This window comes from Xenopus laevis, chromosome 8S (assembly GCF_017654675.1).
Source record: "Xenopus laevis strain J_2021 chromosome 8S, Xenopus_laevis_v10.1, whole genome shotgun sequence".
In the NCBI taxonomy this organism is placed as follows: Eukaryota; Metazoa; Chordata; class Amphibia; order Anura; family Pipidae; genus Xenopus; species Xenopus laevis.
Genome location: NC_054386.1, coordinates 77,811,409 through 77,952,189, shown reverse-complemented (window position 1 = coordinate 77,952,189; position 140,781 = coordinate 77,811,409). Strand labels below are relative to the sequence as shown.

Here is a 140,781-nt window from a genome sequence, read left to right as displayed (position 1 = left end):
CACCACCCTCCATCTGGCCTCACTCATCTGGACAAAAAAGACACCTATGTTCGAATGCTGTTCATAGACTTCAGTTCAGCATTCAACACTATCACTCCTCAGCATCTGATAGAAAAGCTGAGCCTGCTTGGACTAAACACCTCCCTCTGCAGTTGGGTTCTGGACTTTCTAACCGACAGACCTCCTACCTGCTCCTTTCTGCTCCCTGATTCTGCCATTCTGCAGTATTCTTACAATTCATTTCTGCTTCCTGATTCTGCCATTCTGCAGTATTCTACCCACAACTTTCTGCTCCCTGATTCTGCCATTCTACAGTATTCTACCCGCTCCTTTCTGCTCCCTGATTCTGCAGAATTCCACCTGCTCCTTTCTGCTCCCTAAATCTGCCATTCTGCAGTATTCTACCCACTCCTTTCTGCTCCCTGATTCTGCCATTCTGCAGTATTCTTCCAATTCATATCTGCTCCATGATTCTGCCATTCTGCAGTATTCTACCAATTCATTTCTGCTCCCTGATTCTGCAGTATTCTACCAATTCATTTCTGCTCCCTGATTCTGCCATTCTGCAGTATTCTACCAATTCATTTCTGCTCCCTGATTCTGCCATTCTGCAGTATTCTACCAATTCATTTCTGCTTCCTGATTCTGCCATTCTGCAGTATTCTACCCACAACTTTCTGCTCCCTGATTCTGCCATTCTGCAGTATTCTACCTGCTCCTTTCTGCTCCCTAAATCTGCCATTCTGTGGTATTCTACCCGCTCCTTTCTGCTCCCTGATTCTGCCATTCTGTAGTATTCTACCAATCCATTTCTGCTTCCTGATTCTGCCAATCTGCAGTATTCTACCCACTCCTTTCTGCTCCCTGATTCTGCAGAATTCTACCTGCTCCTTTCTGCTCCCTAAATCTGCCATTCTGCAGTATTCTACCCACTCCATTCTGCTCCCTGATTCTGCCATTCTGCAGTATTCTTCCAATTCATATCTGCTCCCTGATTCTGCCATTCTGCAGTATTCTACCTGCTCCTTTCTGCTCCCTGATTCTGCCATTCTGCAGTATTCTACCTGCTCCTTTATTTTGTTTGTGGTTCTTGAGTTATTAGGATTTTTTATTTAGCAGCTCTCCAGTTTGCAGTTTCAGCAATCTGGTTGCTAGGGTCCAAATTACCCTAACAACCTTGTATTAAATTGCATAAGAGACTGGAATATGAATAGGAGAGGCCTAAATAGAAAGATGATAAAAAGTATCAATAACAATAAATGTTACAGAGAATACAGAGAATAAATAGAACAGACCAATTCAAATGTTGCTTAGACTTGGCCATCCTGTAACATACTAAAAGTTACACATTTTTTCAGACCTGAGGGAAAGGGATACCCACGATGGAGCCTATTGGGTTACTTACTGACTCACACCTGTGAATGCAGTGACTATCCCTTAGGCAGAAACCTGTTATCAAGAAAACTCCACATTATGGGAAGGCTATCTCAATTCTAACCAAATAATTCATGTTTTTAATTATTTCCTTTTCTCTGTATAAATAAAACAGTAACTTGTACTTGATGGTAACTAAGCTGCATGAATGTATACTACAACACAATCCTACTGGGTTTATTTAATGTTTAAATGATTTTTAGCATACAAAGTCTGGTGATCCAAATTACAGAAAGATCCCTTATGCAGAAAACCATTGGCCCCAAGCATTCTAGATAACAGATCTTACACATGTACCAGTAAACAGCTAATTGCTGTAAATATTTTTGCTTGCATATAACTAATATGCAAGTGCTTTAAAGGAAAACTATACCCCCAAAATGAATACTTTAGCAACACAGTTGCAAATTAAGTGGCATATTAAAGAATCTTACCAAACTGATATATATATTAAAGTAAATATTGCCCTTTTACATCTCTTGCCTTTACCCTCCATTTTATGATGTAATGTGTGCTGCCTCAGAGATTACCTGACCAGAAATACTAGAGCTTGTAACAGGAAGAAGTGTGACCTAACATGTATTGTTTGTTGTGTGCATCGTGAATCCTAGGATCTCCGGAAGCAGCCCTTATTTTTTAAAATAGCAGTTTTTTATTTAGGATTACCCAATGACACATATTACGGTACTAAAAAAAAGTATATTATTATGAAAATGCTTTATTTATATGAAGCAGGGGTTTTTACATATGAGCTGTTTTATACAATATATTTTTTATAGAGCTCTACATTGTTCGGGGGTATAGTTTTCCTTTAATAAGAGGCATTTTTCCTGTACAGGTATGGAAACTGTTTTCCGGAAACCTGTTATCCAGAAAGCTCTGAATTACAATAGACTCTATTTTATCAAAATAATGTTAAAGGGGTGGTTCACCTTCAAACAACTAGTTGTTTTCAGATAGATCACCAGAAATAACGCCTTTTTCCAATTAATTTCTATTTTCTATGTGTCACAGTTTTTCTAATATTGATGTGTAAAGTGTCATTTTTCACCTTCTAAAGCAGCTCTGGGAGGGGGGTTCGCCGACCCTGGAAACTGTTCTAAATGGATACATTTAGTTGATATATTTCTTATCTTTGTCCCTGCTGAGCAGAATCTCTGGGTTTCATTAAAGGCAGCTGTTAGAATTGATAAAATAGTTGCAAATACTCCAGAAATGCTGCTGAGAAATGTATCAACTAAATGTTGCAAAATTGTAGCAGATTAGGGCAAGGCCAGATATGGCGTTTTTACGTTGCGTTTTTAAAAAAGCTCCGTCTGACGTAAATATGCAACTGAAACCACACTCAACCGTCAACATGCGTTTTCCATACATGCACTTCTCATTGTTCTCGTTCCCCATAATTCCGCTGGCTGGAAATAGAAAACAGAAAAGCTATTTAGAAATAGAAAAACTATTTACATGCAAAATGGAGAAGGGATGATCGTCAATACGCAATGTAATTACGTCACCGTCCATCGCGTCATTTGTCTTGCGAGAATTTGGACGCCATATATAAAATACGCTGCGTATTTACGTAAAGTGTGGCTTCAAACTTGCAGATCCCATAGAGTCTATTGGTTTGGTAGTTTCTTGACGTATTGGCGTTTCTGCTTTAAAACGCCAATACTGGCGTCCCGTGGCTGATTTCAACTTGCAGGCGCCCTGTTAGAATTGCCATAGTGCGTTTTCCATTTGTTTCAGTGGAAGTTCAGTTTCTGCGTATTTACACTCAAGGGAGCTTTTTTAAGAACGCAACGTAAAAACGCCACGTCTGGCCTTGCCCTTAAGAGTCTGCACCTGAATTACTGAGCTGCCAGACTGAAATACCAGAGACAGAAACATTCAAATTTAAATTTTGGAAAAACAGTAAAAAATAAATAATGGAAAGTAATTGAAAAAAAAGTCCTTATTTCTGGGGAACAATCTGAAAACAACTAAACTGAAAAAAAGTGTTTGGAAGGTGAACAACCCCCTTAAATAATTATTTCCTGTTTCTCTGTACCTTGTACTTGATCCAAATTAATATATAACATTGTTTTATTGCCAGAAGCACTGCTAAAGGGCTGTGGTTGCCTTTGACTGGTATAGAAGCCCAAACCATAATGTACAACATTTCTAGCCTACTTCTTTGGTTAAGGTTTCATTCATTTTTAAATCAAGGGAGAGCAGGCCTGGCCCACAAAGCAATCATAAAGCTAATTGGTTTATGCAACTGTTGGTGGAGCCATGCCTGCTTCCTCTACTTCTGATCCGAATGGTACTACTGAGAAAAAGGGCCCCGATGTGACCAAAAAAAAAAAACAGCCCACGCGCCACAATTCTCAATGGTTTTAGATTTTCATGAATTTTACACTATTTTCTCCTGGACCCCTGCAACCGTAAAATTTGTTTTTTTTCTGTATTTCCTTTCGTTTACAGTAACGTCCCCTTTATGTAAGATAGGAAGTAGACGCTACCCTTGAAAAAAAAGTCATCATACATACGGAACGCATTTTAGGACATTCTGCCAAAGGGGCGGGGTGGAGGAACCAGAAAACGATGTATGTACGGAACGCATTTTAGGACATTCTGCAGTGAAATACCTGTCCTGCATGCAATGTCCTATGCCTTCGGAATGGCCCATCGGTTGCTTTTGCTGTCACCCATCATCCAAATCTACAATCACACCTCCATCCTCTACCCTCCCTTCTCAGCCGTCACTCATATGAACTCGGCTGTCAGCCTTCTGCCCTCAGTCTTCCACCCTCAGCCCTCCATCCTTCAGTCATCTGCTTTCCCAGGGCCGGAACTAGGGGTAGGCACCTGCCTAGGGCGCAACGTAAGGGGGCGCTGGGCAGGGACCTGTCTTCTGCTTACCCCTAGTCCATGTTCGTGCTCCCTCTCCATTCCCTTCCAGCTCTCTCTCCCTCCCCTCCGGCTTTTTCCCCTCTCATCTGGTGATATCTCCACTGCCCTCCCTCTCTCAGTGGCCGGCTGGGTCGCCTAGGGCGCCCAGTCGGCTTGGCCTGGCACCAGGGCCGGATTTACATAGACGGAGCCTCTAGGCCCACTGCCATTCATCGCCCCTGTCCGCTCCCCTTTATTAGTGCAAATTTTCATCATCAATGGGGAAATTTAAAAAAATATTGTATCTCCAGCGCATCCCCAGTGTTTTTGAACCAAAGTGGGTGTGGTTGGGCATCATGCCGCCCCCCTAAAATCCTGCCGCCCTAGGCCCGGGCCTAGGTGGCCTTTCCACAAATCCGGGCCTGCCTGGCACTGTGCCTTCCACCCTCGTCTCAATCCTCTGCCTTCCACCCTCAGTCCTCTTCCTTCCGCCCTCTCACCACTTTAGAAACTTATGGCTATGACTGTGGGCTGAAAAGAGAGATCTGAGGGGGGAGTGCTGAACAGCGAGGGCGGAAGGAAGAGGAATAAAAGGAAGAGGAATAAAAGGACTGAGGCGAGGCGAAAGGCTGACGGCGAAGTTTGTATGAGTGACGGCTGAGAAGGGAGGGTAGAGGACGGAGGTGTGATTGCAGATTTGCGCCATTCCGAATGTATAGGACATCGCATGCAGGACAGGTATTTCGCGGCAGAATGTCCTAAAATGTGTTCCGTAGATACATCGGTTTCTGGTTCCGCCACCCCCGCCCCTTTGGTACATCCAGGTTCTGCAGCCTCACTTTGGTTCTGTGACGTCAGTACTACTTAAAGGACACGCTTTCTTTGTCCGCGGTCATTTTCTTTTGCGTTCCGGGGCGGCGTTGAATAGCGTGTGGCGGGTAAGTGGTCTAATATCTGCCATGAAACGATATTAAGATCAGCATTAAGAAAATAGCCGACTAAGCTTGTTCTCGCAATCTGTGCGTGGCCGTAGATGTTAAATATTAGAAATACTAATTGACATGGGGAGGGCCGCCATTTTAGATAATTAATACTGTTTCGCCGTTTGGGTTATGGGATTTGCTGGGTTATAATATATTAGCGGGTAAAGGCGATTTTTTTTTATTTCATTAGATAATATCGGCTCGGGAGTCTTACTGTGTGCTTTCTGCTTTTAACTGCGGTTAGTCGTATTTCTTCCTTCCTACACGATGGTAGTCTACCCGGAGGTGGTTGGGTTTTACAGACTATGTGGCGGGCTAACTAGTACTTTTATTTCCTTACGGATGTGCTGCAAGATGAAAATGGCTGCTGCTTTCTCAGTTTCGCTTCTATAATCGGCTGTCGGCCATTTTGTGAACGCCATTTTGTGCACGCCGCCTGTTCTCTTGGGCGACTGAGACGCTTTGCAGCAAACGCCTGGGGACTTGCCTAGGCCTCGAGTGTATTTTTAGACACTGGTTACGTGCGACCTTCTGCGCATGTGTGTTCTATAGACTATATGTGTGATTTCCGTCTACCTTTTCTCCTAATGAATGGAAGGGCGAGTTACTTTTTTTTTGCGTTTCACCTCAATGAAGAAGCCATAACAGATGGCTCTGTGGTTATCACTGCTGCTTTTATCATTCAGTGCTTTTTTTGCGTGGGCTCCTTTAAACCCAAACATCTAAAGGGGAAGTTAATGGGTTCCAGATGATAGAAAATATACGTTGGCATGGTCCCTAGGGCTGATATAAATGGTTCACCTTCTAAACATTTTTTTTCAGTTGAGTTGTTTTCAGAACTTTTTTTTTTTCCCCAAATTGCTTTTCATTTTATGGTTTTTCCTAAATTGAAGTTTGTGCCTCTGGTGTTTTTCTGGCAGCTGAGTGATCCAGGTACATATTCTGATCTGTTACATTTGGTTGGTACTAGGATGTAATGAATCCACTATTTTTGATTCAGCCGGACCCATAAAGGTGGCCATAGACGCAAAGATCCGCTCGTTTTAGCAACATCGCCAAACGAGCGGATCTTTCCCCAATATGCCATTAAACAAGCATGGCTATATCGGGGGTAATCTGATTGTTCGGCCGAACGATCCGATTGCGATGTGCCATGGGCTCTGGCGGGATCGGTTGGGTCAAAATCAAACCTGACCGATCTCCGCCGGATGAAAGATGTCGGCACACACGATCCGAAAATCGTACGGGTCCTCGATCCATACGATAGGATCTGTGTGTCTATGGCCACCTTAAATCTTTCATGAAAGACTCCGGCGAATATGGAACCGAATCCTAATTTGTATATGCATATTATGGGGTTGGGATGGGGAAAACCTTTGTTGCTGTCTTGTTTTGTCACAACGTTGGATGCTTTCCCTCCCCACCCTTAATTTTCATATGCAAATTCGGATTTGGTTCAGCCAGGCAGAAGGTTTCGGTTGAATCCTGCTGAAAAAGGCTGGATTCGGTGCATCCCTATGATACATTTCTCAGCAGCATCTGTGGAATATTTGCAATTGTATCAATTCAATTGTTTGTTGTATCAATTCAATTTTATCAGCTGCCTTTAAAGGAACTCCAGCTTCCAAACCAAATTTTTATAAAGAGGCCCACATAACAGACCCCTAATATACCCATCACAGTTACCTGTTTCTTCAAAAATGTATGAATCAATGCAACGTTCTATGCTGAAATCCAGCTGTTTAACAGTTCTCTTTCTGCATCATTTGAAATCCTGGCAGGGAAGGAGGGACTAAACACTGATGTTACACATTGTAACAACTTATCCACAGCTTACAGACAGCATGCAGGAACTACATAACCCACAATGCAATCACTGTGACGTTCCTTTCCTTATTGTAATCACGTGTGCAGGGAATTGTGGGGTTTGGAGGATGCAGGCTGAGGACAGATGGCTGTTGATACAAAGTAATAGTAGTCAGCCAGCTCAACGGGCTAGGCTTAGGGAACTGTTCCATGCCATTAAAAAATCATACGTCTGCATATATTTTAACTGATGTATATTGCAAAGGTGCTTGAAATTATGTTTACTTTTCAAAAAGCTTAAGTTATGTTTGTGTTGAGTTCTCTGGTGTTTCGGTTTGGCAGCTCTGATCCAGGTGCAGATTCTGAACGGTTACAATTTGCTACATTTAGTTGATACATTCTCGGTATTATCTGTGGAATATTGGCAACTATTGTATCAATTCTAACAGCTGCCTTTGATGAAGCTCTGGAATGCTGCTCAACAGGGCCAAAGATAAATAAATCCACTAAATGTATCAATTCATAACGGTTAGTGACCCCCCCCCCCCCAGCTGCTTTTGAAAGTCAAAAATACGTTTACACTTCAATATTGGGAAATAGAATGCAATTGCAAAAAATCTTTCTGGATAACTATCTGAAAACTAAGCTGAAAAGTGTTTAAAGTTAAAGGAGTTATTTAGCAATTAAATGGGTTGATTACCTTCAATTGCATTGGGCACGGGTGTTCAGAACACTTCAGTTCGTCGGTGGTTACTTCTGCCCCAAATGGGCTATGGCCTTACATGACGTATGCCAAGGCCTAATATCCATGTTACAACTTTTCCGTATAGTTTTGACAGATAATGTTTTGTTAGCATTCAAAGAAATAATACTTATTTGTATGTGTAGTAGTTCATTAGCACATTTAACCTTTTCTAACACTTTAGGTTTATAATCACCATGGTGGAAGCTGATCGCCCAGGCAAATTGTTTATCGGTGGCCTGAACACTGAGACTAATGAGAAGGCTCTGGAGGCTGTGTTTTGCAAATATGGCAGAGTTGTTGAAGGTGAGAGAACGGCCATTTTGTTACACCTTTATTTTAAAGCTGTGATGAACAAACGGCATTGATCATATCTTGAACTGATAAAGCCATTTTGTCCTCTAAGAAGTTCTGAGCTTTATGAGCATAAGTTACTTTTTTTTCTGTAAAGATGATGTTTCTGTACTTGACTTATTTATTTTTGTTCTAGTTCTTTTAATGAAAGACAGGGAGACAAACAAGTCAAGAGGGTTTGCCTTTGTTACATTTGAAAGCCCTGCAGATGCTAAAGATGCAGCTAGAGAGTTGAATGGAAAGGTATGTTAATTTTCTTTACATGGTATAACTTGCTCTACTAATTTTTATTCATTGGTGTTTTAGCTGTTATACATGCATTGCACCACTGCAAGTTATTTAACTTTAAGGAACAGTAACACCAAAAAAATGTGTTTTAAAGGAAAGACAATAAAATGTACCGTTTCCCTGCTCTGGCAAAATTTACTTCTGACATACAACTATAGTTTATATAAACAAGCTTCTCTGTAGCCATGGGGGCAGCCATTCAAGCACAGGTTATGCTGTGGATAACATAAGGTTTGAAGAATCCCATTGTATACTGCAGAGCTTATCTGTTGTCTGCTGTGTATTCTGTCTTTTCAGCTTTGAATGGCTGCACAGCAGCTTCCTTATATACCATATTTGTGTTTCTGAAACAAACACAGCAGTTTACCAGTTCAGCACAACAGAACCTTATATTTTCATTACTTTAGCTGATTCTGTGCCTTTTATTTGCTGTCTGTATCTAACCACTAGAGGAGAGAACTGATAAATGCCAAAAAAACCTAGTCTGCATTAATCTATTGCTTATCTTGTTTGTTCTGTTATACTCAGGCTTTGGATGGCAAACCTATCAAGGTTGAGCAAGCAACAAAACCATCTTTCAGTACTCCAAGCAGGCGTGGGCCACCTACATCTCCCAGGAGTCGTGGTCCTCCAAGAGGACTCAGAGGATCAAGAGGAGGTACTGTTGAATCTGCCCAGTCTCTCGTATCACATGTATATTCGTATTTATCTCTTGAGTGCATGTTCCATGTAAGATTCTTACACAATTATTCTTAAAAGGCCCCAACTGCTTGTTTTCTTTTTTTAAAAAGGCCAGTGGCGCATGAGGCATGCTAAACTAATGCTACTAGCAGAAAACATGGGCATTAAACACTTATCCATCTGTCACTGCCTCAAGTATCATTAGCAGGGACAGGTAGATGGGTATCTTGACAATTGGTTCCTTGAGGCTTTATAACATGGGTAGGCAAACACCCATGTGCCCTAAACCAAATGCAGATGAGGTGTAACTGGTTTCTATGGCCCAATGTTTCTGAATTCTGCATGCTTCAATGGGTTCAATAGTTGCTGGCCCAACATGAGGCTTATCAGAATCCATTGCTGTGTTCTGTGCTTAAAATAGTGTGGTCTACGTGACCAGCCTCACTTTCTGTAGTGGTTGAACTGTGTGTTTTAAATTAGGCAGTGACATTGAGGTTAACTTGTACTTCATCATTTCTCTACTTCTGGAATATAAAACTAATCCATTGCATAGATTGGAACAAAGACCCCAAGTTTCCAAAGACAGGCTGTCCAGCAGGAGGCCCGTTTTATCTTGTTTTTAAGGGAGATATATTTAGTTTGACAGTGGACCATAGATTTAATATTCCAGCATAAAGGTTGCACAGTCATCTCCCACAAATATTTATGCCATACTTAGTTTTTGTTTTAAAATAGACAGCTCTCACTTAGTATATCATTACTAGGGGTTAAGTATGATGGTCAAACTGCAGAATGCTTTTTCCAATAAAACTGTTGGCACTGCTGTCTTCCACCCTTGCTGCTATCTGGAGTTATGGTCATATCTGCATGGGCTTCCTCCCATACAACAGACACAGGCTAATTGGTTCTTGATAATTTACCCTATGGTGGGTTTGTGAATGTTAAATTCACATGCTAATATTAAATAGTTAAAATTGTCATGCTAATGTTTGCTTTACAGTGGTTAACCATGTTGGCACTATATAGATAGATATAGATGTTGGATGGGGTGTTTATGCATCATAGATGTTATAACCTGGGCAAAACCTCATCCCCACTCTAAATTTTAAAAGCATGTTCAACTTTAAAAAACGATCATTAACGATAAATACATAGATTTCTTTCCTATAAAAATATTGACTGAATCTTCTGTTCATGATCTTTACATTCTACTACCAAAATTAAGTATTCTTTATTACATTAGTAAATACACGTAAAATATCTCAACCTAACTGGATAATCTTAGCCATGCATATCATTTCCCAACCATTGTGTTAACTTGTATGACACAATAGCATGTACAGTGATGATAAAAAAATAGGCATCTATCTTTCCTATGTGCTGAGAACTTTCCAGGGCTTAGGCCTTTTAGGTGTGTGAAAATTGGAAGCTAGATAAGTAGTATTTCTCCAGTTGTCCCCTTGTATGCTTAAAGGGCAAATTTAAGTAGACATATAATTTTTGCCTTAGTGTGTGTGGTGCTGCTGTTTGGCTGTAATATTGCCAGTTGATGCTTGTACCATTTCCATCCAGCTATTGCAAGTGTAAGTCCTTGTTTAAAAGTGTATAAATGTAAATACATTTCTCTCCCAAAAGGTGGATCCTCAAGAGGGCAGATGCCTTTGAAGAGGGGGCCGCCACCAAGAAGTGGTGGACCTCCACCAAAAAGATCTGCTCCATCTGGCCCTCTTCGAAGCAGTGAAATGGGAGGCAGAGGTAGGCTTTGCTTTAAGTGTCTCGATTTTTCCCGCCATTACACTCTAAAATTATAAATCTCTGAAGGCAGTATTGAGCTTTTGCCAGAGAAGACTTTGCATATGTTAACAAGCCACCTGGTCTACTTTATACTTATTTTTTATTTTTTTGTTTCCATGCTCATTCCCCCCCCCCCGCCCCGTTTTTATGGTGTGAGATAAAATGCAAATTCTGAATTTAGTTAACACCTGCTTTGGGTGCAACGTCCAAAGGGTTGGGCAGCAACAATCTGCTCACAAGCCATTGGTTGGGTATCGCTGGTTTAGAGGTTTCACAAATGGGCAATGACATAATTGACACAGGAGGCCAAACAATCTGTATAAAATGCAGGCAAATATCCGTGCTGAAATGAAATGCTAGGAAACGTGTAATTCTTCATTTATAGGGTTTGTATCCCTTGGCTTCTTGTCATAACATTCTTGTAGCACAACTTTATTGGATTAAGTATTGTGGTAGAACTTTATTGGATTGATCTTTTACTCTGCAGCTCCACTTTCGCGTGAGAGGGATGGTTATGGTGCACCACCCCGCAGAGACCCAATGCCATCTCGAAGAGATGTCTATATGTCCCCTAGAGATGATGGCTACAGTGGAAAAGATAGATATGATGGGTAGGTATTCTTATTAGTCACTCACTAAATGCAGTTATTATGCTTTTCAAGCAGGTAAAAAGAATTGTTTTCTTTTTGTCAGATATTCGGGCAGAGATTATGGGAGTTCCAGGGACTCTCGAGATTATGGCCCACCTCCAAGGGACTACTCTTACAGAGACTATGGTCATTCAAGTTCTCGTGATGACTATGGCTCTAGAGGTTACAGGTAAGCGGCTTCCCCCTGCAGCAAACTGTTGCTGTCAGCACAGCTGGCTAACCTGGCAAATTGTATTTTGTGATGCAGTACACCAACTAAAACTTTGCTTAAACTTGTCTTGCTGTTTTCAGTGATCGTGATGGTTATGGTGGCCGTGACAGTAGGGATTATTCGGATCATCAAAGTGGAGGTTCCTACAGAGACTCTTATGAGGGCTACGGTAAGGTGGTAGTTTTGTAATGTTTTGTGTTTTGCAGGATGCTTGTTTGCCCCATGGTGAAGATTAAAAAGGGAAGTGAACACAACTAGCTTATTTGTGCAAAGGCAAAACTTTATTCTTCCTCACGTGGCATTCTATTAATAATAATTTGAAGTGCAGCAAGAGCAAAGTCATACCCCAGTGAAACATGAACTTACTCGAGATCCTGTCGCAAAATATCTTCTGTAAAAAGCTTTTTTGGAGTTCATTTCCTAAATGAGATGTATAAAGTGCCACCTCAGTTATTGATGGCCATCTAGATTTAATGTGCATACCCTTCTAGAATTTCCTAAACACGGGCACCCTACAGAACCTACAAAATGCTACAAATGCAAGTTTAAATTATCTTCAGATTAAAATGTGATGTCTAACTCATAGTATTGCCCTATTACCTGACATTGACCCTGCAGGTAACTCACGTAGTGCTCCACCTGCAAGAGGTCCCCCGCCATCATATGGTGGAAGCAGTCGATATGATGATTACAGCAGCACTCGGGATGGATATGGAGGCCGAGACAGTTACTCAAGTAGCAGAAATGATATCTACTCAAGTGGGCGTGATCGAGTTGGCAGACAAGAGCGAGGGCTACCACCATCAATGGATAGGGGATACCCACCTCCACGTGATTCTTACAGCAGTTCAAGTCGTGGTGGCCCCAGAGGCGGAGGCCGTGGTGGCAGCCGTTCTGACAGAGGAGGTGGTAGAAGCAGATATTAAAACTTTAATATGGACCAAAGACATTCTATTGCAAAAAAAAAAAGAGGAGAAAGTGGCGATTGTTCTCCCTCTACCATCAGCGGACTACTTTAAGCAGTTTGTTTTTTATTTATCTTTAAACATTTTTTTTTTTTTTTTTTACTTGTAAGTTTTCTCCTCCATGGAACTCTGGCTCATGTGGGGAAGTTTAAATGCTTAATCTCAAGTTCTGTCAATATTTTTATTTTTTTTTTATATATTTTTCCCATTGATATGTAAAATGTATAGTACAAGCTGTGTATTAGTGTTGTAACTTTTTTCCAATAGTAAAATTTCACTAAAATGCCACAATCAATCTCATTTTATGCTTACCAACCATCCACAAATCTAAAGTTACAATGGAGACAACATGATGACAACCAATTCCATGTACATTATAGGAGCTGTGCTACGTAATACCATAAACTAGAATTTAGCGCAATCTCAAATGGCTGTGTAAAGGAGTCTAAATATATCCACTAAAAAAATGAAACCATGGATAATACCTGCTTACCTGCAGTTGCTAAGTCAAAAGGACACTTGCTCACTTAAGTTAAACTGCATTAATCTGCAACTGTTTAAATAGTAGTCCTATGCCAAAGAACTGCCAAAACATGCCACACCTTACCTGCAGTTAATAAGTCAACATGTTGCCCACTCAGTAAAGTTACTGTGTTAATCAGCAGCTGTTTAAATGGTACAATCCTAATGCCAAGGAGCTTCCAAAAATGTTGTTACTGTTTCAATGTGTTTGCAAATCTGTAGTGTCACTTTTAAAGGAATGATTCTAGAGGCTAATGAAGATCCAAATCCAATGATGCCTCCTCAAAGACCTTCAAAGCCCAAAACAAGTGACTGTTTCTACTATAATCCGTCAAATGCCAGAGAAACTGCAATGAGGGTAAGCAAAGAGAACTAGTTTTTTTCAGTCTAGTCAAACTTGCGCTGCATATCTTGCCTCACGGTACAGACTTGCTGTACGTAAAGGAAACTTTTGAAACCATTGAAATGGAAAGGCACTGCTGGATAACAATATAATAAAGTTTGCTTGGATTAACCTATTTTAGCCTCAATTAGTTTGGAAAATGGGAATAATGGATACCTGCATATGCTAGGAGATGGGCAAGAATTGTAACTGTAACAGTGCTCACTGTCCTCTCTAGCCATGGAATATCAAGCAGACAAAAGCACAATAGTAATTAAAACAAACAAACAAATCTTGCTGCCACTTGCATTCTTGACACATCAACTCTTGTTATCAAAAAAAACAAACTGAATAATAAACTGAAGAACTACAGATAACCATACGCCAATGTAAGCATGGCAGTGCACAAATGGAAACAACATGCCATAAGTCATCCCAAAGTTCCTTTCCAAATAATTGCCTCAAGGATTGATCAAATGTAAAATTCAGAATTGTTTGGCACAGGCAGGGAATTTTCTTAATTTACTTTCTTTTACAGGTTGACTTGAGCAACTGCTAGATCAGCCAATAGGCTATGGATAAATAAGGTATGGCTGTCCCATTTGCTCTGTATAAGCTTGTTAAAATGCTGAACTACTTTATATACTGTAATCTGCTACCTTGTACAACTAGTCCCTCTTAACTGTTAAAGGGATACACTCATGGGGAAATATATATATTTTTTTTTCATAATGCATCAGTTAATAGTGCTGCTCCAGCAGAATTCTGCACTGAAATCCTTTTCTCAAAAGAGCAAACAGATTTATTTAATTTTTAAATCTGACACGGTGGTTACATATTTTCAGTTTCTCAGGTGCCCCAGTCATGTGACTGTGCTTCAGTCACTCTTTACTGCTGTAGTTTAAGTGATACCACCACCACCACCTCCCTTTGCACCCTGCAGCTTAAACCGAACAATGAGAAGGTAACCCAATAGCAGCTCCCTAACGCAAGATAGCAGCTGCCTGGTAGATCAAAGCACAATAGTAAAGTCCAGCTCCTACTGGGAAACATTTTACACTGAGTAGGAGAAACTGCCTGCCAGAAAGCAGTTCCATCCTAACTAATTCTGGTTTAGGGGCTGATTTACCTCCTGCTTTTCAATAGGCTTTTTTTTTTCCCCCAACTCCTTTGCAACTAGCATTGGTGGCACTTTTCAGCAGGTATGCATAACTCTGCTCAGCAGTGTAACTTGTGTATTCTCCCCCTTAAAAAAAAAATAATAAAAAAAATTGTTAAATGTAGTGATACAGCAAGTTATTCTTGTACAACAAATTAAAGTATATAATTTGAAGTGCACTGTATATTTTACAGTAGGCATCGGACTTGAGGTAACCCAAGTTCGCAGCTTTCCATTAACTGGAGAGTGCTAGAATTGCAGTCAATATGACCTAAATTTTACCAGCAAATAATTTATACTTAAGATATCACCTATTTGTTCACTGGCATTGCTCGAAGATGTCTAGCTTTTAAGGAGCAACAGCATGCTTTAATCTTAAATCTGCACATGAAGATGCTATTTTTCTTTGATTTTTTTTTTTTTTTCCATTCTGCTTTTAGGCCAGTTACACTGCATATGATGACCAGTGGGGTTGGTAACATCTGAGATGATTGCTTTGCAAATAAGGCTTACGGTTAAATATGGTAAGTCAATTCAGATTTTTTTTTTTGAACATTTAACCTTATAAATTGCTCAGCATTTGTTGACCACTGTCCACATAACACTGCACAATGATTAAAACTATAACATTCAGATCACCTAGTAATATGAGAAAATGCAGCTTTCTGGTTTATTGAGCTGATGCATAAAAGGAATCTGTTTATTAATTGACTTCTATTGCCTAGACAACCTTTGATTGTAATATCTGACCCACTTAAAAATGTATTAAACTTAAAAGGCTTAGTTTTATGCCCTCTAGTAAGGTACATATTGAAAATTTGTTACCTTTACTGTATAGCTGTAAATGAGGTTACTGTTTTTTTTATGGTATCTGGTCAATATTGCAGCTTCTCATCAATGTTTTTTGTTTTGCCCCTCCCCCTTAGATTCTTCAAGGACATCTACGATCATTCAAAATGTTTGGAGTTTGATTTCAAGAAAGGTATAATTGTTTTGCTGGGCAAAAGGTGTGCCATACAGTTTTCTTTCAGAAGTTAAAAATCTCTCACATTTTACACTTTCTATCTAGTTCTTGGCTATTATAACTTTTTAGTGCAAGGGAATTTTGTGCAATTATGCAAAGGTTGTTGCTTTTTAACATAAATGATCCACTTTCTTACACTCTGCATACAACTGTAATTCATATGGCTCTGCTAGTATATTTAGGAACACAAGCTTCTTTGACATAATTTTTACCTGGGGCGTGGTAGAGGCAAATCCTGCTAGGACATTGATAAAGCACTGCCTATAAAGCTTCTACTAAGCATCTTGGAAAAGCTAGTTTTCTTGCTCTGAAGATTCTCCATACCAAGACATATATTTTGCAAGGCTTTCTTTGATCCCAGACATATACCTTTCTCCTATGTATTCTGCAGAATTATGTAAAATAGGTTGTCTGGGAGCTGGCTGCATGTCCCATTTATTAATCCTGCAGGTAATTGTTATGCTTTATCCTGACTTCTTAATATTTAACTTAAAGCTAGATTTATCGGATTTACTTTACGAACTCTTCCTTTTGGAGGCTTAATGGAAAACTATACCCCCAAAATGAATACTTAAGCAACTGATAGTTTATATCAAATTGAATGACATATTAAAGAATCTTACCAAACTGGAATATATATTTACATAAATATTGCCCTTTTACATCTCTTGCCTTGAACCACCATTTCGTGACTCTTATCTGTGCTGCCTCAGAGATCACCTGACCAGAAATACTACAACACTAACTGTAACAGGAAGAAATGAGGAAGCAAAAGGCAGAACTCTGTCTGTTGGCTCATGTGACCTTACATGTGGTTTGTATGTGTGCACAGTGAATCTTACGATCTCAGGGGGCGGCCCTTATTTTTTAAAATGGCAATTTTCTATTTATGATTACCCAGTGGCAAATACTACTAAAAAAGTATATTATTAAAATGGTTCATTTACATGAAGCAGGGTTTTACACATGAGCTGTTTTACTCCGTATCTTTTAATAGACCTACATTGTTTGGGGGGTATAGTTTTCCTTTAAAATGAAATAGGTTTATCTCTTACTTCATTTCAGATGATTTAGTAGCAAAAGGTATCTCTGCTAACGATGCTTGCAGACATCAGTGGGCTTGAGTAGTGTAATCATTCTGCATCCATAAATCCTTACACTTTTTTTTTTTAATGCTCATTTCCACCATAACTTAATAAAAAGTACTTTAACTTAATCTGTCTCTGGGTATTTTTATAGGTATTTAGAGAAATGTATTTTCACCTTCTAGAAAGCTATATGCCTGAACATATAGATGAAATACTTTAATTTTTCACGCATCTGCTTGTAAAATATTTCTGGTAGTATGTGCTAGTGGCCCGGATGCTGGCAATGACGTCCTTTGAATGATGCCGTTACTACTTGAAGTCTATCTTGAACCCTTTGATACCCTCTAACATGTATTTCTAAAGCACCAACGTGTGTAGCAAATGGGTGAAAACACTTAAAGATTTGCATACAAATCAATAACTGATAAAAGTGGCGCCTATAAGCCGATATAGGTGTGATGCACAAGTTACTGGCGTATAGAGAAGCAGAAATCTCTACTACTTAAAATTGACTGTGTAGTCCCAACTATTTAAAGGGAAGTAAAGTCTAAAATAGAATAAGGCTAGAAATGCTGTATTTTGAAATGCTTTCAAAGTTGCCACAGGGGGTCACCATCTTAAACATCGTTGCAAGAACAAGACTGTGCACATGCTCAGTGTGGTCTGGGCTGCTTAGGGATTGTCAAAATATCAAAGCATCAAAAGTCAAATAATATTGACCAGAAGCCGATACAGCAAAACTGAATCAGAATAGGCAGACAGCTTTCATATTGTTTAATACAAACTTTCTCCAACTATGCAGAACCAGTGGCTGCAGCAAAATGATCCTCCAAATAGAATCCCAGTTTATCTGTTTAAATCTGACTCCATGATCTTTGTCCCTGCAGCTGGAGTTGGAAACTTTTAAAGGGATGTAAAGGCAAATAAAATTCAATACAAATCTCTACACAGTCGCCGACTGTTCTACAGGGAAACAAAGATGCTCCCCCTGCTGTTCATATGTGTTTCCCTGCCCAGCAGTTAGACCGTCTGACAATTCCTATCTACAGCAGTAAATGAAGGGAGAATTTCACTGCATATAGTCAGGTTTCTTATAAAACCTACACATTTTTTAATTAAAGCATATTCGAGATTTCTTTTTCATTAAAGAAAGTGAAAATGGGATTTTTTTTTTATTCCTATCCATGCCCTTTAAGAGTAACACATTTACTTAATTTGCTGCAGGATTAGTTGGATATAGTTTATAAAGTCTAAATTTAGACACATGAAAACTCTTTACTATTCAACTCTTGATAGATCTTCCCCGAAGTGTCCAAATCAAAAATCACACCCACTCAAGTGAAATATCAAGAGTAGTTGAAAGGACTAGTCTAATTCCTGAACAAACCACTGCATATTATACTTGGCAAAATATGTGGCTGCATACAATATAGCTCTGAATATTACTGCTAGCAGCTGCATGGGGCTGACTCCTGCATAAAAACAGGGCTAAAAATCTAGTACTTCCGGCACCTGTCCCTTTTTGTGACGTCACTGCAGGGCTATAAAAAGAGGGTGGTTCGGGAGGCGGCACATCACTGATAGACACAGCTCTGCATATGGCCCGGGGTGAATATCTACATATTATAGAGGTATTGGATCTGTTAACTGGAAACCTGTTATACGGAAGGCTCTGAATTACTCAGTCTTCCTTAGACAACATTTTAATTAAAAATTTAAAAAATTACCCTTTTCTCTGTAATAAAACAGTACCTTGTACTTCTGTAGATTTAAAAGGTTGAACTTTTTTCAACCTAAATTACTGTTAGCTCTTGATTAGATTTAGATGCATTAAATCCTTATTGGGAACAAAACAAATGATTTTGGTTTAATTAAAATGTTTAAATTTTTTTTTTAGTAGACGAGGTATAGAGATCCAAATTATGAAAAGACCCTTTATCTGGAAAATGCAAGGTCACAAGCATTCTAAATAACCTGCAATTGGCCCAATCCTGCTCATTGTTCATGACGCAAGTGTCAGGCTGGGGCACACCTGATTTGAAGGGCCCCCTTTACTAATACTCAAGGAAAAATAAAGAAAATGCTTACCAAGAGATGGAGCAACTGGAAGAACATGGAGTGAAGAGTTGGCAGTAAGATAATAAAAATGTGAGCCAGCAACTTTAATGGGCCAAACACAAATTAGGAAACCTCATGTTACTAAATGTAAAATGAACTCAAAGAAGTTGGTGGTTGACTACTTGCTTCCTCCTTTATACCACAAACAGGTAAGTTCCATGCTCCCCCTCCCCCCACCGACTCTCCTGCTTCCTACCATTCCCTACTTGTTCACCAGCACAGTATATGAGCCAGGCAGATCTAAGTTCCAGCACATAAGTGTGGGGAAAGTGACCCCAATATGGGGAGGTACATTTATCAAGGGTCAAATTCATGAGTTTTTTTTTTTAAATTTATTAATAAAATTTAATTTTTAAACCGATTAATAGGATTGACCCATAAACTTGAATAAAATTTGATTCGAATTTAAAAAACTTGAGTCTCAGGAAGGGTGCAAACATCTCCAAATTGATCCCTGGACATCTCCCAATAACTTCAACAGCAATTCGGCAGGTTTTAGGTGGCGAATAGTTAAATTCGAGTTCTTAAAGTGTCAGAATATGATAAATCTCGAAAATGCTCTAATTGAATTTTAATAACTCCCTAGTCGAATTTGATCATTAAAAAAACTTGAATATTCTCATTTTTAATTCGACCCTTAAAAGACCAGGAAAGATAAACTAAAGAAGTAGCTAAAAATGTACATAATGTTTTGTGCTTCTGCAGCAGCCCAAGGAAACCACAGCCCTTTAGCAGTAAAGATCTGTCTCCAAAGATGCCCCAGTAGCTTCCCATCTTCTTTTCTGCTGATTCACTGCACATGCTCTGTGCTGCTGTCACTTACTGAGCTTGGGGACCCACTCACAATATACAGTACACACAGAAATTCAGTTATAAACGAGGTAGCAACCTGAAGGAGGCGTTAATAAATATCAAAAACCGCAAGTACAGCACTACCTACTTCAAAGGCCAGTGGTGTTCAAATGCAAGGGCTGCATACTGTGCAGTGCATTAATACACGGCTCACATTTTACCCACCCCTATACAGGTAAAAATAGAGAATGACTTGTGATACCACCATGGTGGTGTATATCATTGTGTCCCTGCGGGTTACACTATTGTGGTAAAACCACCAGGCAATTTAAGGAAAGAATGGCAATGCACTGGATATAAGGGCAGCACTGGATCCGGATAAGAAAGAGAAAAACAAAAATAAGAAGCAAGACATTTCACAGCAACTTGTTGCAAAACATTGGGCAGATGCCAGACATAGTCCAACATCGTTCAGATGTATGCTGATTGAGTAAGTCCCGAAAAAAGCAAGAGGTTGGGGACTATGATAACATACTATTAAGAAGAGAAGCATTTTGAATCCACGAGTTGAATTGCGTGGTGCCTAAGGGACTAAATAAGCAACAGGCTCTGGGTTGCTTTTTGGCCGAAATAGGATTTTCTCCTTTTTTATTTGACACACCTTGAAATGGCTACTGTAGAAAAATGGTTATTACGTGTATAGGAATTGTTTGTGTTCCTGATAAGATTGAAACGTGTTACTAATGGTTGAGATAAAGGTTTGTTTTCATTCACAGGTGCTGTATATTTGCTGTTTCTGGAATCAATATAAGTAATGTGTAACTGTTTTTCGATTTTCACCTTAAAGGGATACTGTCATTGGAAAAAACAATTTTTTCAAAATGAATCAGTTAATAGTGCTGCTCCAGCAGAATTCTGCACTGAAATCCATTTCTCAAAAGAGCAAACAGATTTTTTATATTCAATTTTTGAAATCTGACATGGTGCTAGATATTGTCAATTTTCCAGCTGCCCCAAGTCATGTGACTTGTGCTCTGATAAACTTCAATCACTCTTTACTGCTGTACTGCAAGTTGGAGTGATATCACCCCCTCCCTTTCCCCCCCCCAGCACCCAAACAAAAGAACAATGGGAAGGTAACCAGATAGCAGCTCCCTAACACAAGATAACAGCTGCCTGGTAGATCTAAGAACAGCACTCAATAGTAAAATCCAGGTCCCACTGATACACATTCAGTTAAATTGAGAAGGAAAAACAGCAGCCTGCCAGAAAGCGTTTCTCTCCTAAAGTGCAGGCACAATCACATGACCAGGGGCAGCTGGGAAATTGACAAAATTTCTAGCCCCATGTCAGATTTCAAAATTGAATATAAAAAAATCTGTTTGCTCTTTTGAGAAATGGATTTCAGTGCAGAATTCTGCTGGAGCAGCACTATTAACTGATTCATTTTGAAAAAAAAAAATTTCCCTTGACAGTATCCCTTTAATGGACGAAGTACACAGATTCGTATCATTACAATTTGGGGGCACAACATGATAAGGTATTTTCTAATCATGTAAAATTAAATGCACAAACACTTATGGAACAGTTTGATGATTCATGCGGATGCCCATTTTTGAGGGAATTGTGGGTATATAAATTGTTAAACTATAACAAGCACTTTTATCCATGATAAAGGCCCCAATGCAGGCCGAAACGTTGGATGCACAGTGATGTTTGAATAAAACACTATTGTTTGACTAAATTGGAGTGCTGGTCCATCTTCAACTGTTGTATAATACCCATTTGACCAAGCACCCACAAGGACTTTGGAGTGAACAGAGTGCAGAGAATACTGTAAGACTATTCTTCTTACTTATGTCTCACCCTGGATTTGCTTAGTCTACATCATACTACAAGTGAATTTAAAGGTGAACAACCCCTTTATCTTTATCTTAACTTTATCTGATCCAAGATTACATTACAGCTGTGGGGGGATCAGATTTCATGGCATCTTATAAATCTTGTGCTGTTAAATGGTATTTCATGGCAAGATCAGATAAAATCTGACCCACAAAATCTCCAGTATAGTTTAGCCCATATACTTTATGCCCTGCTAGGGTTGCCACGTATTTGCTTTTAACCCCTGACGTCATAGCCCCTCCCCTGACAAAACCAATATGGAGTGCAGAGATCTGCAGGCCAACTGTCAGCTCTGTATTCATGAGGGTAGCAGCACTAAGGATTCCCCCTTTCTTGCCCCCTAACAACAGGATCCTTATGATGTGACAGGGCTGCACTGAACTCATCAGCACTCTCTCTCTCTCTGTATGGTATTTTCAATATGGCACTCGGTGCAAAGGCTTTATGGCACAGGTTAAATAGTGGATAACAGATAACACCATTATGTTCTACAGAGCTTATCTGCTGTGTAACCTGAGCCTTTTTTCCTTTGAATGGCTGTTCCCATTGCTACACAGCAGCTTATTTATATAAACTATAGTAGTGTTTCTGAAGCAAACACAGCAGTTTTACCAGTGCAGGGCAACACTACATTATATATATACAGTATTTATAATACACAAAAAGCCATGAATATCTTGTAAATTATATCCTTATAAACGGTGAGTTCTCATGTCATCAGTTATAAACAGTGAGTTCTGATGTCATTTCTGTCATGACCCACTGAAACTTGTGTATTATAATAAATAAAGTACCCCCAGTTGCAAAATATGAGGATATTAGAAGTTACCTCGGAGTTACTTGGCCTTCGGCCTCGTGTTTTTTTATGGTCATGAAACTCCTCGGTAACTTATAATATCCTTATAATTAACAAGAGGGGGTACTTCACTATATTACTTTCAAACACTTTAATATTCCTTTAAGAATGCATTTAGAATTAGCGTTTGCTTTTGCAAATGCGTCAGTCACTGTAAATGAGCTCTAAGAAAGGAACACAAGCAGCGATGGGGCTCAGGGCGAAACAGACTTTGGAGGGCCACTTAAAAGCACCACCTGGAACCTGCGGGGTCATTGTATTATAGGATTTGTGCTATAAAAGTGCCAGTAGGAATTGCATAGGATTCACTGTAGGGAATATGCATCCTATGAAGAGAAAGGGAACTCTATGTAGCGTGCTGTTAGCATTAGTGCCCTTGGTTATGGCTTAGTCTGAAGGTACTGCTCAGGCCATGACCTTGTGTTCTACTGTTTATTACCTCTGAAATATGCTTCCTTTCTTACAGTAGTCCATCATCCCCACGGGCAGCAAAACCCATTTATTACACTCACAGGAAGAATGGAGGGGACACAGATGTGCATTAGGTCAGAAGAGGAAGACAAGAGAAAGTAGAATATAATGGTGCTGCCATCAATACTATAAGTAGTCAGGGAAAACAGAGCAGGGAGGTCATTCCCTCAAGTAATATACGGCAACAGAAATTTGCAGAGTTTATACTGTACATAAAAGGGATTGTTCACCCTTTAAATGAACTTTTAGTATGATGTAGAGAATGACCCAGTGTACACACTGGACTTGTTATTAAATTGGAGCATTTTTCTCCTACTCAATGTAACTGAATGTGTCGCAGTGGGACCTGGATTTTACTATTGAGTGCTGTTTATATATCTAACAGGGCCAGGCAGCTGTTATCTTTAGGGATGGGCGAATTTGACCCGTTTCGATTCGCCAAAAATTTGCCGACCGCCATTAAAGTCTATGGGAGTCCAAAAAAAATTTTTTGACGCGCGTCTTTTTGTTACGCACGACGCCATACAGGTCTATGGGCGTCAATTTTTCGGTGAAACAAGGCGAAAAAATTTGCTCGTCCCTAGTATCTTGTGTCAGGGAGCTGCTATCTGGTTACATTCCCATTATTCTGCTGCTTGGGCGGAGGGGGTGATATCACTCCAACTTGCAGTACAGCAGTAACGTGTGACTGAAGTTTATTAAAGCACAAGTCACATGACTTGGGGCAGCTGGGAAACTGACAATATGTCTAGCCCCAATCTGTTTTTCTCTTTTGAGAAACAGATTCAGTACAGAATTCTGCTGGAGCAGCATTATAAATTGATGCTTTTTGGGGGGAAAAAAATCCCATGACCGTATCCCTTTAATGTATTTAATATAAATATTCACATTTATATATTTCCCTAGATCTATTTTATTTTCAGTTTATAAATAAAATAAAACACTTCCGCAATACGGTATATATATATACCTGTATATATATATATATATAAAGGGCTTAACGAGACTTTGCCTATGTCTCCCTTCTTCTGAACCTTCCCTTGTATGATCTTCCCCTTGGATGAGGCAATTTTTTTCTGACTATTTGGACACTCTTTGACCTAATGTATTTATAATGTTTTTTCACTTACGGCTGTATAATCTTGTAGCATTTTTTCCATGTTTATTTGGAAACATATAATCTTGTAGCATTTTTTCCATGTTTATTTGGACCCTTATTTGCTTACCATTATGCACTACTACTCTCTATAGGTGACACTGGTAGGTTTAGACATACGCAAGGGTCCGATCTCTCATTTTGTGACTAATGCTCATTATACTTAGGTTGTAAGTTGTTTCCTTAACACCAGCATTCAGAATACAGTTCCGATATTCCAGCTTGAATACTGTTTTCCCAAATTACTCTTTCAAGTCCATTAGATTGACACATTTTGGCTACTGTCTTGTTACAAATAGGTTTATTAGCTATCGATGTGTGCTACTCATTGAGTACAAACATTTGGCAACATGAACAAGATAAACATCATTGATACATTTTTTCTTTCTCTCTCGGGATATCAGCCTGCAGTGCAACGAAATTGAGCTAAATGCCTGAGGACGGCCCCACACAGGGCTTTGGGAGACGTCTGGCAGCTTCTGCAATAAAACACACAACAGTACGTTACCATGCCTGCCCTAATAGCGTGATAGAGACCGGTTTTCTTGAAGTGCTATACTAATCCTATGCCTGACACTATCACGATGTTCGGGAGCCTCAGCTTTTGGTGTTAAGCGTGTGCTTTATTTGTGCAGATATGGTAAGTGAGCCGTTAAATCGGCCCGCTAGCCAGATACACAGCCACCTTGACCGTGCATACGACTTATGAGACTCCTCGTTGGCAGACCCCCAATCGCGTGGTCAGTGTTTGATGGCAGGATAGATGTACGCACCGGCAGAATGTGCGCACCGGCAGAATCAACCGGTATTATTACTTTTACGCTCCGTAGTGTATCGTGCTACACTTATCGGCCTTCCGGGTAACGGCTGAAATAGCAAGCGAGTATAATGCAGTAGCTACCATACCCCATACGTCTATACCCGTACCTGATACTGGTGGCGACATTTATACCTATTGCTCATGCTTCGTGAACACTGCAGGTTTGACTCAATCTAACGACGGAGGCTCCCTCCGTGTCTTTTAATTTTTTAATTTGTGTCTCACCTATATTATGTTTAAAGCTTGATGTTTGGCATCACAAATGACTTATGCACAGGGTCTGGTTTTGTGGGTCCCTCTCACCAATAATGTGGATGCTCTGCACTTACCTGGCGAATCCGACCAGTGGATGACGTTATCCCCACGAGCCCACCACTCCCACGTTTCCTCACTTACCTGTTTTATCTGCATATTTGGCGCCCTTTTGCTACTACTAATGTGTATAAATACCTGTATGTTTTTTGGTGCACCTTCACTTCCTGAGGACGGCTCAAGTGTCCGAGCCGAAACGTTGAATAAAAGATATTTTCTCTTTTTTACCTAAGTCCTGTGTGTGCGGACCTTTTTTGAAAATTGCATACTATTGTTGTTTGGTTCCAGCACCGAGGCATCCATTTTGTGCTCTGAGTGCACCGACTCCATGCTGTTTATATATATATATATATATATATATATATATATATACCTGTATATATATATATATACCTGTATATATATATATATATATATATATATATATATATATATATATATATATATATATATATATATATATATATATATATATATATATATACACACACACACACACACACACACACACAAAGAACAAGCATTTCGGTTTCAGCCTCTTATCCCGTGCTGATCTCTTCCGCATTGGCTCAGAAAACAGTGCACTTATCCTACATAATTTATTAGACCAGTTTTCTGGAACATCGTGACATCCAGAATAGCTTGCAATCCTAGAGCAAGTACATTGAAAAGAACAGACGCAAGCGGGGAATACAACTTTAGAATCCCCCAAAACCCAAAGCTTGTAAAACATAAGTGCATGTTCTATTAGGGCAGAAATCAGTAAGGTTGATGCAGCTTCCTGCTTGTTACTGAAGGCAGTTGGTGAAGCCTTTTGAAAAGTAAGCTCAGCCCGCACATAAAGGAAGAGCAGAGCAGATGCAATCACGGATGTGGCTGCAGAACAGCTTTGATACACTGCACTCTGCACTGTACCAAGCCAATGTACGCAGCCATGAACCCTGAGGAACAGACCGTCACTTGGCTGATCTCTCTGGGGGTGTTAAGCTCTCCCAAGAAAAACATACGTAATGCTGCTGACTTCTTGAAATGTTCACTGAAGGACGGGGTGGTGCTCTGCAAACTGATATACCGCCTCCTCCCAGGGTCTGTATTTAAGGTAAGCCATTTCCGCAATATAGGAATTTATTTGCCCGTTGTGAGTGTGCCAAAAATCCAGATTTAGCTACGTTTTGTGCATGAAATTCTTTATCCAAACACTATTCATGGAGTAAAGGAAGATTGTCTGCAATTGTAGAGTCTGCTGTGTAGTGCGTGGATTTCCCCTGGTACTCAGGTCACCTCCTGCACTCCGAACACATTAGGCAGGTTAATTGGCCGCTCATAAAATTGGCCGTAGTGTGTTTGACTTTGGCCGTAGTGTGTTTGACAGATACCTAAAGGTGGCCATATACGGGCCGATAAAAGCTGCCGACAGACCGAGTCGGCAGTTTATTGGCCTGTGTATGGGGCCCCCCGACGGGCTTCCCTGATCAAGATCTGGCCGACTCTCGATCGGATGGGACTAAAAATCCCATTGGATCGCGGCCGCATCTGTTCGTTGATGCGGTCCCGCGATCCGACCGCCCGTTACTATTCGTTAGGATCCCTAGGGCCCAACGATCGGATCAGCCCGATATTGCCCACCTCAAGGTGGGCATATCGGGGAGAGATCAGCTCGTTTGGCGACATCGCCAAACGAGCGGATCTCTCCGTGTATGGCCACCTTAAGACTATAAGCTCCACTGGAGCAGGGACTGATGTGAATGATGTATGATCTCTGTAAAGTGCTGCAAATATATATAAATACTAAATAAATAAATGCAGAGGCCACTATTAAGACAAGAGCATTGTGTTAGTTTAGCTCCTCAGGTATCTAATGATCGAGTACTTAAATCTTTGATATCTTCCCGGTGTTATGTTGCACTCAATGCTTTAGCATTTTTTCAGTCTTTTTTGCAAAGCAGTATACGAACGTGGCATTAACTTTCTGGCTTTCTGTACTGCTCTGGCAGAGGCTTGTAGATTATGTCGTTCGTGAAAGAGGAAGCACTAATATATGGCTGCACGTTGTTTAATAACTGGTCCACTTTAGTTCCTCTTGTGCTTTTGTAGTGAGAGCTCTGTTTGTCATGTAAGAATGTTTTGTCACTTCCCCTTAATGCCTGCTCAGCTTAGTCTGACAACTGCTTGATGCATTACACATCTAAACGTCCAGTAAGTTAGGTATAGTATGTTTCCTCTTGCATTTATTTGAACAGTTTTCTCCCTTTAATCAACTAGAACAACTTCTGAGGTACCCGATAATTTTGGGGTATAAGTTTAAAAACAATTATACAGTATAAGGTTGTTTAAACATGTTGCTGTCCAACACAATACTATCTCTGTCTAATAGAGAATACTAGGAGCAGTAATACAGCAACATCGGAAGAACTAAATGTTTGTTAAACATTATATTTTTTCTATTAGAATATATCTATTTTTTCATGTTTAGGAATATTATATGTTACTGCTATATGGTCATGCACATACAGTATGTGGTGATTTACTACACAAACTTTATGGTCTTGTTACAAGACACGACTACTTGGGGTTGCCATTCAGTGTTAAGTTAATTGAAGTTACAGATGTGTAAATAAAAAGTTTCAGGATTACAAACAGTTGTAGCCTGTGGTTGACTTCTAACAGTGCTAATGGTAAAGATCCAGTGTCATTTTGTATATTGATGTTATGTATTACAGTACAAAACAAAGTAGCTTTAGTTGCATGAGCTGATTGTTAGCTTGCTTTTCAAAAGTTCTAAAAGCCTTCTCCGCTCTTTGGAAAATGTGACATGTGCAACTGGAAGCACAATGCACAGCTGCAACACTCAATCAGAGAGGCTGGTTCTCAAATGAACAGAAAATTCATTTAAAGAAAGATTCCAAGGATGAAAATCATGCAGAACAATAAATGCTCTGTAACCCTTGAATGAGGATAAGTGGAATATAATAGGGCAGTGATCATCTGGTATGTACTGCATCCATCATGTTTTGCATCAAAGGCTGAACCAATTCTCAACTGTAATTTGCATATTTAAATCTGGATCATAAAGCCACCTGATTTTAAAGAAGAAGGAAAGGTTTGGTGCACTTGAGGGAGCCAAAGGCTCGGCAACCCCAAGTGATTGTATTGCCTTACCTGAAACCCCCCGGGCCGGTGCTCCTATCAGCAGAAAACTGCACCGACCTGGTTATACCAGTGAGCACCACGGAGCGATCCACTTCCATCTTCTTCAAATTTCACGGGGGAAACGCATGCGCAGTTGAACACAATAGCTGACTTTTTAGTTAAAGTTCGGCTTTTGGTTCTATTGCGAATGCACAGCCGCGCGAAAACAGAGGAAAACGGTGTTAGGCACTTAGGGGTGCCTAACATTTGGCACTCCCAAGTGCACCAAGCCCTTCCTTCTCATTTAAGGGATGAAAGTCATCTTAGCTTAAAACTAAGAATAGAATTTGGTCGAGGACCCCATCAGATCAAAACAAGGTTACAGATTCACTATATGAAAAAAGCTATTCCCAAAGATTGTCCATAAGAACTGGATATCTTATCCAGTTTGACTTCAGTTGAATGTTGGAAAATGATATGAATCCTGATTTGGTTTCCTGTTCTGTTCTGTCCTGACTCCTTCTGGTCACATTCAAACATTCAGCTGTCTATGGAGACAAACTCCAATGTAAAACTTGCCTTTTCAAAGTAAGTATTCAATTTAACACTTCTTTGCAAACTGAACTTTTGCTGATAAACCAAAGTACTCAAACCTATTTGCCAGTAAATGTGAATACTAAAACAAATCTCAGTCAGTATGAAATCCAATTCAATTGTAGGCAATTTCAGCAGATGGATAGAAGCCTTGCTCCTTGTAGTAATCTAGACTAGGAAAGGACAAGAATGTCTACCCAGCGAAACCATTTCCCAGATGTCTTATTTTTCCCCTCCATTTAATGATTGTATAATCCTACATCCTTATTATTAATCCTATATCATCAGAGTGTTCTGGTCTCCAGACCTCACATTTAAAATGCCCATTACCATACATAAAAGTTACTGAATGCTTTACACATTTATGTGTGATTATAACTAGAGGTTCAGTATAAAAGAGGCATAACTATAATATGACTATACATGAAGAGATTTACTTGGGAAAGTTGTACCATTCTGCTCAACCATCAGACTGTCTAAACTAAAAAGTTAATATGTCTCAGCAGGTAAACTGAGCATTGACAAATCCAGAAGTAAGTGCACCTGCGTGCAGCAATTGGCCCTAGTATGTTTAGTCTTTCTCTAACATGTAATGAAAACCTTGAATGATGCATATGGTTTTATGCATAAGCACTAACTGAGACATTGTGGAGAAACTTCAGTGAGCATAACACATGGTCTGAATATATACGATACAACCAGTATTAACAGAATTTTCCGTTCAGGTTAGTCGCATACTCAGTGGTCGCATACTCATGTGTACAGCCACTCACTGTTTGTGCATACACACTATTGAATATGTATCACTACACATATAACAGCATCGGCACAATGAGTGTGTGTCTCATTATGCTTGTACACATTGATGGTGTGTGTATGCATATTGATGCAGTGTTGATGCTGCTTTTGTCCATATTAACACAGTGCATATATTGACTCCATATATGTGCACATAATGCTGCCTTTTAATTAGAAGCTCAACACACCAGCCAGTTCTTTAGTTATGTAGGTTTATCCTCAGTGCTAAGCGGCCATACACGGGCAGAAAAAGCTGCAGATATTGGTCCTTTAGACCAATTCAGCTTCTGACGGGTCTTCCAGATCGATATCTGGCCACGATATCGATTGCGAAGGTTTCATATTTCCACTACGACCCATAGGAGCCCATTGCTCTTTGTTGTAATCCGATAGTTCGGCCCTAGGGCCGAATGTTCAGATTACCCCGATATAGCCCTGCCATTGGTGGGCATATCGGGGAAAGATCCACTCATTTGGCGATATCGTCAGACGAGTGGATCTCTTTGCGTATAGCCAGCTTTACTCCTGTTTCCTGAAACCTTTTTTTTGACCTGGCCTTCTACTGACTTTTCTAATAGCCCCTTCCTGATTGCCCTTACCTTACCTTTGCCTGCTTAGCTGCCTGTGAACCTTGAGGCTGAGGGCATCCGGGCATTGGCTCCCCTGCTCTCAGCCTAGCAGGCATTTCTACTTGTGTGCAGGCACATGAAGTGGAGGTCAGACCGAAAAACTTGAAAGCAGACATTTTTGGGCCAACCTCCACACCTTGTGCCTGCACGCAAGCGGAAGTTGTACATTTCACTGAAGATAAACAGAACATGGGAAGGGAGCAGATCCATTTCTCACAGCCTGCAAAAAAAAAAGTAAGGCTGAGAGCAGTGGAGCCAGCAGTCCTTGTGCCCTGGCCCTTACTTTCTGCTTTGACCCAGATCCATCTGACCGTTCTCTGTTTTTCCTCCTGCCATTGTACTTCAGTCAGACTCATATGCCTTTCTTCACTGTTAGGTCTGCCTGTTCTTCCTCCAGGCTAGATTTGTATCAAAGCACAAGCTGGAGTTTGCCTGAAAATTATTATGGACTAGAACCAATGCTGAGAGATGTATAGACTTACGGAACGCATTTTAGGACATCCTTCAGCGAAATACCTGTCCTGCATGCAATGTCCTATGCCTTCAGAATGGCGCATCGGTTGCTTTTGCCGTCACCCATCGTCCTAATCTACAATCACACCTCCATCTTCTACCCTCCCTTCTCAGCCGTCAGTAATACGAACTCCGTCCTCATCCTTCTGCCCTCAGCCTTCCGCCCTCAGTCCTCAATCCTCCGCCTTCAGTCCTCTTCCTTTTAGTCCTCTTCCTTCCACCCTCTTCCCTCCTCCCTCACTGCTCAGCCATCCCCCCTCAGATCTCTCTTTTCAGCAGACAATCTTATCCATAAGTTTCTAAAGTGGTGAGCGAGGGCGGAAGGAAGAGGACTGAAGGAAGAGGACTGAGGGCGGAAGGCAGATGACTGAGGGAGGAGGATGGAGGGCTGAGGGCAGAAGACTGAGGTCAGAAGTCTGAGGGCAGAAGGGTGAGGGTGGAGTTCGTATTACTGACGGCTGAGAAGGGAGGGTAGACGACGGAGGTGTAACTGCAGATTTGGACGATGAGTGACAGTAAAAGAAACCGATGCACCATTCCGAAGGTATAGGACATCGCATGCAAGACAGGTATTTAGCAGCAGGATGTCCTAAAATGCATTCCGTATAGACTTCATATTCCTCTCTCCACTGTCAGATCTGCCTGTTCTTTCTCCAGACTAGATTTGTATCAAAGCACAAGCTGGAGCTTGCCTGAAACTCATTTTTGGGCTAAAGACAATGCTGAGATATGCCGGCAAATAATGTAGCAAATCTAAGTGATAGCTTACTTGTACAATGATTCTCACATATACAGTATATACTATGTATAGACAGAAATAGCCAGATAAAAATGCAGCGTGTTATCTGCTCCTGATAGATCAAAATGCCGCAAATCTGGTGCAAATATTTAAATCAGATTGTACTGTAGATACATTACTGACAGAAATTCACACAATTCTAACTAGAATTGTTTCATTTTGTAATAATATCAGATTTTTCCATTATTCTTGCAACAAAGATGATTCCTATCCCTTATTTGCTGACACTTTCTATTGCCTCCAGTGATCTGAATGCATATTGTAAAGACAGTACTGTACAGGAGTGTGTTGCATTCTCTGCAGCCTTTGCTAGACTTATTGCATCTGATCATAATTAATAAAAGCTACTGCAGTGTCAGTTTTGGCTTATTTTTCACACATGTTCTGATTTAAAGGGTGGGGGCTCAGTTTTTTTTTTGTTTTTTTTCGTTGCTGCTTTTTGCATTGACTGTGCTGGATTATAGATTTTTTTTTTCTGCTGCAAGCCACTAGGTCTGATCACATGGCCTGGAGCATTCTGTAGCTGTGTCTGTGCATGTGCTTCCAATCACACTGCTGGTTTCCTGAAGCTTGTAATGTAAACCGATCACGTATTGGCAGCTTTGCAGCAACTCCAGAGGTTATTTCTGTGCCGCTTGCAGATTGGTTAGAGATAATTTCCAGCCCAGTTTACATTCTCTTCCTGTCACTGAATGCAGACTGTACAGGGGAGGAGAGGATCTTGTTTAGTTAACTGCTTTCTTTCAGGTCAGTAGCTTTGGGTTTGTGCCCTTATTAACACAATTCTCAAAATAAACTCTTATGCTAACACACAGCATGCTATTTCCTGCCCACCCTCAGCTATTTAACAGCATTGTTTTGTGCTCCTGCAAGCAAGTGTATTCACTACTTTGTGTTCACTGCCCAGCATAGTTTTTTCCTGTACAGGTATGGCAACTCTTATCTCAAATGCGAAGGACCGGAGATTTTCAAGATAAAGGGTCTTTCTGTAATGTGGATCACTTTGTTGTAAGCCAGGTACAAGAGTTATCACTGATATAGATTTATGCTAACAGAGAAAAAGCAAAAAGTAAGGGCAGGGGCACACGGGCAGATTTGGGGAGATTTAGTCGCCTGTCGACTAAACGCTTCTTCTGCAGGGCGCATAAGCGTGACGCGTGACGCGCAGCCGGGCCCCGCCCCCTCCGTATGGCCGCATTTGGCCGGCTTTGTCAGTGGCGCGTGAGCTCCCGGGGGGCCCTGAGGGGGTGCGGGCCCTCTGCTCCCCCGGTAGTTCCGCCACTGGCAGGGCGACAATCTCCCTGAACTGCCTTCCTCCTGCTATAATGAGCGCAGGCGTTTTTTCATTGAAGCAGGCGGAAGACACGGGGAAGCAGTTCGGGGGGATAAGTCGCCCCAAAGAAGAGGCAATTAGTCACCGGGCGACTAAATCTCCCCGAATCTCCAGGTGTGCCCTTACCCTAAGGACCTTTCAGGACTACTACATTGCTTGCCGGCACTATAGTACCTATGTCGTTTGTAAGCAAAGGACTAAACAATTTTTCAGTGTTTACTTTTTGCTTTTTTCTCTGTTAGCATAAATCTATATCCCAAAGGATTAAATAGGCTGCTATTGTAAATAGCAATTTCCAAATTTTCGGCACAATCGTTTTTAAGAAAATATATCCCATTCCAGTGTTTCTAAACTTAACAGGTTTGATTGCAAAAATTTTATCAAATGTTATCAAACGAATTCATTTAAGATTTTTATATACTGTAATTTCCATGAAATAACATTTATTCAGCAGCTCTCCAGTTTGCAATTTCAGTCATCTGGTTGCTAGGGTCTAAATTACCCTTCCAGAGACTGGAATATGAATAGGAGAGAACCTGAATAGAAAGATGAGTAATAAAAAGTAGCAATAGCAATAAATGTGTAGCCTTACAGAGCATTTGCTTTCAGATGGGGTCAGTGACCCCCATTGGAAGTTGGAAAGCGTCAGAGGAAGAAGGCAAATATTCGAAAACTATAAAAAAAAAATAATGAAGACCAATTAAAAAGTTGCTTAGAATTGGCCGGGTTAATTAACCGTCGATATTCGACTGGGAATGAAAACCCTTCGACTTCGAATATCAAAGTCGAAGGATTTTGCGCAAAAAAGTTTGAACGATCGAAGGAATAATCGATTAAATCCTTCGAATCGAACGATTCGAAGGATTTTAATTCAACGATCGAAGGATTATCCTTCGACCAAAAAAACTTAGCCAAGCCTATGGGGACCTTCCCCATAGGCTAACATTGGGTTCGGTAGCTTTTAGGTGGCGAACTAGGGGGGGTCGAAGTTTTTTCTTAAAGAGACAGTACTTCGACTATCGAATGGTCGAATAGTCGAACGATTTTTAGTTCGAATCCTTCGATTCGAAGTCGTAGTCGAAGGTCGAAGTAGCCCATTCGATGGTCGAAGTAGCCCATTCGATGGTCGAAGTAGCCCAAAAAACACTTTGAAATTTGAAGTTTTTTTACTCTGAATCCTTCACTCGAAGTTAATGAATTGGCCCCTTAAAGGTGAACCACCCCTTTAAATGAGAACTAAAGTGGAATGAATAATTCAACTAGAAACACTACATCCTAAGGTCATTTACAACTGCAGGTGCAGTGTACAAAGTGCAATGTAAGTCACCATATTTTTGACCAACAATGCAATGTTTTTTTTCCCATAATATACAGTCCTTCCAGCAAGATTGAGGTAACAAAGGGGAGATGCATCTGAGCTGAAAATGCATGATTTCTATCACTCAGTGGCTATAAATGACACGTTAGCATGATTCTTTGGGTGCAGGTATAGCGCCTGTGTTGCCGCAGGCCGTTGTGGGAGCCCAAAGTGTCAGTATTCACACTTGCTCACAATTTGCAACTGGGACAGACAACATATACTGACGTTCAAGGAGTGTCTTTGGATGCAGATATCTTTAATGAATGCCATTGATTTGCACATTGATTGCATCATTCTTTAAGTGGCCTTAAATGAGCCTGTGTTTTAGCATCTCATACCAGCCTACAGCTAGCACATCCCTTTAGCAGATAAGATCTGTACCTTCTAAATGCCCCCAGTAGCTCCTCTTCTTCTTTGTTGCTTATTCACAGCACATGCTCTTCTTTTGAGATTAAAATGAATGATACCAAGTGGATTAGTAATTCAATTCAGAAAGAAAAAGGAGTTGATAAAATTATTTATCTAATAATATGTAGTAATATACTTTAAAGATATGTCATAAAGTACTAACATAAATGGCACATAAGTGACAAAAGAACACTTTGGGGCAGATTTATCAAAAGTCGAAGTGAAAATTTCGAATTGAAAAAAATCGAATTTCGAGCAAATTTTTGGGTATTTCGAGCGAATTTTTGGGTATTTCGAGTAGGGAATAATCCAAATTCGATTTGAAAAAAATTAGAAAATTCGAATTTTGAAATTTATCATGTACTGTCTTAAAAAATTCGACTTCGACCATTCTAAAACCTGCCAAATTTCTGTTTTAGCCTATGGGGGACCTCTAGAACCCATTTGTTAAAACAAATGTTACTTCGATTTGAATGATTCAAATACGGCCTATTCACACGTTTCAAATTCGATTGAAAACGGACCTATTCGATCGAAAAATAGACCTATGCGGCCAAAAAACTTTCATTTAATTTTTGGTTGGTCTTTTTGAATTCGAATTTCAAAGTTTTTCAAATTTGAAAATTCGACCCTTGATTAATCTGCCCCTTTAAGGCCACCACTGTGGTGCTTTCTAGCAGCTATGTAGTATGCAGTGCAGTTTTGGACTCCAGTCCTTAAGAGGGATATAAATGAGCTGGAGAGAGTGCAGAGATGTGCAACTGGTTAGAGGGATGGAAGACTTAAATTATGAGGGTAGGCTGTCAAGGTTGGGGTTGTTTTCTCTGGGAAAAAGGCACATGCGACGGGACATGATTACACTTTACAAGTACATTAGAGGACATTATAGACAAATAGCAGGGGACCTTTTTACCCATAAAGTGGATCACCGTACCAGAGGCCACACCTTTAGACTAGAAGAAAAGAATTTGAAGCAACGTAGGAGGTTCTTCACAGTCAGGAGGTGAGGTTGTGGAATGCACTGCTGGGTGATGTTGTGATGGCTGATTCTGTTAATGCTTTAAAGGAGAAGGCTTACTGTACTTGGGGTGCCAAATGTTAGGCACCCCCATGTGATTGTAGTTACTTACCTGAAACCCCGAGCCGGTGCTCCTATCAGCAGAAATCTACACGAGCCCGGGGTTATATCAGTGAGCAGCACAGATTGATCTTCTTCCTCCTTCTTCGCATGGCTGTGCATGCGCAGTAGAAAGAAAAGCCGAACGTTAACCAAAAAGTCAGCTATTTCGTTCAACTGCGCATGCGTTTGCCCCAGGAAATTTTAAGACAGTATCATATAGAGGCACAGTGAGAACATACAGACAGAGAATGATTATAAATAGCATGCAAAGATAATGTTGTGACAGATAGATAGCTAGTTAGCATTTTTATTGACCTTACTTTGTTATCATATGCTGTTTATGGAAACTGTTCGGTCTTGGTTGAGACAGATGCAGATTTCTTCCAATATCAGTAATTTGTCAACCAGCAGTTGTCACAGAGGCAACTTACACAGACAGTATTTTTTTTTTACAAATTAAGAACATCATAATGTACTGGCTTGAGGAATTCAATTTGGAGAAACTGTTTGTTTTAACCTTTGCATATTTGACATTTTAGTTTTGCCTAGAACCCAAAAGTGAAGAGGACTGTATTGAAAACATCAAGCAGTTTCTGAAGGCATGTACAGCACTGGGGGTAGAGGTGAGCTTTCCCAATGAATAATGCACTTACTGTTTACGTTTTCATTTAAACATCATACACTTGGGGGGTTATTTATCAAGGTCCGAATATCTGAACCTCGAATAATTTGTGGTTTTCGGAGGGAAAAGAAAAACTACAGATTTTTCGAGATTTATTAAAGTCTTATGGTCTAAAAATTTAGAATCCGAAACCCCGGCATCTAAAAGTCCTCGAGGACCTGTAAAAGTCAATGGGGAAGGTCCCAGTGTCTGCGCTGATGTCCGTACCGATATCCAATGAGTTTGTGGTTTCTGCTCAAAAAACTAAGTTTTTTCCGTAGAGTTATTTGCGCAGAAACCTCATACAATTTGGAGTTTTCGGGGAAAGCTCCGAAGTTTGCCCGACCCTATTTTTTCGGGCTGTTTTTTTCATAAATAAGGTCCATTCAGGTAATTGGAGTTGCTTGGATTTCTAACTAGAAATACTCGGGTAAAAACGGACCTTGATAAATAACCCCCTTGCTGTTTGCAGCAAATACAATGTACTATATGCAGCAGTTAATGAAATTAAGCAGTGACAAATCTTTAGACTTATGGACAGTCTTTATGTGTATTTCAAAGAGATTAAATTGGGGCGAGACTGGACTTCCAAGAATGTTTATCATTGTGCTGGTCACCTGGGGTTTTCCAGATAAGGGATATTCTTGTCATTTTGGGCCTTCATACTTAATACTGTAAAAAAACATTTTATCATTAAATAAATCCAATAGCATTGCTTTCCCTCAAATAAGAATTAATTATATCTCAGCTGGGACCACATAAAGGGTATTGCTTAATTAGTACAGAGGGGAAAAAAATGAAATCAATGTTAAAAATTTTAATTATTTGATTAATTAAAATTGGGTCTATGGAAGATGATATTCCCATAATTCTGAGATTTCTGGATTATGGGTTTCCAGATAACGTATGCCATACTTGTATTTGTATGGATCTCTTATACTTTACTGTATCATGTGTATGACAAAAAATGCAGAAACAAAATCTGGTAAGGAAGAAATAACTTGACAAGGGTATTGTTTAGGGTGTGGTGTTTTATAGTGAAACGAAGAAGAGATGCCAGATTACAACCAGACGCATTCTTGCAGGCTCGGCCCTTGAAGATTTGCCATTGTGGTATTAGTCTTTGAAATAAAAAATATTTAAAGATAAATTAACTATGTTTTGTACTTTGAATTTTAGAAGAAACTGTTCTTTCTTTCCACACAGCTATTTGATCCATTCGATCTCTACACTGGGGAGAATTTCTCTAAAGTCCTGAGTACTCTGTCTGCTGTTAACAGAGCAACTGAAAGTAAGGAGTGACGATAATATTCATTTCATGGCAGCATGTATAATTTCAAATTAAAACAATTACCATTCACATTTTAATGATAGCCTTTAATTACTTAATGTAGAAGTATATTGCCCTTTTTGAACTTCCTTTATCATAGCTTTCTCTTCTATTTTTGCTGCAGATCCGACCTCAGGGAGACCATGTCCAGGAAGATTATCTCAGTCTCATAGCATTCCAGCCTGTTCTCAGATAAGTTCACAAGGAACTGATTGTTCTACTAGAGTGTTGAAGAGGCAGTCAAAAGCTCTGGTATGTTTCTTTCAAATGGGGCCATCTGAAATTTATTGGAAATCATGGCACATTATCTTCTGAATGAAAGCTAAGAGCACACATAGGGATTGTTTACTAAACTGCAAATGCAAAAATCACGAAAAATTACTGTTTTTTTTTTTAATAAAATCTAGGGATTCACCGAATCTAGGATTCCGCCAGGATTCGGCCTTTTTCAGCTGGATTCGGATTCTGCCGAATCCTTCTGTCCGAACCGAACCGAATCCGGGGCGGGGAGGGAAATCACGTGACTTTTTGTCACAAAACAAGGAAGTAAAACATGTTTTCCCCTTCCCACCCCTAATTAGCATATGCAAATTAGGATTCGGTATTTGGCCGAATCTTTCAGAAAGGATTCGGGGGTTCGGCCGAATCCAAAATAGTGGATTCGGTGCATCCCTAATAAAATCTGACTTTTAAAAAAAATCAAGAATTTTTCGGAATTTATTAAAACCAGACGATGAAAAAGTCAGAATCTGAAAATCCGGCATCTCAGACCTGTCGAGGTTGCATATAAGTCAATGGGAGAAGTCCCAATGATTTTTTGATGTGCGCTGGGTTTCAGGCAGTACCCGAAGTTTTCAGAGTTTTCGGGTGAAAATAAATTACGAAAACATAGTGAAAATCGGATGAAAAAGTCAGAAAAATTCGTGAAAATCAGATTTTTTTCCACAAAAGCAAATTTTAGGGAAAAATGTAATAATAAATGAGCGTAAAAAACCTGAGCGGATTTGATCTGCGTTTGTAGCAGAAAATATTGAGATAAATTCGGACTTTGATAACCCCCAAAGTATAATGTCACAGATTCTTCGAGATATTATGCTCGCACATAATATGAAAGCTGACAGGGCAACCTAACACAATATCAGATTCCCCACCTGAACTAGAATTTTATGTAGTTCAGAGCCCCACCTGAACTAGAATTTTATGTACAATGACCAGCACTGTGTAGTCTTGTGAATTTATATTACATTATCACAAATAAATTGCAAAAGTAATGCATAAATGCAACACTGGGGCTGGTACATTGCCCAGGCCCCAAAGTGAACAATACCTGACAAGCACTGACTGTGATTGAACCACAATTGTTCATTGGATTTCCTGAATTTTTATGAGCCAATCAGCCCATGTTTCGGTTTTCCATGTAAAAATCACACATATCAGTAAACTTGCTGATCATGGGACTCTACAGCAAACAAAGTGGAGAGGAGGAAGATGCAAGTTGGAGCTTGCCTCTGTTAATGCCTTATTTTAACAAAGATTAGACTACCTTTCAGTGGCCACAAATACATGGTGCTGTCATACGGCAGGTCTAACTTATATGTAGATGCCTAGAAGAAATGTGATGTGCAGACAGACTGCAAACTCCTTCATGTTTTATCGTGCATTTCATGGCAAATAATGGAAACATACACCTCATTTATAGGAAGATTTTGCTTTAAGTTAGGGGTGCACCGAATCCACTATTTTGGATTCGGCCAAACCCCAAAACCTTTGTAAAAGATTCCGCCGAATACCGAACCGAATCCGAATTTGCATATGCAAATTAGGGGTGAGAAGGGGAAAACATTTTTTACTTCCTTGTTTTGTGACAAAAAGTCACGCGATTTCCCTCCCTGCCCATAATTTGCATATGCAAATTAGGATTCGGTTCGGCCGGGCAGAAGGATTCAACCGAAATTTACTACAAAGTGTATTTTTTTTTACTAAGCTTCTGTGTATTTTTGTCAGTTAGCATGAGAAATACTTTACCCCAATGTGGTTTTGCATATGTTTATTTCTTCCTCAATACCGCTGTTTTTCTCTTATTCAGGACATGACTGGAAATGGCAGCTGCCAGCTAGTTGTGAAAGCCAGGTTTAACTTCATCCAGAAAAATGAAGATGAGCTCTCTTTTTCTAAAGGGGACACCATCCACGTTACCAGAGTCGAAGAGGGTGGCTGGTGGGAAGGCACTCTAAATGGAAAAACTGGATGGTTTCCCAGTAATTATGTTAAGGAATTTAAATCCAATGGTAAGACGTTACTTTTAAAATATTGTGAAGTTGATAATCTTGGATCCAAATAGAACAGCAAACACAAATTTCATCATTGCTCAATCTCCAGGTTTTTTTTTGTGTTGGCAAAGTAACATATGACTAATTAAAAATACCCTGGAAACAACTTCCACTCTTTATGCCTACCTGATATTAATAGCAAGAACTGCAATTAAAGTGGACATGTCACCCAGACACAAAAATCTGTATAATTAAAGTCCTTTTCAAATTAAACATGAAATCCAATTTCTATTTTTTTATTAAAGTATTCATAGCTGTTGTAAGCTCATTTAAAAATCTCAGCTGTCAATCAAATATTGTCTGCCCCTCCTCTATGCCAGTGGCATAGAGGCGGGGCAGACAATTACTTTCACTTTCCATTCAGCACTTCCTAGATGTCACTGCTCTCCCCACATTCCCCCGTTCTCTTCACCATTTAATTGTGTAGCCAGGGCATGGGGATGGACATCAGGTCCCCCATTCTGGTGCACAAACAAGATTCTGAGATGATACAAGGCTTGTCTTAATAAGTGTCCACAAAATGGCTCCTGCCTGCTTGCTGTAATTATGAGTTCCCAGACTGATGGAAACAAGATTCAAATAATTTATATAGTGTAATTAAAGTTTATTTTGCTTGACTGATGTGATAATATAGGATTTTGAATAATTTTTTTGGGTGACGGGTCCCCTTTAATCTAAAATGGAATTAACATAAATCATTTTCAATAGTATTAAAGATTTTCAATGGTATTAAAGATTTTTGTAAACCTAGTTACTATTTCGAACATTTCATCTTTTTTTATCCTCTGCAGTGTTGGTTCTTCTTATTAAAGGAAAACTATACCCCCAAAGCAACAGATAGTTTATATCATATTTAGTGGCATATTAAAGAATCTTACCAAACTGGAATATATATTTAAGTAAATATTGTCCTTTTACATCTCTTGCCTTGAACCACCATTTCGTGATGGTCTGTGAGATCACCTGACCAGAAATACTACAACTCTAACTGTAACAGGAAGAAGTGTTGAAGCAAAAGACACAGTGTGCACCGTGAATCCTAGAATCCCAGGGGGCGGTCCTTATTTTTTTTAAATGGCAATTTTCTTTTTATGATTACCCAATGTCACATACTTCTAAAAAAGTATATTATTATGAAAATGGTTTATTTACATGAAGCAGGTTTTTATATATGAGCTGTTTTATGCAATATATTTTTATAGGGACCTACATTGTTCAGGGGTATAGTTTTCATTTAAAGGAATTTAGAATTAAGCAGTTGACTAATAGACCTGGAGGAGAACTGACTTGCTTATTATAATATGAGTCATAACCAGAAGGCATAAAGCAAATATTGATTTAATTGCACTTACAAATAACTTTAAAATCAACGAAAATATTCAATAAACATGTATGGGATAATAAATATTAATTTTCATAAGGCCATACCTTGTACTTGATGCTAACTAAGCTGCACGAATCCTTATTAGCGGCAAAACAATTGTATTGGTTTTTTTTGATGTTTAAATTATTTTACGTAATATGGAGATCCAAATTACAGAACGATCTCTTATCCAGAAAAGCCCAGGTCCCTTCCTATATATATGTTGGAAGGTTGCTTTTATTACACATAAAAAAAACTGTTTTTTCATAGGATACCCCATTTCAAGCCCAATCTCTAAAAAAGATTCTGTGAAGGTGCTACATATTTATAGGTCTCTATGTACCTATACACTAAAACAAACCAAAATCCACCTGTAAGAAAAGAAATATCCAAAAATAAATAGTGACGTAATGTAGGCAAATATTATATCATACTATAAGCCCAATGTCTGACTCCTATAGACAATCTATACAAATATATTAATATACATGTCGGAGATTGTGACCTATCCTTTGTAATAACCTGATGACATGGTGTTAATTTAAACACTTAGGGGCCGATTCACTAACTTCGAGTGAAGGATTCGTAGGTAAAAAACGTTGAATTTCGAAGGTTTTTTTGGGCTACTTCGACCATCGAATGGGCTACTTCGACCTTCGACTACGACTTTGAATCGAAGGATTCGTAGTAAAAATTGTTCGACTATTCGACCATTCGATAGTCGAAGTACTGTCTCTTTAAAAAAAACTTCGACCCCCTAGTTCGCCATCTAAAAGCTACCGAAGTCAATGTTAGCCTATGGGGAAGGTCCCCATAGGCTTTCCTAACTTTTTTGGATCGAAGGATATTCCTTTGATCGTTGGATTAAAATCCTTCGAATCGTTCGATTCGAAGGATTTTATCGTTCGATCGAAGGAATTATCCTTCGATCGTTCGATCGAACTATCTGCGCTAAATCCTTTGACTTCGATATTCGAAGTCGAAGGATTTTAATTCCTAGTTGAATATCGAGGGTTAATTAACTCTCGATATTCGACCCTTAGTGAATCGCCCCCTTACTGATAAGAATGTTTATAACTGCCTTCTGGGCCCTTAATAAGCAGCAATGACATTTATATTGGTTAGTGACACAAGGTACCAAAAATATATTTGGAGCCCATTATATACAGTATGTGTGTTTAGAAATTATGTACTGGTGAACATTATGGATGTGCAATAACTGTTGCCTTGTTTTAATGACTCTAAGCCGTGTGTTTTGTTATGTGTGCATAATTATTCCTCTGTTATGTATTTCATTGCTCAGATAAACCACTTTCCCCAAAAGCAGTGAAAGCATCTGAAACAGCACAGCTAACAAAAAATTATTATACTGTGGTAAGTTTGTTTATCTGGTAAGTCTGTTAGTTGTCTGCAGTGACTGCTAAAACTAATATGCATATTTCAGAATTTCAGTAATTTGGGCATATGACTTATTTCTAGTGGATTTGGGGTCTGTGATTTTTGCAAATTTATTTTTAAAAGGTAAATGTTAAAACCATAACAAAAAACAAACCAACTAGAAGCAAAACGTTTTGATTTTTAGGGGCACATTTACTAAGCTCTAGTGAAGGATTAGAATGAAAAAAAATTAAAATTTCGTAGTTTTTTTTTTTTGGCTACTTCGACCTTCGACTATGACTTCGAATCGAACGATTCAAACTAAAAATCGTTCGACTATTCAACCATTCGATAGTCGAAGTACTGTCTTTTTAAAAAAACTTCGACTACCTACTTCGCCACCTAAAACCTACCGAGCACCAATGTTAGCCTATGGGGACCTTCCCCATAAGCTTTCTAAGCAATTTCTGATCGAAGGAAAATCGTTCGATCGACGGATTAAAATCCTTCCAATCGTATGTTTTTTCCTTCGATCATTCGATCGAAGTATGTGCGGTAAATCCTTCGACTTCGATATTCGAGGTTGAAGAATTTTACTTCAACCCTTAGTAAATGTGCCCCTTATGTTTTGTGGTAGGTAAATTAATTGATATTACTGTACTACATCATTGACATTTTTGAATTAGGCAGTAAGTACATTCAAAGATCTACAGGTTAAAATGTACAATAATATGTATGCACAGCATTGATAAATCTGGAGTTTGCATCACAGCTGAATAATAATTCAATACTTAGTTACTGTATTTCAGCTTCATGCTAAAACCCCATACTGTATGTTGCTACCTGCTTACCTTTATGTTATATGGTGTGGTGCTGTACAATTAGGTTAGAGTACATTGTCACTAACTCATTTCTAATGTTCCACTTAAATACTTTCCCTTAAGAAATGTCAGGATAGCCAAAAATAAAAAATGTTTCTAATACAGTTAGTTGGCCAAAAATGTAATGTATAAAGGCTGGAGTGACTGGATGTCTAACATAATAGCCAGAACACTACTTCCTGCTTTTTAGCTCTCTAACTCTGAGTTAGTCAGCGACTTGAAGGGGGAGGGGCACATGGGACATGTGTTCAGTGAGTTTGCAATTGATCCACAGCATTCAGCTCAGATTCAAAAGCAACAGTTATGGCCCATGTGTCACTGATTGGTTACTGCCTGGTAACCAGGGTAACCAATCAGTGTAAACCAAGAGAGCTGAAAAGCAGGAAGTAGTGTTCTGGCTATTATGTTAGACACCCAGTCACTCCAGCCTTTATACATTACATTTTCGCTTACTATTTACCCAGTGTTTATTTTTATACTGAACAATTCTTTTAAGATTTGTATTTATCTGTTTAGAAGGATGTTTAGGTTAAGTTAACTTTTACTATGTTATATATTGGCTAATTCAACTGGCCTTCGTTTTTGCTGTTTTCAATTTTTTCAATTATTTGCTTTCCTCTTTTGACTCTCTTCCCAGCTTTCAAATGGGTATCACTGGCTGCATCTAAAAAACATATAGGGGTATATTTATCAAAGAGTGAAGTTAGAGATCTCCACAGTTCGCTATAGTGAAATTACGCCACATTTCTTTGGGATCTTGAAAAGCATATTTAAATCCCATAGAAATGAATGGAGCGTTGCGGAATTTCACTCTTGAGGACTGCGGCGATCTCTAAATTCACTCTTTGATAAATATACCCCCATACTCTGTAAAGCTACAAATATTATTTTATTATTACTTTTTATTACTCAGCTTTATAGCCATGCTCTCTTCTATTCATATTCCAGTCTTTTATTCAAATCAGTGCAAGGTTGCTAGGATAATTTGGATCCTAGCAACTGCAATTTGCAATTGCTGAAAATGTAAATCGGAGAGCCGCTAAATAAAAAGCTAAATAACTCAAAAAACACAAATAGTAAAAATGAAAATCAATTCCAAATTGTCATAGAATATCACATTATATAATAATAAAAGTTTATTTAAGTGAACAATTTCCAGAAGTCATAGCTTTAGCTCTTATGTGAGACCCAAGCAGAGAACCTGTTCCAACACTTCTGTACTTAAACGATTTCACTTTGTTAAAATAACTTTCTAGCTGAGTCCAGGGCCGGGTTTACAACGCAGTTGCCCCTTGGCCTGCTGCCGCCCATCGCCCCATCCCCTTCCATTGTGTACATGCGCAAATTTGCAGCATGGGGTCCGGAGTACTAGGGATTGGTGCACAGGGAATTTTAAAAACGATTGTATCGCCTGCAAATTCCCAGTGTTTCTGGGTGTGGTTGGGCTGCATGCCGCCCCCCTAAAATTCTGGCGTCCTAGGCCTGGGCCTTTGTGGCCTTTCCACGAATCCGGGACTGGCTGAGACATTAGTTCTCCTTACTGGTATTATTGTTTTACTTTATGTCTTTATACTGGATAACAGCAAATGTTATCAGGATCTCTGATTTTTTTTTAACACCTTAAAAATACCACAACGTCTCATCTATATTTTGAATTTTCCTTTTCAAGGTATTGCAAAATATTCTGGAAACTGAGCGAAGCTATTCCAAAGAACTCCAATTACTGCTTTCCACTTACCTAAGACCACTTCAGTCACATGATAAGTAAGTATTCTAAGCCATTAATTATGGATTTAGAAAATACTGTATGCTTTGTTAGGTTAAGGGCACACCTGGCAATTCGGGGAGATTTAGTCACCTGGCGACTAATCGCCTCGGCTTTGCAGTGACTAATCTCCCCGAACTCCTTCCCTCTGTCTTGCGTCGGCTATAATTAAAAGTCCCCTGTGGCATGGCACACGCAGCGCTTCGTATTCCGAAACCTCGTGAGGCAACTTCGGGCGACCAGAATACGAAGCGCCGCGTGTGCCATGCCGCAGGCGACTTTTCATTATAGCCGGCGCAAGACAGAGGGAAGGCATTCGGGGAGATAATCGCGGCAAAGACAAGCCGATTAGTTGCCAGGCGACTAAACCTCCCCGAATCGCCAGGTGTGCCTTACCCTTATGTTTGTTATATCACTCTGGTTCCTACTATGGATAGGGTAGTCTGTGCTAATGATGCTCCTAATGCCTTTGATAAAAATTGGAACCACACCAGAACAGGTTTTAATCAATGCATTTTTGGGCATCAGGGTACATATTCAAAGGTTTAAGGCCGAAGACAAGAGCTGAAAAGGTGGAACAGTCCAGATGCATGCTGGTTTGGGGCAAGTGGCAGGCAAAGCAAAGTCTAGGAACAGGTATATACAGTATATCAGAGCAGATGGCTGACTTAAAAAAGTGGATGAGAAATGCTGTTGCAGTAGGCTCATATTAATGACTTCATAAGTGCAGGAAAAGAATTGTTCATATAAAAAAATATAACTGGCTTCCTGGAAAATAAAATATCTCAAGGGGGTTATTTATCAAAGTCCGAATTTTTCTCTATGTTTTCTGCTACAAACTCCGATCAAATCCGGACGGGGTTTTTTTTTTTTAACGCTTATTTATACATTTTCCCGAATTTTTTTTGCGCTTTTTTCATCCGATTGTCACTGATTTCACGTTTTTTTTTGGAATTTTCACCCGAAAAGTCCAAAAGCTTCGGGGGTATTGCACGAAACCCAGCGCACATCAAAAAATCATTGGGACTTCTCCCAGTTATATGCAACCTCGACAGGTCTGAGAAGCCGGATTTTCAGATTCTGACTTTTCCATCCTCGGGGTTTAATAAATTCCGAAAAATTCGTGATTTTTGCATTAGGAGTTTAGTAAATAACCCCCCAAAAGTGCATCTCAAAAATTGCAACTGAAAACATCATAATTCACCAACAGACCAACAACAAATAGTACAGGTATCCAGAATGCTCGGGACCTGTGATTTTCCAGATAACTGATCTGTCCGTAATTTGGAAGGTACTGTTTAATCACTACAGAGAAAAAGGAAATCAGTTTTAAAATTTTGGATTAAATGGAGTCTATAGGAAATGGCCTTTCTGTAATTCAGGGTTTTCTGGTTAATAGGTTTCCATACCTGTATCAGGATGCCAAACTGCAATTAAATTCATACAATGTACAATTGCACATCCTCCCATTAGTTTATTTCTTGATTAAACAAAGGGTATTACCATGTCTCATTCAGATATATCATGACTGCATCCATTAATATGAGTAGCACAAGCATAAAGATAAATTGTGCTTTGTACTGAATAGTTAATGGGCAAATAAATGGAATCTTTTAATTTGGCTTTTGTAATACTTGGTTCAGAGATATCAAGTACAACAGTCTATGTGGATTGTGTATCGGTAAGAAGAGAATGATCCTTATAGGTGCTGTAAGGGAATCATTGCTTATATATGTAAATGAAGGAGGCGTAAAACTTAAAAAAAGTTTTGTTGTTTTGCAGAATAAGTGCTGCGGATGTCAACTCTTTGCTTGGAAACTTTGAAGAAATCGGCACATTTCAACAATCCCTATGCCAGGCTTTGGAAGAATGTGCAAAGTAAGATAGTATTCCTTAAACTGCAGTGGACTGTATTTAGGATTTCATGCTTCAAACTCATATACGACAATTATATTTTCCCCTTAAGGCTAATGACACACTGGGGATATTCTGGGCATATTAACAACCACTGTAATCAGGCAGAAACTGTGCTGCTTAAAAAGCTGGTCATTAACTCCCATAGCAATTTTTGCAAAATGTGCCGTCTAAAGCATACCCTGTGGTGACTGGTGAACTTCTACAGGGACCTGTTATCCAGAATGCCTGGGACCTGGTGTTTTCCAAATAACAGATTTTTCCATAATTTGGATCTTCATACCTTCATACCTCTACTAGAAAATTATGTAAACATTAAATAAACCCAATAAACTGGTTTTGCTTCCAATAGGGATTTATTATATCTTAGTTGGGATCAAGTACAAGCTACTGTTTTATTATCACAGGGAAAAAGGAAACCATTTCTAAAAATTTGGATTATTTGACTATAATGGAGTCTATGGGAGACTCGGTAATTTGGAACTTTCTGCATAACGGATTTCCGGATAATGCATCCCGATTTATTTAAGTAAATGCAGAGGTGATCCTGGCCCCTTGCCGGGCCTGCTGCCGCCACCCCCTCTGCTCACCTTTTTGGCACTGGAGGGAATAGCCGAATTTCTGGTTTGAAAAAATATTCTCTTTTCTTGATTGGCACAAAACATCAAGCCTTTTATCAAATGATAATATCTAAAACAATGTTTTTAAACAGAAAACCCTACTACCCATCTTTGTGTGCCTTTATGTTACCCACGCACTTAGTTAGCCCTCTAAGGTTGTGATCTCTACATATATGATCTTGCTGTGTGTTTTAGCACACTAATCTTTAGAACTCAAAATATTTTATACCGTATATACTCGAGTATAAGCCGAGTTTGTCAGCCCCCAAAATATGCTAAAAAACTCTACCTCGGCTTATACTCGGGTCAAGCACAAAAACGGTCGCCGGCGTCCAAGAATAGTCGCTGGCGTCCAAGAATAGTCTCCAAGAATATTAGCCGGCGACCAAGAATGGTCGCCGGCATCCAAAAATGAGACGCCGGCACCTCCAATGGGAGCAGAAACGCTCAATTTTTTGATTGAAACTTACCAGAAGCTTCTGCATTTCTCACCCTAGGCTTATACTCAAGTCAATAAGCTTTCCCAGTTTTTGGAGGTAAAATTAGGTACCTCGGCTTATACTCGGGACGGCTTATACTCGAGTATATACGGTATTTGTTTTCCTTCTTTCTTAATGTAATTTAGACCCAGACAAATGCTGCTTTAAATGGCAGCAATGTACAAATAACTTTTAAAGCACTGGAGATTTTAAGTTTTCAGTGGTTTTTAAGTTATCTGTAAATGTAATTGTAGTATCTGTCTGACTGTTTACATTCTATGCACTCCTGGCTCTGACCCCTCTGAGGGAGTTATTTATTAAAGAGATACTGACATCAGAAAATAACCCTTTTATCAACATGACCAATAGGTAACTTTTATATTTTGAAAAGAAATTTTTAGTGTCAGTATCACTTTAAAGTCAGATTTTTTTCTGGGCGGATTTTTAAAGGGGAAAAATGTTTTTCCTAGAATAAAAAAACTTTTTTTTTTTTGTAGAAAAAGAAAAACTTGTTTTTTTCATAATTTATTAAACCCAGATGGTATTAAAAGTCCAAATAAAAAAGTACTCCATCTCACACCTGCCGATCTCATGTAGAAGTCAATGGCAGATATCCTGTTTACAATTGGAAGACATCCTGATCTGCACTGGGTTTCGTACAATAATCTGAAGATTTTGTGATTTTCAGGAGATCCAATAGTCGCAGTTTTTGTGCAGAAAGTTTGAAAAAGTTGTAGTTTTCCCTTGACAAATCTGAAAAAAAATCATATGATTCGGATTTTTTTTCACGATTTTATCAAGTCTTTTGCCACACAAGAAATTTTCTGGAAAATTTATTGATAAATAGGCAGAAAAAGTCAGTGCGGATTTGGTCGGAGTGGTTTTTAGAAAACAGTGAGAACATTTCAGATTTTGATAAATAACCCCCTTAATGTTGCATGCTAGCTGATTCACAGATTTGGAGTAGAACTGATTCTTGTTACAATGTTTTAAAGGAGAAGGAAAGTGTTCTTGCACTTGGGGGTGCCAAATGTTAGTCACCCCCTAGTGATTGGATTGACTTACCTGAAACCCTGGGCTGGTGCTCCTATCAGCAGAAAACTGCACCGGCCCAGGGTTATACCAGTGAGCACCACGGAGCGATGATCTTCTGGCTTCTTCTTTCTTCAAATTTCCCGGGGCAAACGAATGCGCAGTTGAACGAAATAGCCAACTTTTTAGTTAAAGTTCAGCTTTTCGTTCTGCGCATGATTTATATCTTCTACACCAGAAGGAATTATAACTGCAAAGGACATTAGTTTGTGATGAGAAGCATCATTATGGATTTGTGAACAAGATGTTCTCTAATATCAATAACCTTTACTAATTTGTTTCTTTTTCACTTACAAGCAAAGAGCATGTTATAGAATGCTCAGTCCTCTGCAATCTGTCTCCATCCACTGTATTGCTTGTTACTCATACACAGCTTGTAGTTATTATTATTATTTATTATTAATAACATGTTTACAAAATGCCAGTATATTCTACAGTGTTGTACAATAAATGGGGTTCTACATAAACATACAGGAAAACACACAAAAAGACTAATAACCAATACCAATTACTAAGAAATAAAGAGGGCCCTGCCCAAAAGAGTTTAGCAGTAATGCAACAAACAGAACAAACAGGAGAGCACATGTACCTACCGAATTAGAACTGAATGTGACTCTTTTTGATAGTTTCCATAATATTTTCCATAGACCTCAATTAACTGGCATCTAGCAGGCAAACCGGCTATATTAATCAGTTTCATACATGGGGTTTTCTCAGCAAGATGAGTATTTTAGGTAGTTTTAGGGCTCAAACAGTTGATACCGGGTTGTTTCATTATTACAAGTGCTTTGAGTAAATTATCAGAACAAGTGACTCTCTCTCTCTCCTGTAGTCCCCAAAAGATTTTCTAAATGCATTCACTGTATTAAAATTTCAGTATTAATTTCACAATCCCTTGATTATATAATTACAGTGCAGAGAAGACATTTCATGGAGAGTTGAGGATTAACTTTGAATCACTTAAGGCACCCTGTTGGCAAAGGTTCTGTGTAAAAGGACATTTCTTTCATGTGCATTTTAACCCTTAGAACCAGCACACTATATTTTCCTACATTCAACTTGAAAAATGTGGTGCTGTATATATTAATTACGGGAGTCTGTCTGTACAGTGTTACTGTAGAATATGTTGGTACTGTGTTAATAATAATAATTAGTGATGGGCGAATTTGCTTCGCTGAAAAATTTGTGGATTTCGCTGGAAATTCGCAAAACGGCAAAAAATTTGCAAAACGTTGCAGGCGTCCGTTTTTTGGCGAAATTGTGCTGGTTTCCATTTTTTTCGGACGCCGGCAAATTTTTAGGCAGTTTCGCAAATTTGTTCGCCCATCACTGATAATAATAATAATATAAACAATAATAATACCCAACATGCATAAGCATTGATATATGTACCGTATATACTCGAGTATAAGCTGAGTTTTTCAGCCCCCATATTATGCTGAAAAAACTCTACCTTCGCTTATACTCGGGTCAAGTGCAAAAACTAAGAATATTCGCCAGCGTCTAAGAATAGTCGCCGTCACCTAAGAATAGTCGCCGGCGTCCAAGAATAGTCTCCAAGAATATTCGCCAGCATCCAAGAATGGTCGCCGGCGTCCAAGAATAGTCTCCAAGAATATTCGCCAGCATCCAAAAATGGTCGCCGGCATCCAAAAACGAGACATCAGCACCTCCAATGGGAGCAGAAACCCTCAATTTTTTGATTGAAACTTACCAGAAGCTGCTGCATTTCTCACCCTAGGCTTATAATCGAGTCAATAAGCTTTCCCAGTTTTTGGAGGTAAAATTAGGTACCTCGGCTTATACTCGGGACAGCTTATACTCGAGTATATACGGTATCCTAAGACTGCTAATGCTGTGCTAGCTATGAACATTATTACTATACTAAAAAAAACAACACAATTTGTTTTTCTTTTTATTCCTTCCACATTGTCTTTCTAAAACAGAATTTGTCACTGCCCACTAGATGTCACTGTCTAGTTTATTAAACAAACTGCTGCTAATGAAACAGTGTTCTGCACCTTGTAATAGGTTAGAAAATGGGTATAGAAATCATGCATTTACACATTTATCAATTTAATCATAATTCAAACGTATTTGTTAGCTTTTCTGTGTTTGTTGTGTGACAAAAGAAGAAAGGCTTTGCAGAGCGGTTTATTTGAATGAATATATTTTAAATAATGTTTTGTTTCTTTTTTTCAAACTTATATTTTGCAAAGGATGAGGATGAAATGTCCCAAATGTACCCAATTGTGAAGTTCGATCAATGTCAAATACATTTTAAGGCATTACTCTTGCTTACTGAATTCATTGAAATAAAATGTGTTTGACTGTCGTTGGCAATAGGAAGTATATTAACATTTTGCTGCATTTCCACAATGTTTTCAAGCTGACTGTGCAGGTAATACTGCCTTTAGTGAGATGGGTTATGGTCACTTTCCCCACTAGAAGTAAACTGTGCAGCAAAGAGATGCTGGAAATGCAGCCCCTGATCTCTGGTCCTGTAAAGCAGAAAATCCCCCAGGAGTGACAGTATGTCTTTTAAATGTCACCAGGAAAGTAATTGATATCTGAACCTTAGATGAAACTGCATCTGATCAGTTAGATAATCTTACAGGGAGTTACCCAGTTCCTTTGGTGAGAAAGTGGAAAATGCAAGTTTTGTGGTGGCTCGGAGTCTTAAGAATCTCAACAAGAGAGTTTCTGAGCTAACTGAAATGCAGTTTCATTTTTCAATTGCATCATTTATAAATTGGGAAACCCCCTGTTAAAAATGGCCATTAAAGTTTATTTAGTACTGTTATAATTTTGGGCTAGCCCTGAAAGCTGGCTGTAGATACACAGATCTAGTCGTACAAACCTCCTTTTTATATAATTTTTGGATCGTCTGGGAAATAATTGTCCCAACAATTTTAGTACCATAGCAATTGGTCATTTAGTCAATCAGACAGGTTACAATATGTCTACTGCATAGTGATAATGTCTTTGCATGAATTGCAATATCCATGGGTGACAGTTACTACTATTTGGGGGACATACAATTGCTGTCAATTAATGGCCAGAACATAACCTGATTTGATATTTTTCCTACTTTTATCCTACAATTTAAATCTGAACTGTTAGGGGCAGATTTATCAAGGTTCGAATTTGGAATTTGAAAAACTTCGAAATTCGAATTCAAAAAGACTAACCGAAATGAAATTGAAGGGGTTTTTATGTCAAATTGGTCCGTTTTTCGATTGAATTTGAATTGTAATTCGATCAATTTCGATTCAAAGTTCTTTTTTAAAAAAAACATTGACCAATTGACTCCAAATAGGTTATAGGCTAAAACAGACATTCGGCAGGTTTTAGATGGCAAATAGTCGCAGTTGAATTTTTAAAGAGACAGTACATACATTTCTACTTTTTTTCAAATTTTAATCGAATTTGGACTATTCCCTAGTCGAAGTTCACAAAAATTAGTTCGAAATTCGATTTTTTTTTATTCGAATTTTCACTTAGACCTTTGATAAATCTGCCCCTTAGTGTTAGATCGTTGCATTGAAACCAACAATCGAGATCGGAACATTCACCATACAAGGAATAAAATCTAAACGCCTATGGCCAGCTTTAGTCCATGATGTACCTAGACATAACATGTTTAGATCCCTAGTTTGTGTGAAACATTTGAAAATCCCAGACATTCAGCAAATGATTGATCCCTACTAATTTCAGAATGTTGAGGAACAGGGATTTGGATGAATTTGTATAATAAGAAGAATCAAGTTTGATTTTGAAATATGTCATTAGCTGTAGTGACTTTATGTACATAGCTGCTCCTTCTCCAGGAATTATATTATTTCTGTCTGCAGGTTACCAGAAAATCATCAGAAAGTTGGTGGCTGTTTTTTGAATGTCTTCAATCAGTTCATGTCCTTATATTTATCCTATTGCTCCAATCATCCGACGGCCGTTCGTGTTCTCACACAGCAAAGGTGAGGGGCCTTTGTGTATTTTGACTACTCAGATTTCCTACTGAAAAGACTGGTGTGTCACAAAATGAACAAAATCATTCCCAACAAGGAACACAGAATCATTCACTATTTTAAATTGAGTTAACACAACAAACATGTTTAAAAATGTAAATGCAGATGTAAGAATACTTACAACTGTGTCTAAAAGAAGTGACTAGGCCCAGTGCTAAATATTATACCTTAAACCTTCTATACCTGATCTATATCACATATGCATAGATTTAAATCATTCTAGAGGTCCACTTTTTGTCACAAAACAAGGAAGTAAAAAATGTTTTCCCCTTCCCCCGGATTCGGTTCGGTATTCGGCCGAATCTTTCGCGAAGGATTCAGGGATTCGGTGCATCCCTAATTGTCATGTATATACTGGCTATAGACTGGCAAATATTTTGTCAGGTAAAATTATATATATACTTATAATACACAAAAGCCATGAATATCCTGTAAATTATATCCTTATAAACGGTGAGTTCTGATGTCATTTCTGTCACATGACTCACTGAAATTTGTGTATTATAATAAATAAAGTACCCCCAGTTGCAAAATATGAGGATATTATAAGTTACCTCGGAGTTCCATGACCTGTATAAAAACACTCGGCCTTCGGCCTCGTGTTTTTATATGGTCATGAAACTCCTCGGTAACTTATAATATCCTTATATTTTACAAGAGGGGGTACTTTATTCACTATATTATAGGTAATATTTTAACTACACTTGTTTCAAATATGGCCTAACATTTTAAACTTTTTTAACTTTTACTTTTTTGTAACCAGTAAGATAAGAACTTATATCTTTATTTTATAGTGATGAACTTGGGATATTTATGGAGAATCAAGGAGCACCAATACCGGGTATTCTAACGTTGACCACAAGCCTTAGCAAACCTTTTATCAGGCTAGAAAAATATGTCACTCTCTTACAAGAACTGGAAAGACACATGGAGGTACCTTAAACTATTTCCGGGTATTACAGCAAGTATATTGTGTTGTCCTAATATAATATAGTCAGTGACGGGCGAATTTCTCCTGTTTCACTTCGGCAAAAAAAAGTGAAAATCTACATTGATGCCCGCGCAATTGATGGACGTGCGTCCGAAATGTCGATTGCTTCAATTTTGACGCTGGCGTTAAAGTCAATGGGCGTCCGAATAGCGTTGACGCATGGTGATTTTGATGCGAGCGACTTTTCAGACGCGCACCCACAATTTTTTGACGCAGGCGAATTTTTGCGGGAGATTCACGAATATTTGCTGGTGGTGAAAAGCGGAAATTCACCGCTAATTCGTGACAGGCGAATTTATTTGCCCATCACTAAATATAGTACATTATAAAACTAAGCAAGTACAGTCTTGACAGAGGATTTATATATCTGTAATTGAGCCTGTAAACTGAAACAAAATAAAACATTGTCAACACCGAATGTCATCTGACACTTAGGTCCCCATTTTAAAATGCTTAAAGGGATACTGTCATGCTGAAAATTTTTTTTTCAAAATGAATCAGTTAATAGTGCTGCTCCGGCAGAATTCTGCACTGAAATCCATTTTTCAAAAGAGCAAACAGATTTTTTTATATTCAATTTTGAAATCTGACATGGGGCTAGACATATTGTCAATTTCCCAGCTGCCCCAAGTCATGTGACTTGTGCTCTGATAAACTTCAATCACTCTTTACTGCTGTACTGCAAGTTGGAGTGATATCACCCCCTCCCTTTCCCCCCCCAGCAGCCAAACAAAAGAACAATGGGAAGGTAACCGGATAACAGCTCCCTAACACAAGATAACAGCTGCCTGTTAGATCTAAGAACAACAATCAATAGTAAAAACCCATGTCCCACTGAGACACATTCAGTTACATTGAGAAGGAAAAACAGCAGCCTGCCAGAAAGCATTTCTCTTCTAAAGTGCAGGCACAAGTCACATGACCTGGGGCACTTGGGAAATTACAAAATGTCTAGCCCCATGTCAGATTTCAAAATTGAATATAAAAAAATCTGTTTGCTCTTTTGAGAAATGGATTTCAGTGCAGAATTCTACTGGAGTAGCACTATTAACTGATGCATTTTGGAAAAAACATGTTTTCTGATGACAGGATCCCTTTAAGCCTTCGAGCAGCAAAAGTTTAAAGAGGATGTTCACCCTTTGCAAAGTCCTACCAAAGTTACTGTTTTACTACATTAGTGTATTTGGAGAAGTCTTGCTTTTGGTAGAACTTTGCAGAAAGTGAAGAACCTCTTGAAGCATGAGCAAAAGCTACAGTATAACTTATTCTTTTGTAACATAACTAATTGTGATATAATCTTGCATTGCGTCTTTAAATAATTGTGGTCAGATTATCTAGTCATCTGTCACGCTACATAGTCGAAACATGATTCCTTTCTCTTACAGGAAGCACACCCAGATCACATAGATGTTCTTAAAGCAACTGCCGCTTTCAAGACACTTGTGGTAGGTGATGTCAGCTTTTAAAAATATTGTGTTTATATTTATGGTATGAAGCAAACTGTGGAATGAATCACAGCATGACATTTTTCCCACTGTGCACATGGAAATAAAAAGATTTGCAGTTACGTTTTATAGATTTTGCTCTTTTTATCCCCAGGCTTCTCAGTTCTTATAAACGGTGCAAATTTTTTAAGGTGATAATGTCACAGAAGCGGACGTAATGTTAGATGTGGCTATAGACAGTCTATCACCCACCTTACACACAGGCTAGGCTAATGTAATGGCACCCCAAAGACAGACCAACACCCACAAAAACATTGCCAACATCAACGTACAATTATTAATTCCCTGTTCTCTATTGCACATAATATATAAGGCTACATAACAACCAGTCAGAGGTTTAGTTTCCACTAATTCAACAAACACCCCAGCAATAGACACTTTCTGCCAGTCGTCAACTAGTTAATTAGTATACAGAGCTTTAAGACATACGCACTTTTATACAGGCTATGGCTTCTTTTTAGAGTAGCAAGTAAAAAATGTATACAATTTTATATTTAATATTACCAAAGCAATATACAGTGTCGGACTGGCCCACAGGGATACCAGGAAAACTCCCGGGGGGCCCAGGTGTCAGTGGGCCCTCATGCTGCTAAAATTTTGGCCTGTTTCATGGCCATTCCCTATTTCTATGAGAACAAAGAGGCTAAATAGGTGGAATAATAGATTATAGTATGTAAAGAAAAGAGACTAGGAAAATAGAGGTTGACTGAGGGTGGGCCCCTGGTCTAAGGTTTTTTGGTGGGCCCCTGGTGTCCCAGTCCGACACTGGCAATATATATATACAAACAGGGTCGGACTGGAGTAATGGGGGCCCACCGGGACTGCCACATGAAGGCCCCTCCAGGCAGTCACCGGGGACCCCCTCCTGGCTTACCTCTCGGGCCTCTCAGTCTCCATGTGCGCGCTCCTGCGCGAATGCTGGTGCGCCGTGCACCTGCACAAACACCTGTGCAGTGCGCGCCTGCGGGAACTCCCTCGCACTGCGTGCCTGCGCTGCGCGGTAGCAGCAGGTAGGCGGAGCCCGACTGGGAAACATGGCTGGGCCGGGGCCCACCAGGTTTTTTCCCGGTGTCCCGCCAGCCCAGTCCAACACTGTATATTAAAAAGTATTACCAAAAAGTAATACATAAAATTATACAATTGCGGTACAGTAAGGTTAAAATATAGGCAACCTGAGCACAGACAAAAAGCATGGATCTCTTCCCTTTTACTCCTTGTGGGACATTCCTCCTTATTACATTCTGCATGAAGTAGGTGTGCTCAGGAACGTGTACAACCTCTTGTAAATAGGTTTTGTTCCAGGCTTGTTTCTGCAATATAATATCTGTATTTGTCAGTACCAAATTTCTATGCATCGCACAGAATGTATGAGTTTTATATCCTCTTACCATCCGTTTGAATAGGAATACCAATATATTGGGGACACTGTGCTCTCTCATCCTTTGAGTTACTTTGTGAAAACTTTTATCTTTTGCTTAGTAATAAACCCTCAAATTCGACCCTCAAAGTTAAATCCTTCGCATTCGAAGTAAAAATCATTTAATTCAAACGATTTTAAGCGATCGATCGAATGATTTTTCTTCGATCAAAAAAAGCTTAGAAAAGTGCTGGGGAAGGTCCCCATCGGCTAACATTGCACCTCGGAAGGTTTAAACTGCCGAAGTATGTAGTCGAAGTATTTTTTAAAGAGACAGTACTTCGACTATCGAATGGTCAAATAGTCAAAAGATTTTTAGTTCGAAACGAAGTCGAAGGTCGTAGTAGCCTATTCAATGGTCGAAGTACCCAAAAAAATACTTCGAAATTCGAATCCTTCACTCAAGCTTAGTAAATGCGCCCCCTAGTGTTAAAAGGAGAGGAATAGGAGGTAAAAAGTAAGGGATAGTGTGAGAGAAAATCTGATTAAGAGAAAATTGGGTGGCAATTTTCCTAAAGTGTCACAGTAATAAGCTATTTATAAAATAATAAACCGGATAAATTGGATTTGATTCAGAAGCGGTTAGAATGATCACATATGTTAATTGGGGGGGGCAGTCTTTTTCCAGATTGGCTGGACTGGATATCTCAGTCGTAACAAATCCCTGAAAGCTTGACTAGTGATTACATTTTTTTAATTGATCCAGTTGAGCTAATGAAGCAATGGACTTAATTGGTCAGTTTAATTGAATTCTGATAGCTGTGTACCCTGAAGGATTCCCAGTTTGATACATTTGCCATTAGTGGTTCTAAACGATTTTAATAAATGTACTCACCGAAGGCAGTGGTAATTCCAGGCGTGGCCTTGTAAACATCATCAAATTCAAATGTTTGCGTTTATACAATGTTTTTGCAAACACATAGAGAACTGGCTAGAGAACTGCTCATGGCAGTTAATACATTTTTCATATGAGCATCTGCCTTAAAGGAGAACTAACGCTTAACTAAAGAATAGGCTAGAAATGTTGTACATTATGTTTTGGGCTTCTGTACCAGCCCAAGGCAACCACAGCCATTTAGCAGTAAAGATCTGTGTCTCCAAAATGCACACAGTAGCTCCCCATCTTCTTTTCTGCTGATTCAATGAACCTGCTCTGTGCTGCTGTCACTTACTGAGTTTAGGGACTGACTCAAAATATACAGTACACATAGAATATAAATGTCACAATATAAGGCTGATTAGTAATTAATACAGATACTTACTACATAGCAGCACAGAAACCAATGTAAATAACATGAGAATTAAATAATAAGCCTTGTAGCATCACCTTTTATTACAGGCAACCTCATTTTCTGCTTGATAATTTGCAACAATTCCTGAGCTTAGCTTCTCAACAGCTAAAATTACTCACTAATCATGTGCGTGTCAGACACTTTCCAAGATAGTGACCCCCTATGACAAGTTTGAAGTCCTGAAACTTTAGGCTTGTGCAATAAGTTCAATATCTAAAATATGGCATTTTTAGCCATTCATTTATAGGGTTTCGTTCTTTTTTTTAAGTGTAAGGAATCATTCAGGCAGTTTTTTCATATAATAACTCTCAAGTACGTTTCAGTTACATGTACTATTTGTTGTAGAACAATTGATTTGAAGCTTCAGAATGAGGACAATTTATTGCCAATAGATTAGCCACAATAGTGCAAGCTAGAACTCTATATTTATTCTCTAGAATGCTTTAACCATACCTGAATAAACAGCTCTAGAATGTCCCTCTGTTTGTTTAGGATAGCAGCTGCCATATTAGCTTGGTTTGACATAATTACCTGCCGAGTCTCTCCCTGCTTGCTCAAGCCCCTGCCCTGGAGGTTTAAAGGAACAGTAACACCAAAAAATGAAAGTGTTTTAAAGGAATGACAGTATAATGGGCTGTTTCCCTGCAATATTAAAACTAGAATTACAACTATAGTTTTTATACACAAGCTGCTATGTAGCAATGGGGGCAACCATTCACACACAGGATTCAACAAAAATCCCATGGTTTACTACAAAGTTTATCTGCCCATGGCTACACAGCAGTTTGTTTATTAAAACTATAGTAGAGCTTCTGAAGCTAACACCCCCATTTTACTAGTGCAGCATAAAAGTACTTTATATCTTCATTACTTTAAAACATTTTCATGTTTTAAGCTGATAGAAGGAAGTCTGATACAGAAGCCCATGTGTACACAATAAGGGCAGGGGCACACAAAGCTACTGGAGGAGATTTAGTCCCCAACGACAAATCACTTCTTCGGGCGACTAATCTCCCCAAACTGCCTCCCCGCCGGCTAGAATCTAAATCGCCGGCGGAATGACGCCCAAAGTTTCCTCGTGAGGCAACTTCAGGCAACTTCGGAAAAGGAAGCGATCCGAGTGCCATCCTGCCGGCGATTTAGTTTCTAGCCAGCGGGTGGCAGTTCGGGGAGATTAGCGGCCCGAACAAGGTGCGATTTGTCACTGGCCGATTAATCTCCTCCAGTAGCTCCGTGTGCCCCTGCCCTAAAAGGAAAGAATTGCAGTGTTTATTTTGACAGAGGACTCGGAGTAGCTTGTGTATTTATAAAGACCTTTCTGATAAAGCTCACGTAGTTCAACCTTTCCTTCTCCTTTAAACCTTTAATGGTTATTAGTATTTATAACTACAAATGAGTTTTGTGTATATTACTACCATTTTGGGCATACTTGTCAAAAACTGCTAGATAATACAAATGTTTAAAAACCCTACTTTCCACAGCCTTTTTTGGCTTAAAGTGTTTAAGAAGCTTAGAAAATGTGATTGCTCTTGAACCTATAAGTCATATGCGGTATAGTGTTGTAGATTTGTTGCAAAAACAGATTGTGATTTTTAAAATTATGATATACTGTATGTACATATACATGATAGATATTTCCTTATTTGCTCTTCAGCTCATGAAGAATCATGGCATGTATGACCAAATAGATAGGATATTTGACATAGGTTCTCTGTTATCTATAATGATGTTTTGTTCTTTTCAGGCCCAGTGCCAAAATGTGCGCAAGAGAAAGCAGCTAGAGCTGCAGATTCTTTCAGATCCCATTCAGGGCTGGGAAGGAGACGATATTAAAAGTTTGGGTACTCCAGTCTTCATGTCACAAGTCATGATACAATGTGGAACAAACGAGGTACGTAGAGGGTTGTTCCTTAAGCACAAGTTTTGGGGGGTTGTAGCAAAACAGATTGTACAACCTAGAGAATGTAATTTCAGGATCAATGCCTCTGTTTACCAGTCACTCAAGAATAGTAAATGCAAGACATCTAGAAATACTGCTGAATGCAGTTTCAGTCAGTGTTTGCAAATCCTTTTCAGAAGGGACACATTCACATTCATTCCAATCAAATAAATGCACGTATTCTTAAATATGGTATTATTCCCCATGAAACTTTTAGCAGTATTAAAGGAAAACTATACCATTGAGTAATGTAGGTCTCCATAAAAATATATTGCATAAAACAGCTCTTGTGTAAAACCCTGCTTCTTGTAAATAAACCATTTTCATAATAATAAACTTTTTAGAAGTATGTGCCATTGGGTAATCCTAAATAGAAAATTGCCATTTTTGAACATAAGGGTCGCCCCCAGGGACCCTACAATCCAAACTGTTTACTTTTTCAGCATATGGGCCAAATATACCAAGTTTCTTTTTTTCTTTTCTAGGAAAAAGATGAGCGCTACTTCATGTTGTTTCCAAATGCGCTGTTAATGCTGTCTGCTAGTCCACGGATGAGTGGATTTATTTATCAGGTAGAAACAGCCCTTACTTCTAACTACTTCCACTATACTATAGGAATGTCTATCATTGCATAGAGGCCACATATTGGGAATTGGTGACAATTAAGCTTTTTGTTATACACATACCAGTAAAAAAATATTCCCCACCACTCAACTGTCTTTTTAAAATAGTGCTTGCCACCTATTTTTCATTGGTTTTATTGGTTTTCAGTCTGCTATTACAGAATTGGACTCATGACAAATGCATTATTGAGTAATATAAACTATGAAGCCTTGGAAACTGCAGTGGATATGAGATGGGTAATTAGCATGACTGATAAAGCTGTTAGCTGTTCATGATTGTTTGTTTCTTTTCTCTCTGAAGGGGAAAATACCTTTAACTGGAATGTCAGTTATTAAATTAGAAGATAATGACACCATCATCAATGGTTTTGAAATTGCAGGTGAGATTTGTCTTCCCGCTTTGCCCCATGTGCCGATCATATATTTAATCTCCTGAAGAGCACAGTGTTGTTGTTTGACTCATTAAATAAATGTTGTTGTTTGACTCATTAAATAAATCAGGGACAGTTAATTTCAAGGAGTATTTTATAACATCTGCGGTAACAGTAGTCTGAATTTTGAGCCTCTAGATAAATACCTGCAAATTCCCCTTTTGTACAAAATATGTTATTCCACTACTACTTCTACTACTGCTGGTTTTTAATAAAGAAATATATTGTATTTCTAAGCAGTGTGCATAATGTAGGTAAATTATGAACATTATGAGGGCATTTATGTTTCCCTCACTCATTGCAGAGAACTTTAATTTCTATTCCCAGTAGGACTAATTCGATGTAAAGCTTACTGTACATGTAAAATCTGCTTATATGGAAAGACGGTCAAAGAAGTAGCTCAAGTGAGCAGATATATGCTAATTCATCCATCAATATTGTGGGCCAAATCAGCAACGTGCATACACAGCCCAGAGTCCGTCTTGACAGACTGACCACAGCCCAATCAATATCTGAATATGTCTGTTATCATTTGGAACAAGCGATGGTTTTGGTCCCATACCCATTGCTGATTTGGTTAATTTAGGCTGAATAGGAAAAATGTACTATTTTATGAAAACCATAAAGAAAGTTACTTCACTAATATTTTTATCTAAATGCAGTCTGGTGCGAATCTAGGGCCAGATTTAATTCCGTGAGAAAAAGTTATGAAAACTCATGGAAGAGATTTAGTTTGAGGAGAAGAAACTGTTCTCCTAATTCAGTTCCATTTTTTCCCCATAGATTTCAATAGAGAAATGTAATAAACAGTGAAATAAGTTTTGCTTAATTGAATTGCATTTCAGAATCTTGGAGTTTTCGCGTGATAAACTTTTTTCTCTATGAATTGAATCTGGCCTACTGTTTGGTAGACATTCAAATGCTTGGCCATCAAAGCAAGGAAAATACCAAAGTAAACCTTCATAAGCATTGCCACACCGTCCCTCTAGTTTTGAAAACCCACTTCTTCAAGAGGAATGACTAAGGGGAACAGTGCTGTTTATTCTCTGTAAAACATTGCTGTGCCTTCATTAGAAATTGCTTTTGTTCTGCAATAAATGGATATTCTAAGCATACTGTATTTCTAATGTCTGAAAATATATTATAGGGACACCTTGCTCCTGAGCTGGTGTAACACGGTATAACTATTGCATATAGTGATCATAGCTGCCATAAAGGCTACTGGACATAATGACATTTATTATATTTTAAGCTCCCCTTTTTATTAAAGGATAAGTAAACCTTTAAAATAAGTGGGTGTAAAATGGATGAGGGTACTTTTCTACGAAATTTTGCAATGTACATTCACTATTTATTTTGTTTTTATTCCAAGATATTAAAGGATACATGTACTGTTAATATGAACGAATTTTGTTACAACAGCACCACCTGCCGGTCAGTTTGCAACCAGTCTGACCACCAAGTAGTCAAGGAAGTTGTCAGGAGAAAGAAAGCGGCGCTGATGTTCTTCTGCTTAGGTGAGATTTAAGAAAGGTTTCTAATTTCATTCCTAAGCAGAAGAACATCAGACCAGGCCTCTTTATTTCTCCTGACAACTTCCTTGACTATTTGGTGGTCAGACTGGTTGGAAAATGACCAGCAGGTGGTGCAGTTTTAACAAAATTCATTCATATTAACAGTACATGTATCCCTTAAAGGGATACTGTCATGGGAAAAAAAATTTTTTTCAAAATGAATCAGTTAATAGTGCTGCTACAGCAGAATTCTGCACTGAAATCCATTTCTCAAAAGAGCAAACAGATTTTTTTTATATTCAATTTTGAAATCTGACATGGGGCTAGACATTTTGTCAATTTCCCAGCTGCCCCAAGTCATGTGACTTGTGCTCTGATAAACTTCAATCACTCTTTACTGCTGTACTGCAAGTTGGAGTGATATCACCCCCCTCCCTTTTCCCCCCCAGCAGCCAAACAAAAGAACAATGGGAAGGTAACCAGATAACAGCTCCCTAACACAAGATAACAGCTGCCTGGTAGATCTAAGAACAGCACTCAATAGTAAAAACCCATGTCTCACTGAGACACATTCAGTTACATTGAGAAGGAAAAACAGCAGCCTGCCAGAAAGCATTTCTCTCCTAAAGTGCAGGCACAAGTCACATGACATGGGGCAGCTGGGAAATTGACAAAATGTCTAGCCCCATGTCAGATTTCAAAATTGAATATAAAAAAATCAGTTTGCTCTTTTGAGAAATGGATTTCAGTGCAGAATTCTGCTGGAGCAGCACTATTAACTGATTCATTTTGAAAAAAAAAAAGTTTCCCATGACAGTATCCCTTTAATATCTTGGAATAAAAACAAAATAAATAATGAATGTATATTACAAAAATGCTTTAAATAGTCCCATCGTCCATTTTACACTTACGTATTTTAATGGTTTACTTATCCTTTAAGTGTAATTGCTACAGAAAGAAGAAATCACATACTGGCCATAGTAACCCTGTTCATTTAGTTAATTTTAAAGCCTGCAATAGTTCCATTGGCAGACACATCATGAAGGGCACTGATATTGAGTACAAGGGCACTCATATTGACAACAAATAAATAGTTTAATCCAGAAAAACATAAAGGTAGGTTCCTTTATCATCTTCTTGGGTGTTAAGAGAGGGTTGGCTTGGAGATTTACTGCCTCAGACAGGATGTAGAAGTAGTGAACTTTTTCGTTTGGTTGCTACTTACTTGCTACATTTCACTGTTGCAGGAAACTTAAAAAATAACTGCAAAGTGGATGAGCACTGTTTTGCATATTCATGCTGGTTTCCATTTCTCCTGTTTTCATAAATAAATAGTCGTGAGATGAATGTTTAACCTCAATAGCAGTTAATAAATCTAGTTTGGGTTGCTCTTCAGTGGGTTCTAATCTATTCAATGCATTCTCCCAATTCAGGTACAATGATAGAAAGAATTGTTGTCCTCTGCAACAATAGTCAGGACTGTCAGGAATGGCTAGAACACTTGCATCGCGTCACCAAAGGAACCGGTTCACATGCTTCGCTGTGTAAGACACAGTCTCTGACAAGCACTTCGGTAAGCTATTCATGCCCAACTTAAAATAGACATTTATAAAAACCAGTTGCAAAACGCTCACATTGTGGGTTTAAAATATTATTTGTGACAAAAAGCTACACAGTTGCCACTTTTTAAATGGGATGTATGGTCAAAGTTTTTAATTCCCCTTTGGCATTGGGGAGTGAATAGAAGGATTTTTAAATTGCAAATAACTAATTTTTTTGTAATTTTTTAGCTGCTCGCAGTGCAATCATATCCCCCACATACAGTATGTGCTCATGCTGCAGCAGCGTGCAAAACCTTCAAGGCCCGTGGCCGTCTCTTCTTCTTGGCCAGCCTGCCTCTTCTGCTAGTCTTGCCCCCTTACCAATGAAAAACAAGTAGGCAGGCTTTTTTGCAGACGCATTACCTACTAGTTTTTCATTGGTAGGGAGGCGGGACTAGCAGAGGAGGCAGGCTGACCAAGAAGAAGATACGGCCATGGGCCGTGAAGGTGTTGCGTGCTGCTGCAGCATGAGCATATATGTGGGGGATATGATTGTGCTGCGAGCAGCTAAAAATTTTTTAAAAAAAATTCTAATTATTTGCAATTTGAAAAATCCTTCTATTCACTCCCCAAAGCCAAAGGGGATTAAACATTTTGACCATACATCCCCTTTAAAGTTAAATTTGTCCTGAAAAACACAGAATTCCAGTCATTCCTTATTAACGACATACATATTTATAACAAAAACAGTCAGAGTCTTCATGGCAACATTCAACTATTCTGTCTCTGACTGACTTAGTAATGCACTTGTTTACCGTACAATAGAATAGGGTGGTTTTACAGAATTAAAGGATAATTCATATACCTGTATGTTTGGGCGGGAAGGGGTGGGGTGGGCTGGAGAATATAGAGCCTGTGGTTAGAGTAGGCATAGGCTCTAACAGACAAATGAGTTACCGTATATACTCGAGCATAAGCCGAGTTTTTCAGCATCCAAAATGTGCTGAAAAAGTCTACCTCGGCTTATACTTGGGTCAGCCGGCAGTAGCTGAGATTGCAGTCACTTTTAATCATTCCTATACCAACAGTTCACTTGGGGAGAGACTGCAATATCCCACAATGCCCTCTGTTGGTTATATGAAAGAATAACAGTGCGCCCTCTGTTGGTTATATGAAAGAATAACAGTGACTGCAAAATCACACAGTGCCATCTGTTGGTTATATGAAAGAATAACAGTGCGCCCTCTGTTGGTTATATGAAAGATTAACAGTGACTGCAATATCACACAGCACCCTCTGTTGGTTATATGAAAGAATAACAGTGACTGCAATATCACACAGCGTCCTCTGTTGGTTATACGAAAGATTAACAGTGATGGCAATATCACACAGCACCCTCTGCACATGGCAGTGGGACAGTGGGACAATGCACACAGTAATCCATTTGGCAATTCTCTGTCACCATCAACTTTGCAAAGAAATCCGGTTGATCGCTGGGGGGGGTCAGTTTGGCAGAATGTGCGCTGCTGGGAGAAAGGGCTGTAGTTGTGTCTAGGCTTATACTAGAGTCAATAAGTTTTCCCAGTTTTCGTAGGTAAAATTAGGTACCTCGGCTTATACTCGGGTTCGCTTATACTCGAGTATATAAGTAATCATTATTTTTTTAAAGATCCAAGCTATGCACCCAGTAAGGCCATACATTTTAGATAACCAAGACATGCTGCCTGTAGTGTCTGTTCAATGGTAAAGAGAGCAACAACCACTTTAAAGTATCCTTGCTGGATGGGTGCTCAAGCAGCTTAACCCTTGCCGGGGGTATTAAGTCATACAATACAGAACATGCTGTGGCACTCCAAGTTGCAAAACAGAAAAAAATGTGGTTATTAAGGTGAAAGACCAGGCAACATTAATTTTGCCCTTTCTCAAGCCTCTGCTGCTTGAATGAATAATCTACCCAGTACATAGGACTGCTGTTTGCATTTACAGTAGTTGTAAAAAGGTGGTGTATGTTATAGCAAATACTTTGTGCTACAGTTTTTTTTTTGCATTTGTACTTGTGTATTTACTTATCTATCAAATGACATTTTGGTATATCTTACCACTTGTTTTCTCAGCTTACAGATAGAAAACAGTTCCCATCATCTCACTACTCTTTTCCTCCACGAGGACCTTTGGAACCAGCTAAAATCGATAAAGCCTGGACTTTGAGTTGTCTACGTCCAGCCCCACCACTCAGACCATCATATGCACTAGGTTACAAAGAGGTAAATTGACATTTTATTTTTCTCTACTACCTTCAGTGCTTGATCTTTGTCTTTCTATAACACTATGGGGGTTATTTACTAAGCTCCAAATACCCGAAATTCCCCAGAAATCCGAAAAATTCAGGATTTTTTTTTTATAAAATCAGACTTTTAAATAAATCACAAATTTTTCTGAATTTAATACACCCGAGGGCTAAAAAGCCAGAATATATAAAAACACGGCATCTCAGACCTGTCGCTGTTGCATAACAATCAATGGGAACAGTCCCATTGATTTTTGGTTGTGTCGGGGGTTTCGGGCAATTTCACAATGTTTTTGGAGCTTTCGGGTGAAAAGTCCGAAAAATTTTGAGATTTCGGGGAAAATTCATGAAAAAATCATGAAAATCTGAGCTTTTCCCGCAAAGCAAATTGTCGGGAAAATGTAATAATAAATAAGCGTTAAAAACCAGAGCGGGTTGGATCGGAGTTTGTAGCAGCCGATATTGAGATAAATTCAGACCTTGATAAATAACCCCCTTGTTAAAACAAATTTCCATTGTGTCACTGCGAGTTACATTACATTGGCAATTATTTCCTAGGAAATATAGAAACTTTCTTCTCTAAAAAAATGTAGCAACAAAGAGCATGTGTCAGATCTCGAGCACTACTACATTTGAGAGCTGCCAGAATTTTTGATGACCCAATAAGTAGCTACGGATTCTAATTCTGTAATTTACAACATCTCAAGGGTCATGAGTCTGACATGTTTGGAGCAGATTTTTGTTGGTCTCATGAGCTTAGAAATAAAATAAGTTTATTATACTGAGAACTTACACATGTGTTAAAATGGGGTGTTTTGGAGACCTTATTGAAAAATCTATACCTCAGAAGAATTGACTCTATGATATACTTACAGAACAGAGAATATAGGAATGGAATCTGTTATCCAGAAACTCCATTATGCAGAATGCAGTAATAGGGTTTCTGATCTGTAGGGCAGAGACACACATTCAGATTTGGGAAGATATAGTCGCTCAACAATAAATCGCCTCTTCTTCAGGGCAACTAATCTCCCCAAACTGCCGGCTATAATCTTAATCTCCAGCAGGATGGCACTTGGAGCACTTCGTTTTCCGAAGTCGACCGAAGTTTCCTCATGAGGCAACTTCAGACGACTTTGGAAAATGAAGTGCTCCAATTGCCATTCCACCGGCGATTTACATTCTAGCCGGTAGGAGGCAGTTTGGGGAGATTAGTCGCCACGAAGAAGAGGCAATTTGTCGATGGGCAACTAATCTCCCCGAATCTGGGCGTGTGTCTCTGCCCTAACCAAACAGTTCCCGAGATCTGTTTGACTTGCTTTTTCTCTGTAATTGGATGGTATTTTGTATTTGATGTTAACTAAGCAAAGCAAACCTATTAACTTTCTTGTTTAGTTAAATATTTTTTCATTGGCCTTAAGTTCGGATGCTCAAAATGAAGTAAAGAATTGTTATTCTACCTTTCAAGTTTGAAGCTCTGGAAAATAGAGTAAGATCAACTTTTGTTTAGAATTGATTCCGTTTTATGATTTTTATTATAAATTTGGGTTTAGCCGAATCTTGCGCATGATTTGGTGATTGACCAAATCCAAAACAATATAGATTTGGTGCATCCTTATATAGCATGCACCTCCAACTTATAGCATTGGAAATGGGAATAACTTATAACTTAAAATTTTTGATTTTGGAGGGGAAGGTGAGTTGTGATTGTGTTTGTGTTAAATGTATTTCGGTCACATAACACAATAAAATAGGATATTGTGACAGGTCACTGCTTGCATAGCCGAAAAAGCAAAAATAAAGTAGCAGTAAGGGAAAGACAATTTAATTCAGGAATGTCTGAGCCAGGGATGTGCACCCATGACCCCACATATGTTTCTTTATCATATAGTAGAACAGGAAGTGATGATTATTATGTTGGCATATGTATTTTATAGAAGTTACTGTTAGTAGCTTGTCAATATGTTTTTTTTCCATCTCACACATTCTTTCTTTACTTATTTATTTTAGAGGATGTCTTATATCTTAAAGGTAAGGGTAGTCACATATCCATAGCTGTGCAATTTAAATTGCTTATAGGGTATGTTGCTTTTTTGTCTGTCTAAACGTCTTGCAAAAAATGTGAGAGTTTGGCAAATGTCCTTTAGCTTCCGAGGTATTTGGCAAAATGCATGAAGGGTCAGTGAAGCTTAAAAACAGTGTACTGTGTACAAAGCTCATTTTATTGTCATAAATTGTCAAAGACTTCATCATTCTAAAATGTCTTCATTTTCCACCTTCTATTTGTACCTATTGTATTACTGAATATGTTTCTTTTACTTAAGAAACCCATGTTAGGTGAATCTAACGCAAACATGCCTTTCATACCATTGACATAGGATTACTGGAATATACTCTTATTCATTATGATAAGACTTTCAAGCCTGCACTAGCCAGAAGACTGGACTAGGCCTGGCACCATTTCTGAGATGTAAGTGCTCTCAGTTCCAGGGTGGCAATGGGGCAGATTTACTAAAGGGGCAAAGTGGCCGTCGCTAGCAAAAATTCAACAGAAATCCAATCCGCAGGGACATTGCTAATTCATGAACAAGCACAGACGTCAATTTCACTAGCGAAAGAGACCATGGCTAGCATTTGTTCGCACTCCTTCGCTCAGACGAATGGCTGTTGCTCCTCAAATTCACTAAAGTGCGGATTTTACTGAACGTTTTCTCTTGCGCCAGAGTTGACTTTGCCACCTTAAGCTGGCCATAGATGTTGAGATTTTTAAAAGATCAGATCCTGATCGTGAGACCACGATCTTCTCAGAACGATCGTACGATCGTACGAATTTACCATCAACTAAAAAGACCAATTTGCCAGGAAAACAAAGGGGAGCTGCCTGCTTGGCCCTGCAAACATAGATAGATTGCACTGGGACCAACAAAGATTTTTTGACCTGGCCGATCAATTTCCCGACAGATGTCGGCCGAAAAATCCTAAAATGTACGATCGTTCGAATACCACTAACCGCACGATAATTTCGAAGGATTGGTCGGACTTCCCTAAAATCGGTCGTTCGGCAAGAAGAATCGTTGCGTCTATGGGGAGCTTTAGAACAGACAAACTGCTAAAATGAAGCTAGATCTTCCTTAATCTGACGTCACTTACATCATATCCTGTCTGCCAAAAATGCATTAAAGTTGAAAAAACACTGGCGACTTTTCCTTTTTTAAAGCTGGATTGCCTGCATAAGTCCTAACTTGAACTTTTTTGGGTTAACATTTTTCCCCAGACATTTGAGGGCCATGGAGCATTCATTTTACAGTGGGCAAGTGTCTAGAGCATTATATGATCTCTTTTGTCTATATTAAGGTTCCTTGGACATTTGTAATAAAAAGTGGCCACTTTTACACAAGCATTTGCAACAACATCTCTAATAAAGAAGTCCATACTGCTTTAATGCACCCACCCCATTTAAATTGACCTAAGCGTAAGATCACTAGTGTCCAGACATAAACGAACGTTAGCAAATATTCGCTATGAAATGCTCGCACTGAAGAAGTATCGCTAGCGAAAAGTCTCCATCGGTCAGCGCCCAGGACACAAATCTGCATTTTAGTGAATTAGCGTAATGTTAACGAATTTGCGCCTGGCGAAGAGGTGCGAAGAGGTCGATGCGACAATTCGCCTTTCAGTAAATCTGCCCCATTGTCTTCTATAATACGTAACAGTGGTTTATGAGTACCATTTGAACCATAATATTTTTATTAGTGGTTCCACGTGTCTTCAGCATCACTGACCCTTTCCTAATAATGGGAATAGCTCCATAGCTTTAAACTTAGTAATGTTGCAGTGTCATTGTCATTAATTTGCAGGCTTATGAAAAGCTTTGTTTTGTGTGTGCCCCGCAGCAATGCTTCTTTCTTAGCAATCCATTTCAGCGCACATAACATGGTTACCGAGTTGCTTTCTGCAACATATCTTTTGGGTTATGTTTTTCACCAATGCAACATGATCAGAATATAGATTTTATCCGCATTTGCATTAGTAGCATTCTTCATAAAGCACCTCGCCATGTTTTGTATCAGTGAATATGTGATGAGAATAGAAAATGGGAAGAAGATTGCATTTTAAACCTGTTGCTAGATACACTGTTAATACTACATTCTAAAAGCATAAGGATTAGAAACTCTTTCAGATATAGAGAATTAGATTATAGTAGAGAATATATCCCTTAATTCATCACCAAAGTCACCTTCATTTTTTTTCCTGATGCTGTAGCGTTTCAGAGCTATCACACTTGATATTAAAATGTTATGTTAATGCGAGTGTTATATTCATGTTGTTACTCAATAGATTTTTATGTTTTGCATCACACAATACATCCAAATGAATGCAATTCAATTTCCCTGCTGTGAATTATGTGCTGTATATAAAAAAAAAAGAATGCATTATTAACTTACATTCTTTTTTTTTATATTTATACGGTTACGATGTCTCACAGCTGAAAAATTATATACAGGTATGGGATCCTTAATCCAGAAATCCGTTATCCAGAAAGATCCAAATTATGAAAAGGCTGTCTCCTATAGACTCCATTATAATAAAATAATCCAAATTTTTAAAAATGATTTCCCTTTTCTCTGTTATAATAGTACCTTGTACTTGATCCAAACTAAGATATAATTAATCCTTATTAGAGTCAAAACCAGCTTCTTTGGTTCATTTAAAGTTTACATGATTTTCTAGGAGACTTAAAGGGATAATGTCATGGGAAAATGTGTTTTTTTCAAAACACACAGTTAATAGTGCTGCTCCAGCAGAATTCTGCACTGAAATCCATTTTTCAAAAGAATTTGTTATATTCAATTTTGAAATCTGACATGGTGCTAGACATATTGTCAATTTCCCAGCTTCCCCCAGTCATGTGACTTGTGTTCTGATAAACTTCAATCACTCTTTACTGCTGTTCTGCAAGTTGCAGTGATATCACCCCTCCCATCCCCCCCCAGCAGCCTAACAACAGAACAATGGGAAGGTAATGAGATAGGAGCTCCCTAACACAAGATAACAGCTGCCTGGAAGATCTAAGAACAGCACTTACTAGTAAAAGCCAAGTCCCACTGAGACTGATTAAGTTACATTGGGCAAATTTATCAAAGGTCGAAGTTCGAAGTTAAAAAACTTCTAATTTAAAAAGACCAACTGAATGGTTGAAGTTTTTTGGGGTCGAAGTGGGCCTACTTCGAATCGTACAATTTGAAGTAGCGCTACTTTGATCTACTTCGATTCAAAGTTTTTTTAACTTCGACCTTCGATCTCCCAAACACCCCCAATTGCCTCCATACAGGTTCTAGGAGTTCCCCCATTGGCTAAAACAGCACTTCGGCAGCATTTAGGTGGCGAATGGTTGAAGTCAAAGTTTTAAAGAGACAGTACTTCAAAAAAATAGTTTTTTGAACTTTGAATCAAAGTATGACTATTCCCTAGTCGAAGTACACAAAAAATAGCTCGCAATTCGCAGTTTTTCACTTCGAAACTTCACCTCGACCTTTGATAAATCTCCCCCTAAGTAGGAGAAATAACAGCCTTCCAGAAATCAGTTCCATCTTACAGTGCAGGCACAAGTCACATGACTGGGGCAGCTGGGAAACTGACAATATGTCTAGCCCCATGTCAGATTTCAAAATTGAATATAAAAATTTTGAGAAACGGATTTCAGTACAGAATTCTGCTGGAGCAGCACTATTAACCGGTGCGTTTTGAAAAAAACATGTTTTCTCATGACAGTATCCCTTTAAGGTATGAAGATCTAAATTAAGGAAAGATCTGTTATCCGGAAAACCGCAGGTCCCGAGCATTCTTGATAACAGGTCGCATATCTGTACATATAAATGTGACAGTATATGGAAATATTTCTGTAGAACATGCTCTTATGCCTTATGCTTAGTGGCGTAATGCCTTAGTTTTCCCATTCAAACTCGGGTGAATGGGATCGACCCGCAAACTCAAATCTAATTTGAAGAGAACTTCGATTCGAGTTTTTTCTCTAAAAAGAGAGATTCGGTAGTTTTAAGGTGTCAAATAGTCAAATTCAAATTCTTAAAGGGCCAGTACATGATACATTTCAAAAATCTAATTAGATTTTTTTAAAAAACTCGAATCTAATTTTAACTATTCCCTGTTTGAATTTCACTAAACATACTCAATAATTAGAATTTCAAAATTTGAATTCGGAATTCAAATTTCACTTCGACCCCTGATAAATCTGCCCCTAAGTGTAAAAACCACAAAAACTTCTAATGCCAAACTTTGCCAAGTAAAAGTTGTCAAGGTGCTACAGAAGTGGGAGGGAGCTGCACTGATCTTATTAGACCACTTTAAATTAATTCAGACTTTTACAGGTTTTCGGAATTTCTTTTCGCTAGGAATTGCCCGAAAAATACACATTTTTAGAGGTTTTCATATTTTTAAGCACATCGTTCAGTGCTGTTTGTCATTTGTACATTTTATATTTGGATATTTTAATAAATTAAATGACAATTATGATTTTAGTGTTTGTGTGTTTAGCCGTGGTTTCAAAAATCTGACTTTTAATAAATAAGCTTCCATGTGTAAAAACCACAAAAAAATCACCAGGTAGAAGTTGTCAAGGTCTTATAGAAGTCATTTGGAGTTGCACTGATCCTATTGGACATTTCAATCAAATTAAACTTTCAGGTTTTCTCATTTTTTTCACTAGGAATTGTCTGAAAAATGTGAATTTTAGAGGTATTTGTATTTATTTATTTTTTTGGATAGTTCAGCACTGATTTCCATTCGTGATTTTTAAATTTGGATCTTTTAATAAATTCCATGGCATTCGTGGTTTTTAGAGAGAGTGATTTTAGTTCTGGTTTCAAAAACCTCTAAAACCATTAAAGTAAACCTTCACAACTCGACTTTAGATAAATCAGCCCCCTAGATATGAAAATCACTTCATAAAAGGGTCTTTTTTTCTTTCAAACTAAGGGGCATGTTTATCAATAGATGAGTTCTACTTTTCTACACGTTCGAGAAAAAAAGATGTGAAAAAACCTTTTCAAACCTACGATTATACTAGAGAATATTCTTTGGAAAAAGAATAGTTGAAAAGCGGCCAGAAAAAACTCAGCAAGTCAAGGCTGGCGAGAATCAATAGAGAGTCAATGGGAATTGTATCTAACACCTTTAATTATATATTTTCCCAGTTCATTAAAGGAATTGTTCAGTGTAAAAATAAAAACTGGGTAAATAGATAGGCTGTGCAAAATAAAAAATGTTTCTAATATAGTTAGTTAGTCAAAACTACTTCCTGCTTTTTCAGCTCTCTTGGTTTACACTGGCTGGTTACCCTGGTTACCAGGCAGTAACCAATCAGAGACTTGAGTGGGGGGCCACATGGGTCTGTTGCTTTTGAATCTGAGCTGAATGCTGAGGATCAATTGCAAATTCACTGAACAGAAATGTACCATGTGGCCCCCCTTCAAGTCGCTGACTAACTCAGAGTTATAGAGCTGAAAAGCAGGAAGTTGGATTCTGGCTGTTTTATTAGAGATCTGTTCACTTCAGCCTTTATACATTACATTTTTGGCTAACTAACTATATTAGAAACATTTTTTATTTTGCACAGCCTGTCTATTTACACAGTTTTTATTTTCACACTGAACTATTCCTTTAACACATTCAACTTTTTTAAGCCCCTTTTTAAATTGCACCCTAGAGTATTTTTTCCTTAAAAAGATAGCAATCGAGAAAAAAAGTTGCGCGAGTTTTGTCACAGTTTTTTTTTTAGCACTTATGTTTTTTTTCTGTGACCCCTAGTGAATTTATAAAAAATTCGCTAATTTTTCGGCGAAGCGAAACACCCCATATTTGCCCATCGCTAGTGACCTCATGAATTACTAAATAGACCTCCAAATGTTATAGATTACAAATATTAATATACGTCCAACTAGAGAAGATGAGAATATTAGAAGACACCTTTGGGTTCTATGACTGTGTATGAAGGTAGTTAGTCTGTAAAATTCTGTTTATATATTATTATGGAGCTGGATTTTGGTGACTATTGTTATCCTTGTGTTTTACAGCAGGTTGTACATTATTCCTTACATATATGCTAACAGTTGGGGTATTGTTTGTGTGTTAGAAGGGATAATATACTTTAGCTAAGATGTATAAGGATACAAGAAATTACATTGGATTACTTTTTGTCATGTACTGCACCTTAGGCCAAGTATATTTTTATAAATGACTGGTTCTTAAAAACATAACTCATCTTATGTATAAATATTCTATTGACTTTATTGCACCATACCGTAGCACTCAGACCTCTTTGCCTAAGGCCATGCTTATAATTATATGCTCGCAATCCAAAGAGGTACAGTTTTTCATGCATGTATGTAATTGCAAGATTTTTGGCATACGTTAAAAATAAGGTGGTCATAATTTGTGACAAAGTTATGGTATACTGTAATTGCTTTGGAGGCATAAAAATATTCTTCTAATACGTTTAGTCGCCTTTGCAGCATCATTATTGCTTCTGAATGGTGTGCCTCAATGAAAGGCACATTTGCTCACTGAATTACTGTATTGTATAGTAATTCTAATAAATTATATAAATTCTGTTGTCAAACTTTGCCAAGTAAAAGTTGTCAAGGTGCTACAGAAGTCAGAGGGAGCTGCGCTGATCTTTTCCCTAGAAGAACTCCATATCAGTACTCATCGGGATAGCCCCTCCTCCCTGCTCCCATTAGAAGGACCCTCCCCAAGCCTTTAAAGAGCCAACCACACCCACTTACCGGCATCTTTTTTTTCCTTCTCTTTTGCTTTTGTTCACATTAGAAGCAAAATTTTCTTTTTAACCTTGGGAAAGCATCAGGCCTGCCCACAAGGCGTCCTAGGGACAGGGGTTTTGGTCCATGGGACCTTTTGTTCCCCAGCACACTACCTTATATCTGGAGTCTTCTGAGCTTCAGCTTCCAGATCAGTTAAGGCACTGGTGTGCAATGTTTGCTACTCCTTGTCTGCCTATGTTTCAGTTGCCTTCCTGTATTGCTGTCAGAGCATTTGGTGGCAGGTGCTTGTCCCCCCATCCGTGTGCCCTCCCGACCTGCCCAGACAGCGTCAGGTGGCAGTGATGGATGTGGCCCCTACACCCCATTTTTTATGGATGGGCGAGGGAGGCGGCAGTTAGTTTAGGCATAATTAGTTAGGGGACTTTTGTTTTCTTTTATGTTTTAATGGGGGTAGGTTTATGGCCAGCTGCCTCCCTCAACAGTCTTTCCTAAGGTGGAGGTAGTCAAAATAAAAAAAATCAAAACAAAAACAAAAGTTGCTCTATAGGCTTCAGCCAAAATAGCAGCAAACTTGGGCCCTTGCAGGAGGCACCAACACTAATTATCCAATTTGCCTCTGTATAACCTCAGCAGTAGGGATGGGCCAATTTTTTCACCTTGTTTCGCTGCTGGAAATGACGCCCATAGACTTGTATGGCTGGGTGCGTAAAAAAAAAAGACGCGCGTTACAAAAATTTCGCTGCAAAACAAAAATTTTTTGACGCCCATAGACTTTAATGGGCGTCCGTGACAATTTTGGCAAAACGAAACGGCTCAGATTCGCCCATCCCTACTCAGCAGTTGCTTTTGGTTACCTGCTTATGCAGACAAATCAGAATATTCCTCTGTCTGTGCTGACACCAGCTGAGTATAATCAAGTGATTCCTGTGCAACTGCCAGCTGTAGCAAGTGGACTAGTGGCTAGTGGAGGAGGGGCTATCCCGATGAGTACTGACATGGAGTTCGTCCAGGAAAGGAAGATCGCGGTAAGTATGAAATAATCTTCCTTTATTAAACCACTCTAAATTAAATCAGACTTTTGCAGGTTTTCGGAATTTATTTTCGCTAGGAAGTGGCCGAAAAACATGAATTTTTCGAGGTATTCATATTTTTAAGCGCATCGTTTGGTCATAATTTGTGACAAAGTTATGGTATTCTGTAATTGCTTTACAGGCATAAAAATATTCTTCTGACAAGTTTAGTCAGTAATTCTAATAAACTATATAAATTGTGTTGTCTATGTGAGCATCTCATGGAGATGTGTTTATTAGTGATGGGCAAATCTGTTCCATTTCACTTCACCGAAAAATTTGCAAAACGGGGACAAATTCTTTGAAGTCAATGGGCATCCAAATAATTTTGACACGCGACAATTTTTATGTGTGCACCAATTCTGAAGTGTGGCAATTTTTTGGATGCGGCAAATTTTTTGTCTGCAAATTTTTGCCGCAGTTTTGTGAAGACATTCACGGCCGGCAAACCTCAAAAATTCACAGCGAATCCATGCCTGGTGAATAAATTCGCCCATCACTAGTGTTAATTCATCTGTTACCATAGCTGTCTCTGAGACACTAGCAGATTTTCTGATAGCTATGGAATACAGAGACCTCCGCTACAGATTACAGATTAAATGCATGTCCCCCTAGTCAAAGGTTAGGCCCTTAAAACAACAATTTAGCAATGCCAGTCATCCTTACTCAGCTAGATGTTTTTCTATAGGTTGTGTAGGGCATCTTCACAGTAACCAACCAGTGCTTTGCTTATTCTGCAATTACCTTGCATTTCACTGCACATCTGTTATATCAGAGCATTCCAATACCTTCTATCTGAAGCACAGAATAATATCATTAGCCACCTAATTTAGTGAAAGGTTGACTCTTGGTGGAGCACCCTGCACTTTCCTGCCTGCTTGCTGCTATAATGTATGTCCTCACAAAGACTAATGTTTTCAGTTTTGTCAGATTTCCACCATCTGCTATCTCTTGTTTATTAAAAAAGTGGGGTGGTGGTTATGGGACATGCAGACATCCAAGTTCCTTGGACCTCGTTCTGAGCAGACAAGACTTCATGTATTCCACAGAATGAGTGACTGTTTGATTACTACTTGTAGATTACTAGGTACTTGCTCTGTCTTCCCTGAGAGTGGCAGTTATTCATGTGAGGTGACCCTGTTTTTAATCTGAGGGTTGTTAACATCGGTTCTGCTGAATTATTTTGATTTGGCTTCCATAACATTTCATAGCAAAGGCACAGGCCTGTGCACATTTATTATAATGTAATCCTATGCTTGTGGACATACATGGACTGAACCAATAGTGTGTCAAAAAATATCAATAACCGAAGAATTATTAGAATAGACACAGCAAGCATAAATATTTTTTCCTCTACACTAGCATTTTTTTGCAATGAAATGTCTTGTTTAAAAAAAAATATATAATATAGATTTGCTTTATTTTCCTTTAAGAATGCTGTTTTTATGTGTTAGAAGAGCAAATGCTTGGCTTTATTCATTAGTAAAAGACTATAATGTTTCATGCACATGTAAATATCAATTCTTGATTCCTTAAGGATTCCAGCAAAAGCCCAAAAAACGTCAAGAAGTTTCTTCCAAAACGAAAAACAGAGAGAAAGCCTTCAGATGAAGATTCTGGTTTCAGGAAAAGTATGTGGTATCTGAAGATGAAGTGTACTAATTTTAATAAAAGAATGGGCATTATTTTGACCCAATATTGCTTGGATTAACACACTATTAATACCATGGTAATTCTCCATGTTGACTTTTTCATTGTTCCTATAACTCTTTAACAGAGGTCAACTACTTTTCTTTTTTTTCTTTTTTTTTCGCTTACCCAATAGATATTTTGAAAAATATATATTTTGTGGGGGTTTTATGTGGGAACAAATCAATCTTTAAGAAGGCATGGGGCATTCTATAAATGATGTGTCACTAATGTTAATAATGCCAGCTGTTGTATATGGCAATGACTGTGCTCCACAGCGTATGCTAGATTAAATCCAACTCTTTGCGTGTATGGCCATCTTTAATTATTGGCATCTTCTGACATTACTGGAGTAATTCAGTACCTCTGATTTGAATTCAAGAGGTAGTTACTTTTAGTACTTTTAGTATAACACACCACATTGCAACTTTTCAATTGATCTTCATTTATCTTTATAATTCTTATATTCGTATTACTTGTCCTCTTCTGCCTCTTTACAGCTTTCAAATGAGGCTTATTGACCCAAGAAAAAAAATGATTGCTCTGTAAGGCTACAATTTTATAGGGATGCACCTAATCCAGGATTCGTTTTGGTTCAGTTTTCAGCAAGGATTCACCCTTTTTAAGAAGGATTAGGATTCTACTGAATCCCCTTGCCTGGTTGAAAGAATCCTTAAAATCATGTGATTTTTTTTGTCATAAAACAAGGAAGTAAAAAAAAAATGTAGTTATGCGCTGTGCATGCAGTTCTCTGTTTCTTTTGCCTCCCTCCATTTGCATACACAAATTAGGATTCGGGTTTGGTTCGGTATTCAGCCAAATCTTTCACAAAGCGTTTCTGAGGTTTGAGCAAATCCAAAATATTTATTACATCCCTACAATTTTATTACTTATCTTTTTATTCATTGTCCAGTCTCTCATTCCAACCACTGTCTGGTCGCTAGGATAAATTGAACCCTACTACTCAGGCTCTGGAAAATGCCAAAAGCTAAATAATTGAAAATGCACCAATAAAAATTAATTAATAATTAATAGCAAGTTGCTTCAGAATATCTCTGTCTACAGCAGGGGTCCCATTTTTTACCAGTGAGCCACGTTCAAATGTAAAAGCAGTTGGGAAATGAAAAAGTCCCTGGGGATGCCAAATAAGGGCCGTGGTTGGGTATTTTGGTATCCCCTATGTGGAGTGGTATTCTACAGGAGGCTCATTTTGACAGTACACTAAGGAGGTTATTTATCAAAGTCCAAATTTATCTCGATTTCTTCTGAAAAAAACTCTGACCATATCTGCATGGGTTTTTTTTGCCTTATTTATTAATACAGTTTCCTGAAAATTTTGTTGAAAAAATCATGAAAAACACGAATTTTACAAATTTTTCGGAATTTCCACCAAAAAAATTAGATTTCTCATGCTTTTTGCCCAAAAACTCTGAAAACTTCAGGGTATTGTAAGACACCCAGCGCACATCATAAAAATCATTCTCCCATTGACTTATATGCAACCTCAACAGGTCTGAGATGCCAGATTTTCTGATTCTGAATTTTCCATCCTCGGGGTTTAATAAATTCCAAAGTATTCATGTTTTTTTTTTTTCACTAAGAATTCAGATTTTATACTAAAAAAACACAAATTTTTCAGGTTTTTGTCATTTGGAGTTTAGTAAATAACCCCTAAGGTTTTGGTGAGCAACGTGTTGCAAGCCATTGGTTGGGGAACACTGGTCTACATCATACTGAAGGTAAATAATTGGATGCTGAATTCTTTGTAGATTTTATGTTATATTCCATCTTTTCTTGCATGTTTTTCCAAGGCACTGTTGCTTTAGAAGAAGATGCACAAATTCTCAAAGTGATAGAGGCATATTGCACTGGTGCAGGATTCCAGCAAAGCCTTTGTTCTGGTAAGTACAATGTCTGTTCCTCTATTTTCATGTGCCATTACTAATAAAATTATTGAAAGTTTGAGAAAAAACAGAAAACATTGATTTGCTATGATTAAAAAAGGCAAGCTCTAACCTTAAAGGTATAATTCACACATTCCAGAAATTAAAACATGGAATTGTACAAGTACAAGACTTACTGAACTACTAGGAATCCACAATAGACTAATGCCATGCTAGAACCAATCTTATATGTATGGCAACTGTATAGACAGAGATAATCTATTTAGGATCTAGTGGTGTTGTTGCTTTCATGCTGTTCTTTAATTCTTATTTAAAGGGCACAGGTATCTCTGTATTGGCTTTAGGAAAACCAAGATTGTTTTCCTTGTGCTTTAAATTGCTATTTCCAGCCTTTATCAACTGGCTTCCCCCAATTTCATGGCTTATCTTGTATAACAAACACAAGATGAGCCCTTTTGGAGGCAATAAAGAAGTGCCCATGAGATAAATTTATGATGCAAAATGCTCAGGAATTACCAGCAAGATTATATTTTAGTAAATTAAATGTGGAAATGTTTGTGTTTGCGTTGGAAACTATGGATTCCTAATCATCATTATCATTATTAATATAGTGCTGGAAAGTTACACAACACTTTACAATAGTTTGTAAAGTAGTCTTGCAATAATTTCATGAAAAAGTGTTACAGAATAAAAATTGGATTGGGGGGCTCTGCTCACACAAGCTTACAATTTAAAGGGCTGTATTGGTCACTGATATCCAAAATTTGGGGGTTGGAGCTCTGATCTGGTGAAGTACATTAGTGTCGACTCCACTGAGTTGCCCATAATAATACCTTATTATCCTTTGAAGGGGCAGTTAATGCCTTGTTCCAGTATTAAGATTTTTCAAGCTTTCCTTAAGATGAACTGACATGAAAGACATTGATATGTGAAAGGGTTAACTAGGAGAAAGTTTCTTTGTCTACAAATCAAGGCAGATTTTAATCTGCTTGTTTGTGTCATACACAGGAAGCAAGAATATCCTTTCATCAGCAGTTTTGGCAACTGGAGGGATGCGGCTTTTCTTTTAATCACAGCAATAATTGCAACTGTTCTGTTTTTTTGATATCTATGTCCATTAGCCAAATCAATTGCAAGATATCCACCTACAGTATCATAGTTCTGCAAATTCACTTGTACTTACACATATCACATAAAGACTAATGGCTAATTTGATTGTAAGATCTCCTGAGAAGCTTAAGAAGAGAGAGTGCAGTTTGGTTCTTTCTTTAGAATATTTAGATATAGCCATAAGGTACAGGGCACTCTTTAGTGTTTGTCACATTTTGTCCTGTAAGCAGTAATGTATTATTAGTTAGTATAGGTCAATATAGGAAGGTTATCACTCAATGCCCCTGGTGTATTACCCAAATAAATGTCAAATTTAATGTATGTAAAATGTAAATATTTATTTGTTCTGCAGTTTATATAGTTTTATGGAAATTTAAGTAATGTATATTTACCAAAAAACATCTTTCAAAAGTTGGCAACAGAGCCTGGTCTACAGTTTCAAGAACTTTCACTAAAATATGTCTGAAATCTACAATCACATGTGATAACTGGGCTTACTGTGTGGTCCTAGTTTCTGTATTCTCTTAAAGGGCCAGCATAACCCCTTGTTTAACATGGATAGCAAAACCAACAGAAAAAAAGAAAAGTTTATAGGCACTTTCTCATAAAGTAAAAACCACAATTTATTATTAAAACAAGTGGCTGTTGTGTAATGGACGCCTTATGCGTTTTGGGAACACCCCTTAATCATAGGCCTAAGGTTTGTTCCCTAACAAACAGACTAGGTATTACTGGTAATGTAATATAATAATATAACAATTATATAATAAAATATAACAAATACTTCAAATTCGAATATCAAATTCAAACTTTTTCCATAGAATTTGGGTATTCTGTGGTCGAAGTAAAAACTTTCGATCGAACGTTTAAATCCAACGAATCAAACAATTCGAACAATTTTATTGTACGATCGAACGATTTTACTTCGACTTCAAAAAACGTAGAAAATTTTTTGTGTGCCCCTGCCCTTATGGTAAGGGCACACACTGCTATTTCAGGAGATTAGTCGCCTAGCGACAAATTGCTTCTTCTTTGGATGACTAATCTCCCAAACTGCCTTCCCGTCGGCTAGAATCGGAGCGCTTTGTTTTCCATAGTCGACTGAGGTTTCCTTGTGAGGCAACTTCGGAAAACAAAGCGATCCGACTGCCATCCCACCGGCGATTTACATTCTAGCCGTCGGTAAGGTAGTTCAGGGAGATTAGTCGCCCGAAGAAGAAGTGATTTGTCATTGGGCGACTAATCTCCCAAAATAGCAGCTTGTGCCCTGGCCCTTACACATAGCTTTTCTGTGAATGTTCAGTAACTCAAATTGGCATAAGCATTGTTTTTTATTCTTGTTACAACTCAGTTTTTTTTCGTTTCTCCATCTTGCAGCTGACTTTTGCACACGATATTTTCCCTTTCACTCATCAAAACCTTTGTTACTCATTTCTTTCTTTAAACTTTAAAGCTGAGCCATTACAGTCCAAGCTTTCATTATCTCTGCCTGCATATTTCTTTTTCTAGAAATCTTCCTAACTCCTGAAAATGCCAAATGATCACGTATAATATGCAAAGTTATCTATGGTATATATTTAAAGAGTTTTTAATTGCAATTCATTCTATGAATGTCATTTTTCTGGAATTGCATAATGTCCTTAACCTGGAATTATGTGATGCTGAGTTTGTCTTTTGGAAGCAGTGATGGTTATGTATCGGGAAATTTTGTAATAAACTGCAAAGGCAGTGAAATGTTCAGTTATGATTTGTATCCTTTTATATGGCATTGTTACCCAGAACTTTACATAGACTGTTCATAATTCACATTAATCTATTCCTCTGTGTAGTATATAATCTAAGTTTTGTATTTCAGTCACAAAACACATTATATTTTACCAGGAGATCGGTTTTCTACTTGTATGTTTTTATAGTGTGGGATTAAACATGAAAAACATTCAAACCCCTTGCCATGTCATGAGGTTGTAGATATACTAGGCAACTCAGTGTGGTTTGTAAAAGACTCAATAATGGGCAAAGGCAGGAGAAATTACTAATTTACTGCAGGAAACTAGGCAGTGATACAGTATAAAACACATTTCTCCCCTTTTATTCAGATTAGAAAAGTAAAGCAGTTTGTTTCTTAGCAGGTTCACGCAAAGATTCTGTTGCACAAGTGTTGCTACTTGAAGAAGAAAATATCATAATTGATGAGATGAGAACCAATGGCCAAGCAGTATCAGAAGAAAAGTAAGTTGGACATTAGATTCAGAATCCTACTACCAATGTTTTACTGTGTGGAATAATATTTAGGTACCTCTGCAAAGCACAGCTAGATCTATGAATACCCTTCGAGAGCTGATTTTCTTGTGGCTAATGCCTTTCCGGGAAACAAAGAGGAAAGCTTGAGCAATACTGAAGCCAAGCCTTATCCCTACCAAACCTTGAGTTGCAGTTATAGCAATAATGTTAGTTGGTACTTTCATTTTCAAAACAAATTGCAGTGTTAAAGGGATTCCATCGTGATTTTTCTGATGTAGTTTTTATATCTAAATTACACTGTTTACACTGCAGATAATTCACTCTACCGTGTAAAATTTAATTCCTAACCCAACAAGTGTATTTTTTTAGTTGTAATATTGGTGCGTAGGCGCCATCTTAGGTAATTGTGCCTGGTCATGTGCTTTCAGATAGAGCCAGCAATTCAGGATGGAACTGCTTTCTGGCAGGTTATTGTTTCTCCCACTCAATGTAACTGAATGTGTCTCAGTGGGACATGGATTTTTACTACTGAGTGCTGTTCTTTAGTTACCTTCCCATTGTTCTGCGGATGGACTGCAGGGGAGGGGTTGATATCACTCCAACTTGCAGTGCAGCAGTAAAAAGTGAATGAAATTTATCAAAGCACAAGTCGCACAAGTCACACAACTGGGGGCACCTGGGAAATCGACAATATGTCTAGCCCCATATCAGATTTCAAAATTAAATATGAAAAAATCTGTTTGATCTTTTGGATCAGCACTATTAACCGATGCATTTTGAAAAAAACATGTTTTCCCCTTTCAAATGCAGTAAGTACTCACTTGCATTGTTGAACTTCCCTGTGCCTTATTGGTTTTATTGGTCTTAAATATCATCCATCTGTACTTTCTTGTAGGAGCCTTGTAGATACAGTCTATGCATTGCGAGATGAAGTAATAGAACTTAAACAGGTGAGAATATGCAGTATACACTGAGCTGCCTTTGTGGATTTTTTGCTTGTCCCTCAATGAACCACATTAACATGACATGCGAGCCACCATCCATGCTAAGAATGTGAGCCCAGTTAACCCTGGCTTTCCATGATCTCTGCTCTGCACCTTTATTGTTTTTTATTGTTAGTTTATTGTTTTAACTGTGAAGTAATGATTTTTGTAATCCAAAGGAGAATAAAAGAATGAAACAATGCTTGGACGAAGAACAGAAGTCACGAAAGGAACTAGAAAAGTTAGTTCGGAAGATACTAAAGCAAGCCAATGACGCCACTCGGGATGATCCTTCGCATTAGAGTCAATTGCCAGATTTGGCTTTCTGTGGACTGCATCCCTAATTTGTATTCAGCTGAGGAATGTTTCAGTCTGTCTATATGGTCAGGGGGACTCTGTGGAAAATGTTTTTAGGAGCCTTTCAACAACTTAAAGCTGTGTTTTATTTTTTCTGAAAAGAGTTTTACAGACTTTGTCATTTGAGAGTTCCATGTATATACAAAATGCATACCTACCAACCATGAGCTTAAAAGGAAAGTTCCATCAACAGTAGGGGGCACATTTACTAAGCTCGAGTGAAGGATTAGAATGAAAAAAACGTTGGATTTCGAATTTTTTTTTTGGGGTACTTCGACCATCGACTTCGAATCGAACGATTCGTACTAAAAATCGTTCGACTATTCGACCATTTGATAGTCGAAGTACTGTCTCTTTAAAAAAACAACTTCGACTACCTACTTCGCCACTTAAAACCTACCGAGCACCAATGTTAGCCTATGGGGACCTTCCCCATAAGCTTTCTAAGCAATTTCTGATCGAAGGAAAATCGTTCGATCGATGATTAAAAACCTTTGAATCGATCGATTCGAAGGATTTAATCTTTCGATCGAACGATTTTCCTTCGATCTAAGTAAATGCGGTAAATCCTTCGACTTCGATATTCGAAGTCGAAGGATTTTATTTCGATGGTCGAATATCGAGGGTTAAATAACCCTCGATATTCGACCCTTAGTAAATGTGCTCCTTACTGTGTTGATTTCTCAGTAGGGCTTTCTTTGTGTGTTCTACTATTACTTTCTAAATGGCACAACTGTACCAAGTTAGCTTAGTTACCACCAGGTACGGCTCAGTTGCAGTAGACCATAGTAACCAATAACATATTTGCTTTTGAAAGAGGTGACCAGTAAATTCTACAAATTCTAAATTCTATGCAAATACTGACCTGAATAGGGGCAAAGCTTACTAAAAGGGCCTGGTTTGTCATGGATGATTCTTTTTACTGCAGGTAACTGAGTTCGGACTAGTCAGTTTGGGGAATAAGTTAAAATATCAGGATCTTTTCTACAAGTTTTGCTTAGGGGCACATTTACAAAGCTCGAGTGAAGGATTCGAATTAAAAAAACTTCGAATTTCGAAGTGTTTTTTTGGCTACTTCGACCATCGAATGGGCTACTTCGACCTTCGACTACTACTTCGACTTCGAATCGAACGATTCAAACTAAAAATCGCTCGACTATTCGACCATTCGATAATCGAAGTACTGTCTCTTTAAGAAAAACTTCGACCCCCTAGTTCGGCAGCTAAAAGCTACCGAACTCAATGTTAGCCTATGGGGAAGGTCCCCATAGGCTTGCCTGTGTTTTTTTGATCGAAGGATATTCCTTCGATCGTTGGATTAAAATCCTTCGAATCGTTCGATTCGAAGGATTTAATCGTTCGATCGAACGAATAATCCTTCGATCGTACGATTAGCGCTAAATCGTTCGACTTCGATATTCGAAGTCGAACGATTTTAGTTCCTGGTCGAATATCGAGGGTTAATTAACCCTCGATATTCGACCCTTAGTAAATCTGCCCCTATGTGTTCTAACCTCTACTGATCGCTTCTGTTAACAGAAAATGGAGAGCTGTCTTTGTGTGGCTCACCAGTTTACTGTGTTGTCTCCTTGGCATACCTGTTCCTTTAAATGGGCAGTTTGTACCAGTAATTACAGGCATTTTGATCTTTATTGTTGCCTTGGAAAGGATTTGGTGATCCAACTTACTAAAAGGCTGTAGCACCCAAACATTCTATATGAAAAAAGAGATCCCTTTTCTTCTTTAGAGCAGTGTTATTTCTCCGTATTGATCATAATATTATTGCTTATGGTAAAACAGTTCATCAGAATCGCTCCAGGTTTTTTTTCCAGTTAAAATTACATAGAATTTACTTTATATATAGGAGCCACTTGTAGCATTCATAGAAGAACAACATATGATGGGCATTACAAGCCCCAAAGTCTAAATTAGCAAATACAGCAATATTTTTTAATGATGTAAATATAAAAAGAGAGAAGAGAAGAGATGGCAGGATAAAAATGTAGCTTGCTATTTCAGGAAACTAAACATCAGACAAAATGAATATAGGTTCAAATGAATGTGCTTTGATATACTTGTTCTATAATAACATGGCAGTGTTCTAGCTAATGTCTGTATTACTGTGATGCATAGCATAATGATATTAGATATAGGGGCTGTGTTGACTCCATTGCACTATAAAATATATATGTCAGTATCATAGCTTTAAATATTCAAGATTAAACATGAGGATGGATCAAAGGGTACACGACCTGGGCAAATACAAATGACATTTTTCATTTGTAGATTTGCGATCCTGATGCCTTTTAACTTTTTTCAACCGTCACATTGACAGTTAATTGACCTATGACAATTATCATCTAGTCTTAAACAATACAAAACAAACTAAATGTAGTCAAGGATTTTACATCAAAATGAAATTCACTAATTAAAGAGTAGTGACGGGCGAATTTGCGCCGTTTCGCTTCGCCGAAAAATTTGCGAAATTCGCAAAACGGCGAAATTTTTTTGACGCCGGTGCCCGTTTTTGAATTTTTGCAGCGAATTTTCGCGGGCGTTTCGTGAATTTATTCGCTGGCGGCAAATCACGCAAATTCGCCGCAAATTTGCGCCTGGCGAATAAATTCGCCCATCACTATTAAAGAGAGAAAATGAATGTATCCAGTGATTACAGCAAGCTGTCCCCCTGTGTATTCCATTTTATTTCAGTCATGTTAAAACTTTTGGGGTTATGTAATAAAAGGCACTAGGTTTGCCCAGGAGCAGTAACCCATAGCTACCAATCAGCAGGTAGAATTTACTAGTCACCTGTTTAAATGCAAACATCTGATTGGTTGCTTTAAGTTACTGCTCCTGGGCAAACCTAGTGCCTTATGTTACATATGGGGGTTAGCGACACAAATCTGTGGGAAGCCTCAGGGAGCAGTGCTATGCAGTACTAAACTAGTTTTTAAAGATACTTGAATTCATAAAGAACTGTTTTTTGGCAAAAGTCAGGTCAAGCTCAGGCTCTACTCACTGTGGTAATATGGGTAATAAGCACATTTGAATTGATGGTCAGGTCTTGTAAATACATATTTAACCCCTTTTCAAAGAAAAGAAATAATGACTTACCACTGTTAGGATTTGTAATATTTAAAATGTGTTTTTCTTCTTTTGTACAAGTAATTGATATTAGAGATGCTTTGTAAAGGAATTCAATTCATAAGTAGTTATTTTTGCTATTTTCCAACACCACCATGAAATGCATTTAACTTTGAGAATATTGAATTGTGTGCAGAGAAAATTCTTCTTTGTTAATTGGAATTTCTCTCTCTCTCTGTCTGTAGGGTCTTCACACACACTCAACATGCTCAGTTATTTATATTTTATTCTTAAACAGTTTAATTGCGTTTTTATTTGTTTAGCCATCAAAGAAGTTCCATGCAAAACTGTTAATTCTTTATTTTTTTGCATGTTAAGTGCAATAGAAAAAAACATCTGAGAAAAAAAATAATTGATTATCGTGAGGGCTATAATTCCAACAATGCATCATTGATCTCTAAGCTTTATGATGCGCCAGAGTATTTTGCAGATGACATCATGGAAACTGTTTGAGTGTCTCATTGGCCTTCTAATTTGTGTTTTGTATAAGGCATGGGCAGTCTATTTTGGTCATTCAGTATGATATCTAGTCTGCAACTGATTCTGCTTCATTGTCTCCTAATGGTTTATCTGGACGCAACACGTGACTGGATATGCGTATCTGCTAGTACATTAACAATTCGGCTGTTACATATGTAACTTTAGCTTGCCAGAAAAACAAAGATTATTTTTTGTATTCTTGTAAAAAAGGAAATTATTAGATAGCAAACAAAAAATTATCAAACTCTTAACAAATGCTTTAGATTCAGCCATAATCCATCCAGTATGTGTGGCTTGAAGTGCCTTAGGGTTCACTGAGGATAATGGTCTTACTTTGCATCATTCAATTTTGGATTTAATCATCAGTTGGGAGTCTTCCAGTTAGGTAAAGAGTATATATCCATGTACACATGAACATTTGTTTCTTGCATTGTATATTTTTTTCTTGGTTTTTATTTACTACTTGGAAGAAATTTAACAACCACTTGGAAGTCTTCCAATTAGGCAGAAGGAATGGACACATGAGCATTTGATAACATGCTAGAGTTTAGAGTATACACTGCTTATTTGTCTAGCTGCGTGCTATTATTTAGCCCCAGCACTCAATAAATAACCCCCTGAAAAAATACTCTTGCACAACTGAACTGTAACTTTCTCAAAAAAGACACTTTGGGCAGATTTATCAAGGGTCGAATTTCAAAGTATTTTTTTCCATCGAATTTAAATACTTCAAATTCGAATATCGAATTTGAACTTTTTTCATCGAATTTGGGTATTCTGCGGTCGAAGTAAAATCGTTCGCTCGAACTATTAAATCCTTCGAATCTAACACCTCGAACGATTTTATCGTACGATCGTACGATTTTACTTCGACTTTAGAAAAATGCTGTAGAAGGTCCCCATAGGCTAACATAATACTTCAGCAGGTTTAATTAAGTTTTTTTAAAGAGACAGTACTTTGATTATCGAATGGTCGAATATTGAAACTATTTTACTTCTAATCGAAGTCGTAGTATCCTATTCGATTGTCGAAGTATCCAAAAAATTACTTTGAATTTCGAATATTTTAACTTCCAAAATTCTCTTAAATTCACTTCCACCCTTGATAAATATGCCCCTTTTAGTTACAAAGTTTGTACAAAGCATGCATAAGCTGATGCGCCCCGTCAAGGCAGTGTCCATGCGTCAGTCCTATCCTAAGTGAAAAAAATAAAATGTTACCTTTGGGGGGAGACAGACCATACCTGCTTTTCTCTTTATTTAGCATGATCTCTTCCAAAGACATTAGGCGGGGGTTGGGAGAGCGAGCATTTAAGGAGAGATCCACCTCCCCAAAAAATATAAAATTTTTAAACAAGCTGAAATGCCGCTCCTCACCTTTCTTATTGGGTGCACGTGGGCAAGTCTTAATTTACATACTAAACAAGGTAGCCCCAGCACTCTCAATATATAACCCCTGAAAAAATATTTTATTTATATATATATATATATATATACACACACACATAGCTTTACAATGATGCCATAGTCATCCATACATTTTAAGTACCTGTAACATAGAATGTAATCAGCTCCTTGAAACGGGAAACTATATCTATATTTTTTTAAGTGCCTGAAAAAACTAAAATGTATAAAGAATAGCCGTGATGTTGATCTGACAGTAATGAATTTGTATGTGAATTTAGCCCAGGTGTTTCTCTATTTTATTTCTATCTTGCGGCAAACTATGCAATGGTGTATCAAAGAACTGTATCTACATACAGGTATGCAAATGTCTCAACGTGCAATCAGTTACTGTGATGTTATATAAGATATGTTCTTAATGTGAGATTGAGATGATAAATTGAAATCATATATTCATGTTTGCCAACTCAGAGGATTCACTTATTTGCTGTATAGCTTTTTATGGGGAAAATTGTGTAGGCGTGCTCTATCTATGGTTGAAACATTGTTACCATGAGAAAATATATGTATAATCATACAATTTCTGTCTGAGACCAGCAGTAAAAAACCCTAACATTTCTATGAGACTATGATAACAAAGTGAACTTAAAAAATAATATTGCTGCAGCATGTTAATTATCAGGGTGAAGTTATATGATCCAGTCAGACGTGCTCTATATTACAATTTCCGAAAAGGATTGTTGGTAAATCAGTTCTATGGTCAAAGCAGGTAACTCACCTGGTTGCAACTTACACCCAATTTGGGTTGACCCGTGGAGGCTTATTCATTTAAGGTTGGATTTTATTGGTTCTAGAGGTTTTTGAAACCATGACTCTTAGGGCTATATTCATCAAAGAGTGAAGTTAATAGTGAAGTTCCGCGACTAGAGTGAAATTCCGCCACTTTTCATTCATTTCTATGGGATTTTTAAAGGCGTATTTATCAAAGGGTGAACTTTCACTCTCACCCATTGATAAATATGCCTTTCAAAAACCCATAGAAATTAATTGTGAGCTGCGGAATTTCACTCTAGTGGCGGAACTTCACTCTTTGATAAATTTACCCCTTAAGCTGTAAAACCATGATTGTCAATTAATTTATTAAAAGATCCAAATTTAAAAATTACAAATGAAAAAAGCACAGAATGAGGCTCTAAATAATAAGAATACCTCAAGTTGAGTTTGTTTTTCAGACAATTCCTAGCAAAACAAAACCAGAAAACCTCTAAAAGTGTAAATTGATTTCAAGGGGTTCAATCCGATCAGCGCAGCTCCCATTGACTTCTATAGCACCTGGACAACTTTTACTTGGCACATTTTTGCCTTCGAGGTTTTCGTGGCTTTTACACCTAATAAATCTTGAATTTTTAGAAATATAGGAAAGCCAGAATTTTTTTGAGATTCGTGGAAAAAATGAAATTTGATTGTTAGTAAATGGGCCCCTACTCATTTTTCTCACCTGGACCCAGTCTAAGCCACCATGTGACATTAGAAAGGCTGGGCCAGTGCACAAAAATGAAAAGGTAAGGGATACCCTTCACTATTGTATCTCCATTGTAACCAGAATCCTTCCAGATCCCAAGAGTTTCAGGTTCACCAGCTTCACTTATCTCTACCTGAATGTCCTAGAAAAAAGCATTATTGTTGCTCTACTGTATATATTACAATTACAAATTATTACAATTGTTAAGGACAATAAAATCATGCACATAGTAATAATTGTGTGTGATGGATTGATATATTTTTTGTTTTGCATTTAAGCTGTTTACAGTTGTATTAATACAATATAAATCTGTCATAATTCTGTAATATCATAAAAGTCATGTTATGAAGCCTTTCTTTCAACTTGTTTGTTTCTGTTACCAGTATTTTACTGTTCATTTCAGTGCCTTTTTATTGCTATTTGACATTTCAGAAAATATATCATTTTATTTTAACATAGCGTGTCGGCTAATTTATTTGTTGCACTTTATCTATACATGGGGGCAAATTTACTAAGCGGTGAAAATTTGCCAGCGACGGCATCGCAGCCAACACAAATATATCAAAATGCAAAGTTGCGTCCAGGTCACCGAATGCTGGTGAATTTTCGCTAGCGTTACTTTGGCAAGCAAAGTGAAGTTGCGCTAGCGTTGGGTAATTTGCATACAGCGGGAAGTTAAATTCGAATGGACGTATATGTTGCAGCAAATACATTACACTTCACAAGTCCAGGAAACCTTAATAAAATGAAATAGAGTTGTTATATTGCCCTACACATAAGCCCCGTGTATAGTTTTTGTGCCATATGGTAGGAAATGTACGAGGAAGGATACAAGATTTGTACAGACTTTTGCAGCCTATCACCCTGAAAAAGGGAAAAGACGCCAGCGTTTTTTGGGACTTCGAAAATTTCATTTCTATTGCACTTCGCCTGGTCTGAGCTGGCGAAGGCAAGTCTGGCAGAACAGGTAACGTTCAGTAAAACGCGCATCTTAGTAAATTATCGGACTTGCGTACATTCGCCAGAGCGATAATTCGCCTGGCAATAGAGTGCAAATGAGCGCTAGTGTATGTCTCTTTCTCTAGCGAGTTTCCACCTGCACCCGTTAGTAAATCGTCAAAGTTCCGAAATGACGTCACGCTGGCGATTTTTCGCCTGCGTTAGTCACTTTGCCCTTTAGTAAATTTGCCCCATAGGCTCATGGTGAAACAGACTCATAGCAGGGAAAATAAGTGATTCAACTTCTTACCATTTTTAACTTCACCAGTGGTCCATTATGTACTTAGCTAGGGATGCACCAAAAACATTATTTTGAGATTTGGCCAAATGTTGAACCTTTCATGAAGGATTTGGTCGAATCCTGAACCGAATTTGAACAAATTTGAAAGGAGAAAAGGCACAGGATACACAACAGATAACAGATAAGTGCTGTAGTATACAATGGGGTTCATCAGAACTTATCTGTTATTCACTGTGTACTGTGTACTACACAGCAGCTTGTTTATATACACTATAGTTGTTTTTTTGAAGTAAAAAAAACAGTTTTGCTAGTGCAGGGCACCAGTACATTATATTGGCTTTCCTTTAAAACACTTTCATTTTTTGATGTTACTCTTTCTTTAAAAAAAAAAAATTGAGGTATAAAATTCGATAATTTTTCAGCAAAACGGGAGAAATTCACCCATCACTAGTTAAGTGTACACCATACAATGCACTTTGTTCCACTCACTTTGAGCAATCCCTTAGTGGTGCAGTTGGAGATTACTGCGGGGTTGTTTAAGGGTAGAACTACACGAGCGTCTTCAACTCAATTCTGGTGGATCCGACACGCTGCGCCAAAACGCAGGCGTCAAGTCGGATGCGACAGAAAACACGACTGTTGGATGCAGACACTGCATGCTGCTTCTGCATCCGACAGTCGTGTCATGTCAGATAAACGCTGCGACAAGATTACCTTATTTTCCGTCGCATCCGACTTGATGTCCATGTTTTGACGGAATAATGATTAAGTATAGTGATGGGCGAATTTATTCGCCAGGCGCGAATTCGCGGCGAATTTGCGCGTTTCGCCGCGAGCGAATAAATTCGCGAATCGTCCGCGAAAATTCGCGTCAAAAAAATTCGCCGGCGTCAAAATTTTTTTTTCGAAAAACGGGCGCCGGCGCCAAAAACGGGCGCCGGCGTCGAAAAAACGGGCGCCGGCGTCAAAAACGGGCGCCGGCGTCAAAAACGAGACGCCGGCGCCGTTTCGCGAATTTTTCGCCGTTTCGCGAATTTCGCGCGAAATTCGCGAATTTTTCGGCGAAGCGAAACGGCGCAAATTCGCCCATCACTAATTAAGTCATGTGATCTTTTTAGAATTCATCTTAAATGCAAACTTTAATCTGGTGCACATACTTCACATGACACACTATCCACAGACAGAATGCTTTAGCTATGTGTCTGTAGTTGGTTCATAAATGAAGCCTTGTAAATATGCATACTCACCTGAATGGAAAAAACACTGCAAACGTAACAGCATATAAGGCTAATAGCATGGAAACTAGTATCTCGTGACAAATCTCCTCACATTGAGATTTGCATTATTGCTGGTGGGAAAACATACATAGCTCTTCAAGTTTTGTACAGTAGACCAGAGTTTTCTTTGGACTAATGCACAAAACTGAAGCAGCTTGTATGTTTTCTCAACAGCAATTTCCATTATTGCCAGTGGGAGAGCATTTTCAGAACATTAGTCACCCGTGGCAGAGCAAATTTATCTTGGTTGACTAATCTCCTTGTTTGCCATAGAGCCAAGAGTGGAAGCCTTAATGGAGAGGGGAGGACATAAAATCAGACAGTCAGTTATCTCTTCACATAGAAAAGAACAAATGACAAGAGGCTTCTTCATTAGTTTCAAGATGCAGAATCTCCATCTGAAGCAACACAAATGGGTTTAATTCATATATAAATGATTTTTTAGCAGATTTAAAGGGATTCTGTCATGATTTTTATGATGTAGTTTTTATTTCTAAATTACACTGTTTACACTGCAAATAATTCACTCTACAATATAAAATTTCATTCCTGAACCAGCAAGTGTATTTTTTCTTTTAGTTGTAATATTGGTGTGTAGGCGCCATCTCAGGTCATTTTGCCTGGTCATGTGCTTTCAGAAAGAGCCAGCACTTTAGGATGGAACTGCTTTCTGGCAGGCTGTTGTTTCTCCTACTCAATGTAACTGAATGTGTCGCAGTGGGACCTGGATTTTACTATTGAGTGCTGTTCTTAGATCTACCAGGCAGCTGTTATCTTGTGTTATGCAGCTGTTATCTGGTTACCTTCCCATTGTTCTGTTGTTAGGCTGCTGGGGAGGGAAGGGAGCGGGGGATATCACTCCAACTTGCAGAACAGCAATAAAGAGTGACTGAAGTTTATCAGAGCACAAGTCACATGACTGGAGGCAGCTGGGAAACTGACGATATGTCTAGCTCCATATCAGATTTCAAAATTAAATAATAAAAAACCTGTTTGCTCTTTAGAGCAGAATTCTGCTTGCGCAGCAGAAAAACTGATGCTTTTTGGAAAAAAAATGTTTTCCCATGACCGGTATGGAGATCCAAATTACGGAAAGATCGCTTATCCAGAAAATCCCAGTTCCCAAGCATTCTGGATAACAGATCCCAGCTGTATATGGATTGACAATATCAAGAGCTCTACATACCAGTTGCCTGTGTTATAGGGTCAATGTGTAAAAGAAACGGATCCGCACACACACCGATTAGTGCAGTCGGGGATTATCCCCTTTTATTCAGCCACCAAACATCAACGTTTCGGGGGGGAACATCAACGTTTCGGGGGGGAACACCCACCCTTCATCAGGAGTTATAGGGTGTTATAGGGTGGCACAAAGAAAACATTACTCAAAAAGAATGTCAAAACATGTCAGGGGTTTGACAAAAAAAAACCATGAGAACCATCACGTTGCAATGTCGAAACATGTCACATCCATTATCTAGAAAGCTCCAAATTAATGAAAGGCCATCCTTGACCCTGAGTCTATGGGAGATGACTAGGAATTTATTTTGACAGAAAATGTCTTGGAGTTGTCTTGTCTATCCTGCAGCAGCTACCTGGGACAAGTGGGTTAAGTGCAAGGTCTTGGAAACTTTTCCATCTGCCTCCCATCAGGCCTTTGCACCTTTACAGACTGGTTATTAGAATATTACGGGGCTGATTTATCAAAGGTTGAGGTGAATTTTTGATTGAAAAAAATTCGAATTTCAAGTTATTTTTGTGTTTAGGGAATAGTCCAAATTTGATTCGAATTTGCAAAGAATTCAAAAATTCAAACTTTGAATTTATCATGTACTGTCTCTTTAAAATTTCGATCATTCGCCATCTAAAACCTGCTGAATTGCTGTTTTAGTCTATGGGGGACCTCCTAGAACCTATTTGGAGTCAATTGGTGGACTTTGGGAAAAAACTTTGAATCAAATTCGATTCGTACGATTCGAATTCGGCGGAATACGGACCTATTCGATCAAAAACTGACCTATTCGACCAAAAAAAAACTTCAACCCCTAAATCAACAACTATTGGCAGAGTACAGTGGAATCGTGGTGTACCCCCATTGGCACACCAGTGTATAAAGCATTAAAATAGTGACTAGAACTTATCCAAAAATGGAAATCTAATGTATTGGATGCCTGAATAAAAGAAATACCAACAAATTCTATTCTCATAAATAAAGAAGAGAAGTGGAACCTTGTACTTATTTTAAGGACATGTACACATGTGCACCCATCTGTTTTGGAAGTGATCTTCTAAGCTTTCTCTACAAGTAAGCCTTATCAAACATCAGGTCTCCTTATGCTCGAACCCTATTGACATTACTGATACTTCAATTGCTTTCTTACACTACTGTACTGTTAAAGGGATACTGTCATGGGATGGTATTTTCAAAATGCATTAGTTAATATTGCTGCTCCAGCAGACTTCCACACTGAAATTTGTTTTTCAAAAGAGTAAACAGTTTTTTATATTTAATTTTGAAATCTGACATGGGGCTAGACATCTTGTCAGTTTCCCAGGAGCCCCCAGTCATGTGCCTTGTGCTCTGATAAACTTCAGTCACTCTTTACTACTGCACTGCAAGTTGGAGTGATATCTCCCCCCCCAGCAGCCTAGCAACAATACAATGGGAAGATAACAGATAGCAGCTCCATATCACAAGATAACAGCTGCCTGGTAGGTCTAAGAACAGCACTCAATAGTAAAATCCAGGTCCCACTGGGACACATTCAGTTACATTGAGAAGAAAAAACACTAGCCTGCCAGAAAGTTCCATCCTAAAGTGCTGGCTCTTTCTGAAAGCACATGACCAGGCAAAATGACCTGAGATGGTGCCTACACACCAATATTACAACTAAAAAAATACACTTGTTGGGGTAGGATTTACATTTTACATGGTAGAGTGAATTATTTGCAGTGTAAAGTGTAAAATTTAGAAATAAAAACAACACCATAAAAATCATTATATCATTCTTCATGCATGGAATGAATGGAACCCCAAAACTTTTATCTTACAGAAAAACTGGTGAATGATGTACTTCCACTCTAGGGGGCACATTTACTTAGCTCGAGTGAAGGAATAGAATAAAAAAATACTTCGAATTTCGAATGTTTTTTTTGGCTACTTCGACCATCGAATTGGCTACTTCGACCTTCGACTACGACTTTGAAAAAGAATGATTCGAACTAAAAATCATTAGACTATTCGACCATCCGATAGTTGAAGTACTGTCTCTTTAAAAAATACTTCAACCACCTTCTTCGCCACCTAAAACCTACTGAGCATCAATATTAGCCTATGGGGAAGGTCCCCATAGGCTTTCCTAGCTTTTTTTGATCGAAGGAAAATCGTTCGATCGATGGATTAAAATCCTTCGAATCATTCGATTCGAAGGATTTAATCGTTTCCTACGATCGTTCGAATGAACGAATAGCGGTAAATCCTTCAACTTCGATATTACTTCGACGGTCAAACCCTCGATTTTCGACCTTAAGTAAATTTGTCCGTAGAAGTTGGCACACTCAGCAAGGGGCTTGTCAGTTACATTTGCATGTATATTTGCATCTAGTTTAAGATAAGAATACACCCTGCAAATGTGTCTTTGGGCAAGAGGACAGCATTCTTACATCTCCGCCTTTCTTTTTCCTTTTCTAAATGGGCACCATGAATAATATAATGTAAAAATATTTATTACAGTTCAAAGGAATTTATTTATTTATTATGTAAGTATTAGAACAACACTTTTAATAAGTCTGTGTACCATATACAAAAATATAAATAAATTAGGAACTGTACAAAGTTGACATTACTCCGGGTACATTTTGTTTTTTGTTTTTTTTTACTTTTTTTAGTTTATAAATAATAATAATAAAAATATACTATATATTTACATATTTTCAGATTTCAGCAGTCTATTGTTAAACCCAGCAATAAGTGTTTCCTTTAGTCACCTATGTAACTGCATTGCTGCATGGACAAACAGGATAAAGAGTTGCCTACAACTGTTTATGACAAATGTAAATGTGTTTTTCTGCCAATGTAATATTTTTCATATACTGGTTGGCACAGGGTCATATCTTAAGTATAACACTGTAAGAAACCCCTGTGTTAATGTTCACAATGGAAGATATCTGAAGGTTTATGCTGATTTCCTAGTGTTTCTATATAGCTAATACAGTTGAAAATTTTTATATTGTTTGATATTTTAACTAAAGCCCTGCTCCAAATCAAGTATTAGGGGCATATTTATCTAAAGTCAAAAATGGAGGAATTTTTACCAGCCCTTCATTTACTTGTATGGGATTTAAAGAGCATATTTATCAAAGGTGAAAGCAGATTCCCCTTTGATAATTTCTCCACCAAAAATACAAGTAAACGGAGGGCTGATAACATTCCCTATGGAAAACTGTCACTCATTTCACTCTTTGATACAAATGCCTTTAATTTGTTGTAGAAATGCATGATTTTTAATAGATGGTATGAACTAAATATACAGAATGGGGCAGATTTATCAAGGGTCGAAGTGAATTAGAGGGAATTTTCGAAGTAAAAAAATTCGAAAAGTAATTTTTTGGATACTTCGACCATCGAATAGGATACTACGACTTCGACTTCAAATTCGATTTGAAGTAAAATCGTTCGAATATTCGACCAATTGATAATCGAAGTACTGTCTCTTTAATAAGCTTCGATTTCAATACTTTGCCAAATTAAACCTGCCGAAGTGCTATGTTAGCCTATGGGGACCTTCTAGAGCATTTTTCTAAGTTTTTGGAAGTCAAAGTAAAATCATTCGATTGATTTGGTAGGGATGCACCGAATCTGGGATTCGGCCAGGATTCTGCCTTTTTCAGCAGGATTCAGATTCCGCCAAATCCTTCTGCCCAGCTGAACCGAATTCTAATACTAATTAGCATATGCAGTTTAGGGGCGGGGAGAGAAATCACGTGACTTTTTGTCACAAAACAAGGAATCAAAAAATGTTTTCCCCTTCCCACTCCTAATTTGCATATGCAAATTCAGATTTGGTTCGTTATTCGGTCAAATCTTTTGCAAAGGATTCAGGGGTTCGGCCAAATCCAAAATAGTGGATTCAGTGCATCCCTAATATTTGGGGTCAGTGTGTATGGGATTTTTAAAAACAATGAATATGAATAGTTTATACTAAGGGGAAGATTTATCAAGGGTCAAATTAACTCCCATGAACTCCCTTGAACACCCTTAAATTTTTTTTAAAAAATGACCAATCGAAATTTTTCAAAAAAAAAAAATCTAATTTTTCAAATTTGGGTGAATGGGATTTACCCACAAACTCGAATCAAATTCGATTCAAGTTTTTTCACCAAAAAATGTATTTTTCATGATGTCTCCAAACAACTCTAAATTGATTCCAGGACGTCCCCCATAGGCTAAAACAGCAAGTCGGCAGGTTTAAGGTGGCAAATAGTCCAATTTGAATTTTTAAAGGGCCAGTACATGAAAAATTCAAAATTCAATTTTTTTAAAAACTCAAATTGAATTTTCACTATTCTCTCAAATTAACATTTTTAAATTCGGAATTAGAATTTTCACTTTGACCCTTGATAAATATGCCCCTAAATGTCATGCTTGTTTATAACCTAATGGGTTATTTATCAAGCTCCGAATATCCAAAATCCGAAAAATTCTGATTTATTGAAGTCCGATGGTCTGAAAAATCCGGATCTGAAAATCCAGCATCTCAAAGCTCTCGGGGTCCTTGATAAGTCAATGGGGAAGGTCCCAGTGTCTGCGCTGCTGTCCGTACTGATATGCAATGATTCTAGGGATTTTGGACCAAAAAGTCTGAAAATTTGTGTTTTTTGCGGAAAAGTCTGAAAAATTAATGTTTTTTTGTGGAAAAGTGAAAAATGTATGTTTTTTGTGGAAAAGTCTGAAAAATTCAGACTTTCCAGGCAAAGGTCCGAATGTTTCAGATTTTTGCCAAACCTATTTTTCTGACTTTTTTAATGATAGATAAGGTCCATTCGGGAATTCGGAGTTGCTCAGATTTTTATCTCAGAAATACTGAGATAAATTCGGAGCTTGATAAATAAACCCCCAAAAGTAGACCCCCATGTTGTTGCTGTCCACCACCTGGGTATTCTACTTACAGATTGTGTCTGTGTCTGAAACAAATTTTTGTAGATATTTTTTAATTTATATAATATACAAAGTGCCCCTTCCATTTAAGTTTTTAGCCTGTTCAAGTTCAGTGTAGAACAGCCAACTATATAATGTTCTACAATCAAACATTTGTAGGATTATTTGTTCCACATGTGTTTGGCTGCTTCTTGAGGTGAGGTTTAGGCAACATCATTCAAGATAACAGCTAATAAAAATAACAGTAGATAAAAAATAGTGGAACTAATTGTGTAAAGGTGGACTGGGGCTTTCATCAGTAATTGAACCTTTCCCCAGGAAAGCCTATCTCTTGCTATTTTTTACATGTAAATTATATACTTCAACCCGAATGTGTGGCCTCCTACTCATCTTTACAGTGTTATTAGGGTATCTTCATAAACCAATTGTTGAGTAACAAACCTCTCCAGAATTTTCCCACCCCCTTTTGGGATCAACAATCATTGCTTCAATAGTTTCTAACAGCACATAAGTGCAGTCCAGTTAGAATATTAGCTCCCTTATTAACTAGAACAAGAGCCAAGTGCATTTTGCTTATGTGTAGGGCTTTGTGATCAACTTGTTACCACTGAAGAAGGGCTGATTGTTGAGCAGATGTTGTGGCATTTTCTATTTACAAGAGAAGGGTTACCCATGTAGAGTCATTCTTTGACCAAGCCACGAAAATCCAAGTATGAAAAGTTCTGCAGAAATAATAGTAATAAACTGAAGTGCTGAGAAGGCCTATTCTTGCAAACACAACCCACCACATATTTAGCGTTCATCTTCAGCCAGTCTTACGGCTGCATGAGTTCCTCAGAGTTTAAACATGCCAAAGTATGTAAGTCCAGGACTGTAATTGACGCGAGATGAATCCGTCACATTAACAAATAGTAGATCGTTTTTCTTCAGAGCAAATACAGCTCCTTGTTGTATTGAGTGCAGAGCACAGTCTGGTGTTGGTGTGATGAACGTGTTTGCTCCTTTTAGCAACAGCTTGTCTGTTTCCTGTGGTTTACTTAAATAGACGTATTGCACAAAGGGTGCACGGGATAGCTGTGAATTCATGCAAAAACTCACTTGAGAGTAGACATAGTAAATGCCAGCTTTTTCCACCTTCAGTTTACCATTTGTATATGTGACCTCCTTGCACATCGATGAATAACCCTTTTCCATCCACTGCAAAACTAGAGAGAGAAAAGAAAAACTTTATTATAATGTCTAGAAAAAGTATACTGATTATTGTTTTTTTAACCAGCCTCCTGTGCCCTGGATCCTGTACCATCCCATGAATGCCAAACTGACATGACATTATAACGTGTTCATTACTAGTGTAATAAATTCGCCTGGCGTGAATTTGCGGCGGATTACCACGTTTTGCCGCAGGCGAATACATTCGCAAAACTCCTGTGAAAATTCGACGGTGTCAAAAAATATTGGAAGCCTATCCGAAAAGTGCATAATCGCTGTGCGTCAACACTATTCGGACGCCCATTGACTTTAACGCCGGCATCAAAATTGATGCTAGCGACTTTTCGGATGTGTGTCCAAAATTGATGCTATTCACTGTTCATTACATGGCTTCCAACATACCACATAGGGATCTCATAGGTGATAATCTTAACCAATTACAGGTTCAGCTACTGTATATGTGTTATATCAGTGTTTATATGTAGGGAAAGTAAATGCCACTTCATTTTTCCAAAAAAATACTGAAAAATGCAAATGGTCTCTCACTTCCTTTGAATCCTGTTTATCCCGTGCAGTGAATAAACAGACATCAAGAATATAAACCGAGTACCGATCGAAATAATAAGACAGCAAAGCAGATATTTGCATCTGTGTCCGTTTCAAGAACAGTGACCTAAATATGTGTTTTTTTCCATTTAGTGTTTTAGAGTAGATAATAAAACAATTGAAACCTGAAGGATGTTTTGGGACAAAAACAAAACCTTTGGTTATACTTATAAATCTGATTCATCCCTTTGAGGGCAAGTCATAAAAAAAGTTTTTTGGAGGTGGCTGGAATAGGCTGGGAGACCAGAAACAGAGAAAAATAACACAACAAATAACTCTGATTCACTGACAGGAAACTTGCTGTCACCTACATTTTTTGGTTTATTTTCCAATTATTCCCCCGTTGTGGTCGATAAAATAGCTAGGAATAGTTCATTGTCCACAGATAATGATTATCTTCATATTTGCATTTATAACATCTTCCTACACATTCTTTCTTGCATAGCAAAACATAATATGCTTACAATTGGTAGTTATTTATTATTAAAAAAAGCACAATTTAATTGGATCGGGGACAAACTTGATAAAATCGTGCGAAAACCTGAATCGTACGGAGTTTTTTCCTGAATCGCTTGATTTTGTCACAAAAAGCCCACATTTTTTTATTTTTGCCCAAAAAGTCTGAAATAATCGGATTTTCAGGCTAATTTTAGCTCAGAAACTTTAAAATAGGATAAGGACGTCTCCCACTGATTTATATAGAACCTTGGCAGGTCTGAGATGCCGGAATTCCGGGTTTTGACTTTTTCTATCCTCAAGGTATAATACATCTTGAAAAATTTAAATTTTTGTCATTTGGCTTTAATAAATAATCCCCTAAAAGTCATGGGGGCAAAATCACTAACCGGCGAAAATTCGCCAGCGCTGGCTTAGCGCACATCGCAACACTTTAGCAGGTGTAAATTCGCCTGGATAACGCTAATTCACAAAGATCCGAACTTGTGCACAGGGTACCGAATGCTGGCGAAATTACGGCAGCAAAATTACGCTCAGCAGTTTGAAGTTACGACAGCGTTGGCTAATTTGCATACGGCGTGCAGTTAAAGTACAATGGCCGTATATGCTGCAGCAAATCCATTACACTACACAAGGCCAGGGAACCTTAATAAAATTATATAAAGTTGTTATATTGCCCTACACATGTGCCCACTGTATAGTTTAGGTGCCATATGTTAGGAAATGTAGGGGGGAAGGAGGGTACCCCAAAAAAAATTGACAATCTTTTTCAGTCTATCACCCTTTAAATAGGAAAAAACGCCAGCGTTTTTTGGGGCTTAGAAAAATTTTCAATTTTTTTTGAGGAACTCCTATCTACCCCTATCGCCTGCCGTTAGAGTGTGAAGTTGCGTCAGAGTCTATATCCTTGGCAAAATTACGCCAGTGAAATTATGCCAGCTACCGTTAGTAAATCGGTGAAGTGCCGAAATGACGTCACGATGGCGAACCAGCGTTAGCCAGTTTGCCCTTTAGTAAATTTCCCCCATGGGGTTTATCATTCTCTACAATCAATACACATTGCTAATCTTTGGGAGTTTATTTATTAACTATCAAGTGGCAATTCAGTATTCTATCCCTTTAGAAAATCTTTCTGAACATTCAAAACCTAGAGGACTACAGGTTTGTCTTCCCAGAAGTATATTCTAAAAAATAATTAGTACTTGAGCCATATCTTTCCTAACTAGAAGAAATGCCAGCAGCATGCTTTTAAGTAGTGTAAGGTTTATTTATCCCCAAAACATACAGAAGTAATACACTTAGGGGCAGATTTACATAGGGTCGAATATCGAGGGTTAATTAACCCTCGATATTCGACTGCGAATGTAAATCCTTCGGATTTAGCGCTATTCCTACGATCGAACAATCGAAGGAATAATCGTTCGATCGAACGATTAAATCCTTCGATTCGAAGGATTTTATCCATCGATCGAAGGATTTTCCTTCGATCAGAAAATTGTTAGGAAGCCTATAGGGACCTTCCCCATAGACTAACATTGGCCTCGGTAGGTTTTAGGTGGCGAACTAGGGGGTCGAAGTATTTTTTAAAGAGACAGTACTTCGACTATCGAATGGTGGAATAGTCGAACGATTTTTACTTCGAATCGTTCGGTTCAAAGTCGAAGTAGCCTATTCATGGTCGAAGTAGCCATATTCGACCATTCTAAATTCGAAGTATTTTTTCTTCTATTCCTTCACTCAAGCTAAGTAAATGGGCCCCTCAAAGTAATTCCTTCTCCTTACATGTGATTTGCATGAGGGTTCAAGGATTTGAATAGCGATAGTGCCGAGTGATGCTGCTTCTAAGCAGCGCTGAGCATTAAAATGCTGATAAACTGACACCTTTGTCAAATTTGATAAATGCACACAAAGCTTTCTGACTGCTAGGAAAATGGTAAACAAAAGATGTGTGGTTCCACTTGTATTGCAAAAACTATGAACATTTATACCAAAGAGCTTAACAAGGACACATTATACATATCACATAACATTTTAGGGGAGGTGTGTAACCGAATCCCTTCCCAGTGAGACCCCCTTCTGTTTATATACCTGGGACAATACTGTCCCCTAGTGTTCGTGAGAAAGTCCAATACTTTCCAAGCTGAAACTAGTTGTAAGTAAGTACTTGAACCTAAAAGAATGCAGAGTGTTACAGTTCATAAGCTGGGGGACCCACATCTAAAGATTGTTACAAAATATAATTTGTCCTCTGTACTTGAGAAAACAAAGCCAAGCTTCTATCTGCACTACCCTAAAACAGATCCTTCAAGCAAGCCAAAGCAACTGAAAGTGAACAGGAGATATACTGTATTTTAAAGTTATATATATTTATTTTGATAGACAGATATATAAAAGCACCTTTAAAAAATGTTGCCTTTGTGTTTCGCTTTGTGTACAAACCAGTTTTCACAACTTGACTACGAACGTATGTGGGCCGTAACCCTTGAGGTGAACAGCCAGTCTCACCCCATCATTTCAGGAAACAATTCTCAGAACAGCTTTTGCTTCTTATGAAAGTACCGGTAAATCCATGCATCACATAATCTGCAGAGCAACTGCTCATTCTCACACACAAAACACAAAGTGGATAACCATCCTGTTTGCAGAACAGCCTCGTGTTCTGTGCAGAGCACTAGGAGGATTTTTATTTTTTTCTTGGGGGGTGGGGGGTTAATCGTTCTGTGTCTGATGTAAAATTATCAAACCCACATCTGTGAGGCTTTGAGATATATATATATGTGTATGCACAGTATATATATTTAAAGGTCTAGCACTGACAGAAGTTAAATTAAAATAGTCACGTAATATATATACAGCTCAAGCAGTAGGATAAGCAAAGTAAACAAGTTTTCAGTTATTATATATATATAAAAGGTATAATTCTGAGACAGCAGACATAATAAGGCAGGAAAGTACCTACATATAAGAAAACCATCTAGCTGGTGATTCAATGAGGGACATTCTTGAATGTTTAAAGGAGAAGGAAAGGCATGTTATACTTGCACTGAGTGTATGTGTGTAAAAAATAATAGAAAATGTTGCAAGATAATTGGTTGTGTGTATGAAAATTTGGAAAACGTGAGTGAACTAATGTGTTTCATGTAATTTGGTGAAACCACCACTAGGTGGCAGCAAAGGAACAGAATTTAGGTGTGATATGCACCTTCACCACTAGAGGGAAATAGAAGGAGAGGTGGTGGGAGGTATAAAAGGAGGGGTTCCGCCCGGGGTGTGGTCTTCGGTTCCTGCAGGTGTAGACAGCTAGGTCTCCTAAGTACAGGCACTAGGGGGGAAATTTACTAACATGCGAAAATTCGCTCAGACAACGCTAATTTACTAAAATGCGAAGTTGAGTCCAGGGCGCTGAACGCTGGCGAATTTTCGGTAGCGTTACTTCTGCAATCAAAGCTAAGATGCACTAGCATTTCTTTAGAGGTTTTCGCTCAGGCTAATTTGCATACGGCGAGAAATTATAACGTCGAATGGACGTATATGTTGCAGCAAATACATTACATTACACAAGTCCAGGGAACCTTAATAAATAAAGTTGTTATATTGCCCTACACATGAGCCCACTGTATAGTTTATGCTCCATATGTTAGAAAATTTATGGGGGAGCCCGGTTACCCAAAAAAAATTTCTAAAGACTTTTGCGGGCTATCACTCTGAATAAAGGAAAAGACACCAGCGTTTTTTGGGACTTTTGGAAACTTTTTCCACTAAAAATATGATGTAAGTAACAGAAGATTGAGGAAGATCTATGCACTCCAGTGCACTTCTCCTGGTCTGAGCTGGTGAAGGCAAGTCTGGTGAAAGAGGTAACGTTCAGTAAAATCTGCATCTGAATTTGTGGAGTAACATCCATTCGCCAGAGCGAAAATTCGCCTGGCGATAGAGGGCAAATGAGCGCTAGCGTCTGTCTCTTTCGCTATCGAAGTTACTCCTGCGCCCGTTAGTAAATCGGCGAATTGCCTAAAAACGGTAACGCCCTTTAGTAAATCTACCCCTAGGTGCCTTAGACAGAAAAAAGGGCTAGAAACTGTGGTGAAGTGTGAGCAAGGGACAGTGTGGACCACCCAGGCCAAGGTGAAGAAATTCCTACCCGGAAAGATCAGAGGGGGAAAAATTCCTAGCTGGGGTGAAATGGAGGGCCGTAGGTTGTAAGACCGGCTACTTGACCAGTAGGTGGTGCAAGAAAATCCTTGGCCGGGTTTGCAAGTCCGGTGAAATTTTGGAATGGTACTTGGCAAAATTGGTAAAATCTGCAACATTTGTGTTTGTATGGAGAGTGAGTACTGTATGCTGCTTAACTAATAAACATTTTTGGTTCAAGATTCTGGTGTACTGTGCCTTTAAAGTTTTGGACGGGGACCTTATACTTGGGGGTGCCAAAAGTTAGGCACCTCTTAGTGATTGTATTTACTTACCTGAAACCCCAGGCCGGTGCTCCTATCAGAAGAAAAGAGCGCCGGCCCGGGATTCTTCCACTACAACCTGTTACCACTAAAAGGGTTTTTACAAAACAATGATACCCAGTTGTAAATAATTCCCCAAAGTTTCTTGAATAGTTCAGCTACAACAAGTTTAGATACATGTTTGCTCCAAACAAATTGACATACCTTCTTTGTTGCTGCTTTTTTCTCCCACAAGATGTGCTGCAATAACAGGCTGTTCTGATTCTGCAATTAAGAACATATTTAATGACTTAAACATGTTACAATATGCTAATTGATCAAAATGATCACAGTTTGTGAATTCCATGCCTTTCTTGGAGCTCTGATCACTCCAAACTCCCTATTTTTGGGCTGTGTCCACTCAGTAGTTCACTATTTACTTAATGAGACTGTGCTCACTCAGTATTTGGCTGTTACTTACAGTATTTAGAGATCTTCCTCTCTGTCACTCCTTTCCTTACCTGCTATAACTTTGCTCACTCAGTACTTGATTTACGTAGTGATACTGTGCTGTATTTAGATGTTTTACTTAACGGAAAACTTTCATGGAAAACATGTTTTTTTTTCAAAACACATCAGTTAATAGTGCTGCTCCAGCAGAATTTTGCACTGAAATCCATTTTTCAAAAGCAAACAGATTAATTTATATTTAATTTTGAAATCTAATAGGGGACTAGACATATTGTCAGTTTAACAGCTGCCCCCAGTCATGTGACTTGTGCTCTGATAAACTTCAGTCACTCTTTACTGCTGTCTAACAACAGAACAATGGGAAGGTAACAATATAGCAGCTGCCTAACGCAAGATAACAGCTCCCTGGTAGATCTAAAAACAGCATTCAATAGTAAAATCCAGGTCCCACTGTGACACATTCAGTTACATTGAGTAGGAGAAACAACAGCCTGCCAGAAAGCAGTTCCATCCTAAAGTGTTGGCTCTTTCTGTAAGCACATGACCAGGCAAAATGACCTGAGATGGCTGCCTTCACACCGATATTACAAATTTTAAAAAATACACCTGCTGGTTCAGGAATGAAATTTTATATGGTAGAGTGAATTATTTCCAGTGTAAACACTGTAATTTAGAAATAAAAATGACATCATAAAAATCATGACTAGTGATGGGCGAATAAATTCACCTGTCACAAATTTGTGGCGAATATCCGCATTTTGCAGGTGGCGAATAAATTTGAAAATCTCCCGTGAAAATTCACAGGCGAAAGTTCAACTGCGTCAAAACATTTACTTTTTGGACGCGCATCCAAAATTGGAGGTGGGCGTCAATTTAGATTTTCACGTTTTTTTGCTTTTTTTTTGCTGTTTTGCGAATTTTGCTGGAAATTCGCAAATTTTTTGACGAAAAGGGAGAAATTCACCCATCACTGATCATGACAGAATTCCTTTAAGGTGGTCATATTGTATATGAGCCAACCCTCACCATATTGGACTGACTTGTCTGCTGGACAAATGGACTCTATACAAGGCACATGCATTGCCACTATTACATTGTTCCTATTGTTCTGATCAGCCACCGTACAATTGGAACAGAGGAAAGTTATGAACAGTAGCAGAGATGTGGCTCCTTTTTCATTTCCTTTCTCAAGCCTAAGCCTTCGCCTGTCTTGCTGTAACATTGCAGGACTAATTTACCCAATATTTCACATCCTTTCTGGGACTATACCCACTCTTTATTGAACTGGCTTATTCAATGGGCTGTGCGGGGGTAAGGGAATATAGAAAAAAAGTACAAAACTAATCATATACATGCAACATATCTATGTTTCCTCTAGAAACATTTGGGAAAAATGTGATAAAATCATTAACAGCAAATTTATGTGAAATGCAAATAGTGTTTCCTTCCTGCAAACAGTTATTCCCTTGCATGAACCGGTACGTTAAAGGTTTTGCAAATAAGTAAAAGTATTTACCAGTTGTGTACCCGTGGGAAAAAAAAGATTGCGTGTCTTACACTTTGCACCAATGTGAAGTGAACTGCATGATGTTGTATGCAGGCAAAACACATTCAAACAGGTGTTATATCATGAGCTCTGCACAACTAAAACTTACATTATATTAACTATGTGAACAGACATATTGCTTTAAAAAAGTGATGCCTTTCCTCTTACTGATTATTTATTTCTGTTACTGATTTTAATGACATTTCCCCAATAGTTTGATATTGATAACACATATGACCTCATATTTATATACTAGAAAAGTCTACTAGAAAATCATGTAAACATTGAATATACCCAATAGGTTGGTTCTGCTTACAATAAGGATTCTTTATATCTTAGTTTTGATCATGTACAAGGCACTGTTTTATTATTATAGAGAAAAAGGAAATCTTGGATTTTTGGATAAAATGGAGCCTATGGGAGACAGATATATAGTGAATAAAGTACCCCTTCTTGTAAAATATAAGGATATTATAAGTTACCAAGGAGTTTCATGATCATATAAAAACACAAGGCCGATGGCCGAGTGTTTTTATACAGGTCATGGAACTCCGAGGTAACTTCTGATATCCTCGTATTTTACAACTGGGGTTACTTTATTATAATACACAAATTTCAGTGAGTCATGTGACAGAAATGACATCAGAACTCACCGTTTATAAGGATATAATTTACAAGATATTCATAGCTTTTGTGTATTATATATATATATATATATATATATATATATATATATATATATATATATATATATATATAGATATATATATACAGTATATATATATATATAAACTTTTGCTGGAGTGCCCGCACCTCTGACAATGGTTAATTCGAGGTCCTCGATCAATGTTTAAGGAATAAGTAATAGAGGATCCGCACTCTCATTTTCATTTCAAAGTGATAGCTTTTATTTTCACATCATAATCCGACGTTTCTGTCCCTCCTGGGGACCTTTCTCCCCATATATATATATATATATTATATATATATATATAATCCAAAATGCAATAAGGTCCGCACTCTCAGGACTTCTTAAAAGGAAAAACTGTTTTATTGTAGAGGTTACAGACTGACGTTTCGGCCTGGTCCCACGCCTTTCTCAAATAGAGATGTCGCGAACTGTTCGCCGGCGAACTTGTTCGCGCGAACATCGGGTGTTCGCGCTCGCCGGAAGTTCGCGAACGTCGCGCGACGTTCGCCATTTTGGGTTCGCCATTGTTGGCGCTTTTTTTTGCCCTCTCACCCCAGACCAGCAGGTACATGGCAGCCAATCAGGAAGCTCTCCCCTGGACCACTCCCCTTCCCTATAAAAACCGAAGCCCTGCAGCGTTTTTTCACTCTGCCTGTGTGTGCTGAAGAGATAGTGTAGGGAGAGAGCTGCTGCCTGTTAGTGATTTCAGGGACAGTTGAAAGTTTGCTGGCTAGTAATCGTTTTGATACTGCTCTGTTATTGGAGGGACAGAAGTCTGCAGGGGTTTGAGGGACATTTAAGCTTAGGTAGCTTTGCTGGCTAGTAATCTACCTTCTACTGCAGTGCTCTGTATGTAGCTGCAGTGGGCAGCTGTCCTGCTTCTGATCTCATCTGCTGACTGCTGCAATAACAGTAGTCCTTGTAAGGACTGCTTTTATTTATTTTTTTGTTGTTTTACTACTACTACTACTACTACTACTATAAGAGCCCAGTGCTATTAGTCTAGCAGTGTTGGGGAGTGGGACTGGTGTGCTAATCTGCTGCTCCTAGTAGTTCAGCAGCACCAACTTTAATTTTTTTTTTTAATATTCATTTTTTTTTATTTTACTTTTTTTTATTTTACTACCGCTGTAGTAGTGTATAAGTTGACCTTTTAGGCATTATTTGCCCTGTAGGCATTATTTGCACACTGTTTTCTTCAACCCGCCATCGAGCTGTGTGACCTTGTTCACATTCTGTCTAAATATCCATAATATTACCGTCTCCAGAAAAAACACCGGAGTCACTTTTTTCAAGCAGCCATAATATATTTTACGTAATCCGTATCCACCGCTGTAGTAGTGTATACGTTGGCCTTGTAGGCATTATTTGCACACTGTTTTCTTCAACCCGCCATCGAGCTGTGTGACCTTGTTCACATTCTGTCTAAATATCCATAATATTACCGTCTCCAGAAAAAACACCGGAGTCACTTTTTTCAAGCAGCCATAATATATTTTACGTAATCCGTATCCACCGCTGTAGTAGTGTATACGTTGGCCTTGTAGGCATTATTTGCACACTGTTTTCTTCAACCCGCCATCGAGCTGTGTGACCTTGTTCCCATTCTGTCTAAATATCCATAATATTACCGTCTCCAGAAAAAACACCGGAGTCACTTTTTTCAAGCAGCATTCATATATTTTACGTAATCCGTATCCACCGCTGTAGTAGTGTATACGTTGGCCTTGTAGGCATTATTTGCACACTGTTTTCTTCAACCCGCCATCGAGCTGTGTGACCTTGTTCACATTCTGTCTAAATATCCATAATATTACCGTCTCCAGAAAAAACACCGGAGTCACTTTTTTCAAGCAGCCATAATATATTTTACGTAATCCGTATCCACCGCTGTAGTAGTGTATACGTTGGCCTTGTAGGCATTATTTGCACACTGTTTTCTTCAACCCGCCATCGAGCTGTGTGACCTTGTTCACATTCTGTCTAAATATCCATAATATTACCGTCTCCAGAAAAAACACCGGAGTCACTTTTTTCAAGCAGCCATAATATATTTTACGTAATCTGTATCCACCGCTGTAGTAGTGTATACGTTGGCCTTGTAGGCATTATTTGCACACTGTTTTCTTCAACCCGCCATCGAGCTGTGTGACCTTGTTCACATTCTGTCTAAATATCCATAATATTACCGTCTCCAGAAAAAACACCGGAGTCACTTTTTTCAAGCAGCATTCATATATTTTACGTAATCCATATCCACCGCTGTAGTAGTGTATACGTTGGCCTTGTAGGCATTATTTGCACACTGTTTTCTTCAACCCGCCATCGAGCTGTGTGACCTTGTTCACATTTTGTCTAAATATTGATAATATTATCGTCTCTAGAAAAACCACTTGAGTTACTTTTTTTCAAGCAGCATTCATATATTTTACGTAATCCGTATCCACCGCTGTAGTAGTGTATACGTTGACCTTGTAGGCATTATTTGCACAGTGTTTTCTTCAACCCGCCATCGAGCTGTGTGAGCTTGTTCACATTTTGTCTAAATATTGATAATATTATCGTCTCTAGAAAAACCACTTGAGTTACTTTTTTTCAAGCAGCATTCATATATTTTACGTAATCCGTATCCACCGCTGTAGTAGTGTATACGTTGACCTTGTAGGCATTATTTGCACACTGTTTTCTTCAACCCGCCATCGAGCTGTGTGACCTTGTTCACATTTTGTCTAAATATTGATAATATTATCGTCTCTAGAAAAACCACTTGAGTTACTTTTTTTCAAGCAGCATTCATATATTTTACGTAATCCGTATCCACCGCTGTAGTAGTGTATACGTTGACTTTGTAGGCATTATTTGCACAGTGTTTTCTTCAACCCGCCATCTAGCTGTGTGTATTATCGTTTCCAGAAAAACCAACTGAGTTTTTGTTGTTGTTGTTGTTTTTTTAAAAATAATGCCAGGCAAAGGCAGGCCGCCACGCAGAGGCCGTGCTAGGGGCCGTGCTGCTATGCAATCCTGTGGCCCTAGCAAATTGCCCAGTTTTAAAAAGCCAATGACCCTGAACTCCCAAAATGCTGAAGAGGTAGTTGACTGGCTTACACAGCACACCCCATCCTCTACCGTTTCTAACTTTACCACAACATCCTCCTCATCCTCCACTGCTATGGCCACCCCACGTAACACTTCCTCCACCACCGGTGCCCCTTCTTCACTGGGGTCAGAGGAGTTATTTTCCAATGAGTTTCTTGAACTGAGTAATGCGCAACCATTATTGCCAGAAGAAGATGAAGGAGATGAGGACCTTACACCAGATTTAATTCTGGCAGAGAACACGATAGAGATGGACATAATGAGTGATGAGGAGGAGGTCCCCGCTGCTGCTTCCTTCTGTGATGTGTCAGAAGAAATTGATGCATCTGAGGAGAATGATGATGAGGAGATTGATGTTTTGTGGGTGCCTAGTAGAAGAGAGCAAGAGGAGGGTAGTTCAGATGGAGAGACGGAGAGTCAGAGAGGCAGTAGGAGAATAAGACTTAGAAGAAGCAGGGAGGACAGCCCGCAGGGATCAGTAGAGCAACAACATGTATCGGCACCTGTGTTCAGCCGGCCAACGCACCCGCCATTGCCGCCAATACCGCCAACTCCGCCAACTTCTACTGTTACCGCCAGATCGCACACTTCCAAAAAGTCAGCAGTGTGGGATTTTTTTAATGTGTGTGCCTCTGACAAAAGCATTGTAATTTGCAATGAGTGCAGTCAGAAACTGAGCCTTGGTAAGCCCAACAGCCACATAGGTACAACTTCTATGCGAAGGCACATGAGCGGCAAGCACAAAGCACTTTGGGAGCAACACCTCAAAGGCAACAGGCAAACTAAAAGCCACACTCCTTCTGGTCCAGCATCTTACTGCTCTACCTCTGCTCTCCTTGACCCGTCTGAACCACCCTCCACTCCGCCTTCCACCTTGACCACCTGTTCCCATTCCCAGTCATCTGCCACCAGCCAAGTTTCTGTGAAGGCCATGTTTGAGCGTAAGAAGCCAATGTCTGACTGTCACCCCCTTGCCCGGCGTCTGACAGCTGGCTTGTCTGCACTCTTAGCCCGCCAGCTTTTACCATACCAGCTGGTGGACTCTGAGGCCTTCCGCAAATTTGTAGCAATTGGGACACCGCAGTGGAAGGTACCCAGCCGCAATTTTTTTTCTAAAAAGGGAATACCACACCTGTACCAACATGTGCAGAGCCAAGTTACCGCATCTCTGTCACTTAGTGTTGGGCCAAAGGTCCATATGACTACTGACGCATGGTCCTCCAAGCATGGTCAGGGCAGGTATGTCACCTACACTGCCCACTGGGTGAACTTGGTAATGGCTGGGAAGCAGGGAATGGGTAGCTCAACAACAACAGTGGAGTTGGTGTCACCGCCACGGATTGCACGCGGTTCTGCCACCACCTCTACTCCTCCATCGCTCTCTACCTCGTCTTCTTCTTCTTCTTACTCTGCTGCTGGGTCCTCCTTCTCCTCCTCCACACCTGTGCACCCCCAGCTCCCCCTAGGCTATTCGACGTGCCAGGTACGCCGTTGTCACGCTGTCTTGGGGAAGACGTGCCTGGAAAGCAAAAAACCATACCGGATCTGTACTCCTGTCATCTCTGCAGTCACAGGCCGATCGGTGGCTGACCCCACACCAACTGCAGATCGGAAAAGTGGTGTGTGACAATGGAAGCAATCTGTTGGCAGCGTTGAGACTAGGCAATTTAACACATGTGCCCTGCATGGCACATGTGTTAAATTTAATAGTCCAACGTTTTGTCTCCAAGTACCCAGGATTCCAGGACGTTCTCACCCAGTCCAGAAAGGTGTCGGCCCATTTCAGACGTTCCTACACAGCCATGGCACGCCTTGCTGACATTCAGCAGCGCTACAACATGCCAGTCAGGCGTTTGATTTCTGACAGCCAGACTCGCTGGAATTCAACGCTCCTTATGTTGGAACGTCTGCTGCAACAACAAAGGGCCGTCAACGAGTACCTTTTTGAACTGGGTGGTAGGACTGGATCTGCACAGCTGGGGATTTTTTTCCCCCGTTACTGGGTGCTTATGCGCGATGCCTGCAGGCTCATGCGACCTTTTGAAGAGGTGACAAATATGGTCAGTCGCACCGAAGGCACCATCAGCGACCTAATACCCTTCGCTTTCTTCCTGGAGCGTGCCGTGCGACGAGTGACAGATGAGGCTGTAGACCAGCGTGACGAGGAGCTGGAAGCGCACGATTTCTGGTCGGAATCACCAGAACGAACCCAGGCACCTGCTGCAACGCAGGGAGAGGTGCCAGAAGTGGAGTCAGAGGAGGAAGGTGGCTTTGTGGAGGAGGAGGAGGAGGACCAACAGGAGCAGGCTTCCCAGGGGGCTAGTGGTGACCTTTTGGGGACCCCTGGTCTTGTACATGGCTGGGGGGAGGAGACCGTGGATGATGCAGTCCTTGATAATGAGGAAGCGGAGATGGATAGCTCTGCATCCAACCTTGTGAGAATGGGGTCTTTCATGCTGTCATGCCTGTTGAAGGACCCCCGTATCAAGAGGCTTAAGGAGAAGGACCTGTACTGGGTCGCAACGCTACTAGACCCTCGGTACAAGCATAAAGTGTCAGAAATGTTACCAACATACCACAAGTCCGAAAAGATGCGGCATTTACAAACCAGCCTGCAAAACATGTTGTACAATGCTTTTAAGGGTGATGTCACTTCAGGAACTCATCAACATTCCAGGGGCAGAGGTGCCAGTAATCCTGCCACGAGCACACCTGCAAGGACAAAGCCCTTTGGCCAGTCTGTAACGTCAGACATGCAAATGTTTTTCTGTCCAAGGCAGCGCCACAACCCTTCTGGATCCACCCTCAAAGAACGCCTCGACCGGCAGGTAGCGGACTACCTGGCATTAACTGCAGATATCGACACTCTGAGGAGCGATGAACCCCTGGACTACTGGGTGCGCAGGCTTGATCTGTGGCCAGAGCTGTCACAATTTGCCATGAACCTCTTGTCTTGCCCAGCCTCAAGTGTGCTCTCAGAAAGGACCTTCAGTGCAGCAGGAGGGATTGTAACTGAGAAGAGAACTCGCCTAGGTCACAAAAGTGTCGATTACCTGACCTTTATTAAAATGAATGAGGGGTGGATCTCGGAGGGTTACTGCACGCCGGAAGACTTGTTCTGACTTCTATGCAGCTGTCCTTCTCTTCAAGCCTCATGACTCCACACACAGCTGTCCTTTAGCGTCCTCCTCCTCCCTCCGCCACCGTTACAAACTAGGGTGCAAACCCTACTGGTTTAATTTTTTCTGGCCTCTGTGCTTCAGTGGCTGCGACCAAAAAAATGCCTATTTTCTGCATTTATATGACATAATTTTTCTGGCCTCTGTGCTTCAGTGGCTGCAACCAAAAAAATTTATATTTTCAGCATTTATATGGCATAATTTTTCTGTCAACTGTGCTTCAGTGGCTGCGACCAAAAAAATGCATATTTTCTGCATTTATATGGCATAATTTTTCTGGCCTCTGTGCTTCAGTGGCTGCAACCAAAAAAATTACTATTTTCAGCATTTATATGGCATAATTTTTCTGGCAACTGTGCTTCAGTGGCTGCGACCAAAAAAATGCATATTTTCTGCATTTATATGGCATAATTTTTCTGGCCTCTGTGCTTCAGTGGCTGCAACCAAAAAAATTTATATTTTCAGCATTTATATGGCATAATTTTTCTGTCAACTGTGCTTCAGTGGCTGCGACCAAAAAAATGCATATTTTCTGCATTTATATGGCATAATTTTTCTGGCCTCTGTGCTTCAGTGGCTGCAACCAAAAAAATTTATATTTTCAGCATTTATATGGCATAATTTTTCTGGCAACTGTGCTTCAGTGGCTGCGACCAAAAAAATGACTATTTTCAGCATTTATATGGCATATTTTTTCTGGCCTCTGTGCTTCAGTGGCTGTGGCCAAAAAAACTGGGCAAACAATGCCTACAAGGTCAACGACGTTGACCTTGTAGGCATTGTTTGCCCAGTTTTTTTGGCCACAGCCACTGAAGCACAGAGGCCAGAAAAAATATGCCATATAAATGCTGAAAATAGTCATTTTTTGCCATACGTTGACTCAACGTATATGGCAAAAAATGACTATTTTCAGCATTTATGTGGCATATTTTTTCTGGCAACTGTGCTTCAGTGGCTGCAACCAAAAAAACTGGGCAAACAATGTCTACAAGGTCAACGTATGGCGAAAAATTACTATTTTCAGCATTTATATGGCATATTTTTTCTGGCAACTGTGCTTCAGTGGCTGCGTCCAAAAAAACTGGGCAAACAATGTCTACAAGGTCAACGTATGGCGAAAAATGACTATTTTCAGCATTTATATGGCATATTTTTTCTGGCAACTGTGCTTCAGTGGCTGCGTCCAAAAAAACTGGGCAAACAATGCCTACAAGGTCAACGTATGGCAGTTGTTTAAAGAGAACAGTAGATTACTAGCCAGCAAAGCTACCTAAGCTAAAATGTCCCTCAAATCCCTGCAGACTTCTGTCCCTCCAATACAGAGCAGTATCAAGCAGATTACTAGCCAGCAAACTTACTATCATCTGTCCCTGAAATCACTAACAGCTCTCCCCCTACACTATCTCTTCCAAGCACACACAGGCAGATTTTTCAGATACATTTTTGCCCTTGATCCCCCTCTGGCATGCCACTGTCCAGGTCGTTGCACCCTTTAAACAACTTTAAAATCATTTTTCTGGCCAGAAATGTCTTTTCTAGATGTTAAAGTTCGCCTTCCCATTGAAGTCTATGGGGTTCGCGAACCGTTCGCGAACCGCTCGCATTTTTGCGCAAGTTCGCGAATATGTTCGCGAACTTTTTTTCCGACGTTCGCTACATCCCTATTCTCAAAGGGGACCAGGCTGAAAGTCAGTCTGTAACCTCTACAATAAAACAGTTTTTCCTTTTAAGAAGTCCCGAGAGTGCGGACATTATTGCATTTTGGATTGGATAAATACGTGGGACACTGCACCCAGGCATGTAAACCTTTTTGTCGAGGGTGCTGGCAACATGGAGTTTAAAATAACTAAGATATAATGAATCCTTATTGTAAGCAGGACCAGCCTATTGGGTATATTCAATGTTTTCATGATTTTCTAGTAGACTTTTCTAGTAGATTTAAGGCATGAAGATCCAAATTGTGGAAAGATCCATTATCCGGAAAGCCCCAGGTCCCAAGCATTCTGGATAACACGTCCCATACCTGTATATATATATATATATATATATATATACATATATTAATCCTAATTATATATTTAAATATTCATACCACCGCTGCTTTATTTCTGTATATTGAAGTAAACCTTGTGAGTAATTTTGAGCTGAAACACTGCAGGAAATGAAGAAACTCATTTTTGTGTCTTTATAAATTAATACATACTTTGTTTGAAATGACTATATTTTCCACTCACAGATTCTGCACGTGATGACAGATTTCTCCCTAAAACAAACAGGATGTTTGTCGTATTCACGATGCAGCGGAATCTCAGTATATGAAAAGAAAAGGGTTTTTTTGTAACTCTCCCTGTCTCCCACTCGGGATCTATCTCTTAGCGATATGTGTATGTTTTTCACGCATAATCCAGCCCTTGCTAGGATCTCTTCACACACAGCAGCTTCTTTATTGAAGATTACAATGGGCATCCCAAGAAACAATTTTCAAGTTGCCTTGAAGTTAATTGCCATGAAAATGTATTAATGCTAATGACGGGATAAAAGGACCTTGTTTCATTATTAATGTTATTTGTGGAATGCGATACCATTTAAAGCGGACCCATCACCCAGACATAAAAAGCTGTATAATAAAAGAATTCGGAATAATGTCCCCTTTAATTTCATTTGATCTTTGATTTTGATTTGATTTGATTTTGATTTGATTTGATTTTGATTTGATTTCAAAGATCTAACATCTTTAATATTGTATGCCTGATGAATACATGCCCTAAACCTTAGGCACCTGCATTCTTTATATCAGTTCGCTAATAAATGGTATCTCTTTACTACAGAGAACCATTTTTTTTTACTCTGAACTATTGCTTAGTTCAACTCTATTATTAATTGCTGATTCAATCTTTCTTTTCTCTCAAGTAACCTTGAGTAAAGATTTATAAACAAGTCATCCCCAGAGAGAGAGAGAGAGAGAGAAGAAATACTAGTCAGGTGTTGTATTGCAGAAGAGAAAGCAACCCCAACACATTTCATCCAATACCAATTAACGTGCTGATTATTAAACTCATTTACATAACATTGATTTTTCATTTCTGATGAATAATACCTTCTTTTGGCAATTTGTTCTTCTCTTCACCTTGAACCTCATTTTTGGAAACTTGATTTGTAGCTGTGGGAAACAAAAGTATATGAGGGCACTGACGGCTAATGCAAGTACTGTCAACAACGTTCAGGTCACAGCAGTTTATCGACTCATTGAATAGCCATATAAAAGTACTTTTTTGTCTCAAGTACATGTAACCACAAACAGAAAATATGAAAAAAGATATAATCATTTCACTTTTGAATGCTAAAACTAACTGGTTGTTAAAGTAGAAGGAAAGGTTAAAACTAAGTAAACTTTATCAGAAAGGTCTATATAAATACACTAGTAAACCCTCAAAGTAATGCTGATCTGAGTCAAAAGAAACACCGCATTTCTTTCCTTCTATTGTTTATACATGGACCTCTGTATCAGATTTCCTGTTTTCAGCATAAACCTCCAGCACTAGGGCTTGAGCATGCTCAGTTTGCTCCTCTATCCCCCCCTTTCCCCCCTCCCTCCTCCCCTACCTGCTGTAATCTGAGCCCAGAGCTATGAGTGAGCAGGGAGAGACTCAGGCAGGAAGTGATGTCACACCAAGCTAATATGGCAGCTGCTATCCTAAGCAAACAGATAGATCTTCTAGTGCTTTTTACTCAGGTATGGTAAAGCATTCTGCAGAATAAATATAGTCTTATAGCTTTCCTTCTCCTTTAAGGTGATCTCTATAACCAAATGTGATTTGAAAGCAGTCCAAAAATAAATATTATATGGCTAATGGATTTTGAGCTATAGTATAATTAATGTTCATGCAAAGTAAAATGTGATACACTTTGCAAACAACATGAAGATAAGATGCTATAGTAATTCCATAGTGAGCATTATTAATAAATATGAATTCTATTATAAACTGTCTGATGATAGCCAGAAAGCCATGATGTGCAGGAGTTACTTCTCGGGGCACAGTCATCACTGGATCTTGTTCCCACAAGTGAAGTGATGTAGTTTTCATTTCTCATATTCATCTCTCACTATGACCTGCCAATTAGACAGGTGTAACATCTGCTGAAATACTCCTTTCTGACTTAAAATCCTACAAGGATGGGAAACGCTCACTTAGTATGCTATAATTAAGCCAAATATGCTACATTTCAACCTCTAGATTCATATACTGATAAGCTCTTTGTTATATTTCACTAATAGCCTACGCATAAAAATATTCTGCATCACAGCTTTCGGTATCCTCCGCAGAGTCTCATAAACTGCAAAATGACAAACCTTCCAAACAAAACCCTCTGCCCCTCTAACCTTTTAACTATTATAGAAGCCAACAGTAAATTGTATCTAATTTTTTAAATCAAACCTGAACTACAATACTTTTCTATTACACACTGGTAGGAGTAATGTTAGCATGTAATTTTTTTTTTTCAATTTATTTAAGACTCCATTTCACCCGTATGCTGATATTTAGGGGTTATGCAATAAAAGGTGCAAAGTATACTGCAGCTCTTATCTATAGCAGAACCAGTCAGTTCATTAAATGAAAACATTGTTTTTTTTGCCACCTGGTCAAACTTTGAGCATTTTAGTACATTCCCCACTTACAGTATGATCAAAGGGTCTCGCCTGTTAAGGATTTATTAACAATGAGAACTTTTTGTTGCAAGATCAATTTTTATATTGCACCTATAATATTGGTCAGTAGGGTGAGATGGGTGAGAGATGGGCACAGTGGTGCATTGATTTAAGATAGGTACTGGGTAAAATTCCATCCAGAAAACTATTAAAATGGAGGATGAATGTTTTCCTTCTGACTGTATAGGTTTGTGTCATTTACTCTTGTATCCTCCAACATTCTAAAACAGAGATCCCTAACGTTTTGAACCTGTGAGCAACATTCAGAAGAAAAAGGAGTTGAGGAGCAACATTAGCATGAAAAATGTTCTTGGGGTGCCAAATAAGTGCTGTGATTGGCCATTTAGTAGCCCCTATGTGGATTGCGAACCTGAATTGAGGCTCTGTTTGGCAGTACACCTGGTTTTTATACAACCAAAACTTTCCTCCAAGTCTGGAATTCAGAAATAAGCACCTGCTTTGAAGTCACTGAGGGCAACATCCAAGAGGTTGGAGAGCAACATGTTGCTCACGAGATACTGGTTGGGGATCACTTCTCTAAAACAATACAGATAAATTAACTGACTCATAAAGAAATTAATTATAGTTGTGGATTCACTAGGCAGGGACCAATCTGAATAGATATCAATAATTGTATTCTGTGCACAGCAACACAATAGAGTTTATTCATACTTATATAGCTTCTAACTTACACAAGGGGAATTGCTGGTAGCAACCAATCAGGATTGTGCTTTCATTCTGTAATTTGTAATATACAATCCAAAGCTAATTGCTGATTGGTTGCTATCTGCAACTACTACATCTACAGTCATAAATCAGCATATACACACCCTAAAGAATCTATATATATTTTTTTGGTATCATGCTGCCAACATAATGGTATTAATATTGTGGCCACATTCACACACACACACACACACACATGCATCAAAATACATTATAGCAAGAACCAATGTTTTGGCCCACTAGAGGGCCTTTTGCCAGGGTGTAACAAACTTTGTGTTTACTATATATATATATATATATATATATATATATATATATATATATATATATATATATATATATATATATATATATATATATATATTTGGATTTGCTAAAAGGTATTTTGCAGTGAGCAAATAGAGGGCCTTTTGCCAGGGTGTAACAAACTTTGTGTTTACTATATATATATATATATATATATATATATATATATATATATATATATATATATATATATATATATATATATTTGGATTTGCTAAAAGGTATTTTGCAGTGAGCAAATATAAAAATCATACGAGTCCATCTCCGATTCATAAAACGAATCCAAAAGCTATATGACAAACATCGGTATTCTATTTACTGTAATCAACAACCATGGCAGGTAAAAATCTACCTTTCCGGTATTCAACTTTTTCTCCTGAAGTGTCTGTTTTGATGATCTAAAATGAAGAATATGCAATTGTTAAGATTAGTCATAGCCGAATGGCACTTTAATACATACATTTAATGAAACTTTAAGTGTATATTCAGCTGGCTATATTAGTAAAGTCTCATAAATACAAGGGTAGAGATCCGGGTTGGAGAGTTCAGTGCATTCTAACGTGAACAACTGCCGCCAGCACCATTAATGCTACTGGCGCATCAGGACCGCTCTTATTTATTCCATTTCAACTATGCTATTTAAAGGAAATAAAAATACACTTTGCTGTACTTGCAGACTTGACCTATTTCCCCATAATTAAGGGGGATTGTTGATAGCTATTTTGTATATGAGTGAACTCTAATCCGTAGAGCACATTATAGCTCAGAGAAGACATGCTGACTTAAGAAAAGGGCAGCATAGCCTACTCATTTGTTGCATTTTATAGTACAGGTATGGGACTTGTTATTCAGAATACTTGGGACCTGGGGTTTTCCAGATAACGGATCTTTGCGTAATTTGGATCTTCATACCTTATCTCTACTAGAAAATCACATAAACATTAAATAAACCCAATAGGCTAGATTTACTTCCAATAAGGAATAATGATATCTTAGTTGGGGTCAAGTACAAACCACTGTTTTATTATTACAAAGAAAAATAAAATAATTTTTAAAAATTTGGATTATTTTATCATTATATATATGGAGGACAGACTTTCCATAATTCAGAGAATTATGGAAAATAGGGTTCCGGATAATGGATCCCATACATGTACAGTATATGTAAGTATATAAGTATACAAGATTCAGAGAAGAAAAGACACTTCTTTATATCTTCATGAATGACCTACCTTCAGTCATATGAGTTATAGGAAGCTAATATCTCGCACAACAATTATGTGAAAGATTTAATAAAGGTCATGGTACTCCAAGGTGACTAATATCCTCATATTTACAAAAGGGGGTACTTTATTTATTATAACCCAATAAGTTTAAGTGAGTCATGGGACAGAAATTACATCATTCAGCACTGATTATGAATGATGACATCACTAAGCACCATTTAGAGTATAATTTACAGGATATTCATGACAATTGTGTATTATATATAAAAATGTATGTGTATGATACTCACACGTATATACATTGGAGCTAGTTTGTCTAAATGAAAAAATAATATAAAAGGGTAATATACCCTTTGTTTAACATGGGTTCAATGTAATGAGTTAAACTTATTTCTGCTTTATTTGTTGGTTAACTTGATATTAATTTGATATCAGCTGGCAGGGCATAATTATTATACTGAAGGTGCTTCCATTCTCCAGCTTGCAAACGGTCATGGTTGAACCCCTTGAATAATTATTTCTTGCGTAAGCTTGTAACAGCAATAAGGGAAGTGGGTTGTTTATAAAGATCTCTATTTCTGTTGAAGAAAACTCTTGTAATTAAAGGGCTACAGAAGTAAGAGCAAAATGATCTGTTTTATTGAAAAAGAAATAAAGACAATACCCCCAATACCCTTTTTCTTGAAGTACAAGCCTTAGTGGGGAAAGGCATTACTATGTCTAATTTAGGTATGCCAATAAGAAGACAAGAATAGAAACTATACATAGAGTAGTACGTTCAACCCTTCATAGAATTAGCTCTGATATTGTAGATTAGTAATCTACAATATATAGGACGAACGAATAGAACTCTGAAAATAAGAATAAGGGAGCATATGAATAATATAAAAAAGGGAGTATTGACACACAGTGTCTCAGCCCATTTTAAAACCCATCATAATTCAGACCCCTCACTTTTAAAATTTATGGGAATAGTACAAAAGAAAAATCATTGGCGAGGAAGCGATATTATACAGATAATATCACGTGAAGAAACATACTGGATACACAAACTCAAAACACTCGCCCCTAAAGGTTTAAATATAGAAATCGATTTGAAATGTTTTTTAACTTAATAATGTTTTATGATTATTTAAGTGTGTTTAAATTAATTCTTTTATTGTAATTTATTATAATGATGGTATTTTTAAACGAAATTGTAAGTTTTGAAAACGAAATCCTGTAGCCAATTATCAATTAGGCTAATGAAATAATGATCTGCCCTATATAATCTCTGACGTGATGTTACACGTGTGATGCCCCTGAGGAAGTATCGTAGGATATGAAACGCGTTGGGCCTTTTGTGTTAATGAAATAAAAGTTTATTATAGATTAATCCCCCTCCGAATCACTTATTTAACCTTTGCACGGCAACGGAGGCGAGCCGACTGATTGTGCGAGAAGATACAGCAGTGTTTGAGGACGCGCATTGTGTGAGCGAGGCTGTCTGAACTTAGGGAGCGGAGTCTAAACAACGCCTGGGAAACACGCCGGCATTGAGCGGTCCCTTTGCGAGCCTTCCAACGCTCTCTTTTGACTGCTGTCTGGTAAGTCCTTAGGACCCGCAGGGTCTAAGCCGGACTCCTAACGATTCTTCACCATCTGTAGCGTCTCTTTCTTGTAGAAACATCGCACGCTTCAACACTGCATATACCCTGATAAAAAGAATATCCTGCACGCCCATGTTTGATGATCGTGATTGTGAGTAGTTCTAACATCAGAGCTAATTCTATGAAGGGTTGAACGTACTACTCTATGTGTAGTTTCTTTTCTTTTTAGGTGCTTGTGTTTAAGGATTGATAAGGTTAATAGCGCACCTTTCTTGCTGATTGACATTAAGAATATTTTTATACTTTGAAGTGATTCTGTTATGGGGAAATATGCTGTTTTTACCACACAGCAATAAATACCACTCATTATTCAGAATCCTGTACTGAAATCAGAACCTGCCTAAAGTGATAGCACCCTTGGGCCGCATCCGGCACATGACCCCCTTGTGTGGCCCCCATATGAAATGCCTGCTGTGACTGCTTACCTGGTGTAAACTGTAAAAGGTAACAGTAATGAGATTAACTGGCCCCTGCATTGTTTACAACTCAAATTTTGACTGTAAATGTGTGCATTGTTCCCACCTGCAACAACTCTATTGTTCACACCCCTAAAGTCCTGCACTGTTCACACCTCAAACCAGACTGAAAGTGTCTCCATTATTCCCACCTCAGACAAACTGCTGGATGGGCACCAGCATTGTGTCACTGTATGTAGCACAGTATGAACTGTTCATTTTAGAGTGGTCCTGGTAGGCTTCCCTGTCTCCTGCTGTACTCTGCCTGCCCTATGCTCCTAGTATGTGCCATATTCTGCCTGCCCTATTCTCCCTGTGTGTGTCATACTCTGCCTGCCCTATGCTCCCTGTGTGTGTGTCATACTCTGCCTGCCCTATGCTCCTAGTATGTGCCATACTCTGTCTGCCCAATGCTCCCTGTGTGCGCTATACTTTGCCTGTGGGACGTGAGCCTTGTAGGGTTTGTTCTGGGAGTTTGTTGGCATTTGGAAATTGTTGTTAGGGCCCCTAAGGTGTTTAATCATGCACTGAGGGGGTGTATGGGGTATGTTTTAATATGATTATGCATTTTTCACATATGAGCGATGAGTGATATCCTTGCAGTCAGCAGCATACAAAATTGAGGTATCGGGCACTCAGAAAAAAATCCACAAGGGCAACCAAAATCAAAGTTAAAATTGTAAATTTTTTTGTAGATTCATTAAAAAAGGATCACTATCTCCAGTGGCTCTACGCATTTCGTGCCCTTAATCATGGGCTATCTTTACCTTCCAGGAAGTCAGCGTTTATAGGAGACATGACCAATAGAAAACAAGATACAAAACATATTTAAATTCAAAGCAAAAAAAGGGGAATGAGTCTTAAAGGGGTGTAGGGCTAATGGAGATAGTGTTCCTTATTTAATGAATCTACAATAAATATTACAATTTTATCTTTGATTTTGGAGGTGCCCGATACCTAAATTTTGCATGCTGTTTATTTATCTGCTCCATAAGATGAGGGTCTGGGGCTGGTGCACCTGGACCACCGGTTCTATGTGCTGAGTGATCAACATACTTTGTATCCTGTGCCCCTATTTTTGTTGGTTTAATATCCTTGCAAGGAGCACCAACCATTTAGTTTTTTGGTGTGCTACCACCATTAATGTGGACATGGTTTTAAAATTCCTTGTAATAACATGGGTGTGGTTTAAAGTGAGTGTGGCCTAAATGGGTGTGGTTTAAAAATAGGGAATGGTCAAAAGTGGCTTCCATTATCTACACTCAACCCTTGCCACCAAGCCTGGAATTCTAAAGTAGCACCTGCTTTGGGGCCACTGAGAGCAACATCCCAGAGGCTGGTGAACAAAATGTTGCTCGCTGCCACTGGTTGGTGATCACTAATATTGGGGCATCAGGTTTAGTGAAGGAAAGCTGAAGATCAGACGGTCTGCTGTACACAGGTTTGCGGGGCTTTGGGGAGGCTTTGCAGGGGGCTTTGCGGGGAACTATTCCGTGTGCATCATTTACTTCATACTGACACATTCCTATGATTTTTATAGGAACGTGGCAGTATTTCTTTAAAGGTCGAATTGAAAAATCATATTAAAATTTTCGAATTTTTTAACGTCAAAACTCTCAAATTTGAATTGTAAATTATCCAAACTCTATTCAAATTTTAATATGAATTTGAATTTCGAGATTTATAAAACTCTGGCTCTTTGAAAAATTCTAATTCAACTATTCACCACCTAAAACTCTGCCAAGTTCATATAAGTCAATGGTAGAGGTCCAGGGACCAATTTGGACATGTAAGTAGCCTTCCTGACATTCAAGTTTATTTCTGAAAAAAAAGAATTAGAATTCGATTTCAGTTTCAGTTTTCAGTTTCAAGTCGGTAAAATTTGTTCCGAGTTTTAGATATTCAATTTTTTTATTAAATAACCCCCCAATCGAATTTCGAGTATATTCTAATTTAATAGAGTTACAAAAACTCACATGAATTCGAAATTCGACCTTTGATAAATGTGCCTCCAAGTGTTATTACTGTATCTTTTAAATATTCTCTTTTTACCATTAATATCATTTTTATGAAGATGCTTACATGTGTTTTACCTTTGTGTCCGCAATAAGTCAATCTGTGGTTTACCTTACAAAAACTAATATGAGTTTTATAGCAGTGGCAGGCAACATAAAGATGTTCTTAAAAGATTTGTTTTCTCTTTTATGTATGTTTCCACCAAGTGCGAATACATGAGATTCTTTGTTGTTAGGTGCTCAGCAGCTGTTGATTTTCCTTTTTTATTTCCATTTTCAGTTGTGCTCTACTAGTGGCAAAGGAAATCTCCATCGAGTCATGAGTCACATTCAATGAGCCATGCTTGTGGACAGTAGGAGGTGGAATATTTTGGGGTAGGCTTCACTGTTTGGATTACATTTTATTTCAAAACTTTTTCCCATAGATAAGAATGACAATATTCAGTTATTTTAATGGAAATAATTAAAGTTGAATTTAGATATTTTCCCTCTCTTTGTTTTCCCTTGTTGATGTGAAGATGTTACTCACTCACTTGCAGTGTCTGTCTACCTATATTTTCTTTGTGGTTAAGCTGAATGTCCATAACCTTCCTTTTCACTTTCCATAGCCCTCCCTAATTCTTTATACAGTGAGCTATATTGGAACTAAAATATCTTCCAAATATGCAAACTTCAACCTTTTTAATAATTTTAGTTATTCAGTCAACTCTAAAGGGCCTAACCACTGCTTTAATTCCTCTATACAGTTGGTTTTATTCCTTTGAGCAGTTAAAGAAAGAATTAGGGAAAATGCCTATTGGCTTTGGATGCCAAAAGCTGCAGTGTAGAAATGGGGGCAGCCACTCAAAGGAGAAAAGGCTCAGGTTACACAGCAGATAAGCTCTGTAGAACATAATGGTGTTATCTGTTATCCACTATTTAACCTGTGCCATATAGACTTTTTCAATTTCTGCCACTGCTACACAGCAGCTTGTTTATATGAACTATAGTAGTGTTTCTGAAGCAAACAAACCAGTTTTACGAGTGCAGGGCAACAGTACATGGTATTTTCATTACTTTAAAACACTTAAATTTTTTGGATGTTACTGTTCTTTTAAGGTACAATTTTGTACCAAATCAAGTTTTTTAAACATAATTTACCATTATGCCCATAATTCCGGTATAATAGCAACAGTGTGGGCAGTTCTGCTGCAGTTGGTCCTATTGTCCAAAGGAACAAAATTGTGCATGCACAAGCTAGTGTTGGTTCACTAGCACCTCAGATGCAAGCTGTGGCTAATATTTTCAGTTGTGAGTCATGATTTCATCACTTCCTAAATGTGACTATTTTTAGCACAAGACTTCTGCTCCTATTGGTACAACTAGTTGTGGGTTCCCTGGAATAAATGCCAATTCAGGGTGGCAGTAGCTCTATTATTCCACTGCGCCAATAAGTGCACTTGCTAATGGTTCAGCAGAAGATTCAGGACCAACGCAATGGCACTTGTAAATGCAAGGAGTGTGTATGGATCAAAGTATATTTCAGCATCACCACATGTGTGGTACATTCATAAATGATCCTTTTAGACTTCATTCTGGGAGTGAAGGTTAGTGTTATTAAGTGACTACTTACTTAATTAGCCTTATGCTTTAGCCAGCCTAAAAAGTGTGTCTTCACCATGGGGCATTTTCTGTTATTGAAGAAAAGAGTAGTACTGCTAAAGCCTGTTTTGTTTTGTTGAGAAGGACTCCTGACACCCTCTTCTGAACCTCTAGGATATGGATCCCCAACTTTTTTTACCCATGAGCCACATTCAAGTGTAAATAGAGATGGGAAGCAACACAAGCATGAAAAAAGTCCCTGGGGTGCCAAATAAGGACTGTCAGGAACTGTTAGCCTACAGTAGACTCTGTTTGGCAGTACATCTGGTTTTTATGGTACCAAAACTTGCTTCCAAGCCAGGAATTCAAAAATAATCACCGGCTTTGAGGCCACTGAGAGTAACATTCAATAGGTTGGTGAGCAACATGTTGCTTAAGAGCCACTCGTTGGGGACCACTGCTCTAGGAGGACACAACAGACCCCATACCCTAATATATATATATTCTTTCAACATATACATTCCACCAGCAAACTGTATAGTCTTCTCACCATCAGAAAATGTACTTTCTCCTGTCATCTCACTGTATTCCAAGTTCCTGTCCACTAACAAGAGCTCATGGGCACAATTTATGCCACAGGAACTAAGTAGCAGATAGAGAGAAAGAATAATCCGCAAGATTTACTTTCTTTCACTGTACAACAAGAGAGAGAGAGAGAGTTGAACCACCAGTCAACTCATATTCACTCATAACCACTCACAACATATCTCTTAAGCTCAAATCAGCCAGTACCCCTCTACCCTACTGAATCCTGTGCCCAGTATGAACCACAACCCCACAGCAACAAATAAACCAGAACTGAGATCCAGCAATATCATACTTTTGTGTGTACACTGTAATGTTTATCATTAAATATATCTTGTACAACTGTCATATAAGGGGCTGTTTGGCCCACCTAGAGGAATCTGTGTGTCTCCATTCTTTTTTGTCCACAAGTGAGAACTAGAACAGTAGAGGTACTGTATATCACACAAGCAAATATAACTGTAGCAGTTGGGGAGCTGTAACTATCTGCAACCAACTGACAGCAGTTACTAAATTCTACCTTGTAATTTTTATTTTGCAGCAATTAATATGCATTTAAATGTGTTCAAGGTTGATTTACTAACTGGCAGTCCTCATCAGTAACTATAGAACTCAGATTTGCCTATGCTCAAACATTTCCCTATAGTATAGAGCCTATGCAATAATGTATATAATATATATATATATATATATACATATATATATATATAGATATATATATATATAGTATACTATATACTATATAGTATACTATATAGTATATAGTATATATGTATATAGTATAGGGCCTATACAATAATGTCAGAGCGAACTGAACATATGGAGTAGGTTCATCCGAAATAACTAATTTACATAAACATTAGAGGCATCTTATTGATGACCTAACTTAACCAAATACATCAAATCTTCAATGTTCAAATATAGGAAACTTGAAAAATTATCATTTGTAACTCATAAAAAGAATACAATACAATGCTTTAAACTGGAGCAGAAAAATATGTACCTTCAATATGATTCCCTGGCTGACACCAGCAACCATATAGCAACCAATTGCTAATGTGATTATAATATTATGAAATATTACAAAATAGTAAAAGCAAATATTAAGTGCATTTTGTATGAAATTTGAGTTTTAATCCTTAGTGACCATGGGACTGCCCCTTTGATATTTACCAATGAAACAAACTAATGGTGTTAACCAAACTGCACATTAATGCATCCTACAGGCTCAGAGACAAGAATGTAAAAGTGTGACTTAGCTGCATATTCCACTCTGCAAGCGGAAATTTTAAAAATATGCTAACCGCACAGTGCACGTTCTTCCTACAAGAACTCCTTCTCACAGCACCCTGTCACCTTATAGCCAAAGAGTGAATGTACCTCAGATATAAGTTGGCGGAATTTAACCAGCACCTCCTTGCAGTTCAGTAATGTTGGATCAACACTGTCCCCCTTCATGCATTTCTGTATTCTTCTCAGAACCAGGTAGTCAGCACTGAAACTCATTTCCTCTTCAATCTTTTCACAAAATGAGACAGGAATAAACACACAAATAAACAACAAATTTTTGTGTTGCAGCAACAACATCTCTAGATTCATAAAGGGATGGTATGAATTCCAGATTATGCTTTCTCCTGATTTGACTTAAAATAGAGGTAATGAAAAAACTAAATGTAATTATAATCTTTATTTGTTTGTTATCCTAAGGAAATTAAAACAATTTTTAAGGAGAACTAAAGCTGAACAAAGAAGTAGGGTAGAAATTTTGCACACGTGCCCAAGGCAACCACAGCCCTTTAGCAAGGAAGATCAGTGCCTCTGAAGATGCCCCAGTAGTTCCTTGTAGTCTTTTCTGCTGATTTACTGCACAAGCTCTGTGCTGCTGTACATTACCTGAGATTGTATATATATAAACCTGCTCTATAGCTTAGGGACCCACTCACAATATACTGTATTTATAGAAATACAGTGCAAGCCATGTCTGTTGTAGGTGCAGTACCTTAAAAACATAGAGCTCAAGGGGTGAAGCAGCTTGGCTGACTACCCTCCCTAATTAATATCAGTCTATATGAGAGCTGTAAGGATATTATTTTTTGGGCACACTAAGTACAAAAACTGTATAGTTTTTCCCACAACTCTGCAATGTTTTCAGGATAAATGAGCCCCAATGATCCTGGATAAATGAGCCCCAATATGATTTTATGGAAACAAATGAATTAATATTCAGCAGCATCAGTACAAGTCATATGCAAAGGTCTACAGGAAAACATAAGAATGGAGCCCTTCATCTACAGCGGCAGCTACCCAGATGTTGTTGCATTGTTATTCCTAACTCAGCTCGACAGCATTTAACCAGCAGTGGAATGCTGAGGGTTGTAACTTTGCAACATTTCAGGTCCACTTGTTGACCATACTTGATCTGATGGCTGCACTAAAGAAATATATAGGTGCCTGCAACATGTATGTCAGTTTAGCAAGGCTGTTACAAAGCAATGTATTGGTGCAGTTCAGCAGCATCAGTACACAAAAATGATCCTGGATAAATGAGCCCCAATATGATTTTATGGAAACAAATGAATTAATATTCTGTTAATGCCTTAACCTATAATTCTGTTTTGTATCTATGAATCTTCTATGCATCTTAAACAGTATAAATCAACTGATTTGCAATAACAATATATGCTTGCGCAACTAGTCAGTTTCCCAAAATTTACCAGAGTCCCTAAAATAATTGTTCTCCAGTAATTTAAAAAGTTGCTCTGTGATTTCTATTTTGCAAGTCTTACGTTTATATTCTAGCACAGTGATCCCCAATCAGTGGCTCGTGAGAAACATGTTTCTCAGCAACCTTGGATGTTGCAGCCCATCAGCAGCCCCCAAAGCAGGTGCTTATTTTTAAATCCCTGGCTCAGAGGTGAGTTTTAGTTGCTTATAAATAGGTGTACTGCCAAACAGATCCTCCTGTAGGCTTCCAGTCCACATAGGGGCTAACAAATGGCCAATCACAGCACTTATTTTGCATCTTCTAGTTGTTCCACTGATCTTTTGTAGATAAACTAGGGATGCATCAAACCCTTCTCTTCAGGGTCTGGCCAAATCTAGGGATACAGAGTTGGCCAAATCCTATCCCTTCTTCTGCACCTGAAAAGGTGACACACAAGTGGAAATATCCTATGTGCATGCGAAGTAAAGGCTAAATGGACACACGCACCAAATTTTTTCAGTTATATAGGGTTCTGATTCAGTTAGCCGTACTCTTGGATTCAGCCAAACCTAAATCCTGCTAAAATTAGTTTCAATTTGGCCCGAATCCCGAACTGAATCTTGGATTCAGCGCATCCCTAGAGAAAACATCAGCCATTTTGTCACCTATGATGCTCTTTTCTAAAACCCTTGCTATATGGTGGGAGTTATTAAGCAGAGTCCAGGGCATAAGGAGCATTGGCTCAGCTGAACTTTTTCTGGTAGGCTGAAAGAAGTGGATCCGCTCCCTTCCCAGCTCCATTTATCTGCACTGAGAAGTGCAAATTCCACTTGCATTCAGCCACACGCAATGGAGGTTAAACCAAAAATGCCAGCTCTAAAGTTTTCGGGCTGACCTTCACATTACTCCATGTACCTACACTATAATGATAAATGTAAAGTTCAAAAGGACATAGGAATAAAATCTGTTTAGTGTATCAATAAGCAGTAGTCTTTTTCTTTATCATGTTAATGTCAATGTTAATCATTTATTCTTTCTGTTGCACAATTCTGATGCCATAATAGATTTGGAATTTGATGTAGAAAAGACCATATTCATTGACTTACCTTATCCAGCTTCTTGTAAAAATATACACCAAAAATAGAGGTTCCAATAATCTGTGCAAGAATAAAGAGCGTGAAAATCCACATGGTTGTCTTCATGGCTGAAGAAGATACTTGCTGAGACATGTGTGCGTGTGAATTGATCATCGGTTGGAAGACGACTTTAAGTTAGGTGCCTATGTAGCATTAATAACTGTGCTGCACTGAGAGTGCACTATGAGAGCAGGAAAGTTAAACACACTCCTAAAGCCTACACTTCCTGATGCAGAAGCTTCACCGATCGTATCTAAAACCTCACATGTATTTCACTTCACTTGCATACTGGCGTCAAGGAAAAGTGGTTAGCATGGTATCATGTATTTTTAACTCATCCAATACAAAAGTCTTGGCTGCCTAGTGATGATGTTTGGCAAAGGCAGCCTGTACACACTTAGGAATTACCAAAAAGATCATTCGGTATGACTAAATTAAACCTCACTTCTGATGGAATATATTTGAACATTTATAGATCTTGGGTTAAAAAAAAGTCCATGCCTTTGCAGAAGTCAAGATATTTGATTTCTATGTGCGTTTTTTTAATTGTTTGAGTGCTATCTGTATTTAAAGCACTGCGTATCTTGACAGCGCTATATAAATAAATGATGATGATGATGATGATCTTCTCCCAATGTCAGTGTGACTTTCCTCAAGGTGCTCCAAAAAAAATTGCTTTTGATCAAACTGATCAAACTGAGTGTGTTATAGGGTATACAGTATGGATATACAAACAACTTCGATTTGGAATGAATCATCCCTGGACCAGCACTTCCCTTTGTGAAATCATTCATTTTTATTTATATACACATTAACATGTGTATATAAATAAAAATGAATGGTTTCACAAAGGGAAGTGCTGGTCCAGGGATGATTCATTCCAAATCTAATATATATATATATATATATATATATATATATATATATATATATATATATATATATATATATATATATATATATATATATATATATATATATATTAATAATTGGATCAATCATGTGATATAAATAAGTGAAGTTATTTATTGGTGGTTATAAATGTTTTAGTCCCAGCAAGAGCTCCAAATTTTGAGAACCACCAATATATAACTTCACTCCCATGAGTGCTCCAATTGCCATTATATGGATACACTGGGTTCACCTATTTTTTGTTTGGCTGTGCTTTACTACTACACCAGCTATATAATTTTTTTTAGTTGATTTTCAATATTTTAATTATTAGTTTTGCTATGTTATTTCTCTTAAAATTATGGTTAAAAATTCTACCTAGTTTTTGTCTGACTCCAACGGGCCTGAAAATGGTTTGCCATACATGCTATCCAAAGCATCTTAAATTAGCGAGATGAGACTTTTATGTTTCAGTCTTTAATAAAGTCATCTCATGTCCACACAAAGCCAGATATCAGAACAATTTGGCACAGTACTGATGGAAATATTATGGGGTAGCTCCTGCCTTCAATCAGATGAAATGATGTTCTGCTACACCAGTAAGCTTTTAGTTCCATTTCGATGCTCAAACTATAAGGGCCCTTACTCACGGGCGTTTGAAGCTGCGCTCCCCTGCGTTCCGGTTTTATGCGTTCAGCCGTATGGGAGTGCAGGAGTAGACGCGATGAATTATTTTCAATGTGGCTGTACTCACACAGATGCATGTAACCGCCAATCGGGTTGGGACGCAGCATGTTGCATTTTACCTGTGTTCGGCACTTACATGCGTCTGTGTGAGAATGCATAAAACTGAAACGCAGGGGAGCGCAGCTTCAAATGCCCGTACTTAGACCCTAAGAAGGTCTAAGTACTGACTGAACAACAAACTTTTCATGAGAGAGAAGGGCGAAGTACAGCTGGATATATTCATTATTTTAACCTCAAGGTATTTAGCTTTTAGCTCATGGAAATAATCAAGCGATATGTTCCATTATAGTCCTATAGCCAAGCAAAGAATTCCTTTTCATTAGCATAAAAAATTCACCCAAGATTTAGATAAAAAGGATGTTAACATTGCTTTAGACTAAATCACTCATATTTTTTCTTAAATTGGACCTGTAATTATTAATATGTTTACTGCCAGTTGATTTGTTTTTTCTACTTTGCAGAGAGTCCCAAGATGTTGTTTATTGCATTGCAAATAGCCTATGCACATTATTTCATTACATAAGGTCTGATTAGGCTGCCCCCAAAATTTTTCCTCCCTAGGCACGGGCCTTTGTGGCCTCACCATAAATCCGGACCTAGTATTTTTAATAAACTGACAAATGCAGTTTTTTCAATTTTTTTCCATAAGCAAAGTCATAATTGCAAATGATGAGCATTAAGTAAGTTTCTTTGGGCAAATTTCTTCAAAGTCTGTGCATTCTCAGTAACTTGATCATTTTCTCTTTTAATGTGTCATAGTTTTTTCACACATCAGATGTGTAACAAAGGAGGATGCGGGGTTGCCTCCCACGGCCCTGAGGGGATCCCATGAACAAAAAGAATTAGATCTTGTGCAAAAGACTAGGAAATTTAGATTTTGGTGGACCTAATGCACAATTCCACATTCACAAAATGTAAAATGTTCATGGATAAGGACTAAGAAACAGATTGGGGGAATGGAATTATGCATTGAGTAGGAGGCGGCCCAATCTACCTTAAATCAAGTTTAAAGGGATACTGTCATAGGAAAAAATGTTTTTTCAATGTGCACCAGTTAATAGAGCTGATCCAGCAGAATTCTGCACTGAAATCCGTTTCTCAAAAGAGCAAACAGATTTTTCTATATTTGATTTTGAAATCTGACATGGGGCTAGACATATTTTCAGTTTCCCAGATTCCCCAAGCCATGTGACTTGTGCTCTGATAAACTTCAGTCACTCTTTACTGCTGTACTGCAAGTTGGAATGATATCACCCCCCCAGCAGCCTAACAACAGAATAACGGGAAGGTAACGAGATAACAGCTCCCTAACACAAGATAACAGCTGCCTGGTAGATCTAAGAACAGCACTCAGTAGTAAAATCAAGGTCCTGCTGCGACACAGTTAGTTACATTGAGTAGAAGAAACAACAGCCTGCCAGAAAGCAGTTCCATCCTAAAGTGCTGGCTCTTTCTGAAAGCACATGACCAAGCAAAATGACCTGAGATGGCGCCTACACACCAATATTACAACTAAAAAATATACTTGCTGGTTCAGGAATGAAATTTTATATTGTAGAGTGAATTATTTGCAGTGTGAACAGTGTAATTTAGAAATAAAAAATACATCATAAAAATCATGACAGACTCCCTTTAAGTTAACAATGATGTATATCAACATAAGCTATTACTTAGGCACAACAGAGGTGAGGACAGTTTGCCCTTCTCCCGTAACCCTTACAAATCAATCAGTGTGTTTTACTGGACTAGTGCAGAGTAAATGCAAACATGTGATTGGTTATGCGGCTAAAATATTTAAACTGTGGATAGAATGCATAGAGACTAGACAGAAACATAGTAACATAGTAAGTTAGGTTGAAAAAAGACACACGTCCATCAAGTTCAACCTTTGAACTCTATTTTAACCTGCCTAACTGCTAGAAAGTTGAACAAGTCTTTGCAATCTAGTCTAGGCTTAGTCTTTAAGGAGATTGTTTTGTTACAGGAGTTAAGGACTTGTTTAGACATGCCCATCAGGTCACCATTTACGTATATTGTTGTCTGTATTGTTTCCTGTCTTTCCCCATGCTGTCTAAATCTTATAACTCTTGTAGGGCAGCAGGTGAAGTAAAGCTTCTGTGCTCCTTACTTGCATGTTTCTCTTTCATTTTTACTATGTTACAGAGACTGAAGTGTAAGCACATTCTTGTTAGATATTAAAGTTTCTTGTCCTAGAATTATATAGGTTCTATAGAATGGTCTCAAGCTGTTGCACTCAGAAAATGAAAGTGGCTGGCTATCACTTATAAAAGATGACGATAATTTGCAGGGTAAAATAATCAAAGGAACATAGTGCCCATGAAATCTATAGAAAATCAAAAGTAAAGACAAACAATAACTGCGTTTTGAATACTGGCTTTGCTTTTAGCTGCTAAAATATGCAGAACATTTGATGACAATTGCAACTGGCACTGTTAAAGTGCTATAAACTGTTTTATGTCTCTGCCCATTACTCTTGTGGATTCTTTTCTCACTGTGATACCATTTGTATCACAATTTCTAAAAACTTAACTTCTCAAATCCTTCTGAAATAAGTTTTACGTCCTGCATAGTGATGGACGAATAAATTTGGCAGGCGAAAATTCACGGCGAATTGCGGCATTTCGCCACCGGCGAATAGATTTCCAGCGAGCGTTAAAATTTTTTGGACTTGCGTCTTAAAAGTCGCTCATGTAAAAACCATCACGCGTCAACAATATCCGTACGCCCATTGACTTTAATGCTGGTGACGCAAGCATCAGAATTGATGCTGTCGTCAAAATTGATGCAGTGTCAAAATTCACATTTTGCAAATTTTTTGCCGTTTCACAAATTTACAGGAAATTCAGGAATTTTACGGCAAAGCGGTAGGGGACAAATTCGCCCATCACTAGTCCTGCATCAAACACATGCACCAAATAGCAGCCTGCCCTCTTTTTGCCTGGCATGGAGAAGTTTAACTCAGAGCAGCTCAGATACCTACTTCATGCTCCTAGGAAAGAACTTCCAAAACTACTCATGGGTTAAGGAAGCAGAAGACAGTAGATATCAGGGACAGTTCACTCTCTATGTTTAAATATTTTATTTCTGTGGCATTATAGTAAGTGTGTGGAGGTGGCAGCTGTAAAACAAGTCAACGGGTTGTGGGGATGTGGTGGTATGAGGAATATTTTCTGCACTGGAATGAATTGTTTGCATCTGTGAGTCAGGATGCAGAGCACTATCACTCCACTAAACAAAATGATGTCTGAATCATCAAGTCACACTTTCCGGCAAACTGATACGAATGTCCTCTTTGATTAATTCCTTCTCGCCCCTACCTTGTGATATACGAGAGGAATGAAGACAGTTAATTGCAAACGTAGAATATGACTTTACTTTCAACATCAGATTCCCTAATTATTCTGTACGAGATATATCAAAACCCATACACAAAGTGGGTATAGTTCCTATTTAAATGCTTTGTAACATGTGAAAAGTACTGCTCAGTGATATCAAGGTATACTAGGGAAATATTTTACAAAGAAGTTATGCAGAGAGAGAGAGGTGTCAACAGCCACTTTGTACCTGAGCTTTTGAATGGAGAAGAAAGACTTTCTATGATTCTGATGCAGAAGTCACTCCCCCTAGAATGTTAAGAAAGGCAAAACAAGGTGATTATAACTGTACTAAGACCCAGAGCCATTTATAGTCAGTTTTATATTCACACTCCTATATCATTTCCTGTAGTCCTCCCTCATTCTGACCAACTTGTGAAGCCACCACACATAACCTACAGTATATTCAGCATTTCTAGGGCTGAGGTTAAGCTGCACAATGCATACATACATTTATGCATATTCTATATTTATTTAAATGTCACCTAGCTAGTTTCAATAACAACTTACAACAATTTCTAATTACACCTACACAACTACACAATCTTTTCTTCTATTTTGAAGAACACCACTGGATTTATAGTGCTCTGTGGACAGAACTATAATATAAAAAGCAAGATTTCAAATTAATACCATTTTTTGTGTGCGATATGTAAATATCAGCTTTATTAAAATATGGGATAGGAACTTAAGAGACTGTACTCCTCTTTCTTCAATATTGAAATGCTTTACAAATGTCCTGGATAAAAGTGCAAGAGCACTAAGGGGCAACCTTTAGTTTTTATTCACTCAGCACATGTATCAAAGAAATAGCTTCACTCTGCAACTCATGCAAATTAAAAATCCATGTGCTAGGCGGGGTGAGATGGGGGATGCCTATATGCCTAACTTTAGATAGAGTCTTAGCCAATGGATTGGGAGCAGAAAAATGGGCACCCATGTTGTTTAGGGTGGGTCAACAAGAACTCAATGAAAACAGTGACATTTTAGCCTACCATAGAATATAGCATATATGTGTCAGTTAATAGTGCTGCTCCAGCAGAATTCTGCACTGAAATCCGTTTCTGAAAAGAGTAAACAGATTATTTTTATATTTAATCTTGAAATCTGACATGGTACTAGACATATTTTCAGTTTCCCAGATTCCCCAAGCCATGTGACTTGTGCTCTGATAAACTTTAGTCACTCTTTACTGCTGTACTGCAAGTTGGAGTGATATCATCCCTTCTCCTATATTAAAACTAGGTGCACATATGCAAATGTTGGGTCACAAAGCTGATTCCCCAAATTATGCTCCATTTTTAGGGAACCAAAAGGTGTATTTATACAAATATATATTTTTTTTAATAGTTTTACCTTGTTGCGCCAAAACATACCTTTAAGAGCATGGGCTGCTGGGAAAGACAGACTCACATATTATGCAACTTTCGAAAATGTTGCTCATAAAAACTCTGAGAGCAATGGTCTGAATGTAGTGTTGCTGTCTGAAAAGAGGTAGTTGACTTTACCTTGTTTTGATGGGATATTGCTTTCTGTAAAACGAGTAAAGCAAAAAATATGTTCATTGTTTTGATTTTGTTCTTCAAATAAACAGGGCCCCCTGAAAAAAGATTAAGAAATACTGATCCAAATGACTGTGACTCAATGGGGGAAATGTAATAAAATTAGCAAAGGGCAAATGTCGCAATGGAATATTCCTTCATTTGTATATTTTAGTGAAAGCTGCATCATCAGAAAAACTTTATCACATTCAGTTGTACAATGCTTTAATGTCCCATGACATTATGAGGCTCAGTTATCAAACAATCAAGAAAAAATTGTGATGTTTCTCACTTGGACCTCCTAGTGATAAATAACAAGAACAGGTCTCACATTTTCTTAATTAATCATTCATTTCTTAAAGTTATTACTTTTGCCAGTGTCACCTTTCTTGATCACAAAGTCAAGGTTTACATAGACTTCTACTGAATGCATTTACCCAACTTGAGAATTTTTAAGCAAGAGCGCTGGTGATGGCATTACTTCTTTAAAGAATGCTGGTGGCCCCATTAAAATAGAATAGTTCTAGGCCCCTCTCTCTCCTAAGATGTTAATTGACAAAGGAGGGAGACAATTCTTGCCCTGTAAAGTCTTCAGTCAGAGCTTTACATCAC

General features: G+C 38.5%; 3 protein-coding genes and 1 non-coding gene across 8 annotated transcripts; 3 read left to right on the top strand and 1 right to left on the bottom strand.

Annotated features, from left to right (window-relative positions):
- The first annotated feature begins 4,898 nt into the window (after positions 1-4,898).
- Positions 4,899-13,064, top strand: rbmx.S (RNA binding motif protein X-linked S homeolog). 2 transcript variants are annotated; one of them, XM_018231966.2, is made up of 9 exons: positions 4,899-5,040; positions 8,018-8,139; positions 8,324-8,430; positions 9,004-9,133; positions 10,792-10,911; positions 11,438-11,561; positions 11,644-11,769; positions 11,892-11,980; positions 12,430-13,064. In XM_018231966.2, the coding sequence occupies exons 1-9, from the start codon at positions 5,030-5,032 to the stop codon at positions 12,735-12,737; spliced, it is 1,137 nt and encodes a 378-aa protein (XP_018087455.1). In that variant the 5' UTR covers positions 4,899-5,029; the 3' UTR covers positions 12,738-13,064. The 2 variants fall into 2 exon arrangements, with proteins under 2 accessions (XP_018087455.1, XP_041431076.1); XM_041575142.1 differs by lacking the exon at positions 4,899-5,040 and adding an exon at positions 5,084-5,240.
- Positions 8,178-8,252, top strand: LOC121397861. Its single transcript, XR_005963977.1, has one exon. It is a non-coding gene; the product is annotated as a small nucleolar RNA SNORD61 (small nucleolar RNA).
- Positions 13,065-25,897: 12,833 nt separating the features above from the next.
- Positions 25,898-85,859, top strand: arhgef6.S (Rac/Cdc42 guanine nucleotide exchange factor 6 S homeolog). Of its 4 annotated transcripts, none has more exons than XM_041575140.1 (22): positions 25,898-26,477; positions 36,601-36,684; positions 37,929-38,013; positions 38,177-38,304; positions 40,139-40,340; positions 43,049-43,119; positions 45,673-45,767; positions 47,551-47,646; positions 53,728-53,850; positions 54,696-54,834; positions 56,278-56,337; positions 60,851-60,997; positions 61,531-61,617; positions 61,970-62,048; positions 65,047-65,186; positions 67,269-67,418; positions 69,452-69,472; positions 78,847-78,940; positions 80,810-80,899; positions 84,139-84,241; positions 85,149-85,203; positions 85,416-85,859. In XM_041575140.1, the coding sequence occupies exons 1-22, from the start codon at positions 26,301-26,303 to the stop codon at positions 85,536-85,538; spliced, it is 2,349 nt and encodes a 782-aa protein (XP_041431074.1). In that variant the 5' UTR covers positions 25,898-26,300; the 3' UTR covers positions 85,539-85,859. The 4 variants fall into 4 exon arrangements, with proteins under 4 accessions (XP_041431074.1, XP_041431075.1, XP_018088622.1 ...); XM_018233133.2 differs by having other exon boundaries at positions 25,899-26,477; positions 84,142-84,241; XM_041575141.1 differs by lacking the exon at positions 69,452-69,472.
- Positions 85,860-100,728: 14,869 nt separating this feature from the next.
- On the bottom strand, positions 100,729-133,766 carry cd40lg.S (CD40 ligand (TNF superfamily, member 5, hyper-IgM syndrome) S homeolog). The gene is made up of 6 exons (XM_041574833.1): positions 133,566-133,766; positions 131,136-131,273; positions 122,597-122,642; positions 119,602-119,664; positions 107,747-107,806; positions 100,729-102,022 (listed from the first exon to the last, which is right to left on the bottom strand). The coding sequence occupies exons 1-6, from the start codon at positions 133,707-133,709 to the stop codon at positions 101,652-101,654; spliced, it is 822 nt and encodes a 273-aa protein (XP_041430767.1). The 5' UTR covers positions 133,710-133,766; the 3' UTR covers positions 100,729-101,651.
- Between the last annotated feature and the right edge of the window lie 7,015 nt (positions 133,767-140,781).

Bases quoted from the DNA above. Each gene is read 5' to 3' on its own strand.
- arhgef6.S (XM_041575140.1), top strand. From the start codon at position 26,301: ATGTACGCAGCCATGAACCCTGAGGAACAGACCGTCACTTGGCTGATC. The intron at 65,187-67,268 runs GTAAGCTATTCA...TTGTTTTCTCAG, and splicing joins AGTCTCTGACAAGCACTTCG to CTTACAGATAGAAAACAGTT. The intron at 84,242-85,148 runs GTAAGTTGGACA...ACTTTCTTGTAG, and splicing joins CAAGCAGTATCAGAAGAAAA to GAGCCTTGTAGATACAGTCT.
- cd40lg.S (XM_041574833.1), bottom strand. From the start codon at position 133,709: ATGATCAATTCACACGCACACATGTCTCAGCAAGTATCTTCTTCAGCC. The intron at 122,643-131,135 runs GTACATTCACTC...TCTTCATTTTAG, and splicing joins TCCGCCAACTTATATCTGAG to ATCATCAAAACAGACACTTC. The intron at 119,665-122,596 runs GTAGATTTTTAC...TGTTTCCCACAG, and splicing joins AAAAGTTGAATACCGGAAAG to CTACAAATCAAGTTTCCAAA.
- rbmx.S (XM_018231966.2), top strand. The intron at 11,562-11,643 runs GTAGGTATTCTT...TCTTTTTGTCAG, and splicing joins GGAAAAGATAGATATGATGG to ATATTCGGGCAGAGATTATG. The intron at 11,981-12,429 runs GTAAGGTGGTAG...TTGACCCTGCAG, and splicing joins AGACTCTTATGAGGGCTACG to GTAACTCACGTAGTGCTCCA.